We start from the raw sequence: 144,179 nt of genomic DNA, 5'->3' as shown, positions 1-144,179 counted from the left end.
TTAAACTTTTAGTGGATTAAATAAAAACCTGCAAGCTATGATTTTCCACCTGGGTTTTTTTCAGAAAATTTTTCTTTCCACTTCAAATATTAAATTTCCACAGGAAAATTTTCTTCAGGTGTAAAATGTTGTTTGAAAACAGAACCTACTCTCTGCTTTAATATTCCTACTTCAAGAAAGTAACTTACTGATCCCAGATGACAGAGAGGATACAAATAGAAAAATCTCTCTCATGTCATTTGTTTAATGAATTTTAATAACAATTTACTGCTTTTTTTCAGAGAATATATTTCTTTCTAAGTGCTGCTCTCAGCAGACAGAAATGTGAAAAAGAAAAATATTCTTATTTGAGTGTGGATTGCAGGATCAGGCCCATTGATCTTGGCTTACTTTCTGCTTAGCTTGCAATACATCAAAAAAATATTTAAGACTCCTAAGGCCTTTTTCAGGTACATATACTACCGTTTCCTGCAGCTATAAATCCTTTTGGTTTAAAGAATTTCATCCCAATTACCAAAAAAAAAGTATATCCAGGTCCAAGGCAAATTCTTTCTTACTTTTTTGTTTGTAATTTTAATATTAGCTTTGCTTCCTAAATAATTTATTTACTATCTTCAGGCTGTTTTACACTTTACTATTTCCTTTTTATGCATTTTCTGTCCTTAGATTTCTATTTAATACTTGTTTATGCATTTCTCAATAATTTTAAAATATAACCTCAAAATTAAAATCCTACCTTTTCTGCTATGAAAACCCTTTGCTTTAATACAAATACAGTGATTTAAGCACCCTTCTGGGGTTTTTTAGCTGTTAGTGTTCCTGGTCTCAAATTTTAGCATCATTATTTAAAATGAAGGAAAAAAATCAACTTGCAATTTAGACAGTTACCAAATTACCAAAACTAGTGCAGCAACTCTTAATGAGTGAAACCATTAACAATTTTCTGACTGCAGTCCCTATTCAAATACCTTGGACACCTTGTTAGCACAGAATGAGGTGTTCAATCAAGACACTGGGAATTGGAAGTACCAGGGCACAGTTTTGAGTGGTGATTACAAGGGCATGAGTGTGAGTGCCAAAGTAACAGTCTTCTACACTGCAGGAAGCTGAGAAACCTTCAAGTCTACATTTGTAAATCAGCCTGGATGATTACAGCAGTCACAAGCAAAGAACATATGAAACAATTATTTGCACCGTTCTTTCACTCTTTTAATTTGATCTTAAAATGAACACAGTGATATTAAGAGCCATTAGTGCTTTGGATTTGAAAATTCTGTGCAACTTCATATCTTTCCAAGCAGCATCTTAAATTGCTTAAAAGTAAAAATGTAAAAAAGAACTATTGTTTTCTGATTGTTAAATCCCTTTCACATCAATAATCTTAGCTTACATTAGCATTCAGATATATCTTTGAATTTTCTTAGAAAGTATTTGGTTCATGTGCAGAAGTGATATGATTTTAGGCTTTCTACTTTTCTACTTCTTAATTGCTGTGACAGTTTGCCTTTTTTAAATGAGTAAATTTTAAAAACATATTTTGTCACATTAATATTATGTTGTAGATGTAGATCTACTTCCATTCTACTAAAGCAAGAGAGTACCTCTCTTTGGTGTTAACTTTACTACTTTAATTTTATAAAATAAGTCCTTTATAATAGTTTCCATATAATCCACTCATTTTTTTGTTTAAAACCATAAACTGTAATCCATGTCGAAATAACCCTGAACACTTCTAAAACTCATATTTCAGACACACAACTTGCAATTAGGAGCTACTTTCATATTAAAGATAAGGAATTATTGACTAAGGAAGGGATGAGAAATAGCAAAGAATTAAATTATCCCCAGTGAAAAACTGGAAAAAGATAATCTATTTTTTAAAAATTCAAAGTTTCCTGCTACATTTCTATAGTTCATGGATATGTATATAATATATATATGTAAAATTCTGGTATTTCACTGCTTCCGTTTTGAAGAAATAAATTCTAGTGAAAAGTATCTAAAAACTGCTGCTTTAATTTAAGAAAAATATAATGTTTCTGCTGTGAGCTTTTTGGACAGCTCATATAATGCCTTATATAAAAATAAGCAAAGTATATTATGGGCTTAATTAGCACCTCAGCTGTACTAATTGCTTATATAAATAGCACATAGAAAATAATTTTTGTTCTTTTTGATCATTGAGAAATATTATGCAAGAACTTTTCACGCAGGACCATTTTCTTACATGTATTATTATAGGAACATAAAATACTTACTTCAAATTAATACATTCTTATAATAATTATTTTCTTGCAGAATTCTGTTTTGAGCCTTGCAAAAATTGCTAGTTCTCCAATTTTAAATGCATCATTATGTCTAACAAATCCTGAAATACTGTCATATCAGTGTCTGGCTTTACTACTGGTTTCTGAAAACTCCTCAGAATAAATCTTTAAGCACTATAAGAAACAGATAATTCTGATTCTGTATCTAATATTTGAAGAGTCAAAAATTATTAAAACAATACAGCCAACCTGTACTAAAACAAAACTCCAGACTGTGACGTACTTCACTGTTAACGACACACTGGGGAACTAAATTGTGCTGTAGGGAATGCAAAAGTGCAACACTGGGTATCTAAATTATGCTGTAGGGAATGCAGAACTGCAACATCTCTGCTGCTATTTTGTGCTTAGTTTTTTTCTATGTAACTTTAAACTATGTATTACTGTAAATTTTATACCTAAGGGTGCTGAAGCTTTCAGGTAATATTATAAAGTTACATAGCACTTAAAAATATAGCTGAATATTCTCACCCCTCCCCCGCTGCCCAGCTATACCTACCAGCAGCTGAAAAAAGCAGTAATTGAAATTAAAGGCTCCTCCAGCACGTAGGAACGTCTGGGTTTAATAACCGGAGGGGTTTCAGGTGCAGAGGGCGCTGTTGTTCGTGTATTCTGCAAGCATTTCCTGAGCAGGGAGAAAAACAGGGATCCAACAGTTTAATGTTTATATTTTTAAGATATCCATAAAATGTCAGTGGAATTGCTGACATATAGATGCTACCTTCCACGGTATGCGATGAGTTTCCTGAAATAAATCCTTTTCGTGGCAGTCTAGAAGGAAGATGCCAGCTATCATCACCAAAGTGAAATGTTTTTCACTGTTTCCACTTTACAGTCCATTTCCCAAGATTTTATAACCCAGCCACAAGGTTCCTTCCATCACACATTTTCATATAGGGATATTTCAGTTATTTTCATTTTTAAAGCACACCAGATGTGTTTAAGTGTAACTTGCAATGCAAAGTGTGAAAACAATTTGAAACACATCACTTCAGTGGCATTCTTAAACATTTCTTTCTTTCTGAAATATTCTTTGCAGTTCATAACTAATTGTTTCAGGTGTCTTTTCCATAACAAATTATTAACTAATTATACCCACAAAAAACAGTAGAATACACCATTTACATCTTGAAATAATTTTCTGCACAATAACTTCTCTTTTGAGTTTTACGTATGCATTTACTAGCATTATACCTCCACATGCATAACTAACAGCTTTAAAGACATCATTAGCTCTTTGAAGTAAATTGTTTTCTAAATCCCTATACAATGTACTACATCTTGTCATGTATTCATATTTTCTCTTCCCCCCCCCCCCACTGATGGAAAACAAACTACCCTGCCTAAAAAACAGAGTGTAAAAAACCATAAATAAAAACCTTAATGACAATTTAGACCCACAGAAAGTCAGGAAGCTTACAGTTATAGCTGAAATTTTGGTTTAAACTTGAATAATTGTACCTAAGGTGTTTAGCTGGACAGGAAAGGGTGGTCATCCTGTAGTCCTTTTCTGGAGTCACTGGAAGTTCGACTTCAGTGGGATTTATAGATTCAAGCATCAGACATCCTGGATCAGCTCCTGTACTGAGTTTCCTGTGCTACCTAAGCCCAACAGGGTGTATTAAAGCCAAAGCGACAGGCTTTGTCCAGTTCCAAGTTGTAACTTTAAATCAAACTAAACTGCTCCAGCAACTTAATAAAGTTCAACTTTTATTTACCTATAAAATCTGACCTTACCTAAAAAGTTATTACTTGAAAGAAAGGAATTGAAGAAAATTATGTGATATAGTTTATTTTTCTCCTCTAATAAATTTTATTGATTCCTGTATTGCACTACAGTCTAATGCATCTGCATTTTAAAGTGTCTGCCAAGCATCCACCTGGGAAATCTGATTTTTAAAAAGAAGCTACTAGGTTAAACAATAAATTTTGGGAGAAATAAATTTCTCATGTGTCACTCTTGCCATGGGGCTCTCCAACTTTTACAAAACATGTTAAAACAAATTCTGTATTTCAAAGAAACAAAAAACCATCAGAATATGTGGCCGACCAAAATTGCTCTTTGCATAAGGTTTTTATTCCCTGTTAACCAAAATTTTACCTGGTTAAAACAGTGCCTACACTCTAATAAAAACCAGCCATTGTTAGTTTTTCTCCTTGAATCAAAGCTTATTCAAAAGTTTCCCACCTGATAAAGGCTTTAATATAACTGAGACAAAGTTGCATTTTATGATTGGCAAGTTCTTTGCTCCCCAGCTACCCCCCAGCCTGACGGAGTGGGGCTCCGAGAAGCATTTTGGCCCTGTCTTTATGTCAAATCACTGCCATCAAAACAATGGCACATATTACATGAAAATCTTGTGCAAATGAGCCATAATGGAAGTGAATGACAATCTTGTAAGACCGTGCAGCAGGATTCTCCTTTGATCTGAAATATTGTTAATCTTTCTCAAACATAACACTAAGTATACTTGGCAAATCCTGGATGAGACAGTCCCCATAGTGCGGCTCTGTGGACAGCCAGCCAGAAGCCAAGCACACCCTGCCACAAAAAGATGCACAGCCACAAGAGAGGAACACCCCGACACTCAGACGTGAGCTCTGCAATTGCTACAAATTTGTTTATGATTCAAAGACCTCTTCACCCATTTCCTTTTCCCGAAAACAAGCTAAACTATATGTTTATTTATTCTTAATAATGGATATTTGCTGCTGGATCACAGCTTCATTTAATTAAGAAACTGCAGTATTTAAGATATTAAAATCCATGTTTCGAAAAAGGTTTGCTTTTACAAAACACAGGCCTTATTTATTCACGGCATAAGAAATAACCTCACTCTAAATTATAGTTTTAATATGATGCTGAGGGAGGAAAAAATTCTAGCAACGTAAGGCAGGATTTTTCATTGGTAACAAAAGCATGATATAGGAGTTTATACTTTCCAAATGATGCTTAAAGCAAAGATCTGGAACGGTATGTCTCCGATGAGGTCATGCATCAACTTCAAGAGAGTAAAAACCTCTCCTTAGACTATATCACAGCCAACTCACACCTTTTTGTTGTGCAGCCAAATATGCACGGCGTATGTAGACGAATGCAAACAGAGTAAATCATGTCGATTCAGGGCTAGTAGGAAATATGCCTCTTCAGTTGTGTGCTGCTTTTGAAGTACTGCCTAAAAATCAGGGTTGGGCTTCAAAGAGAGGGGATTATAGCCTTTATCCAGCAATTAATATGGCTGAAACTCAGAATGTCAGCACCTGACGACTATACAGGCTGGACAGTAGCCTAGTAGGGGTCCAGTCCCCCTCAAGAATTGGAATTAACAATAAAAATTAATGGATAAATAATATAAATTATCATATATAAACTGAAATATTTTGGAAAGGGTCACAAAATTTTAACTTCTAATGACCTGTCTATATTTTGACATGTGGGGAAGAGGGAGAGTTGTGGTGTCCCTTGACCTTTAACCTGCCTTATCCACCTAGATCATTTTAATCTCCCACCAACTGTTAAGCAGAAAAGAGTGCTATTAAAGAGAAAGCTATTCCTTTTGCCTTCTTACATAGATCAGATGACAACCTCTCCAAGTCCCTCCTCTCTGTCAGAGTTCAAGGGTTCAAAAATGGTCAGAATATCAAGCAACAGAAAGCCAGCAGGACTGCTGCAAAAAGAGTTTAAGGACTTCATATTATGCAACGGGGGTTTAAAAAAAGGGAGAATGCATTATTTTGAAGTTTTACTCCCTGGTTTACTGGTTTTTTTTAAATAGGTACTTTAATTTCAGAAGAAAATAGAGCTTCTAATTTGAGGAGGAGGAAAATTCTTACATTATTATGATATGCTCCCAAACTTGTAGCTATGTAATAATCTTTTCCATATTGATTCTTTATATGTAGTTCCTGAGGTTTAGGTCACATACACATGCATTTATCAATAGTGTTGTACTGTAAATAAAATGAACACTTAACACTCTAGTTCTAGCCAATATGTCATGGGTAATAAAGTAAAATAAGATATAATTAAATTAAATTAAATTAAATGGAACATGCAGTCTTTTAGTTCATGACTATCCTCAGATGACATTTCCACAATGCACCCTATTCCTCAGAGAACATCCAAGCTTTCTACTATTTCTCATTCTTAACCATAGACAGTTGTTATAACACGTTTCTTCCCAGAATTTCCACTTTCTTTGAAGAAAATATCCCCTGAGTACCCATGCTTAATGTACTTATGGAAAAGCAACTCTATATAATGACAAGCTAAACAATATGGTTCTATAATAAAGAATGTGCAATATTAAATGCAGAGTTCTTATTTCAAAATGGTAAAAAATCAGTTTGAGGGAAGGAATATAATTGCTCCACATAATATAAATGGAATGGGTGCAAGCTGAATGTAATTTTTAACAGAGTCCCACTTTCTAAATATACATATAATGTGTTTGTGTGCCTGTGTACAGAGACATGATAAACAATAGAATTTAGAAAACTGCATTAGATTTTGGTTTTTGCATTAGGCCCTTCATATCCTGTGTATCCTCAAACACTTAACAATGTTTCCATTGTACTTAACTAAATACAGTAATGGTGCAACAACACAATGGCCTGTGCTCTGCCTTGGACGGCCGAGCCTGGCGTGTGACAGCGAGTTTTGGCTGGGAAGGAGGCTTAGCCAGCCTCTTTTCACAAAAGTGCCATGGCGATATTGCCCAGAGAGACAGCAGGGACAGGAGAAAGGGATTTTGGATTAACATCTCTTCTCATGAAGGACGGCACCTCAAACACTTCGACACCTCCCCAGCGCTGCACTGCCATGTCAGCATTAAGAATCAGCCCAAGTCCTGGTGGGAGACTTAAACTTGTGACCTTCTAGCCAAGAGGTAAGAGCACTGCTGGCTGAGCCACACTGTCATTATTGATATGTGCTTGCATGGGCTGACATCAGTGTTGACTACAGTTTGACCTGAGAGTGGAAAATTGATGCCCCCACAGATTTTAAAAGTAACCCACATCTTGCAGAAAAGCTTAGGGTTTTTTTCCCTATTGGAATTTACCTCTTCTACTAGAGAGTTGCAGTTTCCAGCCTAATCTCTAAATACTGACTTCCTAAACACCTTAAACGAATTGGAATACCTTTCAGATATGTCTGGATTCACAGTATTTAAATGAAAATTTTTAGTTTAGCTTATAGTGTTTCCAGGTAGAATGCATTTTTATGGAGAAGTTCCTGGTGGAGGGGGGAAGATTGGTATAGTATTTCCAGTAATTAAGATTAAATATATATTTACATTTTCCAAGACAATAAAAGACCTTTAAGGCACCTTGCACCTATATAAGCCATGGTATTTCTCAAGGACACTTTAATATCAGTAGATAAGATACAAAAAGGGCTAAGAAAAGTGTTCAGCTGGTATCGTGTGCTATGCACAGCAAAGGAAATCCTCTTGGGGAATGTTTTCATTATATTACAACATACATAAATTTGATAGGGAAGAAATTATCTGTCTTGATCCTGCTTCTGCTGAAGTTGCCATTACCAAATTAGACAGTTGATGATTGCAGACTTGGACCCAGTCACTGAAGACTCATTCCAATTTGACAGTGAAGCTAACCCTATTTAGCAGATGTTAAAATTTAAGCATTTGAAGACCATCTAGATTTGCAAAGTGGTGATGTAAAAGGGTGTTTTCTGGGGCTGAGGTACACTGTGGGTGTAGATAAAATTTGGAATAAATCTTTAGCTGGTAGTCCAGACAGGATTAGATTTATAGGTTGTTTTTTTTATCAGAACTTATAATTGGTGCTTGTCCCAAGCTGCTAGCACCACACCAAATTTAATTTAGAAGCACAAATCATAGCAGAAAGTGAAACTTTGCCAGATACTAGCAATAACAGTGCCAGCTAATTCTTACACATAAAAGAATTTCTCTCTCTCAGCAGATATCTCAGGGCAATCACACGTTCCTAAAAATACACTGAAAAGATGAACCAGTGATTTGACAGTGGATAATATCCCACAACCTTTTTTAATCAGATTTTAGCTTTCAAATCCTGCAAAGTCAGCTGGTTTCACGAGTTTCTGATTGCTTCAGAATCAGAAGAGTGAAACAATGAATTAGGGCTGATCACCTACAGCTCTAATTCAGGACCAAACACTGGCAGAAAACACTCCAGAATGGGGACATGTATACAAGCCTCAGCCTCATTTCTCCAGCCTAGATAGGAGGTGTTGAACTGTAACATCTTTTTTTCTATCTGTTCTCTCTTTTTTGTACAATATCTTTGCTTGTTTATTAAAATGTTCACTGCTGTGATCCTGTTTTTTACCTGGGGAGTTGAGTAGATTTAAAGATGACACATAGCTGCATAAATCTTGTATTTACTCTGCCTACTGTAAAGATGTGCTTGGCTGACCAAAAATAACTTTTAGAAGCCAAGAAAAAGTAGTGGAAAGGCAGGGTGAGGGACACCGAGGGGATTATGTGTTCTGCACAATGTGGTGGATTTACTGGCTGTGGTGTGGGAGCTGAGCCTCTTTCTCAGGAAGCCAGCTCCGTCCTAGAGTACAGTCCTGCAACCAGGAAATCTCACTGCTGGATTCTGTGCTCTTACACAAGTATCATTTCAGTTGTTCAAATGAAGTTGTCCTTAATCAGACTGATTTAAACTATAATCACACTGAAGACCTTTCTTTTACTGAGATTTTTTTTCCAGTAAAAACTGAAAAAGTCTTTATGACAAATGATGAAAGTAATGACCTTACTGGGTTCTGAGAGGTTTGCTCCCAATCTTTGTAATGATTCCATAAATTCATTTTGGATAGATGTAAACTGTGTATATGAAGCTAAAGAGTCCTGACCTGCAGTCCTTAGTTCATTGATATGGTTTTCCTCTTGTAAGTGGATTCTTCTTCTCTAGAATTCATAAGTCAATTCAATCATCATCATTATTATTATATAAAAACTATTCACATCCATAATTCTATGGATTACTGTACAAGGGCATTTGTTCTTAGAAGTGATTCCCTTTAAGTTTGTCAGAAATAATAAGAGGAAACAACTTTTATATATTTCCCAAAACAAAAGCTCCTAAAAATGGACACCAAGCAAAATATTAAAGTAAATATCTCAGATGTTTTATTTGTACCAGTGCTCATAACTGAAAGCAATCGAACTCCCCCACCTCTTAGCAATGCTTTTTTTCTGGGCATTTTCTTTCCGCATCTCCAAAGTGCAGGCCTACAACTCCGGCGCTGCTTTGGGATATGGAATATCTACATTTTTCTGAGTGCTGCACCTTGACACCACACATCACACCACAATCCATCATCAAGAGCTAACAACTTGTGTGGAGTCCTTCCATTGGCTGACTGGGGTCCCTGAAATCCATCTATCCTTGCTGAAAGGCAAGAACCTGAGAGGCAGCAGCCTCCAGCAGCATAATCTTCCCCATATTCTCTGCCAGCCCTATTCTGATTTTGTCCTCTACACCAGACTAACGACAAAATCTCAGCTTTCTCTTCATCTGTCCCTGTTCTCCCCCAACACCTTGCCAGCCCAAACCTTTCCATCAAACTCACACATCTGCCTGAATCCATCTCGGGCACCTCGTCTTCACTTATTTTGTAGTTCACTTCTACCTGGTACTCTCTCTCTCTGTACACCTTTATCTTCCACACTGCTTCTGCCATTACCACTACCTCTGTGCTGGAGATCTTTCATGTCGGAGCCAATTGCTATGGTTACAGGCAATCTGCTGCATGTTTCATCTCCAGGAGCTGTAAATGAGGGAGTTTTAACAGCATTTGAGTAAGCACTGCCTCTTCCTTACATGGAGAACACAGCCCCATTCAAATTCATCTATCCACTAGTTGCTGTTGCCTCATATATATTACACTAATTCTACCTAGATGTACAGATTGACAATGAGCTCGCATCTTGTGAGAAACAACAGCTACAGGATTTTTATTTTATGTTCTTCTTCATTTTAACAGAGTAAGGCTACCATTTTAGTCACATGCCATTCTGGTTTGTGTACGCAAACTCAGATTCTGACTGTGGGATGAAGTACGAGGGAGAAAAAGATTTAATCTTTTTCGTATCTTTATAAAGTTCTGTAAAATGATAGTGAAATAGAATATACACACTCTGCATCCTGAAAATAAACCACACAATAAAAATTACAGTGTGTTCATTCTTTGTGCCTTAAGAAAATAAGATTGGTAGCCCTGAAGTTTTAGCATCATGGGGATGAAGTTCATAGCAATTGAGAGTCAACTAAAATATAATCTTAAACACCAGTCATTCCATTTTATTTGTGTGTGCGTGTTTGGAATAAGGATGGGAGAGTAGGAGGCATTTAAACTCTGAATTTGGATCTATTTTTATCAGTCTAAAAGATAGACAAAACTGATAATGCTAGTATTTTAATGTTTTAACAGGTGAAAACCACACTAGCTAGAAAAACTGTTTTCATAAATGCAAATGGAAAACATGCCAAGAACTGATAGTTTGATATTTCTACAATTTTGTATCAAAATCCGATAAAAACAGCTTGCCTGATTTTACTTCACAAGGAATCCAGCCACAAACTCTTCCCATGATTCTGTGTAAAAACAAATCTGCTGTTCTCTCATAAACCTCAGTGGAATCAGGATTATCCACACACTGATCTTCACACTTTCAGCTCAGTCCAGGTGACGACAGAATAAATTCCCATTGGTCCATCCCTCAGATTAAATACTTAGTTGCTCCTCTGAGGCTAGAGGGGCACGAAGGGCCCAAAAGATCATGAGCAGGAGGCCACTAAACAAAGTGGCTCTGATTAAGCAGTTGCCATGGCCAGGCCAGAGCATGTGGCTTCAGTGCACACCCACACCTCTGGGAGCTGGTGGAGACTGCACGTCAGCACTGACACCTCAGCTCTCATTAATTAATGAGGAAAGTTCCTGTTTCACACAGTGTTGCACTGGATATTCTCTCTGGCTACATAATCTACACCACCCCAGTCCCTGCATTGTCGGGAGCTGCAGCTCATGTCTCTGTGTATCAGAACACAGCCCAGTGCAAAGCCTGCTCCCTGCATCCCAGCACTGCCTGCAAATGAGGGGCCTGCTCATGGAAAGCTCATTCCACACTGGCTTTGGCTCCCTTCCATTCCTCCCACGAGGGCTGTATGAAGGCCCTCACCAGCACTGCCTACCAGGAGGGAGTTCCTCCATGGAGAGAGGCTACAAAAGTGCCCTCAGACACCTCTCACTCCCTCATCCTCTGCTGTCCCCCATCCTCTACTGCTCCTCACCCAGCTGATGCTGCAATCTAGTCCAGTGTGAAACTGGATCAATGGGAAAACAACTCTCATTTGTAATCACAGCACCCTATTTAGATTTCGTATAATGCAAAAATAAAACAAAGTTGGGCCTGAATTTGGCTTTCTGTCTGTAACATCTTATAAAGGGATGGTGACAGCTGAATGAAATCAATATATCCCTTAGGCAAATGACTTTCCCTTCCAAGAATAAATCTCTACAAAAATAAGATTATGCACAGTCATTTCAGGGCCCCAAAAAGAACATGATCCACAAATAAAATAATTATTTGATTATATATTTTAATAAACTCTCTTCCTTTTAAGTCCCTCCCTCCTTGGAGTTTAATTACTCGTCATACTCCCCTGACTTTGCTGTGAGAAGCACATTCAGAAAGCTGTTACGCACACATCACATTCTTGGAACTGGCAGTACAAAGCTGATCTTGGAAGGAGATAAACCAAGTACAGCAGAAATGCATCTGTAATGCACCACAGTGGACAATACAGGACATCCATGGGGAGCGCCTGCTGAGTGCTGCACCCCTCAGCTCAGCACCTCGTTCTGGCAATGTGGAGCTTTGTTTGTGATGGGCTATGGAGGTAGAACCACTGCAGTGCAAGTCTTGGTATATATGACAACAAATAAATGCCCTCTTCAGCTCCAAGCCTGCATTTGTTCGTCAGCTTAAATAAGGTGTGAGAAGGTTTTCAGCATGAATGAACCAATGTGGTTTGGAAATTTTCACCTAAAATCTTAGGCCCATTTTTTTTTAGCATCAATTGATTCCCGCTTTTAAATTTATGGAGCATTCACGCTGTTTCCTGCTGCGGTCGTCATCAGGTCTTGGCTGCTGGATCATGAGGAAGCAAGGCATGAATGGCAGAAAACCCTGTGGCTGTCCTTATCTACAGAATGGCAAATACAAGCTGAGCTCTGTACAAAGTCTGCTAGGCTGTCAAAGAAAAATTACAAAGGGTTCCCTTCTTTCAGTGAAGTAATATATTTCTGACTTTGCAAAAGTCTTTTACTTAGCCACAATTGCATCATATCTGAAATTATTTTATGACCTGAGGCATGCATTGCAGGCCCATCTGTTCTCTCATAGTGGCTCTGAAAGGATTGCCACCATTTCATTCAGTGTTTGAAAATGCCAAAAATGAAACAACTTCCATATTTGTTAATGAGATTTACCAGAAAAAGAACACCACGAACAAAAGAGAACACAAATACCCTCAGTCTGTATCCTTCCAAGTCAACATTTTAACTTTTCAAATATAGCCACACAAATCCATTACAATTGTCACTAGAAAAGCAACTGAAATTCAGCTAGCAATGAAAGGAAAAGTGGCTGAAGGTTAAGAGCTATTTGGTAAACTACAGCTAGCTTTTGCACTTGTGATTTTTAAGAACAAACCTTTAATTTTGAAATTCTCAGTCTCTCCACCATTACAAGCCCCTTCAGGGCAATGATCTATCAAGTTCTGACTGTTTCAAACTGTTTGTGCTAGATTCAGCATCTATCACTCCTCAGACTTGCTGCACATTTAGCCACAGAGCCAAGAAACAATAATTTTCAATTAAGAAACCTGGAGAAGACTTGGGGACTTGATTTATGGTGCATGACTAATTATCAAATAGCTAGCCTAATGAAAATTAAGCTGCTGGTTACTACAAAGATTTAACTTCATTTTCTTGAGAAGAAGCTGATATGAACCAGAATATAATTTATTGAAGTTTTATTATGTATTTTAAAACAGGCAAAACAGCAGAAATGATCTAATTAAATTTTTAAATATGATTTGAAATTTTCTCTTTTTTTACATTGTACACTGTAATGAAGATAGCTCATGTAAACTTATATCTGAATTAAAAGCTTTTTATTGCCTGAAGTTAAAGTGTTTCCTTTTGGATGGCAATGAAAGACATAGGAATATGAAGGGTGATATGACAGAAATTGCTTTTAAGGCTCAGTGCATTTACAAGCAAAAGATTCTATTCAGCACAGAGTGGATGCACAAAAACTAGGTTCAATACCTATAGTATTTTATATGTAAAATCCTGGTTAGATATTCTGTTTTAGAATTAATTTTGGCAATCTTTAGAAAATAAGTAGGATACTGCTCTATGATGCTTATTTATTTTTAACTCTTTGTGGGCTAGATTCACAGCTTAAAGAAATCAGTGGACTTTCTTGTCTCAAGTATTCTCTTCCTGCTTATAATGGTCTGTTTCAGGGCTGCAAGGGTCCAGCTCTCTGGTTGTGAGTATCATACACTCATCTGAGCAATCCTCCTAGAAACCTCCACGGGCGAACAGAAAGGTTTACAATCAGGCACTAAGAGTGAAGGTAGAGGCCTCTTAATTACTATTTCTGCAGTGAACTCTTGGATAGAAATTCACAACCCTATATATTTAGGGTCTCCAATCATGCAAATATTACATTATTAAGCAGGAGGAATTAGCAAACTAGTAAGCACCCAATGCAAACAACTCTGTATATATCATTAGTCTCTACTATTTTCACCCAACACATTCACATTTACTCTCTCTGGTGCCCATGGATCTATACAAAAAAAGGAAAATGAAACAATGAGTTCTTCAAATAACACTCTTTTGCAGAAGTTAAAAACTGAAGATATGTTTTTTGCAAGGAAAAAATAAATCTATTCTTATGGAAGAAGCCAGCCTTAGTTTGATGCGTGTCAACTGCAAACAATTCTCCCTCTGCTCTGAGCCCTGCACGCTGCACTCATAGGCTTTGTTTTGTGCACTTAGGCAAAACAATGGGGAAAGAAATATCAAGGTGAAATGACAAAACCCCCTAGATTAGAGCAGCTGGTAACAAGACTGCTCAGGATCATCACTAAAGATACCAGTCACTGAAAGGGAGAAAAAAGGGAAGGAGGAAAGGATAACTTGATTTATTCAGGAAATTGCTTGTTTCTTCAGAAGGCCTTTATGGGGGCCATCACTTTATATTAGAAGACAGCTGGTAACCAGAAAGGGAGTGGGAATTAAATTAATTTCCTATCTAGCTCTTTAAAGATCTGGGTTCTGTTCAAGTAGATGTACAGATATGTACAGAGTGCAACTGATGCTTTTCCTTCAGTTTCCCAGTTGCAAAAACAGCCTAAACCAAGACTGCATATTTTTCGTATTTTCCATACTGAGGCAGCACTAAATCCTGATTAGCTCCAGTTTGGCTAGGAAAACTCTACCTACACAGACTTCCTTGACGGTTTCAAGACCCTACGTCTTACATGTGTGTTCACAGACTTTTTAGCCCAAATAGGAGACTTTCTCGCAACAGGTTTGGTACAAGATGAAAGACACTAAAGTCAAGTAACAATGCCTTGCACTAGTCCATGAGGAAGAAATCCCTCCCTTTCTCTCCCAAGGTGTTCTCCACTGTCCTTCTGAATTACTTGGACTGGCACTGGGAGAGCATGTTGTCTTTGCTCTCCTAAACCCATTGTGTTGAACTGCTGTGTGCTGTTAAACAGCTGCCACAATTTATCCCTGGCCTGGCCATACCTCAATAGTGGGTGAAGTGATTCATGCATGTATGGACTGTAAAGTTTGTAAAGCACTTCAGGATCCTTTGACATAAAAGCTGCTACATCACTGTAATTTATTAGCCGAGTGTGTTAAGTCTTAATGACAATGCCCTCCGAGGTAATGCAGCTCAGACTATTAGGCTGAAATGGTCTTGAAAAGTTTACACACAAAACTAAATGTATACTGTAAAAGCTTCCTCTGTTTTCAGTCTGGGGCCACGGTCTGTCCACAAAAACACTTCCTTGTCATGGTTGTTTCCTTAGGTTGCATGGCATTTAGGAGCTGGAAATAAACATATATCCAGATCCTTCCTTACATGGTGTTGCAGTGCAATGGAAGTTGTTGCTGCACCCAATACAAGAATATTATCTGATTTAAAATGAGAAGAAGGTCTGTGCATTCATGTGTAGTTCAAACTATCAACAAAAATGCTGAGCACCTTTGTTCAAAACTTCCTTTGGTCTCCTGATTTACCGCTGTCATCAAATTTTCAAATAAGGCCATATGAAAAATACCTACTTCAAGTGAAACCACTTCCTGTAAGGAAATAAAAATACAGGAAAACAGGGAATAAGAAAAAGAGGTTGTAGTCTATTTCAGGTCTAGGATGCAGCATTCATATCTCCATGTTACCATTGTGGACCTTCACGTAATCTTAGCCATCTGATCAGTGGTACATAAAATAAAGCACTGTTGGAACTAAATCAACTAAATCAACTAAATCAACTAAAGGAAGTTGATCTGTACACTGGAAGATATAAGGTCCTCCATTATAGAGACCTCTCAACTAAAATTTGGAAAATGTCCTTTTTTCCTTTCCCACAGAAATTTCACAGTTCTGGCCCCTCTCTGTATTTGTTGCTGCTAACATGCAGTGTCCTCTGATTTCAATAACAGATTCATATTCCAAGTAGCAAGTTAACAGAACCTGAGACAAAGAGGAGAACTGCAGTCATTTAGTTTGACCTATATAGCTCAGGCCACATCTGTGGTACATGGCACTGAATGTCATGGGGACATGTTTATCTGGGCCTCAGGTCTCTCACTGTCACTGCCTTCCAGGGCACACTTTGCCATCCCAGAAATCTTTGGTCCTAGATATGAGAACTTGCATCCAGTCACTTTAAAATTCATGTCATTGAGGCGTCTTTTTCCCCGGACCGAGTCAAGGACTGATATGTACATACACTCCCTGAGTCATCACCCCTCTGCTCAGACTGGAGGTTTGAATCAAGAGCAGGTTCATCGTTTCCCAGGTTTACACAGCAGTGCGGTTTTCTCTGTAAAACCAGCTGGGTAATCAGTTAAATGCATAATGGAGTATTATATGTTAGAAACTACGAGTAGATTTTTAAACTCCACAAAAACACCATATGAAATTTGACTCCTTTTTTAATTATTTGTCCCACTGACCTTTTCTTTTTGGCGTTGGCTTCTGGTATAGGTATCTCATCCAAACTCTCTACCTTTTGGAGCTACTACACCCTAGCAAGGAGAGATGCTGGGGCAGTAGACTGTCTGATGTTATCTAGGAAACGACTGTGTGTTTCTTTAAAGCAGTGGGACTCAACCTCTGCTTCTCACTGGGCTCTGAAAGAGCAGCATCTTCCAGTTTTCTCAACTGCTAGTGCAATGCTTAGCAATAATCAGTGCAGGAATGAGAGGAGATGGAAACAATGGAAGAGAAACTACAAGCAAAGCAAGGCTTACTTGAGATTTGAATAAATTAGCTGCTGATGGAGAGAGATGGTGCAGATGGTCAGTCAGAGCAACCTAAGCCCAGGCAGTCCTATGAAAAGCAGCACAAAGCCAAGCAGGCAGCTCGCAGAGGAGGGCCAGCTCAGGCAACCAGGGCTGGAGAGATTGGCACCACCCAGTGCCGGGACAGGCAGGTATCCCAAAGCCCACCAAAAAGAAAACACGCAGCCTACAGTAAACCCTCAGGCAGACTGCTAAAAAAATAACTAGAAAACCAGCTAAGTATCCACAGCTGTTCAGGCAAAACAAACTCTTAACTAAGCACCCACCACAAGATTCACCTCAAAATAACAAGAATGTTATTAGTCCTTTAATCCCCTGTTGGACCAAGAGGCCAGACAAGTTAAGAAGCTGTGCTTTGGTATGGTTGTACAGGTTGGAACAGCCAAAAAGAAAACAAGTCCAGCAGTCTCAGATCATTTCCCAAAGGGCCTCTCATACCACTGCTGGCAAGAGGTGCCTTTCTCCTTGGCAGCCACAGCAAAGACAAGGACAGAGTAGGTCTGGAGGTTGCCCACATTTTGCTGGATAATGTTTTATTAGCTCAGAGGACACTGCAGGGATAATGAAGTGGGATTTGTATTTACTGTTGCCCAGCCTCGGTAAAGACAGGGCTACAACATCCAGGCAATTGCTTTAGCTGCCCCTTTTAAAAGCACAAACCCAAACCAGATTTTGCATTTTATTTTATTTTTAAACAGGACATGGCTGCATGAAGCACTAAATATATTTTGAAGTGAGTCTTTATGCTTTGCATAAAAAATTCAGTGAATGTCATCTTTACCCATTGCAAGCACAGAGTTCATATTCAAAGAAACTTCATGAGAAGTGTGAAGGCAGATGCTTTTTGTTTAATGTCACTTACTAAATTTTAGATCAAAATTCAGCAGATAATAAGTGTCTCCCACCAAATACAAAAGGTCATGGATTCAGGAAAACAATTTTAAGTATGTTTGTAAAAACATAGTGTTTTTAGAGAAACTGGTTTTGCTTTCTAAAATGCTTAGATTTTTAAAAGAAATGTGATTACTCTCAATTTTCCCTAGATACTAGATTATGGACCTGAAAGTATTGCTAATTCTGGGTATATTCAAACTTAACAGCTGCTGCTTCTTGATATGAACAGCATGTTTTCCCACTCCTCAGACTGCTGTACTATGCAAAAGTTTGTGCTTTAGACAGAAAGGCCATAACAAGCTGACCTAGGAAAAAGTCCAAATGCAACTCCTAACATGGATCACTGAAGAATTCTCAGCAGATTCTGATAGACAAGGTTTATCAGGGTGCTCCTATAGCAGAGTATCCAACAAAGGAAATCAATAATTTCAGGAGTTTTTCTCCCTGCTTGTTGCTGTTTCCTGTTAGGAGATATATCAGATCTCAGATAAAAGTGTTAGTAAGCCTAAATAACCTTTACAGGAAATGTAAAGTCATCTTGGCCTCCAGCTCTGGACCACATAAGGCAGAAGGGATTTATCTGCTTAACAGCCATATACCTACACCCTTGTATATGTGGCTTTTATTCCATATTTGATTTAAAGCACAAGTTAATTCTGGAGAGCCTGTATTTTCTCTGCAGTTAAAGCAAAACTTGCTGAAAACAAAACAACGCAAACAAAGTAGAAAAATATCATAACAGCGTAACTATGGAAAGCTGAATCATCAACAGTCTTCTCATATTTTATTGTGATTTTTTCAAAGTGCTACGTTTCTCTATTAGAAAGACATGGAGATCTAGTTTTACAGCATATTTGAAACACAGAGAAAAATGTTACATGCTGGGCAATGAAATTGAATTTTTTTTATTCTTGAAAGAGACCTATCCATTTCGTTCAGTTCTGCCATATTTTTAAGTAAAAAAACAATAGGAATCTACGAAAATATTTTGGTAAAATTCGTAAATATCTACAGGGGTTCTGGAACTAAAAGTGATATTTCTTCCAACCTTCATATGAATAACTCAGCTGCTAGCCCCATTTTATTTATCACAAATGAAATAATAAGGCAGAGACACAGAAAAGAGTTTCTCTGCTCATACAATACTTCTTGCTCGTTATAGGTCCATTAATACTAACCAGGCACTTTTTGTGTTAAAGATTGAAGTGATAGAGCAGCTATGTGTCCTTGTGGCTAAACATTTTCAAAAGAAAGTCTCTGCTGAGATGTTCCTGCGTCGTTAGAAGGAGCTGCGTCCTGAAGACTGTGTTTGGGCAAGGCAGGTGAGCCTCAGGGAGGCAAAGGCAGGGGTGGGCAGACCAGAGCAGAACAGAGGCTTTGACCCTGGGGTGGCTCCCAGGAATACAGCCAGGTGCCAGGATTATAGCTGGCAAGGTAATTCTCCCAAACCCACAAAGATCAACAAACAACGCTGCTCACAAACTGCAGCTGGGTATTTTTTTAATGAAAAAATGAAGGGCAGTGCTAATTTTTCACAAGCCAGATATTAAACAGTCTGTATAGAAGCTCCACTAATGATTTCAAGAGAATTGTGCAAGTAAAGCAGAGAAGACCTTAGGCCACTTTTTGCAAACTGTGTGTTTTGGGTCTTGAGAAGATAGAAATTCTGTCTTCTAGTGGGGTTTACTCTTGCATCTTAATTATCCAAAATAAAAGCTGGCTTTATCAATGTTTCAGTTTAAAACATGTATCATCCTGCCAAAATCCAAAGTTTTACCCAATACATTTCTTAAAGCAATCTTGAGTATGTTATATAATTTGTATTTTTAGTATTAGTTTTCCCTTTTCTCCAAATTTTTCTAAATTAGTTTTCTGCCTTATTCTGTCTCTTTTACATAAGTCAGCTGAAACATTTCTTGAAGAAACCACATGATTAGCATAACCTACAACGGATGAAATGAAGCTTTACAGCTATTAAGATAAGTTTGGGTAACAACACTAGGAAAATATCACTATACCTAAGGTAGACTGGGAAATAGAAAGCCAAAGGTTAAATGTCCTTCAGTATGGTTACAGTAATGATATTATGCATTCTTTGGGATGTTTTATACTGGTTTAGTGGATGAAAAAATTAAGAGTGGTTTGCCCTCACCACCTCATCTCCATCTACAATGTAGTGCAAATTAAACAAGGTAGTGTAAATTTTAATTTTTTTTTTTCTCTGCTTTCTCAAGCTTCCAGTTCCTAGAAAAACTAATATTAAGATATCATCATCCATAAAGACTGCATCATGCTGTGCTAGGTTTGTTTTTGTCACATCCCACTTTAAATTGTGAACCACCTTTGAGAGCAGCCTTGTTAATTCATTTTCAACAGGTCATTTTAGGGCCACACCGGGATTTGGCTTTTGCTTCTGAAAATTACATGTGAACATAATGCCATACAAATAATGAAAAATGTAAATATTCACCATTTGCTGGAATATCCTCAGGTCAACCAAACTCTTGCTGTTTTGTGATTAGTGGTCTATTAATGTGCACTGTGGCTGTATCTTCTTGCTTTCCCATGGTGACATTATAAGCCTATTAAATGACTAAGGATATATATAAATGTTGGGGGTGGAGGAGGAAGGCATTAAAACATAAAGAGGAATAAACTTCTTTGGGTTTTTTTGTATTTGTTTTTTTGCTGCTGTTCTTAGTAATGATGCCTTTTTAGTTCTCAGTGTAGCTCATGTCCCTCACTCTTCAGCAACTTCTCAGGGCAGCCAGAACAAGCATCCGTTGCAACCCCCTCATCAGTTGGTCTGGCTACACTCTTTGGCCAGAGGACCACACTCTGTCAGGAACTGGTCATAGAGGGAAAAAGAGGTCTACTTTATGACTCAGAGTGCCTGAGACCTCTTCCCTTTCCATGTAGCAGCACACAGATCTCCTGTGTTAGTGGAAAATGTTGGATTCTGATCTGCACTTCAGACCTTTACCACGCCTGGTTGGCCTGCAATGCACTACCACCATGATGACACCATCACTGACCTCCTTCTCACCCTGACCCTTCAACTCTCATCCAGTGTGTTGCCCATCCCACAGAGAATATCCACTCATCTGACACATTGCCCCTCATCAAGGCAACCCATGGCCTGCTGTTCTTCCTGGAGCGTTTGTATGAACCCATCACATCACTCCACCTGCGCAACTTCTCCGTCATGCTGCAGCTATTCCAGCAACGGTGAGGTTCTGTGACTGCACACAAGGCTCTGGTTCCTCCAGTCTGACCAATACACTCTGGGCACTACATTTCTTCTTAAAAGCACTCTTCAGTTTACCACTCATGATTTTTCCATAGGGTTTCACTATAACTCACTCATTAAGGCCTTGGGATTTGTTGCTGGACAGTGCAGCAGGGGGAGGTATCATTGAGACTGTTTCTCCCAGTGCCTCTCCAGGAAAGCCACAAGCATAGTCCAAAGCTCCCATTCCAAGAAAGAACTCTGGCAGGGTGGCAATTTCAAAGTAACTGTGCATGTCTTTGCCATTTTGGCCAGTATCTGAGCAGTAGTTTTCTCTGTGTCCCTGGGAAGCATAAAAACTAAGCATGCAAATGGAAACCAAAATATGATCACTGCTAATTTATGAAATCTGAGTTATTATAAACAATGCACATTTCCCATTAATCTCATAGAAAATATGTTTTGTGTTAGAAAAGCAGAGTAATTTGCAGTTTCCGGGGCAGCAAATTTATGGAACTGAAATATAATTTGAATTCCTGAAGGGTTTATCAGATATAATTTTCACAATTCATTTAGCTAAAGTCACATTTTCTTGTTTTAACTCTCTTATTGGATGACTAAATCATGATTTATATTAAGTTAACCTTTAATCACTAAAAGCTGTGTTCAGACACTTTGCTATTCTGCAAATGTTAGCCAGGAGCAAGAGCTTTGTTCTTGTTAGGTGTGACCTTCCTGTGGGAAGAAGCCTCTTCCATAACAGTATCATGCCATGTATTTTAGGCAAGCAAGGGTTTGCCCTTATATAGCCTTGGAAATATCTAAATACAGCACTGTGCTATGAATCTGCTTGAAAGGGAAACCTCAAACTCCCAAGTTGGAAATCCTGACTTCCATCTGTCATATCCTAGTAAAGGCAGGCATCTTTTCAGGCCCTCCCTTCCATAATGTGGAAGGTATTTATTAGATTTTTCCAAATTAATCCAGCCCAGAGCTGGTTTAATAGTGTCATATTCTGCTAATTACACAGTCTTAACATTCAATGTTCCTGGCTGTGAAATGTACCCAGCCTCAACATCTCCGTTTGATGGACTTACTTGATGTTTTGGCTGCTGCTGTTCAGACCCATCTGCTTGAATGGCATTATGCCCACTCATCAATTGGTTGGACCTTTTCATTACAATATAGATGTCTATCATTTATGAGTTTATGCTGGTTTTGCAGCTAGCATTAGACTCAACAGCCATGTAGTGAGTGCTTTACGGAAAGCAAAAGGCACACATAAGTGACACAAAACCCTGAAATCTGGTTTCATTAACGATGAAGATAATACTGTTGAGGTAAATGTATATTTACATCATTCATTGTGAACAATTTATCAGCTGTATTTATCCCTTATTCTCTCTGTTTTGAAAGAAAATCTATGCACAGGCAATTTTTCCCCCAGTCTATTCTTCTCTGAGTCAGCGGTAAGTCTGTAAACAAGTACAGAGCTTTCAAAGTCCAACCGCTGGGTATTTGTATCTGTTTCCTCATGTGTTTCTTTAAATTCACATTCTGCTGTTTATGTAGACAGACTGCAAGAAGGGAACTTGTAAAAAAAAATAAATAATTAATGTCTAATAATGAGCAATTTATTACAAGGAGTGATCTTCAGGCCAGTATGTGAATTTTGGGCCTTCAGATAAAGAATATTTGTTACTGAATGTTACCTTCAGGAAAATCCCTCCTGAATAAACATTCAGAGGCAGAAAGAGGGATGACTGTAGACAAACTACACAGCCACTTGGGACTTTAATTCAAGTTTATGAACTTCATTAAAGACAATTTACAACATCTGTGGATATTTTCAATGTTTTTGCAGAATTCATTTTAATTTATGTAAAAATAGACACTGTTTTTCTAAATGAAGGATCAGAATTTTCTATCAACATCATATGTTATGTTAAGTGCTAACCAAATATAAATCTGAAGACAAAATGGTGATATGGAATAAACTAATAAAAAAAAGCAACCAGACAGATATTTGTACTGAGATTATTTTAGATGCTCCTGCATTATTTTCAGTGGTGACATCAGTCAAGAGCCTTCAAATAGCTATTTTCTCCCCTTTCTGTTACCTGACAAAATAGCAGCACCAGGAAAGAAATTTCAGACAAGCAGTGTCTGTTTTGTATCACTAATTCAACAAAATAATTTCAAGCACTTTTTAAGATAGACGGTCCCATTCAAATTTTTTTTGAGGAAATGACACTATATAGATAAGGGAAGACTATATGAAAAATCAAAAAATGGGGCAGGAAAAGGGACTTCTTAATAGTGATTCAGTTTCTTGCAGGTTTGTCAACAGCAGTATGCTAGCATTTTGTTTCCTTGGTTTTTAGAGCCTGGTGTTATCCCTGATGTTCGTGGAGAAATCCAGCTTTAACAGCTTTCACATCACCAGATAGGTCTGCTCACTAACCGAGCCTCTAGTCTTATCCTTTTCCTTTTTTCTTTTTTTTTTCCACAGAAACACATGTAACATATTTTAACCATTCAGCACTTCCTTGGGAGTTTTTTTCTGAAAGGACCCATGCCTCATGCTCGGGCGATGGGGCAAAGCCCTGGTGCAGGCACGTGGTGCTTGGGCAGCTCCCTGCCACGTGTGACACCAGGTGCACCCAGCTCACAGACACAGGAGCCATGGTGCCCGTCCTCCCATGGCAAAGTCACCCAGGGCCTGATCGATGTGCTGGGGGGTACTTGTGATTGCAGCTTGTCAGATACTGTCAGCTGTTATCTCATGAGTGCGTGCGGCAGGAGCAGTGAACACGCTCGTTTGGCTCTTTCTGCCCCCAGCAGAGGCACGGACAGGACGTGGGCTATTGTTTGCTGTTGCTCCCCAGGAACTGTGTCCGTGTGCACTGAAACTATTTCATAGGCATTTATAGACCGATTTTCAGGCTGGGGAATTTTCACCACGGCTAGTTTTTGTGGGCTGCAGCCAGGGAATTATCCTTATCCCAGTCTGAAAGTCGGTCTTGAGCTGCTACAGAATTCCAGAAGTGCTGGTTTTGGGGAAGAGTCTGTCTGAAAGTGATGACACTGTCTCCTCTGGAAAGTCCTCTTTGCGCTGAGATACTACTGAAGAAGGAACACTGATTTCTTGCTTACACTTAATCAGACTTGTTGACATTTAGATGGAGAAAAAAAAGTGGCTCCCCTGAATACATTAATGGTGTAGAAAAGAAAGATATAGATTACACGGGCCCTCTATAGAAGCTAGTCTTGCATGAAATTCTTGTCATTTGATTAATATCTCAAATCAAAAGTCTTACCACATTGCAATCTGGGAATCAAGCCAGCTAAGAAACTAAAACACATATTTTCAGTATAACTGTGTTCATAATGACAGGACCACATGGTCACAGCTTCAAATTAAATAAAATCTGTCTATTATTGTCCTTTTTCTAGGACACCAGGCAGTACCTTCAAAAACAAGACAAACCACATCTGCTTGTAGAAAGAAAGATACTCTTTGAGAAAGCTGGTGATGGAGACCTGTACCATGCTGGAAGATGGAGTACAGTGAGGTCCCTTTGGGACTTCCACCTGGTGGGGCAGGGAAAGAATGACTTCCAATAAGTTTTCTCTTCTAAAAACTTTGAATCACCTTTTTTTAACCACTTATTTTAATGGATGTGTGCTAGACTGTCTTACTGGCAAAATCAAGTCTCATCAACTTATCACATACCTATGCAACACTGCACTAAACCTGTACAACAACTTCCTAACACCCCACCTCTAAGTATTTACCTTGCTGCTAGGCCTGTAGTAACTATAGATAGACTTCTTTTGCTGTTGCCCAAAACACGCCTATTTTAACAAGTATTTTTTCCTATATCAAGCCTCGGGCACTTTGGCACTATTAATGATGATGTTATTTAAGCACTGCCCTGGGAAAAGAGAAAGAGAGAAGCTGCAAACCTCTACTCCCTCTCCCTCTGCACACTCACTCCAGCAATGGCCTTTGCTCAGCAGCAGCAATTCTGGGCAGCCCAGGATCACATGTTGAGGTTTGTGCTGAGGCTGTTCAAACACAAAGGGATGCTCCTTTCTGCAAAGCTGTTATCCTGCTCATAATCACAGCAAACTTGGAATTTCTTTCACGTACCCCTAGTGGTGTTTTATTCTAGCAGGAATTAGTTCAGTAACTCAGAGAGCTGTACAAAGAACAACAAGGGGTACATTTGAAACACCAAAACCTTTGAATTTAATCTATTGTGCAAATACAGGCCTGCATAAGGAAAAAAACATTGCTTCAAGTAAACATTGAAAAAGGAGAAAAACCTGGACACTATAGGATTTTTTTGCTTATTTAACTTTATATAAAGTATGAAAATTAATGTGACATGTGGATAACTTGTTCTCTCCAGAAAGTGCTTTAGAAGTCATAGATTCTATATGATGTTGCTGTTGCTATAGTAACCCCTTTTTACGGCATAGCAAATACTCATACAAAACCTTTTGACTTTTAGTAAGAAAATTTTCATTCTCAAAATGTTTTCAAGTAAACTTTATGACCTAAAAATAATAGATTCATTGTCTTTCCCTTCTCCCATCTCTCTTGCCTATATATAACCAATTAAAATGATGCTTCCTTCGTCAAAGACTTACTCTGTGATCTAAAAAGTGATTTCATCTCACAGCTATATTTTATGCAATCCACTAACTTTGAGTAAGTTCCAGTGAGCCTTCATATGTTAACTACTGACTACTGTCGTAGATTTCCCTCTTTTTTCCCTTTCCCTCTTTTTTTTTTTTTTTTTTTGCTTTGTTTAAAGGTGATTAATTACTCAAATGCAGTGTGAACCATTCACTTAATACATGGTGTGTAAGCTCAGTCCTTTTTATCTTCCCTGTTTTGAACACCCAACCGGCCAGTTTTACCCCACTGAACTAATGTGAGACAAAAAAAAAAAGAAAACCTCAATGGCACACACTTTGGATAAATACCTCTACACTGTACATTTGCCAAGAGAGCTTCTAAGATCAGCTCTGTAAATGTCATGATCCTTAATGCTATTGTGGTATAACTGAAGAGCGTTCCTTGAGCCCATTTGGCTGGGCTGACTAGCGCACTTTGTTTTCCCAGGAGAAGAAAGCAGAGTAGTAAACCATTTTTGCAGAATGTCATTCTCCCACAACAGTTTATGAAAGAAACATCTGTGACAAGAATCTTTAATGCTTTTCTCAAAGCCAAGCTGACAGTAAAAGAGCATTGCTAAAAGTGGCAAATCAATCCCATTCCACTCCTTCTAGAGCAGGACACCTAATTTGCTATGTATCACATGTATTTTCTTCGCATGTGCTGAGAGGCTGTGACATTGATGTGGTGGCTGTCGTCCAAGCTTCTGTTGAATAAACACTTTGGCCATATAGCAGGCACACTGGAGTGTTTAGCAATGTCTGTTGTCCAGTGTGAGTTTATTTCACCTCAGGGAAAAGTTTGTTTAGTTTTTAGATTGCAATTTGGGGATATAAACAGTATCTTTGAAGGATGATTTGAAAACCTTGGGGGTTTTTTAACTTGGCTTGCTTAGTGAGGGGTTTTCTATTACCTGGAAACACAGACATATGAGACAGAAGAAAGTAACAACAAATGCAAGTCAGCAGCTAAAAATTATTTCATTACTGGGATTGTGTTGATTGTGGTATAAAAATAAGATGATTCAGCCAAAACCAGCCTCACAAAAGGTATCTAGATCTGAGAGAATAATTTTTATATTTAGTAAGTTAAAACATCTGAAAGCTTTTACTGACATTGGATAATGAATCAAAGTTCTGGTGAGTGGTGCACTGAGGAAACTGAGAGCTCATCTGTGAATCAGAAGGATCTTTCTTAAGTTATTGTTGTTTTTTTTAAAAGATGCAACACTACTGAAAGTTTTGATTGTCCCCAAATTAAAGTAAATCCTTAAATAAACTTCTGATATCTGTAAAACTTAAATTATTCTATTTTGAAGCTTTTTGCAAAAGAACATGAGGTAAAAGGGGACCATAACTTCTGGCATGAGCCTCTTGTCACCCTTTTGGCATGAGCACATGGGCCAAGCCATGCAGTTATTCAGCACTATCAGATCTCCCCCTGAATCCCATGGGAGCTCTGGCTGAGGCTGGAGTTCACATTGTAATGAGATGGACCTAGATAGTGAATTGACAGCTCCAGAAACCTTTCCTGGCAAAGAGATGGGTATCCCCACATCTGAAAGCTGAGTGAGATTAAAGGCTGGAGTGACAGGGCTGGAGTGAAAACAGCCACAGTTCATAACAATGGCAGATGGCTTGTACCTCTCTCATTGCCAGGGGAACAGTGGTTAAACTGCTGGAATACAAACTTAGAACCCAAATTTTGCATTTAAAATAAGGGAGCCCAACAGAGGGTAGCCATAAGAATTTCTTTTTTACAGGGAGCTTTCTGAATTCAAGCTCTGGCATTGGGGTTGTTGTATGTTATAAAGTTAGGAAAGTTCCAAGCTCGAAAGAAAGTCTATTTATTCCATCAGTTGCCATGGATAACACTTGTTTGTGTACATCTTTAAAGCCAAATGAGTGGAATTGCATAAATAGAGGGACTGGAACTCATAATACATTCCAAAGAGATTTAATTGGCATCTCCATAGTTGTTCAATTAGTGGCACTTGATCAGATAACCAAGCCCAAATTCTCCTTAACGTCCCTGTGAAAGTCAGCTCAGTGACTTGTGGGCAGAGTGAAAAGGTGTGGAAGAAACTCGAACACTAATGATATTTAGAATGATAATTCACAGCACCACAGAGAAACGGAAGACAGACTCACCCTGAGGCCATGTGAATGGAAAGCAAGGGTAGTTTCCAAAGCAAAAGGCAGACCTGAAAGATTTAATCCCAATGAGAACAAGCCACCTGTTCTGCCACATGCATTTCCTCCTCATTCTTCATACTGCCTGCCTTATGCAGGAGAGAAGGATTTCATGTCTTCAGGAGGCACAGTTCTGCTCTCTTTTTTCAGGAAAAAAGTGCCTCCACACAGTGAGAAATGTCCTTTGCAATTTTCAAGCTCATTTGAACTTGAAAATACTCTCATCTGACTTCAATGGGACAAATCTTCAGTAGAGCACGCTTGGCTGGACTGGATGCTTGTTGAGAAAAACCAGTCTGCAACCACCTGTCGGCTGCAGGGTCCTTTTGTGAACATTCAGCTCTTTGAGAATAGGACCCGATTTCTGCATCTATACAGCTTTGAGCACATTCTGTCCTTATGGAAGTGTGGAGCTTCAGACACTATCCAAAACACATGATTATTTTTAAACATTGCAATGGCTGCAGTAATATACAGGCGAGTAAACAAATCCCTGCCAGATTAACCCTGAGCCCTGAAAGTTCCCAGAGTACAATATAAGCAGGTAGTTCGAACACTGCTGGGATTTTTAATGCAAATGTACATGGTGCCGTAGATAACAAACTGCTTTTTTTTAACTTGCTCCTTGTTTCCTTTTGTGCGCCCTCCTCCCATATAGTCGATATCCAAAACACCAAACACAACTTCATTTTATTTTTCAGAGTTCATTTACTTACCCTCAAAGGCTTTTGTTACAAAGAACAAAGCACATGTGTCTAACAGTTTGACCCTTCCTCCATCCTTCCCTAGGGGCTGCAATTAAACTTTCATTTAAGTAGTTATTTGGTGTGTGGGATACTATGCTAAAATACTTTGAATCAGTGGTTTTTGCAAGGCCCCCAGCTGCTCTGTCTACAGCACCCAGTAACTCTTCTGATCACATTGGAAAGACTTTGCTAATGTTGGGTATGCTTGGGAGGAGTGATTATTTAGATAGAAGAAATGAAAATAGAGAAAGGATTCTTTTTAAGGAAAAGCATTGACTGCAAAGGACAACTGGAGTGTGTATAATGTGTCTGTCCATTTCTTGCCCATCATTTTGTTTCTGCCATGGGAATACATCAAAATATTGGCTTCCTGTGAATAAGGCACTTATTCATGACTTAGGACCTTGTAAATTCCTTATGTGATTGTGTTAAAATGTCCTTACATTTCCCATGCTCATGCTAAATTTTTATGTGTTTCAGCACATTCTCCCTGCCCCTCCTCTGGTGCCACTTTACATGCAAAAAAAATGGAAAATTTGTTTTCCTAAAAAACATTGTATTCTGAAAAAAAAAGGTTGGTTGATTTATAGCAAAAGAAGGAAGAAGTGTCTTGTTCCCACCTGTACCACCTCATGTCCCCTTGTCTTTGTCATTATTTTCCATGTTTTGTAAGAAAAAATAGTCATATTTATTTCTGAATGATTCTGGAGCTGTTCCCCTTCCCTCACTGCACACTGCCCCAGTTTGGTTGTTTTTCTTTCTCATCTCATTAATTTCCTTGAAAGCATTCACACCAGAGTAACTTCATCCACCAGTCTGTGGTTGCAAAGCAGATTCCTCTGGAGAAAACTAAGCCTAAAGCCATACTCCAGCACCAAAGTGGTACTTGGGTCACAACCAGGAGGGCTGCACCATCAGCCAGTCTTCCAGTGCACAGCTAATACATTCCTTACAGAAAATTTTATATCACATGTGCAGTGGAGGCATTCAAGCCAGAGGTCCAAACTCTATTTAATTAAAAATAAGTCCTGTGAACCACATGAAATGGAGTTCTAAGGAGCTTAAGCACGTATCAATCCCATTTACAAGATCTGTTTCTATTGCAGTGAATTGCAGGCTAATTTAATGTCTATAGTACATGTAATGTCTGCCAACTCTGCAGCCTCCCTTCAGTGGGATCACTAAGAATCTCTGTGCCTTTTAAGGCTATTTTCACAAAGTTTGAGACTTCATCTCTACGGGTTCACAGTTTCTGGAAGGATGAAATACCAATATTTTCATACAAGCTGCATTTCTTCAGAAATCTAGCTAGTACTTGTGCCCCTCATGTTGAGATATAAATCCTTGTCTGCACAGCAATATCAATAACAGTTCTTCCCAATTATGCCAAAATGTTTTTGCATTGACATTGTAGTTGTCAGCTCATATGTTTCCACCAAATGTGCACTCTAGGACTAAACTAAAACTGAATTTAGAATATCCTAAACTTTGGGGGGCGGGGCAGTCATTTGAATCTTGAATGTGCATTTCATGAAGGGCTTAATCAAAACTCAATCAATTCCCACCTCACCAAGTTTAGAAAGGGATTAGAATCCAGTACCAGATTTGGATCTGAATTTTGTGCCTGCGGGCTCATTTCTGTTATCAATTAGTTGTTGCTCTTGTGATGTATCAAAAGGCAGTAGCATATAGGCTGTTGTTTAGAGATGTACATAATGTAGCTTTAAATTTCATTGGGAAACTAAACAAAACCTCTGGCCTTAGGGCTGCATGTTCAAATGCTACAGTCCCATAGTGCATTACACCAGTCAACACTTCTTTTCAAATACCACCCGCATAACAATTAACCTCACTTCAACCTTGAGGTCTCTGATTAGTGATGGCCTATTGTTTAAGTTCCATTAACATAGCCCCTGTGTTGCCCTGTTCTCACTCAAATGGACTAATCAAATCAGTCACCAAGGACTTAAGCTCAGGGTCCAACATCTTTAGTAAGCAGCAATTTTCAATTTAAGTAGAATGGTGGATGTCATCAACACAGTCACAATTAGTATAGCTCTGACATGGAAAACATCCTTAATGATCCCAAATTTGTGAAATATCAAGGGCCCCAGCAACTTGCAATATGAGAATTTCAATGCATAATAGAAAAATTGCAATATTAATAGGGTATTCAATGCATTACTTTGTACCAGACAAGGCTCTAAAAGGACAAACCTCAATCCGATTCCATTTAATTTCAAGAAGCAAATGCTGTTTTAAACCAGTAGAAATAAAAATACATAACAGCATTCATAAAATGTTGGGTTTTGCTCCCCACACCACATTTATTATGCAAAAAAGGAAAGAATTGTTTATTTTTCCAAATCCAGTTACAAAGTTGTTATTCTTGACAGTCTTCCTCCTTGGATTACACAACTATGTTTTCATACACAGTAGCTGATACTTGCTCTTTCAATCATTTGGAATTAAAAATGGTCTTGTATTATTTCTTTGAATTATTTTTAACAGTGTCTTCTATTTCTGTCAAGGTATTGGATGATTGGAGCACTGTATCTAAGAAGATACAGTGGAAAAGTCATGGAAAATACTTCACCAGCAGAATTCAGGGCCAAATCTTCAAAGGGCCAATATGCATGCAATGAGAGTTACTACCTCCTTATCAGCACAGATACCCACAGTGCCCAGGCAAGGAATTCTTTTATTTTCATGCACATGCAGTTAGTGCATGAGCAGCACATATATTTTCCAACCATTCAGATCTTTCTTTCCTTTGAATAAGCAGCAAGAAGGCAAAGTGGGAAGCCTCTGGCCATTGATCAGGACACTGAGGACACCAAGGACTTTCAAAATGGAGCCTTTGGGGCAGAAAGAATTTTGCTGATTATAACTGGTAATTCCTACCTAATCAAAAGGAACCTTTTTTTTTTCTTTTCCTCTTGCCACCTTGTTTTCTTGCCATATTGTATCCACTTTCTAAATCTAATACTTTTTCAAACCATGGTGGAATCATACTCTCTCATCTCCTCAGAATATGATGAAGTTGCTAGATAATGTTCACACGTAGTTTTTCTTTTATGATCAGTTAAAACACTGTGCACAGAATAAACATTGCCAGACATATTAAGTGTTTTATTTTTCTGCTTCAGAGAATGAAATCTGGCAGAAATATTCCCTAATTTAAATCCAGCTTTTGTCTGCCTCATTGCTTTACACACCATGTAGTGAAAGAACTGGCTTCACACTGCTCCCACACCACCAGTCCATCTGACTGACAATAGATCCAATCTGCATTACATGGGAGGCCATGTGAGTGGTCTATTCTGCTCCTCCATCTCCACCGACAGCTGGAACTGGACTTGGAGCAAATACCAGGAGAATTTCCATGATAGTCCATTTGGAGCACATATGCTATAAATTCACCATTGCTGCGAAATGGCAAGCCATAGGCCCCGTCTACACAGAAGTTACATGAATTGAAATTAAAACCAATTTAGTCTAAACCAGAATGAACTTCCGCGTGAACGCTCATAATACTTTAAAATCACCTCGCTTCAGTTTATCCAGCACCGCTGGCTTTCCCCAACAGACAATTAACCAAGTGCAAGAGAAGCACAGACACTGCCAAGCAGTCTCCATCTTTAATTGAAGTCACTTTAAACCCCACCTTTAGCCCCGTTGCTGGCAGGGGCTCTGCTTTATTGGCTGGGGCTGTTCAATCATACATGTCATTCAGAACTGAGGGGGATTCTCTCGCAAGCCTTCAATTCTTTTTTCCATTACCCACAGTCAATCATTGCCTACAATTTGGAGGACTCCAGAAGTGGCACCACACATTGCCCAGCGCTGGATCAGGTTTGGTCCTTGCAGTCCCTCAGTGAAGGCACTGGGGCAGCAGTTTCTGGAGTGGCAAAAGCTTCACACATTCTCCAGCCATTGTTTTGGTCACATTACCCCTGGGCACTGACCCCCTGCCTGCACTGCCTCCTGTTGCTCTTTTGTTCAAGAGAAAACTTGTCATTTAGAGGCTGATTATTAGTTTTCTTTTCTCTTCCCCACCCGGAGTCCCCCTTTAACTGGATCATCACCAGTTTTAGAAGAGTTGCCCCTTTCTAAAGAAAACAAAACAGAATAAACAACCTCTTTCCCGTCCCTGCCAGAGCTCTCTTCTTTTCACCAACATCCATTTTCTCCCAAACAAAATGAAAGGACAGGGAGAAAAAAGACAGCTTCTTCCCTCCCACCACAATGAAACAACAAAGAGAACAAACAAAATTAAAATTAGGCATTTAAGCTGATTTTCGCCACTTAACTTTTGACATGTTTTTGCAAATTTCGTTCAAGTCCCCTCTGAAGACTCAGACAGTGAAACCCACTGTATCAAGTGGTGTTTCCAAGCCTTTTTTACATAACTTCCGTGAGAGAGCCCACGTGTTGTTTGGAGTGGCAAAGGCACCTTTCTGCTAAGATGAAAATTGGAGGCTATGACACAACAAAGTATTTGTCCCTTTGGGGAGAAATCAAGGTTTAAATGCATAATTTTTCAACTTTATGTACCTCTGAAAATATTTGGGGTCTGATACATCGAAACTCACTTGCAAAAGGATCTCCAGGTGGGTGATTTATTAGAAGTTAAAGCCATTGCCCAAAAGTTCTGTTCTATTTTATGCCCACGTACTGTCGGTTCAGCTTCATTGTCTTGCTTTGAGAAGTAATTGTTTTTCTCTTCAGAAATATATTTTCCTTCCAGTAAGTCTGCATCATATTCATCATCTGGAATGTATTGGGACCACTGCACTGGGCTCAGTTTGCAGCTGCTCCCAATCATATCTGATGTGCTCAGAGCCAACCTGCAAAAGCCTCAGCAGACAAGGGTGGGACCACCGGCCCTGCCACCACTCCTCCTTCTTGTCCTTGCATCTGCGCTCTGGGGACTTTGCCGCTCTCTTCTTCATTTCCAGGTGTAATTCAAAATGCTGGTTTTGATCCACAAAGCCATTCACGGTTTGAGAGCTTGTACTTCTTTGAGGCTGCTTCTCTGTTTCAACATCGTGTTTCACCTGGCAGCCAAGATTGGCTGCAGTTGCATGAGATGAATAGCAAAGTTGACTCTGTAAAATACATGAGAGATTGCAGAATAACAGGTCATTCTCAGTGGATGTACAGCACAGGAGCAATAGAAATATGGGGAGTGTCTTGTTTTACAGAGGAGAAAAGAAAGGATTTATTTCCATTGGAAAAAATTAATATTCTTCATATTTTTGTTAGAATGTCATTAAGTGGAACCACTCCCCTGAAAATATTCTGCAGTAGAATTACTAAGAACTGTATATGACTTGTGCTCATGTTTGTGTTGTGAGTTACACCAGCAGTAGTATCTTTTCCTTAGAAGCCATTAGGTTTTTTACTAGTCTCACTTAGATCTGAAAAATCCTGAAGAAAAAAAATCACATGTACATGAAACTCCTGAGATGTTACCACCATAGGAAGTCATATAAATAGAATTTTGACTACTGGAAACAGAAAATTAGAATTTAATTTACTAATGGAATTAATTTAATACAACAAAAGAAGGAATACAGAATGTGCTATTCAGGTGCTGCAAATTTCTTCACTAAAACCTGTTCCCTCAGTCCAGAAGAAACCTTCTGCACTGGTCTATGCAGATGCCATGAGATAAGGATATTCCTTCATGGCTTTGCAATCATCCAGCTTCTCTTGGGATTTATCTCTGGTTTCATAGCCTACCTGACTGAGGCAGGGCACAGATGTTGCTGTAGTACACTCAAGGGATTCCTTCTTCTGTATAACCCCAGTGCCTGCTACCTCCAGCCAATATCCCCTTTGCCTTTCCGAGGAACATCCAGGTCTCTCCACATGCCCTTGTTCCCCTCTCCCCCATTCCCACCTTCCCACATGCTCCCCTTGAGGTCCCTCACCTTTTTTTGTCAATGTAGCAGCCAGCAAGAATCCTACTTAACTAAGAGAAAACTATTTTTCTCTGGCTTAACCAAACTAAATGTGTTGAGATTAAATTAACTGGCTGAGTTATAAAACACATAATATCATTGATAGATGTGATTTTACAGCTGGTCAAGAAATATTCTGTTGTTACCCTATGGATGGAAGGTCTTCATTACTCTGTCTTCTTGACCTAGAAGAAAAACTCATGGCTGTAAGGAAAAGATTGAATAGAGGACTTCAGAGCATTTCAGAAACAGAGGACAAATGGAAAACGAATAGCTTTCTCTAATTCTTTCTTCTTTTTTTTTAACAAAACTCTTTTAAAATAAAATGTTATGCTTGTTATGGTGGTAACAAGCTGTCATATCACTTCTCTTGGGGTTGTGTTTGGAACTGACCAAAATGCTCATAGCCCTGTGCAGGACACAGTTCAAGCCCCTGTGTTGTATAATAAGCTGTGCCCATTGCAATAATTTCAGCTGCATTAAGTCAGCTCAGTAAAGATAATGGAACATAAGAAAACACAATTTTTCCTCACTTAAACAAGACTTGAGTGGAAAAGTATAGTGAACCCTTAGCACTACATACAGCAAGTGGATAGGAAACCATCTGCTCCACTGCTGCCAGCTTTCCTGAGCCTGGGGACCTGAGAGATGCCCCAGGCTCCTCAGTAGCAGTTGCTAAGGAAACATTTTAGGGAATCTTTTTCATAAATTCATAGTAATCTCCATTTCTCAAATGTCAAGGCTAATGACTCACCCTTTGATTGCAAATGGGATTTACTACCACAGAATTGCTGGCAGCCTTCAAGTCTAAATTGTATTTGTCAGCATTTGAAGACTTTTAGTACATTGGTTACCACTGCTCCTCTTGAGTGAGTAGAAAATGTAGATACATGAATATCTGGCAGAATTCCCTCAGATATATTTCAACCCTTTCCTAAGTTCTGTATAGGAAAAAAGACAGGTATTGATGTCTGAAGGGCTCCCACAGCAGGGACTCCCCACAGCAAAGCCTGTGCCTTTGGGAGTTTCTTGCCTGAGGTGCAACCTGCCTTCTCCTGGGAAGCACAGACCCCAACAGAGGGGAGCTGGGACCAGCCTAAAGCTGTCTCTGGGGATGACCAGTAGAGACATGCACCCTGCCATTCCCCCCAGGGGTTACTTCTACTTGAAGGCAGCTGGATACACCCATGGATTTTCTGCAAGTTGCACATAAATCAGTGTCCTTGGTTTCCACCAATTAATTGCTATGGGAATCTGCAGTTTTATCCCTCATGCATTTGGGATGTCATCTGAAACAAGACCAAGAACCTGACACTACAATATTTAGTGCCTTCACCATTCTTTTTCTGCCAAGTGCCAAGTTTGCAAATGCACCCTGAGACTTCTTTCTTCAAAGTATTTGCAAAGTTATCAACAAACCAACTTCAAGGATATCTATTGCTTTGAAGGCAATACATATTTAGAAAAAGATTCTCTCTCAAGTGATACAGACTTCACTCCAGATGGATCTACTTCTAAGTTAAAAGTTTATAGCCCAGAATACAATTTCAAAAGTGGATATTTTAACTCCTAGTACTTTTAAAAATACATAAAAGAACCTCAAACAAATACAGACCTAACCCCAAATTTTCTGTAAATTAATTTTTGTGAACACTTCATATTTATATAAATGCATATTAAAAATCCATTTGAACATTGGTTCATACTGCATTTAAGGCATTTCCACTTAATATAAAAGTTACAGAAATAATGTACTTTGAATGGATTCATATTATAAATCACGTGACTCATGGAAATCCCTTCTACCAGTGACTGGTATATGGAAGATACTGATGAGACCAGCTTGTTATCAGTAGCATCACATTGTTAGAGGACACATCCCTTGATATAAAATCAGTATCACCCATTTAGGAACATGCAGTTAAAACATACAGAATTTTCTGCAGAGGAACACTTGTATGTTATTTTGAAGTGTTTCCTGGTCACCTTGAACACCATTGTCCAAAACAGGCAGATGGAGCAAACACTCATCCAAATTTTGCTTTCTCTGTCTAGGGAAAAGGCATCCCTCAAGTGCATTTTGTACCACTCTGCCTAGAGACAGAAATATTGGCTTTCCTTTTGCATCTGGCTACAGGATTTTACAGTGTAGATTTGCTCATTTTTCAGCTTGAGTATTTAGCCAAATTTCCAGAGTACATGTCCTACCCCAGGCCAGGTGCTGGGAGAAGACTCCACTCTAGAACTCTTTTTGCCTAAAATACAGAAAGAGGAATTGCTGCCTCTGATGCTGACACTGGTGTTTCCAAGGCCATTTTTTTCCTCTGTTGATTGCCTTCTAATTCTATACCCTCTCATAGAATTTTGCTTTTACTGATAAAATTAAGTACTGTGAGTGTAGAGGTGGTCTTGGGCAGTTCCCCCTTCATTTCCAGATGGATCTATCTAAAATAATAATTTAAAGAATACTGTTAACTCAGAAAATAAGTTTCCAAAACTTGACTGAAAACATGTGGCCCCGAAACATAGATGAAAAATGAACAAACATCTGCATTATCATACTGTTTACCAAATGCTGAAATCAAAGTCCAGTCTATGCACTCTTTCCTCTTTCTGTAGCTAAAATGTCTGCTTAGTTATTACACGATATAGCAAAAAAACTGATAGCATGTTATTTTAATAACACTGAGTGTTCTCATTCAGCTAATGATTATTTACATCATTTCTGACCAGAAAAAAAAATCGTAAGCTGACTAGGAGGATCTGTCTTTAAGTTTTTGTCTCATCAATACCTATAACTTCTGCACCTGTGTGTCTTCTTCTGTGTGAAGTAAACTGCCATGATGCTGCACCATGTACCACAGTGGCTCTGAAACACCCTGGCTGATCCTTTACCTGTAAACACCAAGATAGTACCTGCACACTTAGAAGCAATCACATAGTTGCATGGAGCCACAGTACATGTGATTGTGGTTTAACCTTTTAAAAGAATTGTTTTCTTGGTTCTATTAAAAAACAGAGATAGAGACTCTGGGAGGTTATGACCAGTTTTATTCTCATACAGTAAATGCGAAATCCTGAGGACTTTGAAGCATTCTGTAATTCAAACAAAGTTTTATTATTTCCTGAAATGCAACAACCATCAAAACATCATCTAGGTAGATTAACACTTTGTTGTCTTGCTTCTTAGAGTGCTAACAATCTAATCTACCACTACAATATACATTCCTAATGCTCCCTGTTCAATTGAAGCAGGGAATTTCCTCTAATTTTGGCAAATGATATGCTGAGAGAAACGTTACTTAACTCACCACACAGCCATAAATCTGCTTTGTAAATCTTGCACTTTTTGGAAGGCTTATTGCTAAAACTTTTGCTTCAGAAGCACATTTAAGGGGTTTAGATTTAATAAGGTTAAAAACCATCTGAGCATTTTGAGACTACAAAGAAATAATATATCTGTAGTGTCCCTTGCGATAGATTAGAGACAGGACTTGGTTGCGGTAATGAATATAAATGGGATTCTTTATTAAAGCCACTGGACAGAAGCAGGACTGTAGCTCTGCTCTCCAGCTCCCAGGCTAACTGCATTCAACCTATGCTTTCTAACAGCACCACACAAGTCTATCCCAAATCCTGGCCTAGATTCAGCAGTTTTGGAAGGGATTGCCAAACTCAGTGAAATCTAGATGCTTAAATTGTTCAGCAGTGGATACAACTTCCAGAGCATGCCCTGCCAAGGCTTGCACAATCCCTACATTTGCATGCACGTGAATTAAACAATGAAAAAGCTGGAGATTCTGCAAATGGGAATAGAAGTATCCTCCATGCAAAAATCTTTTTTTTTCCCTGCAAGTTTAAGGATAAAAATAGGTCTGGAACTTGAAAGCCTAGATGTTTAATTTCTTTAATGCCATTTTAATTACAAAACTAACTTGAACAATAAATGTAAATATAGAGTGGAGAGAGGCAGACACCTCTCCATATGCCATAGCCAACATTATAGGCTTACTCCAGGTATTGGGGTTTTTTCATGGAGGCTGGACATGGAAGTTAATGAATGTTTATGGTCTTTGTACTGAATCCAGAGCATGCTCAAGGCATAGAAAAAGTAGGTAATGGTTATCATCTGCTCTGCTTTGGGCTGAGGAGAAAGGAACTGGATCATGGACCCTGAAAAGCCCATTCCTGTGGATGCAGCCCTGTGCTCTTCCTCTTCCTGCCAGGCCAAGGGACGTTGAAGACTTGCAGCCCACTGACTGGCAGAGAGACAGCAAAAGTGTCCCCTCCATCCCACAGTCCTGTTGTCCTCATCCTCCCAGCCCAAGGTGCGTAGAGCATGTGCAGGGGCTGCAGTGAAGAGCTGGGACAGCCCCACAATGGAGGGGAGGGAGTGAGGGAGGATGTTGGTTAGGCTGTTAGGTCTCTCCCTCCCCTTCAAAGTTCACTGGCTCCTCTGACCTCCCTGTTCCCACTCAGCAGTCCCAAATCTGCCTTCGCTCTGCCTGTTTTCTCTGCTGCCCACCTGCCCCAGCCCAGTGCCACCCTCATGCTCTTGCTTCAGGTGGCAGACACAGCCCACATCCCCCTTCCTTTCAGGGGCTGGGCTGCTGCTGATGTATTACACCTACAAGTGTGAATCTCCTTTGAAGCAGGCCCATCATGCTATTTCCAGACCACACTCACCATTAGGGATGTTTTTATTCAAGGATCAGCAAATACAGTGCCTTTTTCCTAATTTTTTCAGGATTGAGGGAGACTGTTTTCTCTGTATTCAGACAAGCTGTCTGGGTTCCAGTCTGAGGAGTATCTGCCAGAAACTCCAAGGTCCCTGCATGGAAAATAGACTGTTAGTCAAACACATTGAGTTCAGCTTCAGAAACTTCTCCAAAAAGAGCTATGGCAGACATTCAGGCTGTGGCACAATTTCTGTCAAAGGGGTTGTGGCCTCCCTTGTGCCCATACAGCCACACACCTTCCTCCAGAGCCTTCCCCAGCAAGGGACGTTTGAGGGGTTTAATATCACAAAATAGGGACATGACTTTCTTACTTAACTGACAGGGAGATTAAGACAATGGGGTTTGGAGTAAGGCATGTGGTGGAAGACATTCAAAGGCCTTTGATTTGTACAGTGCTGACTGTTGGTAGTAGGGTTATCCTACAAAAAAAAAAAAAAAACCAAACAATCAAATCCTGAGGCTCCCAAATTAGAGAATACAAATAAAAATGTTACTCAGGGGTTTCTGATTTGTATATTCCCATCAGCCCCCTCCCTCCCTCTCTCTTCAATACCAGTGCTCTAGTGCTACACTGAGCAGGGGATCAGAATAAGCGGGAGGGTGCAGTGTAGCTGTGGGATCTCAGGATATCAAGAGGTGAAAGGGTGACACTGCCTTCTGATTTGAAGAGCTAACTTGAGGAAAGCCTATGATCACATCAGTGGGCCACATGTACCAAGTGAGTGTTGCACATGTCAATATATTAAACATATGTGGCTCTTATTTCCTATGTTAAAGGAATACAGTTTGCAAGCACCAAGGGTGTGTTGTTATTTCATATGAAGGGTAAAGGTGGATTAAGGGTGTTTCAAGATTTCCATGGTCTGATGACAATGAATACCTGCAAAATCCAACTTTGATTTTAAAGTTTTCCCAACATTTAAAATGTCTGCCTCACAACATTGGTGTGGGACCTGGTTTCATTTTAAAGGCTCATGGAAACAACCAGAGCAGCAGGAACAATAACAGCATCCTTTTAGAAAAACACAGGAAATCTTTTCAGCCAGATGCACTGCAGCACTGGGGCCACCATGAAAGTCTTGCAGTTAAAGAAACCTCACAACATCTTCTAGGCAAAAAGGGGATCATCACGTCTCCTAACACTTCATCTTGCATTAGAAATAATTCTTGCTCAAGGAAGAAAAAAAGAGCCAATAAAATGTTCAAACTTCATTCCTTTATTGACTTTTTGTTGCCTTATGTTATTAATAAGAATTTACAACCTAATTTACAGTGTAAGGTTTTAGTGAGGACTGTTTTTTTGCTTGTATGCAGTATGAATTTTAAAAAATTTTGGGGCGTCATGAACCTGACAAAATCTTTTAAGAATTAATAGAGTTTTGTCTGGGGCCAGATTTTGTAAAAAGGTCTCTAAACTGGACCTTTATCTTTTTGTGTGAGAGGAAGTAGGATCTCCTGGGCACCTTATGATTGGGGGTTTGGGATATGAAAATGAGGGATTTGCATGTTGCAAACACTGCTCATGGCAGGGTATAGGTAAAGAGCAAAGGGCCAGCCACTTTGAAACAGAATTCCTGATTTGCAGGCCCCATGAGCACACTTTTAAGTGCCAATTTGATAGGTGGGAAGGCTATAGGGAGGCTTGGGGGGATGAATATCACAGAACAGTAACACTATCACTTTCTTACTTAGCTGACAGGAAGATGAAGACAATGATCTTTGAAGCAGTGAATGTGGTGGAAGGCATTCAGAAGCCTTTTTACCTGTACACTCTTGATTATTGGTAGGGTTGCCCTGAAAAAGAAAAAAAAAAAAAACCAACAAAAAAATCCAATCAAACAACAACCAAAAAAACCCAACCCCGCAGCCAAAACCTGAGGCTCCTAAATTAGAGAATACACATTAAAATGTTGGCCAGAGGCTTCTGATTTGTATATTCCCATTCTCTCTCCCTCACTCTTTCCTCTCCAATACCAGTGCTGTATTGAGTTGGAAACATATAAATGTTACATGTAAGATGCAGCCTTACTGTTGCATCTTTATTCAACATCAACTTCCAGATGGGAACTATTTTTCATGGTTCATAAAGCCAAATCCAGCTGCTACATTTGGACCTACATAAGGAATCCACATTTTATTGCCTTAGCAGTGCATATAAAACAATTGCTGTTGTTTCTTTAGTACTGGTGCACCTCACATTTCTCAATACATTTTAGATATTTAAATTTTTAAAACTGTATTTTATAGTTCCTCATTTAGCTGTGCACCGTAACAAGATCCTGCTTTTACAACATTTTCTAGATATCTAACATAACTGAAAGAAAAACAACCACGGACAAATGGTATTCAATATAGCAGCCATATATTCAGTTACTTACTAAGAGTGTTCAGACAATTTCCTATGTAAACCGCAATGATATTAAATACTTCTGGAATCTCAGCTTTATTAAGAGACAGGAAGTGCAAACTCAGGAGTCTTTCCCCTCCCCCTCGGCTAATCTGACTCTTTGATAGTCATGTGTTAGGAATAACCATCGAGTTGCTCCTAACGAAAAATATTCCCACAGCTAAGAGAGAATTAACCCTTGTGAAACCTCAAAAGAGAGAGTGGAGTCCATGTGTTCACACAGAGAGAGAGAAAAAAATCCCCATTAGGAGGAAGTTTATGCCAGCAGCAGGTCTACACAACACTCACTGCCAGCTCTTCGATGCAGGCATAATTCATTTGCATTTTAGATGGTATTGTCAGAGCAACTACGGCGCATGCATTGCAGAGGAGAATTATCCAGCCTGGCAAAATTAGCCATCTTTGTGCCTCCCTGCCTCCCTCGCCAGCGAGGAGACGCGCTCTGCAGCCGCTCAGTCATGTGTGCTGGGGGTTTTTCTCTGCTCTCTCCCGAGCAGATGTCAGGCTGTTTGCTAGAAAGCAAACAAATCCCACAAAAAGCGCCGAGGTGGGACAGAGAGAGTTAATGCGCTAGTATGACAGAGAAGCAAGTTTGCCGTGAATTGGGAAGCACAAACTATAGTAATCCCCACCCTGCTGAGTGGCTTCCCCAGAGGTCTGATACAGTGCCAAAGCCTCTTACGCATACTGAGACAAAGCTTATTTCAAGCCGAATTCAGCTCCTGAAGCCACCATACTGCTTCCTGACAGCCTCCAATTGCACTGCCTCTGTATTTGTGTTTCCTGCTGTTTATATTTACTTGTTCCCAGAGCCACAACAGCTACAAAAACAAATAGTTACTATTTGCGGGGCTCTGTATCAACACAGGTAAAGTGCTTCACTTCCCTTTTAGTTTTACAAAGATTGTGCAAATAGGCTTTTAATACCTCAGAGAGATTAATTTGGTAATTATAAACCAGTTTAGGAACACATGCCAAACAATTGGTCATATAATCAGCATCCTTGTTTCAGAGTATTAGCGCGGCTGAGGCAAAAGGTTTTTAAACCATAAGGGCTACACAAACACTCCCTTGATTATGTTGCTATTATTTCCCCATTCCACCGAGACACAAGCTTGAAATATCACTTTTTTGTTTGTCAAGTCCCCGTAGATGCTCTCCGGATCTGTGCTCCTGTCTCTTTGGCCCCTGTACAGCTATTGTGACAGAGTCTGATTTGGGTAATGGAGATCTCGTTTGATATATTTATTTAAAGAATCAGCTTAAGAAAGCCTAAGAGCCATCAATTCTCTTAATTAACTGCAGAGAAATGATTAATGCTATAAATATGGAATTGATCAGGAAAAAATTATCGTACACAGGATTTAATACGAGTTGTTCCACCAATATTTAAGACATTAAATATGATAAATCTGGTTCTGGGTAAAGTGTTCATAACTACACAAGTTATTTATGCACCTCAGAAAATTGCCACCACAAGACACCAGGGCTGTTAGGCTTCTAACTGGAGGGGGGAAGTGCTTTTCATGTAGAAAAAGTTACTTTTACAATATAAGAAACTCCTCAAGGAATAGGTCCATTTCAGCTATACTGCACTTTCTAAACCAGAGCAGAAATTTTTCAAAGCATTTTATTCTGGCCTTATCTAAAAAGAACATTTTCATTTCAAAACAGTTCCGTTTAAAATTAATTTTGTCTCATGCACATTGATGTTGTCTTAAACAATGCAGAAGTTTCATTTATCAGGAAATTTTTAAAAATACAAATTATTTTGTTGGAGGCCAGAAGATGGGCCTCCAAGCCTTTCCTTTCAGAAGCACCCACACCGAATGTTTCCCCCTGCTGAAAAAGAAGCAGAGAAAAGCAAAGAAAAATACCAGGCAGGGTGGCAATTCGGTCTGTTGCTATCCCACCAGTGCTCCTCTTGAAAACTGAACAGCAGTCCAGAAAGCCTGATCCTTAGGCCTGCTGCCACTACTGCCTTTGCACCTCCTAAAATATGTTTACTTTTTATTTCTTGTCTGTCAATCAAAACCCAACACAGGGGTAAGCAGAGAGAATCTAACCTGCACATCCAGCTTTTTTTGATTCCCACTTGTCACCTAGAACTGCATCTGAAGGCCTCTCTGGTGTGGCAGCCCTCCCTGACATACTAGCATTGTGTAAAAATAATTTGCATTCCCTGTGATGGCTGGTGTGGTCCACTGGGGCTGAGAGGGATGAGGGGGGGGGCAGGTGGAGGAACAGGGTGAGCCAGTGTGCCAGGCTTAAGGACTGCTGATAAAAGTTCTTGGAGTTGTCCCCCCACCCTTCAGTGTCTTTCTCACCACAAAAAGAATTAAAAGCTGAGCCAACAAATCCAGTGACATGGCAATGTCAGTGACTTTTACAGACATCTAGAAGACAGTACTTTTAGAGCTCGAGCATGCAGCATTAGAGACAACAGCTTTTGGTGGTTTTTTTTCTTTTTATAATAGCTAGTCTCACAATTCTTCCTGTCCCCACTGCCCCCAGTCCCTGGAGGATGAGAGTTATGGAAATAACAACTCCTGAGACCATTTCCCAAGAACTCTGTGCCTTGGTCCACAAGAAATGCATTGCCAGATCCACCCACATGCAACAAGTAAGACATCCTGGAGCAGTTTTAGGAGGAGATGTTAGAGAGACACAAATGTCACTGTATTCATGTACAGAGCATGGATCCACACATGGAAGGCTAAGCTCCCTTCCCCGGGAAGATGTGTGAACTTTGCCCAAACTTTTCCCCACATTTGCTTTCCCCTCAGGATTACTCACCACCCAACACAGGGTGGGAAGGTCTGTCAGAGGTCATTCTCCCTCTGGACAGCCATATGGAGTTCTGTGGCTCTCAGAGACTGTTCAGGACATGCTCACCCACCACTGCAGCCTCAGCAGGGACAGAGGGGCCACCAGGAAAGATTCAGCTGCCTCTGGAATGAATACACAAAGGGCTGAGTCTCTGCCTCTGCCCAGTGGTGCTACCCACCTACAGCATAGGTAGAAGGGACTCCAGTGATGACCAGCAGTTTCAGGGACACTGACTGCCCCTTTAAGAGGCATAAAGAAATAAGAAAATCTGAGAAATTTTTCAATCTCAGATGGATCTCATGAAAGATCCCCTGAGAGCTTGGGGGAGGCAAATGTGCTGGCTGGTGGCATGGGACACAGATGGTTTTGCAGGAGAAGACTCAAAAGAGGGAAGTGACTGAGCACACAATGGAAACCAGCAGCTCACCTGAGCTCCTAGCTGGGGCACTGGATGACAGTAAATGGATGGTGTGGTACAGTGCCACAGATATTGCAGATATTGCAGAGGGAACAGTTGTACAATTAAACACTCAAAATCCATCTAAACTTCACACTTAAATAGCCTGAATACAAGCGCTTAAGAGAGCAAGACTGTCTTCAGAAAACTACAGAACTAAGGCTCCCAGGGCTCCCTGACATCTCAGCAGCTACCACACTCCAAGCAGAAAGCCATCTGTTTGGGACTGCTCTCCATCCGTGCTTCCCTGTGTCTGTGACCCCACCCTGTGGGAGAGGGGACATTCAGAGAGGACAAGCAAGGGCAGTGGGGTGCCACAGAAACAGTGATACAATGCATTTCAGTGGCCCCTGAAATCGAGGTGCTCAAGATTTCATTCTTGCTTGGATCCTCGGGCTTTTTATAATTTCAGGGATGAGACCAATTTATTTTTTATAGAGATGTGTAATCCGCCATTTCAACACACTAATTGAAATAGGCTGACATGCAGCTATGTGTCCTGTGAGCCTTCCAAAGCACATATCTTGGCACTTTCCACCAGAGGCTGAATGACATGGCTGGATACCCTACCACATCCTCTGTGTTTACAGGCCTCTGTTTCTACATTATTATTTTGATTGCTGGCTTTGCCAACAAACATCCAAGAGGCAGAATCCACTTGGAGAAAATAATAGAAAGCAGAGCTGAAACAGATTTTAAGAGGTCAAAAATCAACTGTACCTATGTGTTGGGGTCCCTCCCCTGCCGTGTAGCCCTGGGAGAGGGCCCCTGAGGGCACAGACACGGGGCTTCCCTGCCCCTGCTCAGCCTCGTTCCCATTGGTTGGTTTGTGTTCCCTGCGCGGGCAGAAGGACCCTTGGTCCCGTGACTGGAACAGTTCCTGGGCAGAGCCCCGGCCATGCGGCTAGAGAAATAAACATCTCTGAAACAGCTATCAAGAATCTGTCTGTCCATATATATTTCCTTTCCACGGGACTCCTGGTTTGATATATGCGTGTTGCAGTATCCCCACTGCAACAAATGGTGGAGATTTGTGAGCAGAACGATCCCCGATCCCTAAGCGACTGATTTGTGTGAGTAAACCCTGGAAACTTTGGATTCCTCTTCTTGGTTTTGCTTTGCTATTCCGTATCTAAACTATGGAGGAACCGTGGGAAGACTCTTGGCTCTCAGAGCCGCATATGGACATTTATCTTAAACTTAAAATGATTCTTGAACAACGATTTGTGAATTTTAGCTTGATTCAAGCTCAAAAAGAACTGAAACACTTCCTGGCATGGTTGTTTAAGAACTTTTTCTATGTTTCTTGGGATTTAATTCTTACCAAGGGCTTTTGGAAAACCGTTTGGACACAGTTAATACTGGAGTCAAAATATATGCCGATGGAAGAATATTTTCGTGAATATTATTTAGTTACCGAGACTGTTGAGCAATGTCAGCTGTGTCCTGGCGAAGGGAAGCCTGGCGCAGGGACCGTGCGGCCCAGGCCACGTGCACCGAGCGCTCTGCGAGCAGCAGCGAGGCAGTTCCCGCGCGCGGGCGGAGCCACGCGAGCCGCAGTGTCGGTGGCGGAGCGAGGCGCGGCGGGACCCGGCGGTGCCCGAATGGCCCCGTGCAGCGCGTGGTGGAGCGAGCCCCGGGAACGCCCGGCCGAGAGGGGCGGCGCGCGGGCGGTGGCGGGCGGCGGTGGCGATGGAACGGAGCCGCGCCCAGCCGAGACGCGCGCTGGAGCCGGGCGCAGGGGAGTCATCGCTCGGGGGCCCGGCCGAGACGTGGGTGCAGCGCCCGACAGCGGCAGCGAAGCTGCGACCAGAGGAGGCGACGCACGGAGAACTGAGCGGCGCGGCCCGGCCCGGCCCGCACAGCCCCGAACGCGACCCCGGGAAGAGCGCGCAGGCACGAGCAGCCCCGAGAATTCCAACACGGGAGCGACCGAAGGAGAGAGCAAAGACGCAGCGAGACAGAAAACAGCAGCCACTCGGAAAAACGAAAAGATCATAGTAACTAAGATCTTAGGGATAGTAAAATGGTATAATGTTAAGCAAAATTATGGTTTTATAACAAGGTGTGACAACCAGCAAGACATATTCGTGCATAGAACTGCTATTAAAAAGAATAACCCTGAAAAATGCATCCCAAGCTTGGGAGATGGAGAGGTGGTGGAATTTAATATTGTACTAGGGAGAAAAGGGTTACAAGCATCGCAGGTCACTGGGCCTGATGGTGTTCCTGTAAAAGGCAGTATATATGCCAAAAATCGTAGTCATGTTAGACAGTATCTCCATTGTAAGTCCCCCCTACAGTTTCCCTTTCCTAATCCCACCTTTCCCTTTTACCCTATGTCCTATTACCCCCAGTGTATTCCCAATCCGTTTTTTCATCCATGGTTTCCTTCACAAAACCATGCTTTTGCCAATTGTTTCCCCAAAAATCCCTTTCCAATGCCGAGTGGGGGATGAAAAGGGGGAGGGAAGAAGTTAAACCCTCTCCTGCCTCAGTTTCCCCACAAAGCATGCTCAGAGTTCTGTCTCCCTTCTGTCAGCCCTAAGATGTTCCAGAGAATCTGTTTGGACATTTAAAGACTCAGGAGGGTGGCTTGTTTTGTCTTGAAACGGTTCTTGTTATGTTTATCCAGTTGTTTTCATTCTCCTTTTATTAAAATAAAACGGGTGAGGTGTTGGGGTCCCTCCCCTGCCGTGTAGCCCTGGGAGAGGGGCCCTGAGGGCACAGACACGGGGCTTCCCTGCCCCTGCTCAGCCTCGTTCCCATTGGTTGGTTTGTGTTCCCTGCGCGGGCAGAAGGACCCTTGGTCCTGTGACTGGAACAGTTCCTGGGCAGAGCTCCGGCCATGCGGCTGGGGAAATAAACATCTCTGAAACAGCTATCAAGAATCTGTCTGTCCATATATATTTCCTTTCCACGGGACTCCTGGTTTGATATATGCGTGTTGCAGTATCCCCACTGCAACACCTATGCTATTTTTGACAGCTGTTTATTTAACTACTTTGTAAGGTCCTTCAGAAGTGGAAGTGCACACATTTTCCCGATGCCATCTGACCTGCTCTTTAATTATGACTTTTATAATGCCTAACCTAAATTTTTCTTCAAGTAAACGAAGTCTATATTTTCTTATCAATTCAGGGGAAAAATATTAGCTAACTTCTTTCCTTTCTTCAGCAACTTTTTAGGTATTTGGAGATTTTTAAGCTCCCCTCTATACACTGTAAACAGCTCCCATCTTTCCAATTTCTCTGGTTCTGACCACTTGGCTCAGGATTCTCTCTTTTGCTTCATGTCCTTTTTGGAATGTAATGCCCAAAGCTTGCCCATGCTGAGGAAGGTAGAAGGACATATGCACCTGTCTTCCAGGTTACATCAATTAAAAAAAATTCTCAGTAGTACATTTTTCTTTTTTACAACATTGTGTCATTGAAGACTTAAATGGTTTAATTCATCATAACTTCTTTATTATTTATTATTTTCTTTAGAGTCAAATGTTTTACCCTCCATTCTGCAGCCAGCTTTTGCTCTGTATATAGAGTAAGTACCTTTTATTTTCTCTCCATGATGAGCAACATTTCCTCCAATCATTTCTCCAGTATGATTTCCAGTTCCACCCTCCAACAGCTCTCCCAGGCTCACGTTCTTTGTGGCTGTAATGATTACATTTGGTTTTTGCACCTAGGACACTGCTGACACTAATCAGTGAGAGCAGACCACAGCACAGGATCCTGCTTGGTGCAGATTTCCATGTGAACAGTGATGATATTTCCATCAATAACTGATCTCCAAATATATTCTTCCAACCAGGAAAATACCCATCTTTTGGAAGGTTTCATCAAAATTATGTTTCCTTTACTTTTTTAATGAGTTTATCAAGAGTTATCAAGAGAGGGAGAGGTTAAATGGGGTTTGAGGTATTCACAATTTTTCCTATAAGATATTTAATAAATCTTGATGAGGCCTGTGTGCATAGTGAAACAGTCTCAGAAGCCTTACTTAAAGCCAAGTTCCCCGATCATGTTACTGGACCAGTACAGCTGCTAAGAATACCCTCATGACTCCAACTGACATGAAAGTACTGTCTGTGCATATCCTACAGAGTGTATTGCAGACATGAAGACAAATGCTGTGAGGTAGGGCAGAGATGTCACCTCCTGAAAGATGGAGGGACAGAAAACTGACTCATACTCAGAACTTGCATGGTTCCATCCCAGTTATTCTCTTACTATTACTCTTCAAACTCAAAGTTTAGAGATGTGAACTTGTTAACAACTTTAAATATATTTTTACAGACACTTGATTAGACCTTCACAACACAACTACTAAAAGCATGGATACAGCCATAATCTTTCTTTAACAAGGAGGTAGATCTTTTTTAAAAGGAAACTACCTGCCTGTCTATGTGGTTAACCATAAGAAAATAATTCCATTAGGAAAATTAGAAATTATACTTCTCAGAAAGCCAACTCCTGACAACCAACTGAGCCTATGTTTAAAGAATAGAGTCACAGAGATATAAACTAAAATGTATACACTGGCAAATAAATTAGAGTTCAGTAATTAATGTGAATTGTAAAATCTTGTGTTACTCAATGACAACAATTACCATTAAAAATTTTTATTATTCACATTTGAAATACCAGCAATCTAACAGGCCTCTAAAACATCTATTTTTGGTTGCTAGTTTAATTATCTTTCAGCTATATAGTCATTCATTTCAGAAATTAAAAAAGAAGAGTTTACATACGGGGGGAAATGCAGTAGCATGGTAGGAGAATTTCTTGGGGGAAACTTCAGGCAACCAATTTTACATCATTGCTCAAGCTGCCAGCTTCACAAAATTCAGAAATGGGAGCTCAGTTTCACCTATGGTGAAACTGAGGAGCCAGCCATGTACTTCTGATCCATATCTTGGTTTAATTGCTGTAGGATCACTCAGGACTGCCACTGAGGCTGAAAGCCATGCTAGGAGAATTGCTTAAAGTCACAGACGGAAAATGAAGACAAGAATTCACCCCAGCGGTTTGCTGAGGACATCAGCTACATACCTCCTGGTGCTTTTTCTTGGCATTTCAAGAGAAGAAAAGATTCTAGCTCTTCAGAATCAATGACACACTTTTTTCAGTTTTCTAGTCTTTTGTCTTTCCCTTCTGTTTTGATCCAACCTGCCACAATGATGTCATTTACCTTTCTGGTCAGAGGCACCACCACACCTTGTCTCAAATTCTGCCATATTTTCAGAATGACACACTTTTTTCCCAAAACTTATCTGATAGTAAGTGGTATATTATTGGTTATACCTTGTCAGTTTGATATGTGCTAGTGTGTGAAAAGGGGGCTCTGTGAATTCACTGAAAATGAGAGCAAATAAAACTATCTACATAAAAGCTCCATGAAGGGAAATAAATAACTTGTTTTACCATAATGGTCCTTTAACCCTGCTTTCATCCATTATTTTGATTTTACTTGAGATCTTCAATATATCTTGCATTCCTACACATCTCTTAGGTGGTCAAAAAAGCCTTCTTTGCAAAGAGAGGTGCATGCCTAAAATGCTCTTTCCTCCACTGGGGATCCAACAAAACATATTAGTTACCTTAAATTAAAAGGAAACACTCAATAATAAGGTATACAGGGATGTGTTTGCAGCAATCCAAAGTGGCAGATGGATTTGAACCCTAATATGCAATTTCTCTATACATGCAAGGTGCTATGGGCCAGTAGAGCACCCAGGCTGCTGAAAGCATGAGGCACAGTGTGTGTGAGCTATACTTGTGTCTGTAGGAGCCACTTGCATGGAGGGGTGCACATTACTGGAACCAGGATTCACCAAGCTCCCTCCTTTGCCTCCCATTGGAGAGGGCAGGACAGTGCAGGAAGAGGGAAAAGAGACAAGAGATATTCAAATCATCAGAAATGAGAGGAATTAATAAATACCAGTCTACTCGCCATAAACAGTGTGTGATTTACTGAAATAAACATTACCTGCACTCCTGAAAAAACTCAGAGCCCAATGAATGTGAAATACCTGTAGAATAAAAGCTTCTAGGCACTTGAAAGGGTCACAATAGAGACCCATGATAGGAGCATGAAAGACATAATAGGGTCAAAGGCAGAGTGAGTGATGCCAAAAATAGTTTTTTATTTGCAGCATTTTCAGATCTCATTTCTCCCCTTGGAGTGTTTTGGTTGAGAGGGCTCTGGGCAAGCCATGCAGCAAGGATGGAAGCACCTGCCTGCACGGGAGGGCCTGCGCCATTACAGCCGACATCCAGAGGGAAAACAGATTTCCCTGCTCCAAGCCTGATTGTCCTACAGTCTGTTGCGTTAACAGCATAAACAAATGTCTACAATAGCCCTTGCTCTTCTGCTCTGAAAGAAATAAGAAAAGACCTTTCTGAAGCTTCTAGGGAGAGAGACAAGGAGGGCAGAGCAGCTTCCCTCTCACTTCTCTGACTAATGTCACTGTTCCTGTGGCCAAAACATGTTTGTTGCTAAGCAACTATGTATATATTACACTCTTCTGCTTCCATTTGGGATTTAACATATGCATTTTCACTTTCATCTCTGATGCATACTTACATTTGTTTGCAGTGGGTGCCAGAGTGAATGGAAGCTGTCCAGTATGGGATATGCATAAGAACTGAAAGGCACACAGTGATTTACCAATGTGCATCATTGTTTCGCAGCATAGTTCAATGGGAAACCCACTGAGTGCCATTCACCAGCAGTTGGAACAATTTTTTCATTCAGGATTGATGCTGGTTGCTGTATAACAGCTATTGGTTCAAGAAGTGCAGCAGTTCTCAGATGTCATGAGGAAACATAGCATGGGGATAGTCTGACTGTTAATTATTGAAGATGGATTCTTTCTACAGCGATAAAAGAGGTCCGTTCTTTCACCTGAAGTTTTCTGTTTTATGCATAAATCCACTTTATTCTACACCTCACCCACTTACTTGACAGGCAATTGAAAAAAAAAAAATTACCTTTTTCTTTTGAATTGCATGCAGATGACCCAAATCAGTAGCACCCATCGCTCACATTTTTCTATGAATCAAATCTAAAAAGAAATTAAAAGAGGGTAAAGAGAAAAAGAAGGCAGGACTTGAGAGTTCATTTATATTACAGTCTGTAACAGAAGGAAAAAAATCAGTTTTAAAAAAACCACATTGTAATGAAATTATAAGAGAATGCTATTAGTCGTGTCTGTACATTTATCCACACTGTGAGTTCAATAATTATATCAGATGTGACATGGAATTTACTAAACAAAAGTCCATGCTATAACAAAAAGGGTTTGGTATTGTCTCTATTAATAAGCATTGAAGAATAAAACATTGGGGGAATTCTTGCAGTCTAGGTCATTTGGGTTTTGTTATGCCTTTCAGTTTAGCTTAATTTCCCACTGGAAGTTTCTCTCTAAGTGTAGTCCTAGGATTATAATCACATAAGGAAAAAAACCAAAATACTAAACTCAGTTCGTTCTTGGTTTTTCCTACTTTCTCCTCCCTGGAAGCCAGGACGGGAGAGGGAGCACAGAAAGGAGTTGAGGCAACCTTTACACCAGCCATAGCTGTTACACTCTCTTCTCTGAGGGAAGACTGAAGGTTTTTTCTTTCCCCTGAAGCTCATGAAAAATGAACTTATGAAAAGGAATATGATATGAAAGCAACTTGCTTGCCCACTCATATGCATTGATTCAGGGCTGTCTCAGTTGGAAGAAAAACTTGGCTCTGGGTGTGCATCAGTACAGTGGGTTAGGGTATGAGAGTTCTCTCCCTGACCTGCTCTTCCATAGAAGAGGTGTAATAATTCAGTGTTATTTTACGTGCTGGCCCTCTTTGCTCTGTGAATTTTCTGCATCCCAGGTCTATGCAGAGCCTTCAGCTGGAGCACTGATGGCAAATCCATGCCATGGAAGAGTGCCTGTTACACTGCTGGATTGGGCAAAACAGGCTGCTCTGCAAGCAAGAATCAGACTCAGCAGTTAAAAAAAAAAAGATGCAATTAAAAAAAAATAAAACTGTGCTACACCTTTAAAGTGTCCTGAGTCAGGAATCAGCTGCTGTTTGAAAGTTGCCTTCATGCAGGACAATCTGCATTTAGCACTTCTCCACTGGCCTCAGGGCCACACAGCAGCTCTGCAGATAACAGAACTGGTAACACACACAGACTACCTTAAGCTGAAGTTTACGTGAGTTAAACTGTTCTCAAGAGCCACAGAAATGTCCCTGCTTGCCCCTGCCACTGTAAACATACACTCTCCAAAATTTGAAATTCATTGCACAGCTGAAGGACTGGAAACAGCTTCTACATTTAACTTTTGATCTCTGGACATTTTGCCATCCTTTAGAAAAGCACTGCTTTCTTGATTCACATTCCTGGTGCATTTGAGTCCCCCCAATATTAAAAGAGAATGTAGCTTAGAGGATGATTTATAATACTATGTACATCTATATTTCTGCCACAGTATCCAAGAGGATGACCAAGACTCCTTTTATATTCTTAAATATGCTTTAAAATTTGAAAAATAAGAAGTAGCTTCAGTCCATGCCAACTGAGCAGCCTTAGCAATTTAAGTTGGTATCCACAGCGACATGACCAGGTCAAAAAAACAGCATCTTTGGTCACAGCTGAAGCTAGGGTTATTCTAGAGGCACATTCAAAAGCACCCTCCATGCTTAGTGAGCATACCCCTCTCTTCTCCAAATTAGCACATCACCTACTAAAAAAATAACAACAAGATCTAGAGTACCAGTAAAAGTATTATTTCTTCATTTCAGAAGTCATCCTGAAATGTTCAGCTGCAGAGGTGATTTTTCATTGTTTCCCCCAGAGTCTACATTTGGGGAATATTATGGAAAGCTGAAGCTAACACAGATGCACACATTCCAGGGATTCGTGCGAAGTCCTGCCACTGCAAGCCCAACAGAGGCGATGAACCTTTGTGGACCTTCCAGGAAGCTTGTGAATTTTGTTGCCAAGTTCAAACAGCTCTAAAATACATAAGGAAATGAGATCCCATGGTATTTACACAAATTCCCATGTCAGATATATACAGCTACCTTTGTCTACTGTTCAACAAAAAAGCAAACTTGCATGAATCTTTCCCAAACGTAGAAGTGGTTATACCATTACAGTGCTAAATCTGGCAAAAGGTACATGAAGTGTGTGTGCAGAGACTGCTTTTGAGGTTTTGCAAGGGTAAAGGTGTCACTGTGATACTACATTTTTAAATGTGTTTTATCTGCCGTTGCCTTCCTTTTAATGTATATTTATATATTATTTATACTTATATCTATCTAAGAGACAGTCACAAAATCAATAATCGTATAGCACTCTAATACTAGTTGTAACTCAGCAGATACACAGAATAGAATGCTTTTTTTGCTTCTCATGTTTAACTTTTTTTTTTAAATATCTAACAATTCATCCTGCCTTTAGGAAAATATTCATGAAGCAAAACTGGCAATAGAAAAATAATTATTTGAAAAACATTATATGAGGTGAGTTGTTGCTTCCCTACTGGATGCCAGTTTAAATTGAGCTAATTTGTTTTACCAGTAGCTTAAGAAAACCCCAGCACAGCAGCATGACAATTATATCCAGGTGCAAGGACTTAATTCAACAAATTCTAGGTGGATCCTTCCAGTCAGCTCAGTGGGCCCCATCCTCAGCTGTGGCTAAGAACAGATGCCCTTGAAAAAAAAAAAAAAAAACAACTCTGTAATCACGATCCATTGAATGTTTGAACAGTGAAGCTGAAATGTGTCCAAAAAAAAAAATATAAATTATATTGCTATGGCCAGAGTATCAATTGAAGCATGATTGAGAAACAAGAACATTTGAAGACATAAATCTGAGAAAACAGATGCTTTTTGCACTATTGTTACATTACTAATGTAAAAACAATAGCTCATCTACAAAATACAAGAGTATGGTTCACCAGTTCTCTAGGATTTAGAAGTGACACCTGAAAAATTAAAGTCAAATCTAGCATTCTGATTTGGGGAACACTTTAATAAAACAATCAAACTTCAGGACTTGCTGTTTTAGTTGGTCTATGTCTTGACACAACAAAAGTTAAAACATTTTCAAAGGCAAGATTTCAGGGAGAAATTCAGCATAAACCAGCACCACATACATACAGATCATAATACAAAAAAATTAGATTTGTGGGGGGTCTTGATCCTTTAGGACCCAACAACTGCACAAGTATAATAATTTTCAAGCTTTATTTTTGACAACCTGCAGTAACACGCTAATGGTCTGTTCCTGACTCAGGCAAAATATAGATTGAATTCAAACAGAAAGATACTTTTATAACACTTTGTTTACATATCATTTATTGCAATGGGTTAAGACCAGGAAACAATTAACATCTAAACCCGCAGTGTCACATGCTTATTTAATTGGTGAAATACTCCCAGATGTGTACATGTTTTACTGAACTGTGCACAATGTACAGTTACAGACAATCATTAAATTAGCAAGAACTAAAGTTCATAAATGCATTTGTATCAAAAATACTGTATATGTGTATGCATGCCTAAATGGACAATGATGGCATTGTTTGGGAACTTAGCCTTATGTTGTTACCATTTGGTAATTGTTATCATAATTCATGTATTCCAATTTTTGAATAATATTGCAAAATCTATTTTCTCTCCTACAATTTTTACAATCAGGAGTTTACAAAATACATCCCAAAAATGCAGCATTTTGTGCTATTAAGAATTTCAACTTTAACTAACACTAATTAGAGGTATACCAGATGACTCTGATTAAACTAGTGGGTAGTGCTTATTCAGATTTAATGTGAGCAATCTGGACATTTTGAAAAACAGCCAAGCTGGGCTCAAATAAAAACCTGCCAAAAATCCAAACTCTGAATTCAGTCAGGCATGTAAGACTGGTTCCCATGAACATTAAAAATAAAATTCAAATCAGTTGGAAGTCTTGGTTTCCTTCAAATGAGAGAACAACCTCCCAATACCCTCAAGAAATATTTCTGCCCTGCACAGGCTGCCCTTTCAAAGCCACCTCTCAGCGCCCAGAACAAACCAGGGAAGAAGCAGCAAAGACAGGCTACTGGTTTTGTCGAGTGTATCAGCTCTGACATTGCTGGATACTGGTTTCTAGGTGAGGGTGGAGGCAAATAAGATGAGGGCAACAGCGAGTTGAAACACATTTTCCAAGACTGTCATCCAGAAATCGAGAGACATGCTTTTCACTAGCTTTTAATTTAAAACACACTGTACAGAGACATATCTTATTCATCTGAACCTTTGAACATCTGATGTAAGGTGAGATTTAGGGATCCAATGTAGAGGGGCTGAGTTTTCTGCTGGTGTAAGATGACATAACCACTTCAGATAATGGACTTGTGGCTGCTTATATGCACATTTGGATTTTATAGAGTCCCCCTCTTCCATATTGTTCACTTGTAGTGTATGTTTTCTATTTATGCTGGCATTAACTTGGAAAGAAAAATCAGAATCTAACCCACTGTGAGATAGTGTATCTTAACTAGTGCTCAATTACAGCTAAATCCATCAATTTGGGTAAATTTAAGAACATAAAGGTCTTGGGTCAAAATTCAATGGGTATTCATCTCTTCTTTTACATATACCTCCAAAATTCATAGTTTCAAACATGAGAACACTGAAGATTTAAGAAAAGGGCCACTTTTGCACTGCCTATTGCTGTACTGTGCAAGTACAGCGCTCCTCCAGGTGAGCTTATTTTCTAAAGCTGTATTTCTTTAACCCAAGATGCCTAAAGACAGGTAAGGACTCTACAGATTTTAATCCAAACCACCCTGGGCATATTAAGGTTTTCTAAAGTGAAAATGTGCTTTGTAAGGCCAAAGGGTCAAATATTTAAGATGTTTAAGACGTCTCCTACTGGTGAACAACCAAATTATTGGATTTCAACAAGGCTTCTGAACTATGCTGTTTGAAAAAGAATCATGCTCTCAATCAGTGTAGGTTTTAAAGAATTATCACTTGATTTTTTTAACTCTATTTTGAAAATAAATTGCTGCCTTAAACAAAAGGCAAGATCTTGCTTTACTAAACATTAATTTTTAAGAAGTTTTGGCTGTATTTTTTGTGCTTTCTTTGAATGGTAAGAACATATTAGTCTTAGATATTAGACTCCCCACCTCTAAACCTTTTAATTCTGTATGCAAACATCAGTTCAAAATTGAACAGGCACAGGCAGGAGATGTTTTTTATCTGCAGTATTTTTTAACAAGTGAAATTGCCAAAAAAGAAGTAAGGGGTTGAGATTTTCAAATTCATGCTTATATGAAATGAAATTTAAGTTCGAATTCTGGTTTGAAAATTCACCTGTCAAATAAGAACATTTAACAATAAACTCATATCTCTAAAGTAAATTTCACCAAAAATACATAGCTTGTGTAGGATTAGCTTTTTACTTATTACTGTATCAGTCTGTTGAGGAAACATTTTAGAAATAAAACCTGAAAAATAAGTAAAATTAGCATATGATTAGAAAATAAGTTACTCTATATTTTTCTGATCAATTTCTAAAATATTTTTAGCAGTGCTTAACAGTGCAGTTTATTTTTGCTTCCAACACTGTTCCAAGTCTCTGTTTTAGCCTATATTCCACAATGGATGATTACATCTATAATCATTATTGGTCATCGGTCATTAATTTATTTCAGAGTACATACCTCTGTGGGCAGTAATTACTGCACAGCCTTCAAAGAGATATCATTAACAAAATGAGAAGATAGAAAATATGTTAATTTTGGTAAATGTTCTACCGGTTTCTCCCTAGAAAATACATGCCTGGAGATTAAGATCATGTGTAATTCTTTCCTAGACAATATAATGTAATTTATAAGAATGAAAACTAAAGCACATTACTAGAAAGAGGACGACTTTCAGCAATTTCAAGTTTCAGTTTGAAATCTTGCAAGTCCTTTCATGAATCAAAATGAATACAAATATTTCATTGAGTCTAATTCCCAATACTTTCAAGTTAAAACCCTTTTATGTCAAAGTGTGGTAGAAGCAAGAATTTTTCATACACTGTGTTTACACGCAGTCCACCATCATTGAATCCACCCATGTGTAACTTTAACTAGTGATAGTGAGTTGGATGGTTAAGAAACCTTATGGGCCTTTGTAAAAGGTTTGCGTAGGTAGAGGTCCTTTTAGGCTCCATAAACAGATGACTTTCACTGGTGAAAATACTGTTTGCCCAAACTCAGTAAAAATATTTTCCAGACCAAATTTTCAGCGAGTACTAATATTTGATGAAAACATCATTTGAATCTGCTGTGTGAAGTTTTGCTGTCCCATAGCTTGGAGTTCAGAGCTGGCTGTTTTCAAAAGGTTCAGAGAAGGTTGGGTGAAGGAAACAAACCAACAAAAAAAAAAAAAAAAAAAAAAAACCAACCCAAACCTAGGCACATCACATTTCTTGACTCATTTATTCTTAAATGCAAGACCTTTTAGACAATTCTTACAAGAAGATAGGAAGCATATTTTTCTTGTTTTCCTCTAAGATACCATGATGGTTTTGCTTCAGTTTCTCCTGGAACACTGTATAAAATAGCATGTCAGGGAAACTGATTTAAATCTGAACTTTTTCCACATAAAACACATTCACAAACAATCATCTAGACAAGCTTTTCCTGCACAAGCAATGCCACCAATATCCTACACATGATCTTATTGCATAGCCTAGTGAGTGCACAGACTTGCATATTCATAATCTATGAGGCAAAAAAAAAAAATCTGCCTGTTGAAAATGTGTGATTTGCATGGTGAGAAAGTGCTGGGAGAAAACAACTTTGCCAGAGGTTCACCTCAGTCTGGTCATTGCCTTGACCATAAACTCCTCAGGCTTCCCCAGGAAGATTTTTATTTTTAATTTGTATGGAGAATCAAAAGGGAGGTGATCTTTTACACATGACCAAGAGCACATCAGCAGAGACAGGAAGGCAGAGGGTGACTTTGGATCTACAAGAATGCTACAGCAAAAACTAGAGTCATTCTGAATTTATATTTCTTGGACTACATGGAAACTGAATGTGTGAATGCCTGTGGAAAAGAAAGCAAACAGAAAGCCTCTTGATTGCTGACATGGGTGTGTAGGATTCATCTGAACCAACATTTGCCAATGTGGTTTTTGAAGTGTTTACCCAGCACTGTATGAGACACCAGAGTGAATAAACTAAACTGAAACAATTATTTCCCATAGAGCAAAAGTAAACACTCCATGGATATCTGACTAGAAAATGTGCTATGGCACATCAGAGTGTTTTGTAGGCCATTGTGACTCCATTAATGCCCTTAACAAATCCATAAGTTGGCTATTTAACAGTAACTGAGATAGATCAAAAATTTAACTTTATATACAGAGTCCGACTTCCCTTCAAAACTGAACAGATTAAGCACCATCCGCTGGTGTCCTCTCTGACAGCTCCACACTTGAGTGGATCATATTGACTAAACCTCACAGGCTAGACAAATTCTTAGCTTTTGAAATAACTTGAGCTCAGTTTTTAAGCTCTCTGACATAGCAGTCAAAACTCCACTAACATGATTTACAGTTAAATTAAACATAAAAACATCATCATTAAAATAACTGTGATAAGGTTGAGACCTAATGCCTCATACGCTTTTTAAAGGCAGCCAAATATATAAACACTTTGGTCTGTGGTGCCAGTCAGTAGAGAAACATAACTACATGCACTGTTATGCAGCATGCATGATTTGCAGGCTTTCAATATTTTATAAAATATTCCCAATCCTTAGCTTGATTCCGTTTTCGCCAAATTCACAATTATTCATGCACTTTATCCATTGATGTTTTATTTTAAATGTAAAGCTCTAGTAAGTTCTCTGTTCCATTTCTAGAAGATTACAAGAGATCAGAATAGTGTTTTGATTTTTTGAGTACTGAATAGCCAATAAAATCAATCTATTTCAGTGAGAGATCTAACACAACACTGTTTGCAAAAAAGAAAATCTTTTGTAGTTTTCAAAAAAAATTAAAACAGTTCCCTAAGAAAAGTGTTTTCTTCCAAAGTTTAATCAAAATGTGAATAGAAAACATTATATTCCTATAGATTCCTGCCTCACCAACTGGTATAGCATCTAGGCCTGGGGTAGTATGAACTTGATAATTCAAATACAGTCTTAATAATTTGAAATCCTTTTAAAAATACTTAGAGGACCTTAAAGGGATTTTATTCTCCTCTCAGGGAGAAAAAAACCCTCAAACGAAAAGCCAGCACCATAAATACACACTTAGTATCTCAAATAATCTCTTGACAAATATCTCAACAATACCTTGGTGTATGTTCTATGCATCTGGTGAAAACATGTCTTTTCTCCAGTTATACTTTGTCAAAAGGTCTGGTCCTTTGTACATCATTATTAAGGAGAAATGACCAGATTTAGTAATAAATTGCTTCTTCCTTCCTTATACCCCAGATCTCTACCCATTTTCAATAGGTGAGGTGAAACATACTGAAATGCTCATGGATATTATCAGCTGGAAAAAGTTGTCAAAATAATAAAATACTCACTTCTTGCAAGCATTTTTCATCAAAGCGTTTTACAGGTGGTTCCATCATTCCCACTTCCTCTAATAGAGGAACCAAGATGCGGATATGATAAAGATGACAAGCTTACAGGTCTACATCAATGTACACTAGCTGAGAATCTCAAATACTCTTTAAATTTCCTAACTAAAAGCATAAGTAGGATTCATCAAATGAGAATGAGTGCTAAGACAATGTCCACGTATACAGGATTTGAGCCAAGTATCACAAAGAATATGATTGAAGTCAGGGAAGTCTGTCCTGGGGAATGCAAAGACAGGAAGAGAGAGCGTCTTCCATGGGGCTCCTTTTATGAGTGATGAAGATGAGCCCTGGTTCTGATCTACCCTCAGCATGAGGAATACAGATGACAGCTTGCTACAACTCCCTCAAAAACAGTCAGATGTTTTCTGCCCTCTCCAATAGTGTCCAGCTTATTGGGAGGACATTCTAAAATCTCTGTGTTTTCTAGCAGATGACATTTTGCAGATCTCTTTAGATTTCCCCAGCCGAAGCCAAGCATCACACTTTTCAGCAGTAATATCATCAGCTCTTAAGGGCCCCACACAATGAGGCGCTACTCCAGCGTGCTGCATTTTTATACTCTTATCTGTGCTTTGGAACACTAGGAAAATACCTGAAAAATTATCCTGAATCTGCTTCCTTCCTGGTGAAATCAGGAGGTATTACATCATCTTTCCCCATTTCTTAGCATACAAATTCCCTTTCAAGTTCCTTCAATGGCTTCCCCTTCACCTTTTGTATCATATTCTAGTATTTCATCTTTACTTCAAGGCACCACACTCTACCAGTCCTTCCTGTGTGTCAGCTCTCCTTTCCTCATAGTAAACCTCCTGCTGGCTGTACTCCTCTCACACCACTCCTCCTAATGCTTCTTCATAACCTTCTCTCATGATTTTTTTTAAATGCTGCCACTTTTACACAGAAAATCCGTTCCAGCTCTTGAGCACCAGCTACTCTTTTCCACTGAATTATTTCCATAAACTATTTCTTTTCAAACCTTATAAGAAATGTTTAAATGTATACTGCAGAAAGTTATTTGGGGTGTTTTCTGTTTGTGGTAACTGGGTTTGATATACAGCTCAAGACAATCATGGAAACTATAGAACTCACAAAATATGCTGAAAATGAAAGTCAAAGAATGAATTCAAGATAATACTTCAGAAAAAAGTAACCAAGAGTTGAGGGTGCTACATTACTAATACACAGATTAAGGTAAAATAATATTTGTTGAGGAAAACAGTGCTTGCTCCATGTCTAAAATATCATTGGTTTTGAGGTAGCCAACATCGCTCAGACAGGAAACCTTGGGGTTATGATAGCGCCATGAAAATATCACTCAAGTACTTGTAACAGTCAGGTCATTCACACATGGAACAGAAAACAAAAATAAAGTCGTCTGTTCCTTCATTGTACAAATCCATGCTTCTCCTACATTTTGCAAGCTGTGGTTAATTATAAGACCTCCACCTGGAAAAATGTCTTAGAACTGGAGGATACGCAGAGAAGAGCAATAAAGGTGAATGGTTCCTATGCAAGGCATGACTCAGTTAGCTAAGACTTTTCATCCTGGAAAAGAGATGGCTTAGGGGAAAAATTATGAAGGTCCATAAAACCACAAGCAACCATGAGATAGAGATGAATTGCTCTTTCCTTTTTTCAGTACAGGACATGGTGGTCAAAGGAAGCCAGTTGATCCCAATTCAAAACAAACAAGCAGCTCTTCATTCATATGTAGCAAAATTATGTAAATCCTTGCCAAATGACGTGGCAGAAACACTTTACTGGGTTCAAGGATAGGCTTAATAAGTACTTGAAAAGAGATCTGGAGAGGGTTAGTAAACAGACAAGCCACAGTGGTCTTAAAGTCCCTAAGCCAGAATACTTAGAAGCCAGAAAAATACTCAGTGGACAGATTTTACACATTTGCCTTAAGCATGCTGTATAATCTTCCCTTGACAACCAATTTTGGCCACTGTTACAAAAAGAGTAATGTTAGACAAGCTCTCGCCTGAACTACTGCAGTTGCTCTTATGAAATTATTTCTGAACATTATTAAAAAAATACTCAGAACACACTTCATGTTTCTGAGCAATGCTATGTCTTGAAAAAGCATTAGCACCAAGGGAGAGAGGAAAGAATGTGGTGTTTCATTGGGCTCTGCTATGATCCAATGCTGACTGAGATTTTAATAACAGGAGGCAAACTGAATATAAGTCAGTTTAGAGATAATCTCACATGTACAAGACTGCTTATCTAAACCATTCCTGTATGTTAGACCCAATTTGTGTTTTACACAGTTTAAGGCTGACTGGAGCTCTCACAATTTTATAATAGATAATGCCTGGGATCATTCAGAAACACACTGAATGTAGGTGAACAATCCCTTGGCTTTGAGGGAAGGCTGAAGAGCTGTGAGGGAGGTTCTGAGTCTCTGCTTACCCTGTGTCTTCAAACATTCCTGGGAGACTGCAGTGGAATAAGGTGCTGCCAGCAACCTTTTGAAAATCTTGGCCAATAAAAAAACGTAGGCTGCCATCAACAGCCACATCACTTCTCAATGTTCTCTTTGCCACTTAAGTGAACCAGTACCATCTCCTTTCTTGTTGCATACATCAGCAGAGCACCCTATCAGGGATTAATAAAGAATAATCCAGCAATAAATTATAGCCAGAGAACCTGGAACAGATTTCATGGGCTGACGAGACTCTGGCTAACATACAGCACTCGCAACACTTGGAACATCTCCTGCGTCAATGATTAACACTTCACTGAGCATTCTGAATACATAAGGTATTTCATAGGCAGTAGCTGACCTTAATGAGGGCAAAAGATAAGTGAGCTTTTCAAATCTTGGGGGGAAAAGTGGTCTGAGAACATTTCAACCGTGACAATATCCTGAGTCAACACGTTGTGGCTATAGAGGCAGGACTCTACAAAAATCCCTTGTGAAAGGTTTCAAAATACCAATAAAAGCCAACTTTTATACACCACTTAGAAAAGTCTTGGAGTGCATATGTTTCACAGGGAAGATGCATACACATCCAAGCCTTCACTCCAATAAGATTTAGGAGTATGCCTGCCACGTTAAAGGACGTGCTAACTGGAAGCCATCCCAGTATGGGACATTGCTGCAACCTCTGAATACCTTGCAGAACACACACGTGAGGCTCGTGGCTCTTTTCTAGGCTTGTGCAAAGCATCCTGGAGACCCTTCTTATCTATATAATTGTGTAATTATAAGTGTATAATGGCTAGAATGAGGTGCTAGACACAAATGTGAACTGTTCTTCAGACACAACATGCTATTTAGATGGATGTTGCTGAATGAAGCCTGTGGTGTTCTCTCTCTGGATTCACATTTAAACCATAGCACAGTTACTGCCAGGGGAGGAGCATGTGGATGTTAATAGTGGCTGAAATACACAAAGTATTTCTAAAGTAGATTAGAAATAGAATAAGTAACAACTAAACATATTGTAATATTCAAAATAGGGTGCTGCTAAGTATTATGCCTTACACTTACGTAGAATTTCTTACCCTGAACAAAGCCTGTTTCCTCAGGTAAATTACCACACTTGAACCTGGAAAACCTCAAGGCAGATGGAGCTGAGGAAGGAAACTTCCTTCCTCACTAGAGGTGAGGAAGAAAAAAAATGAGCTGAGGATCAAATCAAAAATAGAGTCAAAGTTAGTTCTTAGAGAAGGTGTTACAGCACCACTGCTGTCCCTGTAGAACAATTTGCAGATTTCTGACAATGCTCTGATTCAGAGATAAAGAAGGGAAACCCACCCAGAGGATAAGCCAGGCCTTGATAAACCCTGCTGTTAAAAGCAGTCAAGTGTCCAGGGAAAGTAAATCATCCTTCTACTGCACTCAGCTGAAAAGGAAACAGGTACACTTCAGATCTGAAAGCCAAGACTGCTTCAGATCTCACCCTCCTGTATATATAGACAAGGAGATTTCCTCCAGCATCCCACACACTCTGGGATTATTCCTCACTCCTGCCCACACCCATCAGCTCATCTTCATCTGCTGCAGTTGGCTGAGGCACATCTTCTATCCATTATGTCCCTTCAGTTCAAGCTTTCTTGATGCCCTGACTTTAGATCCAAGCAAGAGTATTACAGAGCTCCATTAAAAGTCAGAAAAGTAAAGGATTAGAAAAATAAAAAGAGCACTCTTTTTTTTCAAAGACATGTAAAAAAAAAAATCCTCATTTCTTCCCTTGACATACAGAAGAAAAGAATATTAAATATTTACCCATCTAGTCATCCCTGCTTAGCTCTTCTCACGGCTACAATACCCACCCTAAATTACCTCCTCCTCCCTGAATCACAGCAGGACTTAGAGTCACCCTGTGGTACCCCCCTTTATAGACTGATGGGTGAATCAATTAAATCCCCACAGCTGGCTACCCTGAAAATCCCTGCACTCAGTTCAGGCAGCTGTGGACCTCCTCTAGCAAAAGGGAAATCATTAACTCCTTCCCAGCCACCTCCTGGACCTTACTTTTATAAATTACTTCATACACCATAATCACCAATCAAGCACTCAAAACCCTTTAAGCTTGAATAAAATGAAAGCTGAAAAACTCCCAAAACACTATGTTACCTCTGATTTTTTTTTTTACTGCGGAGACCTAGTCTATTAATTTCCATTAAGAAACTAAATTTGATAAATAGATAACATTATAAAAAGAAAATGTAATTAGCATGTAGCCTTGGTAGATGTAAACTTACTGGTACCCAGGAGCAATAGCAGTTTATGGGAAAACTAGAATGTTACCATAATTATGAAAATGAATGTATAATTTATGCACATAATATGGAAAATATGCAAGGTGTGTAGAGGATATGATTATATTGCATTTTCTTGTTTCTATTGATAGATGATAAATCTTTAGAATATGTTGAAGCTATGCATTATTCTGCATGATTTTTGGATGCCCATGATTTCTGATAAAGTTTTTTTTTCTTTTGTTTTTAATTAAACTCCATTTTACAACAGCAGCCCTTCGCCTGCTTTATTATGCCAAAGAAGCATATGGAAATATAAACTCTGAGATGTTACTGATTTATTTTGATGTTGGAGCATTTTGCTCTTGTGTAAACATTTCTTGTGACATGAATATGGATAGTTTCAAATCTTGGAAGAGTTCATTACTAAAGGTAGCATATGTTTTTGACTCCTGAACCATGAGGGAAATGAGAACACCCAGCTTGCCAAACAGTAAATTGTAAACAGTTGGTACACCCCTAAGCAAAAGACTGAAATAATTACTGTATCTGTGGTTTAGAGTAGCCAGCTCATTTTTATGTCTCATTTTTGTTTGAGTTTTTTTTCATTTTGCTGATTTAATGTTTTTCTGCAAGGTTTGTAGATGCAGTCTAAATATATACTTAGAGCCTGCAGCATCATGATTCTGAGTGTGCAGATGTCAGCGTGGATTCATGGATTCCCAGATACCCTACGACCATGTATAAAAGCCTGGCTGAAAGAGGCAGTCAGCTGTTTTGCTTCCAGATCTACTCATAAAATACGTTGGTTTTTTTAACCTGGACTCCATCTTGCACAGTACCAGGCTTCTGCAGGTCATTGAGGAGTTCTGAATACTTTCACCACTTTGATCATGAGAAACAGAGGCCCCTCACAATTCTGTCACATTACACAGAACATGGCCAGAGCTGAATGACATGAATGCTTATTTTGTGCACTATCCATAAGTTCTTACTGTGATATTCCAAGAAGCCTGGCATCCTAGCACCCCTGCCTCTCCTGAAGCTTCCCATACAAATGTTAGAAGTGTTGTCTGCTGTTGTGGCAGCAAGGTCCAAGGCTGTGCTCTGCTGTGTGCAGGGTCACCTCCACACATTCGAATAATGCCCTGGAGAGTGTTCCTTGCCTTTATGAGACAAGAAAAAAAACCTAGAAGGACACACAGGTGGCTCTTCAGAGACACATAGGACATCACAACTTTTAACTGTATGCTGCCTTTCTCCTCCTTACTGACACTTTTTATTGTTCCTGCTGGAACACCAGTCTGGAATGCTGAGGTTAAAAGATGGTGTTTGGGTATGTTCACTCTGTCCTGGTGCCTCCTTGGACTCTAAGCAATAAATACTCGTTCATGACCCAGTTACCACGCTTGATTTTCCTTCCACCCAAAATTCCCGAAAAAATAAAAAGGTATTTCACAGCATTTCTGGTAGTTTACTGGTTTAGACACTTTTTGAGACTTGTGGCCAAATCATCCTTAGCATCCCTAGCTTGGATTAGAGGCTTGAACTTGCATTTTCACCATCCCAGGCTGGTTTTCTGACTACCAATTGAGCCAGGTAATTCACACTTCTGTGCCTTCATGTTCCCTAAATCTCTGTCTTACACATACTCTGAATACAGGCACACCCTCAGACCCCAGGTTCTCATGGCAGTGGGGCACCTAATTTAAAAATCCAACTTCAGGACTTCCAGGCCACCAACCATAGATGAGGTTTTTCCATGGTTTTCCATATACACAGTAAAATGTTGGTGCTCCTCACAAAATGCATTATCTCAGCATCTGTATGGAGCTGAAATAGTGAATGTAGATGAAGAACAGATACAGCTTTAAAAGTAGGAGAGGAAGCTTCCCAGTCACCCAGTTGCAACCCCATTGTAGGAGTGCTTATAAGTTGCATCCAGCACTCTAGATAAATCTGTCCTGGACGTCATTATTTAAAGATCTTAGGTGCTTATCTGTCTTTGGGAATCTGGGTCAAGTGATTTGCCTAGGTCCATGCAGCAGGTTGGCAGCACAGCCAACAGGATTAGGAGTCCTGGGTCCTGAGTCATAGGTTGTTCTCTCCAGGGCATGGCATTACCTCCTCAGAACACAAAACAAATATACCACATTCACTGCAAAGCTTGCTTACAGACACGACAGGACTTTAGGGAGACACTACACTGTACATAACATCATAGATGTGTGTGGGTGCATACAGTTGAGAAAAACTAAAACTTGTCCAAAAGTAAAACATTTCTTTTTGTGTGCTCTACCCCTGGGGAAGAGGAGAGAAAGAGAAGCATGCTACAGATGTGATTGACATTGTTTAACACATCAGTGGATTGTCTCGGCAGACACTATGGTAAAGAGCATAATATCAGAACAGACACAGAGGCCACACAGCCCTGCCTGGTCTCCATCTCCCCACCTGTACCACCACTTCACCCAGCCCTTGAGAACATGGAGTTAGGCAGCTTCATGAGTCCTCCTCTTGCTGTGCAGCTGGGTGGATTTGCCCAACTTTGTGTTGCATTGCAAATATTGAAAGAAGTACTTGCCAGGAGTAATCAAGCATTATACAACCTCAGCACAAGCATAATCAAATCACTTTTTCTTAAAATTGGACTTGATGGTTCAACGCTTGGGCCTGGTTTCAGATTAAGTACTTTTGAAGAAAGGCAAATGGGCTCTAACATTCAGATTTGTAGAAATATACTAAATCAGGCATGTATAATAAACCTTTCACACAGCTCTAGAAAGAAGTCCTTTTGTCCCTACAAGAGTTATATATTTGTTAAATTCATCTCTTGTGTAACGTTATTGTTTTCCAGTGTAGTTACATGAAGGATGAATTAATCCCATTACCAAATGATTTTTTACAAACAAATAATTGAGGCTTGCTGAATGAGAAATAAATAGACTCTGCTATTTAAAAGCCAAAGTGAGACAAAAACTGCTTCCCATATTAACTCCTTTAAATCTCTGGGGGAAAAAAGTGTCAAAGGTCAGGAAATATAACACAATCCTGCACTGCAAAGTTGCATGCTCTCTCACCAAAAAGAGGAACTCAAGTACTAGTGAAGGACAAGGAATTGATCAAGCAGCAACAAGTTCTTTCTTCCAACATATAAAGAGTAGAGCATAGCTTCTTTGTTCCACATTTGTTCCATGCAGTTATTAACCAGAATTTACTTAGGCTTTCATTCAAGTGTCATTGTGCAGACTTATTCAGAGTGTGGATGGAGCAGTGGCACAGAGACAACTGCCCCATTTCTCCTTCTCTCATCTCCACATTTAATGGATTCCACTGTTAAGTGTGATCCCTTTCAAGTCTTTACGTATAATAAGATGTAAAGTAGAAGATAAAAGAAACATTTTAAGAGAAGTAAGGTGTGTGTAAAAGTTCACAAAGTATAGAGTAGTGAGTTTGGAAAGTCCTCAGAAAAGATCCACCATTCTTGTGAATTATGTACCTGTGTACAGCAGGTTTTATGGTACTTTGTAGCTTTTGTGCAACAAACTTATTCTAAATGAGTACAGTAAAAATATAGCTTAAAGAGTGGCTTTAAGAGAGACTTTACTTCTGTGAATGCTTGGTGATGTTTATTTCTTGAGTCAAACAGCCCTACTTTAGCTCTTCTGCTCTAGCTGCTCTTCTTGGAAGTTTCAGTATCTCCTCAGCACATTCTAAGTTCTTTCCTTTGGTTCATCTTACTAAATACATGGCACAGATTACATCACTATTTCATACACCACAAACATAAATCACATGTCAATATAGCCAAGGTAGGCACTGGCAGGTGGGGCAGGACAGCCTTCTCTGAGCACTCCAGGGAAGAGGAGGAGAAAGTAACATCAAGGGAAAAATGAAAAAAGAGCAAATCATTGCTCCACATTTGATCCTCATCATTTGCTCCTCATGACAGGAGGAACAAAACTTCTGCCGGTCTAAGATGTGTCCCTTCACATCTTCACCCTTCTGGGTTCAGTCAACACTGGACAACCTGTGGGGCACCTCGCTCTCAAAGCTTCTCTGTGGGAGGATTTTATTTCTTTTTGGAATACATATTGTGGAGAAAGATGGTAAAAGCTGGAATAACACAAGGCTACATTTGGCTCAGTGTTTCTGGTATGCTTTTCCCCCACTTACAACAAGACTTCTCTTGAAGCTCCCTTGAAGGAAGTTTTCATCTTCATTAAAATTCATTGTTCCCTATTCTCCCCCCAGGCCTTCTTATTGTTAATTCTATCTTTTTTATCACTATATCTACCCTAAATATCACAGCTCTGCTTGTTCTTCCCTCTGTTCTATGTTGGCTTAGTCACAGCTCCTTCCTACTACTTGTCATTTGCTACAAAATAATTTACCTATCAACTATGAAGAACACTTGAATATTTGTGTCTCACCAAGGAAGATCAACAGGCCATACTTTCATTCAGCTGCTCCATAGCCCCTTCAAGGCTTTTCTCTCAGAGGTCTCTTGCGTTGAGACCCTCATAGCTCATCATCTAAACCTGTTTTCCATTTTACAGGTAGGAAAGTCCGGAGAGACAAAAAGCACCCAGACAGCAGTACCCAGGCTTTCCAAATCCTTGCTTGGTTGACTATAAACTAAGCCACTCTTCTTTCTTTTGTGATTTCCTACACCGCATGGATGTTCTTCCCCTTTTTTGGGCTGCTGCCTTATCTCCCTCTCTTGGAAATGTCTTTGTTCTTAAATCTCGTCTGAAAACTTTCCAATTTCCTTTCCTTTTTTTGCTGTTACACAACTCATTTCCTTTCCATTCTTTTCCCTTCCCTTTTTCCTTCTTCTCTGGCTCCTAAACTCGACCTATGTTTCAAAAATAACTCTGCTGCTATTTCTTCTTTATTTCTGATTTTCTTATGTTCATGGTAGTCTATCCTCAGAGATTGTTTTTCATCTCCTTGAGAGTCACTGTGACAATCTGCATAAAACATTCTTTCTTTTCTTTATCTCTCTCTGCAAAGCATTTTGCACTACTTTTTATGGAGGATGCTTTTATATAATTAAATTAGATTCCGATTGTATGGGAAATGAAAAGACTATAGCAAGCAAGCTCTGAGGATACTGAAAGCATTATAAGTAACAACATTTGTTCTTTAACCATCATTATTTAAAAAATAAATAACACAGACATAGCACATTTGAAAGTTTTGGTACACAAAATATCATTTGTGTGTCCTCATAATAGTGTAAATTAAATTTTGGGCTCATAGCCCATTTTAGAAAATCATTCAGAGCAAGTCCTTAAACAAAGGAAGTCCCAAAGAGAAAGGAAAGGCTTATCCGTATTTAAAGTTCATGTCTGCACTTTCAGAGAATGGAGTAGTTTTCCTCTTCCTAATACTCATTTTTACTTCCACATCATGCCTCATTACAGCCTGTCTTTAATATATAACCTTTCAGTTATAGGTACTTTTTTTGCTTCAGTGTCACTAAGAGGAAAAGAAAATACTACTTAAATCTGTAACAGCTGCATATGCTCCCCCTAAACCGAATGCACTGTAGATGTGTGAGCCTTCACTATTAAATATTTTCAGCTGCTTATGTGATGTACACATGTGGCAAGTTAGCAAAGTGTTAGTTTGCAATGCTTCCAGCCAGTCATATATCTTTTTTCTCCATGTGTTGTTGTCTTCTGTCTTATGTACATCAATATCATCTTTACTACCTGTCCCCACTTTTTATAATGCACCTAATATAAATCTACTTGAATATTTGCATAATAGGCAAAAAGACGTGTCTTAATATGGAGAGTTAGACAATTAAATGGAGAGTTCCATTTTACAAAATTTCATCAGTCTCCAATGTGAAAAAGTATATGGGCTTGACTTGGTTTTGCAAGAAATGAAGGTTTTTGGTTTCTCATAATGAATTCTGAAATTTCAGGAATAAGGCAGTCCCATCAGCTCTATCACACAAAAATTACTCACATTAGTGTCTTCTGTACCCAAAAAATATTCACCCTGGCTGAAACACCTCAGAGGAGGGAGGGTGATGGGCTGTTGGGAGCACAGGGCTTCTCCAGCGTTTGGACAAACCTTAGCTTGTGCCTCTCCGTGATGCACAAGTCAGGTCTGCTGCTCAGCAGTGTCACTTGGAGCCACCATCCTGCCTGCTTTGCACCCTTTTAAATCCCTGTGCATCACTGTAAACCTCAGAGAAAACAGCTTGTTCTGGGCAGAGACTGGTATCCCTGACTCCAGAAATGCAAATGTCCACAGGAGCTGTCTGTGCCCCTCTCCCTGACATCCCCATGGCTGCGACCCACCCTTTCTGCTCCACAGTGCCTACAGCAGCACTCTGGGTTTGCATGCTGGCAAAAGAATATTAACAAGGAAGAATAGGGGCAAAAATTACCTTTTTGTCATCCCAACACAGCGGTTGACTAAGGCAGTCCAGCCCCGGGCACACAAGGCTTCTACAGTTGCTACAGAAGGACTGAACCATCCACACTTTTCTTGACTGTCTTGTCCAGTCTAATAGAGCAATAATATATCTTTCTGTAAATCTGGTCTCAATAATTTATTTTTTCAACATATAAAAAGCTTCACTTTCCACCATTCCTCCCACACAAAGATCCCTCAGCAATGATGACAGTGGTTTGGTGGCTGTGCAGGCAGTGAGTGGCCAGGGACTTTCATGAGGGACCAGCCTGCTCCCACAGAGCTGATGACACTGATGCACTGACCTGCCCCACTGCCCCGTGCCTATTAGCGCTCACAGAGCTGATTGAGTTTCCTGTCACAACTCAGCTATTATCAAGTTCTGCTCCTCATATGTGGACCACAGTGAATTTGAATCAACTCCAAAAAAACATTAAGAGAGAAGCTTTGGATTCCCATATGCAGCAAGATACTGTTTGACCTGTGTGGCCCATGGCTCCTGAGCCTTAACCGTGAAAATCCCTTGCGAAGTCAATGTGCAAAGCTGTAGGTAGACTCATTAAGATTTTGCCCCTGTTATTATTTCAATAGACAAACCTGTGTTTGACTAATTGAAGTACAAGGTGTACTGTAGATCACAACTTGTATTATTTCACATATAACTAGAGTCAGAAAAAAAAATACAGCTCCCTGTAAGCAGACCCCAGCTTGGTCAGAGCTTTTAGATCACCTTTTTTACACCTATTGCTTCTACTGATTTCTCCAAATAAGACAAGTATTTAAAAGTGAAATCTACATTATCAAAACATAAATTAGAATACTTAACATTTCAAACAGAGAAACATGCAAATATAACAAACACCATGATAGGTATCTACAACTTTAAACCATTACACCCAAATTTAGGCTTCTCAATAAAATTGCTTGATTATTCTCAGGCAGTACACAACTGGAAGCTCTGACTTCAGCAGAGAATTATGAGTACAGGGTCTATAGCCATGCATAATTAGGAAACTTAATATCAATTTAGGACTAAATTTTAATCCTAGTTATTTGAATATTTTAGTCAATGTGTGTGAATACACTAGCTGTATGTGTAAGATTTTGCTTCAATGTGTCCAGATACACATCTTCAACAACTCTACAAAAATGTAAATTCAGTCATGTTTCCCCAGTGGCTTACCATGTTTCTCTTGTTAATAGTGAACAGTTTTAAGAGTTACCCATATGTTTTTTGTCAGTCTCCAGCTTTCTAGGATTACCTGTGTACTGTGTCTTGAATGACACAAATCATGATCTCATAATTTTTACATTGTTTAGTCATTATGTATTGTGCCCATGTGAATGAAGCACCTTAAAAACTGATATTTATGTATCAGTTAAATCAAAGCAGATCTAGCTTGTGCCTTTCTCCAGCTGTAGGGATCTGAAGGGTGATGGCAGTATTAGTACAGCTGTGTGTCAAAACAGCAAGGCTGCTAGGTAGAGAAAGTCACAATTGTACCTTCTAGACACAGCTACTGCCAGGTCACTCTGCTTGCATCTAAGAACATCGGGTCTGTAATCATTCGGAATGGACTTTCCATGGCTGTTTTCTTAGGAACTGCTGGTTCTTAAAATTAAATTTATGGATTCAGTAAAACCATAAAAGGGGCAGAGATAGTTTTGTGATAAGAATTATTTTTTCCTTTTAATTCAGTTGACCTTTCTGGTTGACTTCCAAAGGAAAGAGATGTAGTCATAAATGTGAAATTAATATGATTTTCAGGACTTGTGTGAGCACAGTGCTCCATATTTAAAAGTCATAGGGATGCTCTCTCTTTTACCCATTATGACCCTTAACTAAATATCTCCATTATTTTCCAAAAGGACTTCAGTTCTCTGATGTACTTTGATGGGGAATGTTCAGCATCAAAGAGTAATGTCATTGTCCAGGGGTAAAAAGATGCTGTAAATATCATTATTGCCTGCACAACATTTCTACAGAGGTATCTAAGTTCATACAATGAGCTGTATGTATGTCCCATTCTGTCAACAATCTGTGGTAAGCTTAGGTCAAAATTTTCAAAAATTACTAATGATTCTCAGTGGTTTTGTACCAACAGGGAGGGCTCAATAGATGCCTGTTCCCAAATTCTTTAAATTGATATTAACTTGGTCACCTCAGAACTTCAGGATACTGAAACTAACCCCTCTTTGCAGTTTTGGGAAAAGTGGCATGATTGCAAGCCATCTCTGGCTTTTTGAAGCATTCACTCGTGGCACCATAAGCACCAGTGATAGGATGTGTAGCATGTAGTATGTGGAGCCCACACAGAGGGTTTACAGTGGTCATCTGCACTGTCAACTTTCAGTAAGAAGAGATCTAGTTCAAACAGCAGCATCTCTACCCCATGATTGACTGACTAAAATCTTTTTGAAGAGGAGGAGATCAGTTGATCTATGCAAAGTGAGTAATTATATTAAAATTTTCATATGTATTTTCAAACACCACCAAAACCATTTTTGAAACATTTGGATTTGACCTAAGTCTTACAGACATTTGCTGAACCTGTAAATATCGAGACAGAATTATTAAAATAACTCCCAAATTTTATTGGACCAGTCCAGAATTTTTGATGATCAAATTCTGCTTTTTTTTTAAATCTTTACACCTGATATCATTAAAAATAATTGTTACTCTTCTAAATTGTAATTGGGATCAAGGTTTCATTGTGCTAAGTGCTGAATATTCAGAAGAGACAGTCCCTGCTCCAAGGAGGCCGCTGGTTTAAGAGACAAAAAAACAGAATCCAGATGGGGAAATGTGATATAGCATACAAGCACAGTGGTTAAGGTGATGATAGCTTCACATCTTAGCCAAGAGCCTGCAAACTGCACAGAACTGGTTGATATCCACACCCATACAGTAACCCATTGATTCCATTGGGGCTCCAACAGGCAGCCAGAGCTTCCTTGAAAGTGCTAATGCCGAAACAGGGGTGTATTAATTCCTTCTCTAGGGCTTTTTACCCTTCTATTTTATTAATTCTATTTGGTTTGGGTATTTTTATACTTTTTGCTACTTTCAGTTTTACCCTGTACATAGACTTTTAAATCAGCCTAGACTATTTCTGTTCTCATACGTAATTAAAACTGTCTAATGTAACATTTGCTTTTTTAATTAAAAAATTTAAATCACTGTTTTCAATTTTAATTTTCAAGCATTTCTTTTCTTTTTAGATTAATTACATCAGTGCTAGTTATACCTTTTGTCGTCTTCTTCTTTTACTATTTAGTGCCACCCTCCTCGAATCTTGGAGATACTTTAAACTTCTAGTTCTTGTTCCCTCCCCCTTGTCAAATTCTCGGAGAATCAAATTACTTCTCCTACAGTCAGCACAACGTCCTGATTATCATTACATTGTCTAATTTAATCTTTACTAACCCATTCAGCGATATGAATTCCAAAATAATGTACTATATGAAAAATAGTGTGAAAATAAACTATCCAGTAATGATTAGAACTCCTGCTGATTGCCTGGCTTTATGCGAAATGATGGCAATCACATGTTCAAAGCATGCCAACTGAAGTGTGGCTACCATACTTAGCAGTTTAGTTTCTCATGTGACAGAAGTATGAAATACAGCACAGAGCCTTTCTGTGGCTGCACAGTCATCTATGGCGCTTAATGAGAAAGCTGTGTCAGAACTTACAGTGAGGATGAATCTTTCATGTAGTGACAGGTAAGCAAAGAAACATGAGAGGACAAGGTTTTCTGGAGGAATGAGAGCAAGTTGCTTGCTTCTATGAGAAAGTTTGTTATTGAACAAGGACCAGTTAAACTAAGCTGCTCCAGGGTTGCTGTGTATCAGCCCCAGCCTGGAAGGGTCAGACACCTTTTCATGGATGTATTAACAAAATATAAGTTGAAGAAATTAAATGACTTTGTGTTTAAGATGTGCACATATCTGCATTAGTTTCACCACAGATGTCTCAAAGAGAAAAGCTATTTTTCTGGGTGTCTGTGGCATTATCTTTGGTCCTCTGTAAAAATCTTGCTGCAACCCATCTTGCACCATTCATGGAGCTTTGCGTGGTGTAGACTGGAAGATGATTCATGGCAGCTCCACATCACTCCTCCTTCACAAGAAAAGAGCTGTCTGAAGTGCAGGATTTGGGGTTTCAGGGTTTTGCTTTTCTTTGGTTCTAAAATGGCAAATATGCAGTGTTAAGTGTATACGCCAACAAAGACTACGCAAGAGACGCACTTTGTTCTTGGGAGGGAAGATAAGCTTTGATATGTTTCTTACTTCCAGTAGAAGCTCCAAATTGACTTTTTAGTTGCTTTATCTCTATCAGACAGGAGTTGTAATTTTGGTGAGATCAGAAGGTCAAACATTCCTTCTGTCAATAAATGTCCTTTCATCAGAATAGTTTTTCCACTTGGAAACCAGAAGATGTGCTGGCAAAACACATTTCTGCCAATATACAATGAGTCTAGTAGAAGAAGGTCTGCTAACAAAGCACTGTACAGGTAGATGAATCCTTGAGCTAACTCTCAAGAAATTTCTGTCTTCGCAAAGAGGAGTTTCTTCTGCTAGTAGATATTCTGTTGCTCTTCGCCAGTTGCTCTAGGTACAACTTCCCTCCCAGAGATTAAAGTGAGTATAACTGAACTCCAGCTGGACTGATGACTAAAGATCTACTGAGTCAATGTATTTCAACTTTTCTATAGAACAGTCAGGAATCAAGAAGCAGAAAAGAAGCTTCATATACACAGATGACTGCAAGGTGTTTCCATATTGATACTATGGTACCGTATACCAGGGTTGGGTGTTGTCCCTGTACAAGCCACAGTCTATTCCACATGTCTGCTAAGCCTCATAAGCTGCCTTTTTTCTACATAGAAAGGCCCACTGAAATTCTCCAGAAACCGCTTTTCCAACAATTAACCATGCAATGAACTTCAGGATCACAGCCCACAAATACCAGGAGAAATCTGCATTTATACAATGTGCTTTATAGCTACTACTAGGTAATTCAGTTTACCTGTTTGTGAAACAAGTATAAATATCATGGTACAGGCAGGAAAATAAGAGGCAAGTGCTATATGATACATTTGATATACATCATGTTGCAAGATTATTCAAACCTCCTACAATTTGTGTTTACCTTGTTGGTATAGTTATACATTCTTGACCACTGGCTCTACATCATACTTTAAAATCAATTTTATAGCTTCCATATTAGAGTACTATGTCTTGCTTAGGGGTTGGGAAAGACACAATATTTATCTAATCAACTCAATTTACAACATTCTGGGCCAATTCTCTTGTTGCTAGAATAATTCTTGGTTCCGCACAAAGATCTTCAAGAGCAGACTAGGCTTCAGCCATGCAACTCTCATTAGAAGCAGCAGGGAGAGTAAATCCTCATGAGACTGAAATTCAGGGATAGGAGTTTGCTAATAACGTGCCTCTCAGTTTTTGACTAATCAGTCTCCTCCGGGACAGCGGGATACAGGTAGCTATGGGGGATACTCTTTCATTAAGGTGTAAACCAATCACCTTTTTGGAAAGTGAGACTGTCACATTGGCATAAAATAGTGCAACTCCAAGAAGCCACACTTTTGCACAGTGCATGTGGAAGTTACTCCCTCTCCTCATAGATAACCCTAACCATCCCAAGGCTCCTCCTACTCTCAGAGAATGAACAACAAGAAAAAGAAATTTAACAATTATTGGAAAACACTGTTCAAGCCAAAATTCCCTAACATTTTCACAAGTACATATTTCTTTGCATAACTAAGTGAAGGTTTAGCCTGCAATGTGCAAATGATCAATTTTTAAATGTATTTGGATGGTTTGATTTAATAAGTGAGTTAGGAGTCTAAGTATGCTTTTAAATCCTCCCTAAATTCTAGTACATCACCACGTGTGGGTTCATTCATTAATTTGAAATGTGCTCACAGCCTGCATTTCTACAGGGCAGGATTTGGGATTTACTGCAACAGTAAATTACATGTTTGAATGTTCTGAAAGAGGCATTCCGGTTTTCATGTCATACATTTTGTTAAGATTACTGTACCTTTATATTTTCTCAAAAGTAATATTCCTACCATTGGACAGTCATATCATTTTCTGTGTCTTCTGCTGGCCCTTTTTCCAGGGTGTACTTTTATAACCCAAGGTTATAAACAATTAGCACAATCTAATTCTCAATACTAAGGAAAAGGATATGCGTGGTTTGTCTCTAAAGTAGGTTACAAAAAAATGAATGTGTGAGCTTTGACTGAACAGAAGGTTGACATAACCTGTGATATTTTCCAAATGTCAAAAAAAAAATCGTTGGCTAGTTAGTGTTGTATAGTGTAGCTATTAATTTCAATGGGATTATGCCACAACAGAATCCTCCCAGTTATTTTGAATACATTTTCACAAAATGATCCCAGCAGCTAAAAGAATGAATCCTATTTTGTCCCTACAAAACCTGGTCCAAAATTAGTTTCCATGCATAATTTATTGTACTTATCAAAATTCTGATTTTAACTTACCTATACATATTCAAACATACACTTCCTTTTGTCATTTCCAGTGAATTATTGAAAAATGACATAAAGTCAAATATCCAAAACTATGACTGATATAATTGGGGGAGTTCTGTCAAGATCAATAGTTATGCTGATTAACCCCAGCTGAGGATCTGGCCCAATAAATAGCTAACTACATAATGAGCAAAATAATTCACTCTGCTATTAATTAGAAAAAGAACTAACGAATGCTTAATCCAAATGTTGGGTTTTGGGTGTTCCAAAGCACGTACACAGTTGTGGGCAATTTGGGAGCAGATCAATGTGTCAAGTTGTGGAGTTCCCACATTTCTCTGTTCTCGGCTGTAAACCCTTTGCATATTTTGGGAGTAAAGGAGGAGTCTACATTTTTTGCAGATGCTGGAAGCATGCCAGATCCTCCACTTACAAATATTTCTACATACTGCCAAATGCTCCCATTGGGAATACTCCTTGTATCCCCATAACTACTGGTTTTGCTCAGTTCATTACTCAATAAAACTAGCCACTGCTCCAGCTGGAAGAGTCTGGTCTGAGAAAAAGGTTACCAGAAATTCAAAAACATCTATCTGGAGAAACTGGGCTGTTAATAGATCCAACAAGCTGAGATTTATTACACAATTTTTGCACTAAAAGGAAATATAAAGCACTGCCTTACAGGTGCAAATATATTTTTCTAAGGATCATGTCATTATATAACTCGAAATTATAACAGTATTTAAAAGTATGATGTGAGTGAAATGGTCTAGTGATAATAGTTATAAATTTCTTTTAGATCTGTATTTTCATCTATCACTGACTTCAGTGGGGCCAAGAGTTCAGCTCTGATGTCCTAATGATTTGGGAAAAATTGGAAGCATCTCAGCTTTAAAAAATTTTATTTTCTACCTTTAAGCAGTACTTGAGATCAAGTATGTTTTCCCTGGTGAATCTGAAAAAAAGGGAATTCATGTATTTGCTGCCTTCTACATGCAATTTTTCTATTTTCTTATCATTCTGTAACAATGAAAGATGCCACATTAGTGCATAGAGCCTTAATCTTAACCTGTCAGATGCATTCATTCCTTTCACTATAAAAATTGCATTTCACATTTTCTTTTCTTAGACCCCAAATTTGCAAACACTTAAGCATGTGCTTAATGTTAAGTCTCATTTGGTACAGAAAGGGAAAGACATGAACTGCACTTAAGAGACATCAGTGCTCTACAAAAGTATTTTACAGCTGTTTTTCTAGACAATATTTAATTACTTTAATACAAAATTGAACTGTTTCATCTCATCTCCGATATACCAGAGAAATCTTGAAGCTGCTCTTTAGGCTTCTTTTGATCTGATGAATATCTGCTGGTTTTGAGAATTTCTTCGAATGACCCAATGATTTAATTGCAGTTCTTTTTCCTCCAGCCTAGCAACTAAGCTAGTGCCATCCCACATTAAAGGCAATGAAAATAGACTAGGCTGATTTACAATAAAAATATTTATATTTAATATTAGTGTTTCTATAGTAGGTCACTAAAGGAATAATAAAAATGGTAGGCTGTTGTTACTGCCTTAAAAAATGGGATTTTTATTTAAGCAAATCATGTCAGTGTCTGAAGCCTACTGGATTATCTTCTAACATATGGTAAGTATTGGTTATGTGGTGTGCTGGCTTGCATTTCATTGTTGGAAAAGCATAGAAAACTGATTTTAGTATGCCTTTGCTCTTAGCAGCAGGGTATAATCATTTTTAAAAGAAATTATGGAATCAAGCATTAGCATACTGTGTAAATTTAGGATTTATGGAAGGATGTCATATATCACACACATATATTGCTTTGGGATGCTTAGGAAATCTTCGCTACCACATGTCACTGTTTTGTAGTTGTTTAAAATGGTAACTAAGCACATGCAAAAAGATAGCAATGCTAGGATAGTCTTCAAAAAAATTACATTGTTAAGTATTTAATAAATATACCGAAACATTAATATATTATCCATTTTACAATCACTAAACTTTAAATAATTTCTTCCTGTAAATGCATGAGTTATCATTATCCCTGAGAGTATTAGCTAAGCCCCACATATTCAGCCCCTTGCAACCTTGCCATACTTACAGGATTTTCTTCAGGTGTCTGGAGGCGGGAGGATGTGTGTGGGTGGAAGTCAGGGCTCTTTGTACCCACAGGAGAGGAAAACCAGCACTTCTCATCCCCTTCTTTCCCTCCACTATGGGCAAACTCTTCTCCATGTGAGGGAAATGAGAGCTGCACCAGCAGGTGATGCCATTCCCACACACCTCTGATGGTGCAGGATGTACACACGGGCTTTTACCTGGCAAAGCACTGAGAGACCTGCCCTGCTCTGGCACCAACACGTGTCTGCTGGACCTTCTGAAACAACAGCCTGCACATCATGACTCTAAACAGGAAGCCCAAATTGTAATTGAAAGTTGAGAGAAAAGTACCCATTATATACTTGCCAGCTCATGCTTACTGCTGGGGGTAGGCTTGACTTTACCCTTCACTTTAGATTTCAGCGGCTTAATTAATCTATTAACATCAAAAGGAAAATAATCTGTTCCGAGCAGTCCTTCTAAAGACTTGGTGCTTTGAAACTTCATTTCAAAATCGATCTTGCCTCTATCAAAATGAATGTAAAACTCAGAGACGAGAAGAACCCTTTCCTGTGACCCTCCATCACTGTCACTTTTGTTCTACCAGACCTCTGCAAGGTGCCCATTTGATCACTGCTATTTATTCTGTACTTTTGTCTAAATAAAGCTCTATGTTATTCACTCGTACAGAGAGAGACAAGCAACAAAGCACCAAAACTGAGGGGGTTTGTTACAGTCCTGTTCTGTCAGACTGTGGCTGTATGGGGGTTGGTCATGAAGCCACTGTGGTGGCAGGACCTGGCAGCAAAAAATGAAGAGAGGGCAGGAAGTCAGCATAGCCCCTTTTTACATTTCCCTATGGCCCATGCTGTGCCAACGACACCAGGCCGCCTGTGTAAGATACTGGGCAGTGACTGGCCAAAGTCCTCTGAGCTCACAGACCTCTTGGTGGTCAAATGCCAGGCAGAAGAAGGCCCTGTGGAATAATGAACACTATGAGTGCCTGGAGACAGACCACAGGCACAGATGAGATGGGAGGAGAGAGCAGAGGATTTGGACTGCCCAAGGCTTCTCTATTTAGAGACCAGTGGAGTTGCTATTGATGCAAATAATGGTGAGCAGCCATTTAGGAGGGACCATGTGTTCATGTGACAACTGTCCAAAGGTGAGTGCCTGAGAATAAGACATCTTGACATTTCACTAAAGGCTAGCCCTGGTCTCCTGCCCTCAGCTAGGTACTTGCTTGGTGGGAGGCAGAAAAGTAAAGCAAGAAAAAAGGTGCTGGTACACTGGAACTCTTAAAATTTAAACTGCTAACTGCTCATGAAAGAAAAAGGCAGAGCCAGAAACAGTATCAATTATTTTAAATTATATCATACAATGCTAGAGTTAGCAATCACATCAGCCACTTGTCCAAGCTGCTTCAAAGTACATCTTGAAGCACAAGACTCCCATCCCACATGACTAGCTCAGTTCATTGACAAGGCCTATAACTCACATTTGCAAATATTCAGCAAATCTAACATAGCCTATGACCTATCACTTAGAAATGTTCCTGGAAAAACCTTGTTAATCTGTAATAACCTAGAGAAATCACGACTTCTGCTATTGCTCCATGGCCCAGATTCTCCAAGGTCTGCCATGCCTGAGAAGACATTTTTTCTTCTTATTCCCCTGATCTGGCCCCTGGTTCCTCACTGGTGTTTTGCAAAGCCTGGGGACCTTGAAGGGGGAGCTGACTGCTTCGGCCCAGGTGTCCACTAGGGCAGTGGAATGGCTCTCTGACCCATTAAATCATTTTGAAAATGCAGTTATATCTAATTAGTGTTTAGCATTGGCTGTCTTCAGTGTTTGCATTGGTTTGTTTCCATGAAGTGAAATTTCTGGGTCATTTATTACTTTTTTTTAAATTTATATATATTTATATATATATATATATATATATATATATATATATAATATATAATATGTATGTTACATATTTATATATATTATATATTTTTATATATTATTTATATGTATATATATTTGTTTATATATTTTATTTATATATTAATTTTTTATTTTATTTATTACTATTTATTATTTTATATGTTCCACCATGCTTTGACAGTCACCTTATGTTCTGCCAGTTTGGGGGTTTTTGTCAATTACCCCGATTTTATGTTTGACTCTGATCTGTATCTACAAATTCTTTTTACTACATCCTCTCAAGACAGGAGCTTGTCCTTATTGCCAGATGGATTGTAAGGGCTGGACTGTAGAATAACTGCACAAGAAATAAGGGATTTGTTTACAAACAGCTTGACAGAGTTAGCTTGCCCAAATACACAAGCTATCCAAATTTCATGTAAAAGGGACCTCTTGTACTGAAGGAGAGTAAAGAAAAGCTGTGGCTCATGGTCAGGTTTATATTTGCATTTTCCATCAAGGGGTTATTTGATCCCCTCTGCAGGGAGCATTTACTTGAAAGATGGGTCTCAGCCACAAAGTGTAAATTCCATTTCACTCTCCCCAAAAGTCTGGTGTTATTCAGAATGTCCAAGTTTTGCTCCTCCTCTGTGCCAAACTTAGTGGAACAAGAGCTACCTTCCGTCATATTTCAGCTCTCTCTTTAATATACAATCTTCTCTTTCACTGTTAATCATGTCTCAGCCTCTTGCTCACATGTGACAATGTCAGCTCAAGCATGCACAACGAACTCATAATTCAAAATTACTTGGCTCTGCAATACAAGATAATCTTAAGAAAACTGCAAATTAAATACTGTAATACAATATTCACATTTATGTTATCTGATAATGTACACTGTGATTTAAATTCTACTACTGTCAAATTCTTTGAATCATTAAACATATGATACCCAGTGGACATTTTATTCATTCTAGACATGTTTTGACGTTTTCGATCAAAACATTTTTTAGTATGATTAGCTAACTTGCTTAGCAATTGTTTTCTGGTGTCTAGCATAAACTAAGAACACTTTATCAACTATGGTGAATTATCATTTCTAACTCAGGATTACAGAAATATAAAACTTGCATATTCAACAATGGAAATTCTCTAGAAAATAACAAGATTTATGACTCATTAAGAACTAAAAGGTGTTGTGTCTTGACATTATGAAGGGCCAGGATATTATGAAAACAGATTTCCACAAAAAAAAAAAATTTACATTAGAATTAAGCTGAAAAAAATTTAAATTTGACTGAAGCCATTGAGGTTGTTGGCAAGCCAGTGCTATGAGTGAGTTGTGCAGCTCGATTACATCAATTAGTCTCAAAACCAAGCATTAGTTAAGCTTTTACTAATATTAGTCCATACAATTGCTTTCTGTTATAAAAGCAATAGTTTAAGAATGAACAGCAACACTTTTTCAATTTCCTTGTAGACATTGAATATAGAGTAAGAATCCAGAGTGCAACGCATTTAGTCGTGTAATCAGTTCATCGTTCCTATTTTCCTGAAACTCTACTAACAGTTTATTTTTACTGTTTTGTATATTTATCTAATAATGCTTGTTCAACTGCTGTTACATCATCTACAAAGAATGCTTCAAAGAGATGAGGGGAGAAGAAAAGGGGTGCGTAAAAAAAAGCAGTTATATCGCAGTCATGTAGGTAACAACTATCAAATACTTTATTTTATCCTTTTTTATTGCAGCTTGCTACTGGTTCAAGCATGCGCTCAACCATACATGAAGTGTTTATAACAACCTCCCAACAAAGCTATTTTTGTATAAACATAAACTTTTGGGGTCAGCTGCAACCTGAGTCCCAAACTCCACTCCTGTTCACTTTCTAATGGGGCCAAGTTCAACAAGTTGTGCATTGCTTTCTCTGGAGACAAATGAGAGCTACCACAGATGTATGCAGGAGCAGGACTGGCTTCTCTGGGAACCCCCAGGACAGACCTGGGTCTCCTGCATGGGAGGAGCTGATGTCTGCCACTGACAAGGAGGGACAGGGACATGGTGCTTCAGAGAGACAGACCCTGATTTCCACCTTATCCTCCCAAGCTCCAAAAAGTTTTCTGCCTCAGCCAACCTCCTTCTCTACAGGGACATATTTTTCTACATTACAACACTAAAGATTTTAATAATAAATGTTCTTCTGCAGAAAATAGAAGTCAGCACTGATGATGTTTTCCAGGAACTCATTTTCCCATATATATTAGCATCATGCCTCACATTTCAGTGACTTTTATTCAAACTTACTACAGCTGAGTTGCAAAATGCTGTCTTTGTCCTTACACCCATGACAGAGAACTTTATCTGCATTCAGATGCCTACTGGTTTGTGGTATTTCAATAATAAAACAGCAGGATTGAAGGCTCATGATGAGAAATCTGACTAATTACCTGTTAGATGATAGATGGTTGTAACTCTGCAGTGCCAGTCACTGAAAACAAAACACTTCTAGATATCAATCAGCTTCCTGACAAATTCAATTTCCATCACATTCAGTGGACAATAAATGTGAATTTTACCTCAGCAGCTATATGGCTTTGACTTTTAATTTTCCAATATGCATAATGATATTTTAATAAAGTAGAGATTTCTGCTAAGCAAATTAGTATTTGAATCCTGACATATTCATATTTCAGGCTCAAACCCTGAAATAATTAATGTTGCAAATCTGTTTTGTGTTCTATTGCAGACAGCAAAGGTGTATTTAATAGCAGTATTTTTGTTTTCTCCATATATTCTTGTTTAAGACCAATTATTTACAGTGCTTTTAATGGAGGTATTTACTCTCTTTTTCCAGCACCTTATCCATCTATGTATCAGTGAGCTGGGTGCAGATTCTCCCTATGACTCAAAAAACAAAATGTCCAATTACCACCATTACATACCAGCATGTGGGCCAAGTTAAAACAAAAAGGGATTGGAGTGTGGAAATTGAATACCGGCTTGAAGAAACACTTCTCTTTCTCTCCACATAGGGACTAATTGCACTGTCAACATCTGGAAGTTGTGGATAAACTTGTCCACTTCAGAATGAATCTGAGTCCACTTACTCTCTTATAAATCAGAAGAGGTCAATTATAGTGTGTTTAATATCCATGCCAACAGTGTGATATGAGAACTAGGCTCTAGAGGTCATCAATCCCTTTGTTGCCTTGGGCACAGTAAAGTGAAAGCAAAGAGGAAATGTTAACATTGCTTCAAAGTTATGCAGGATGTGCATCCTGGTATCACTGCAACTAACCACCCTGATGAGCCACACCCTGCCCCGTGCATCATACGTGCACACAGCAGACAAGAGCAGAAGTCTCAAACTTCTGAAATCATGTTTTATGGGATACAAATTCAGACCAAATGATTTATCTCTGCCTTTTGGCAAGCGGCATCCACACAACAAAAAGAAGGGCAGCAAATTACATTTATACTTGGTTTAGAGCACTGTGCCTCTCCTATTTTATTTCACCTAATAAAACATTGAAAAAAAAAAAAAGATCAAGCCTTAATACAATTGTCCTTCTTGGAGGAGCCATTTCAATGTGCTCTGTCAGCTGTCAGGGCAAAGCAAAGCTCTGAGGTCCCACCACAGGTGTCTGCCCAGCCCTCGGTGCAGGAGCTGCAGGGAGCTTTGTCCTTGGGAAATGGGAAAATTATTAAGCAGGTAACATCTGGGACCTGCTTCTCTGAGGTAACATCAGGGAGAGATAACTCTGTTAGTGTAAGTGATGGTTGAGGGTTTCCAGGGCTGGCCACTAGTCTGTACTCAATTTGATTGATTGGCAGGTGCTGGGACAAGGTTAAACTGCTCATTTCTCCCAACCAGAAGCAGCCTCTGCCTTTATCCAGAGCTCCCCATACCAGCTCCTTCCCAGCAGTGGGTCTCTGGTCTTCCACTGGAGCACAGGTGAGCAGGAGACACTCAAGTGACCCTGGGGATCCGCCTGCCCCAGGGCTGAGGCAAGGGCGCAGTGAAGGGCACGGTGTGAGCCAGCTGCTGGGCTGTGGTGAGCTCTGTGCCAGAGCTCTGTGCCAGAAATGAGAGCTATGAAAAAACACAAGAGTGAAAAGGCTGAGAATTTTTCACTGGAATCAGTTTACTCAGGAAACACATTACAGCAGCCATTTCTTCTGAGCTTGAGTTTCTTTCCCAGGTCCTGCCTCAGCACCTCAGCACAAGCACCCCAGAAGAGCTCCCTGAACACTGGTCGTGGTGTGCAGATTTCCCAGGGCAATGCAGGTCACACACATGTGGCTCAGATCTGGCTTTCTGGCTTTACATTGGGTTTAGATGGTTTTATATTGGAAGCTGCAGCATATTTGCCCTCCAAACCACATCCTTCTCTGCAACCTGGCAGTTTGCAAGTAACTGTTATTTTCCAATTTGCAGAAATACCCATTGGTTTTTTCTGAATTTGCAGGACCTATTTCTACTTTGTTTTAAGAAAGGTCCCTGATAGTACTGCTGTCTCTGATTTTGTACAGTCAGGCTATCACTCTAAAAGGTGCCAATATATCTATGAATAAGAGGTTTAGTGCATCAGTGAAAAATTACATTCTTAAACACAGGTTATTAAAGATTATGTCACCAATCTGCATGCATGCGCATACATATCCATATACTAAAAAAAAAATGCCAGTAATCAATTTAGAATAGCTTATTTTATTATTTCTTGTAGAAACAATGATGGTTGTTTAAACAAATTCTTCTGTGTCTGATTCTGATAATGAATTACCAGGCTCACATTTATATACTACTTTTCATTAGAGATGCACTAAAGACTCTGTAATGATTTTTTTCTTAATCAAACCACTGTACAGAAGAGGTCTACTCAGGCTTTTCTTAAAGCAGCCTGACATCAAAAGATTTCAAAAGTACAAAGGCTGCTTTTAAAAGCTAACATACTATTTATGATTTCAAATGGCAGAGGTATGATTTAGCCTGCTTTATTACAGATGTTATAAGTGATGTTTCACATAAGAATATTATTCTCTTATTGCTTTCCAGGTAGAGTTTCCACTGGGTTCATTAAAGGTCTGAATGTAAAACAGCTGCAGAACCATGAATTGGGTCCTGGCAAGTGAAATTGCCCCTGTTTTGTTTTTTTTTTTTTAATCATTTGACGTGGCAACATGGCAGATATTTAATTACACTCATGCAAGAACAATAATTAGAAGACTTATGACCTTTTTTTTCAATAAAATAAAATCTACTTATTCTTTTTAACTAAAATGTCATTTCCCATTTATTTTCCCCCAATGTGGTTGCCAGTGTGCAATTTTTAGGCTCAGTGCACAACAGTGATAAGGTCAAAACCTGAGACAGGGTGATGTGATTAGCCCTGTCCTAGGCTACCTTGTAAAAATGTCTGCCACACAGCACATGCTCTGTCATGCAAGAAAAATTGTTTACGAAAGGGTTCAACCAAACAGAGTTGTGTGAACCTGCAGAGGACTTTTTATAGTCTCCTCTCAACTGATTTTTACAAGTGAGATCAGGGAGAGGGGGAGGGGAATTTTAAAATGGGTAAACAGAAGATAAAACTGGACACTGGAAAATCAAAAATTGAGGTGGGTGGTCTGGCAGCTCGAATAACTGTTGCAGATGACCTTATGAAGCCAAGGTGTGATTCATCAATCCCAGAAGTCTTGCAATATGCTATATTTTCCCTGCTTTGGAATAGGCAGTAACCCAAACAAAACCTGACCTGATGAGGTTTGGTTCACAGAGGTCTCATCTCTCCATGAGAATAGGTGGAATTACAAGCATAAGTACCAAGCATTAATATGGCACCATAGACAGAGACTTTATTTATCATGCAGAGAGTGAAAACAAAGCTTTCTTCTAGATTTATTAGTAAAAGGGAACAGAAGAATCTGGTATGGACAAACTGCATGTTCCCCACATCTCAGCTGCCAGGACTTCCTGCCCTCAAGCTTAGATATATTTATCTGGCTATAATTCAGTAAAGTTGTGTGATTTCAAGCCATTCCAAACAAACAAAATATCTAGGATATCATTCAAGGAGTCCTGACAATGCAATATTTCCCCTTTCCGATTAAAATAAAAAATAGAGATGTTAATTAAATGCTCTCACAAAGATGAGTTCTTCTCAGAAATTGGTTTTATTAATTTTATTTTTTAAACAGCTTAAGGACTGTAAAAATTAAAATTATGACAGTTTTATCTGGATGAAATTATTATAACATGTATATCACTAGGAGAGAGAGAAAAGCATATGGAATATATATATATATTCAGAGCTTGATTGTGCTGTTTCTTTGTATTCAAAGGCCTCTTTGACTTCAGTGGAAATTTTACATATGTGACAGTTGCAGAAATGAGTCCTCAAATTGTAGAGAAATCAAATTTCCATGTTAAAGAGACCCTGTTTCTAATTTCACTTGGAAAAATCACAGTTTTTCATATGAACCCCACCTCGTTATTTTTCCAGCCTTTCTAAACATTGATGCTTTTTATAAGTGAGGGGCATTGAGGAATAAAAAAAGAGATAGAAAGAAAAAGAAGACTTTATGTGTACCAGGGGATAAATATGTTACTGGAAAAAGTTTTTGTGGTGAGTGTACTGTCAGGAGTAAAGAGAAACATGGGTAATACCATTAGCGCCCCAGCGCTCAAAATAAAATATTAATGGCAGCATTTCCTGAGAAATTAAATTACTAGAGAAAAAAAGTCTTAAAAATATGCATTCCACTGCCTTGTTGAAAGCCCTCACACAAATTATGGTCAAATTAATATCCTTTTTCCTTTAGCGCATATACTTTATGACCTTGAGAGATGTTTTCATGTAAATGTCTGAGGTTTTCTTATTCAGAAATGGTCATATTTTGCACATACTCACTGGCCAAGGGAAAGAGCATAACCATTAGCTATGTTTGAATGGATGAAATTCAATTGTTTATTTGCAGGAGTCATAAGACCATCTCGAGTCTGTTTAGCCTCCACTTAAACCTCCAAAATGATTCAACTTTAGTCACTCTTGACTTAAGTGCATTGATGCTGAAGGGTTAAGTCTGACCAGCCCAGTTTGTGCCAGCTATACTGATGGACAGTCAGACTCAGCAAATGAAAAGAGTGCTCTTTTTGTTGCAACACTTCACAACTTCTTTAAGGTTCTTATTCAACCATTAGCAGTGACTCACTGGTTGTTAGATAACTGCAGTTCTCACTAAACTGAAAAAAAAATCGAGATCCATTCTCACAGAGGTCCTCCATATGTGATAAATACTGGCTGCTATGCTTCTAAGACTATAATTATCTAAAATATAATTCATTATGTCAAGTCTCCAATGCACACTATATTATCAACATGAGTAAAAAAAATTATTTCTAGATCATGACTATTTCAAAAAGACTATTTCTTGAAGTAAAGAAGGGAAACATTATGACCCATGCCTATCAATTTTCTATTGCCTATATTCATTTTTATTAAAAAAAAAAAAAGAAGAAGAAAGAATTCAATGTCCTGCCAATAAGTTGAAATTTTTAGCATGTTTTATACACATTAAAATCATGTTTCAAGTAGGTTAATAATACCCCACCAGCCTCAGAAGCAGTGAAGAACATAACCTTCCTTTGCCCTGATTGTGATACAGGAAAAGGCTTGCTCCTGCTGAGACTATGAGGGGGCTGAAACTTTCCTTTCTCTAATAAGGTCACCAAGAAACATAGATATTTGGGGCATAAACCTGCATTTAGTTGAATACTGTCAAATGAGAAAAATCTGTGTACCTCACACGGTGCTTAGCGTCGTGTCCAACACTGGTGTACTGACTTCAGGTCAGGCCAAGTGTGTGTCTCCTACCCCGGTCTTTGCAAGAAGACTATCCCTAACACTGTTCTTATTAACCTTTTATAATTATTTTCCACAGTCATAAATAATTTTTGCAGCAAGATTTTTCACACTTCTTCCCCATTTTCTGATATAATTCATTCTGCTAAGTTTTTAAGAAGAGTTTTGAAAAATTGAGGCAAACGTGGTTAAACCTAAGATCCCACAGCAGTATAATAAATATTCATCAGTCCTACATTTGCCTTTATGTACTTCCCAAGCTTCAAAATATCTAAATGACACAAATTTGTTACAGTGGTAAAAGCAACACAATTATGGTTAGTGGCCTGTCGCTGCTACCATCCAAACTTCAGCTTACAATAATATAAAACTCTTGACAGGCCATTCATGGATCAAACTTAAAATATAAGGAAAAAAGAAATGGTTTTAACAACTGAGAGTTTATGGAACTGCCAGATGACAAGCTCGTATATGGAAGAGAAAATTAGATGTACGGAGGAAAAAACAAAACAAAGACTATGCACATTGCAGATAGGTTTTATACATGCACAAAATATTTACCTTGACACTTTTTTAAATCAGTACTTTTCTTAAATGAATTGCAAGAAATTAAGACCCTGAGGGGATGTTCTTCTCCACATCAGAGGCCCAGACTAGCTCAGGAGAAACAGAAGTTCATCCTGCAGACAGGAAAGGAGTTATTTCTGCCCAGGTGGGCAGCAGGCAGCAACTGGTGCTGGAGGTGGACATCTCAGAGAGGAACCCAGGAATAAATCCTCCTTGAAGGCTACAGACACCTAGTAGAGAAGCTTGCACTCCCTGATCCGTCACTAGATATTACACCAGAAACAAGGGGTAAAACATACAATTTGGTGCTCTTCATGATCTGGGCTTGATGTAAAGAGCAGGAAAGAAAGAGGAAAGAGTGGAATGAAGGAGCAGAAGAGAGAGATTTGCTCCAATGAGTGGCCAAAGGCACTCAAGTCAGGCTCCTGTTCTACCCTGCCCCGTATGAGTTTCTTTATCAGCTCTTTGAAAGCCAAAAGAGGCATGCAACAAGCCTAGCTGCAGTGATCTTCCCAAGGTGACAGCCAGTCCTCCCCAGAATCTTCACCAGGATGGATCAGGCTGGCCCTGAGAACACAGGGCCTTCTTAGGGACTATCTCTAAAAAAAGGCTCCCCACTCAAGGAAGAGGTGCTCACCCATCTTCTCACAAAGGATTTTATATCAGAGTGCTATAACTGGGGCTTTGGATACTAAAACATTATTTTTAGAAGAATCACATTCTATAGCTCCATGTTCTAACATCCAGTGAATTGCTAACACAAATAATTAAAACTAATATATGGTTGTAAAAATAAATGAATAAAGTATATTTCATTATGCAGTATCCTTGATTTTTATGGTGTTTGATTACTCACTAATTTGTAAAATATGGTAATCTGCAGTATGCATCCCAGTCATTAGTGAAATCATACTGTACTTTAGTCAACAGGCTGATGATCTGACATGTCCCAACAGCAGCCCTGTACAGAAGGGTAAAATGAATTAAAGGCCCTGATTCTTGTTTTTATAAAAGCCAGTTCAGAACACTCAGGCAATGAAGAGTAACCATCAAGTTTCTACAGACAGGCTTATGGTGATATAAATGAACACTAAAGTAAGTAATAATGTGGCCAAAGGCACTTATGCCTTTTGGGGTTTCTTTTCACATATTTTGTCTTTTACTATCTATGACTAAATTTGGTGAGAATATGTAGGTGACACCTAGAAGACAAATATAACTTGGTATGGATCAACAGCATTAATTCCAACACCCAATTTTGAGAAACATATGTTCTCTCGAACAGATATATGGGTGTTATCATTGGCACAACTATAAATAAATATTAAATCCTCATCAGTCAAAATAAGGAGTACTCTGAGGTTTCACTTTCATCAGATAACAATAACACCTCTGGAAAAACATTAAGTCTAAATGATAACATATTTATTATTTGACAAAAACTATCCTACAAAATATTTTGGTTTAAATCCCAGATGATTTACATAATAGATTATAGCAGCTGCTATAACAATTCCAAACTTGTTTTTTTTCTCAGTAGTCTTTGAATCCTCTAACACTACAAGTGTTTTTCCAGATCTTATTTTTTAAATTAGCATGCCTTGAGAAAATACCTACATGTATTTTCCTAGAACCACGCTAGCTATTGATCTCAGCTTGACAAAAGTGGAAGAATTCATAGGTCATTTCAAAGTCACCTGTTGAACCAACAGAGAAGAAATATTTCTCCTTCACCAGCCTAGAATCTTTAAAGAGCAGTGGACAGTGCAAAGGCTTCGCAGGGCATGTCCAGTTGCGGTGCACAGCCGGAGAAGAGTGTCCTGGCAGATTATCAGAGTATTTCAGCATTTTCATTTGAGTCCTGAAACAACTGGCTCTGTCCTGAGTTTTTTTCTCAGGCAAAACTCCTGAAGCAGTGGTGGGCCTTTTGCTTAATTCTAGCCACGTGCAAATTTATTTTGGGATGAGCAAATAATTAATCTATTAAAAGGTTCCATGAGACATTCCAAAAGTCGCCATGAAAAATTATTGTCAGTGCACAGTTGAGATTCTGCTTTATAGAATTAGCTCATAAAGTAGTATCGTGTGTAATTGCATTTGTGTTGTCACTGTCTCTTTGTAAATCTCCAGAGATTTACAGCACCACACACTGGAGCAAGACCATCTAATATTTATAATGCTTCATTATTTTCATCTCCTTGGAACAAAACCTGTAGACTTATAGAAAATCCAACAAGATGTGTCAGAAATAGCAGTGTCCACTTGCAGTATCAATAGCAGTACACAGAACACAGGCAGACACAACACCACAGGAATTGCAAGTGACCAAACAGCTGCATGACATTTACTCAAAATACTTTCTGCATTTAACATACTTATTGAGTGGAACTTGAAAATAGGGTCATTGTTTATTTGGGCACGGCAGAGGGGAAACTTTGGTTTTTTACTAGACCTACACAGTATAAACAGATCTGGATTGTAAAGCCCTTTCATTGTACTTCTACAGGTAAAAATAATATTTTAACTAATGACAGCTTTGGCTGGGAAAAAGTTAAAAGGCTGCAGACCTTTTCCTGTAGTTTAGCTCAAAGTCCTACTTGGAAGAGGATGGACAGGTTGTTCATGTACAGATTCATATCAGAAGTAGTTGTTTACAGCTTTTTGAAACATTTAGGGTTTCAACTGAACACTTCCTAGTTTATGACAAGAAAAACTAGGAGCATGCAGCTTTCTGATTGCTGTCATCAGCCAGCAGGAAAATGCTTAAGCAAGAGTAAAACAATTTCTTTATTACTGGTGGGATCTTAAAATACATGTCCAAGCTTCATAAAAGCCATAGCACCAGTGGGAAAATTTGCCAGAATAAGAAAACAGGAATTTGGCCCTTTCTCTGCAACTACTGACAACACTCCACAATTTTATGCTGTTAGGATTTTTTAATTAAATGAGCTATTCTTCAGTACACAATAGAACTAAAAAGGAGAGAGTATCTAAGTATGAAGTTAAGTTTGTAAAGTAGTCTCTAAGTCCTTTCCAAATGTGCCCAGAAATTTAAAAATTCCATTGATACTGAGATTTTCTAGATAAGCAAGACCACATATTTTTAAGGGGTTTTTTTAAATAGCTGTGCTTTTTGCTACAGTCAGTAAGTATCACGAGAAACATGATATTAAGCAGGATCTGATCCTAAACTTATGGCTCCAGTGGGAACTGACTAAACACCATTTATAGCATATCCCAACAGAAATACTCCATTTGCTCTAGCAGTGTTTACTGCAACTGAATTCTCCTAGCAGAAAACAGCTTTTTCACAGTCAAGTTCCAATATTAGCAGTGAATTAATTATTATGTTATATTTGTAGGACCATGTTAAGGCTGAGAGAGCAGCGGGAGAGAGGGGGGTCCCACGTTGCTTTTACTCCCTGGCAAAGAAGAATAGAGATATGGTAATCTGGGCAATTTTCAACTTTTAGTCATGTGGCTGGAAAAAATGATTTACTGGAAAGGACTTGACCAAATCTCTTGGATAGTTACTTCATTCCTACAAAAACACACCTTTGTCTAAAAGACCAATATTTTAAGAAATATCCTGAAAGCAATCATTGCTTGAATAAGGTGACTCGCATGTCATTTCCATCAGTTCTGCAATACCAGTCCAGGTTTCCTATCAGCACTTCCATCCAAACACAGACATTTTTATGCCAGACATGAATCAAAAAAATTTAATCCAGAATGTTACCTGTAAATAATTTTAATCTAGAATGTTAATTGTAAACAACATACTATAAACCAAACCAAAACTGGAAATAGACGAAAAGTGCCGTACCTGTACAGTGATTTACACTGTGCCTGAAGCCTGTTCCCACTCAGTAAGAGTCTCTCATTGATTTCAGTGTGGTTTGGTTCAGTCCCTTATTTCAGCCCTCATGTGTTTCGCCAGTTTAATGCAGCCACCCTTCCTGGTAGCCTTTGTCCACTACTCCTTATAGGAACATTCAACAATTTGCTGTATGATTAAAAATGTTGGTGGAAGTATGAACCATGTTGTATACTGACCAAGCACACATAGAGGCTACACAACTCCTACAAATATCACAACAGAAAACTAATCGAGCATTAAAAGTATATTTTCATTTTAGTTTCAAAAAAATATCCTGAGTATTTCAAACAAACTATCCAGACAATTATAAATGCTCATATTAGGTATATTTGTCTCAGTGAAAGTCCTGCAGCAAGAAGTAGTGGCAAATAAAAATAAAACAAAATCTAAATGGATCAAAAAACATGACTGACACAAAAATTGCTGTAAGCATATATAACCTGCTTCACTCACCTATGTGAAAGATAATGATTTTGATTCAAACATAGATACTTACATTAGGTATGTAACTGCCTGTATTATAACCCCACTTCCTAAACCTAACATGCCAATGAAGCATAAAGATACAACAAGGAAAATCCAAACTTGAATAATTAAACATTTATTTTTTATAAATAGGAAAGAATATCTTGAGTGCTGTGATGCTGGCACTGTGTTTACAAATTCTTGATTTTTCAATCATACATATTAACGATGTTTATTTGTATTGCAGAGCTAGTGGAAATACATTTCTATTCAGCACTCATATTATCTAGCAGATGAGCACTTTCAGGGTGTTTCCTAGATGGTAATTCTTTTAGATATCAGGCAGAAACTACACTTGCTATGTTAGGATTTTTTTTATGCACAATATCCTAAAACCTAAAATTCCACCGCAAACCACCCTTTGTTACAGTGCTTCATGCTGACCTGGGTGTAAACTTTCACCATTCAGAAAAGTCAAAGAGGGGTGACATTTTAAAATTATATTATGCAAAGATATATCTATTTGCATTGGGGGGAAGAAAGGAGGGGAAGAAGGGGGAAGGGGGATGTTTTTTCAGAAATATTACACCTAGCCCAACTTTATGTCTAATGTGAGCTGTTTGAGTGTGCTTGGCCTGTAACCTGCAGAAGTATCCTGTCGGGTTGGCTGTCCATTTTCTTTTCATATGAATTGTTAGTAAAATCTACTTAAAACAAAATGGAGCAAAATATATACCATAACATCTACAGGAGTTTTTTATCAACTTCTGAGGTGACCATTTTACATTCAGACTGTAAAATGCGCACAGAAAATAGGCCTGAGAAAGAATTCTGAACCTCACAGCATTTGGTTTATATTTTTTTGACTAGAAGTGAAGTGTCTGGCACATCATTCATTTCTCCCTGGAAGGTGCAGATTTGAGGACATGTTCAACCCTGCTCTAAGTTTAGACAGTTTCAGAATAAAAGGGAACTCTTCCCAAAGTCCCTGCCCTCTAGGTCTGCCTTTTAGATAATGAAGTTTCTGAAGGCATTGCTCAACACAAACCGACTAAAAAGGAAAGGAAAAAAAAAAAAGGGGGGGGGGGGGGGCAGGGGATATGACAGAAAAGCACATGTTTTTGCATTTCTCTGAGTTTATTCAGAATTATATCCATCTGGGTGAAATAGCTAGCTCCCCAGCAAATTAATGGTCTGATGATTCAGGGAAATGTAGAGGTAGGTTCTTAGTAGTAAAATGCATGTAGATGAAGAAAGGGGTGCACAGAGTGAATCTAGTTTGGTAGGATAGACTTTTTTGTAGATTAAGGATTAATTTGGAAACAATAGGCTCCTAATAAAATGCCAACGTTACAGCAGTTTTATTAAAACACGTCTTGGAATAAAGGATCAAATTCTCTCGGACTCAGCTGCAGCCCGCTGAGGAACCTGAGTAGAGGCAACATTTGGTAGCAGAGGCGACTCATTAGAGAGGGGGAAATTGCTGTCGGCTGGGAACTCGGTCCCGCTTGAGCTGGAAGTTTTGCCTGAGGAGTTCAGGATCGGTCCCTTGCCGTGTCCGGGTCCCTACCGGCCGCTGCAGTGCGGGAGCGGCGCTCACCTCTTCCCGCGGGGAAAGGACATCAGTCTGCGCCACGAGAACGCTCCGCTGTCTCTAAAACAGTGATCCCCTGGCCAGCCAGTCTGAGCAGAGCAGCAATACCCGCAGATACTCAACAAATGATCGCCTAAAATACCAAACGCTGATTCCTTCTCTTTTTACAGGGTTGGGGTTTTTTTGTTGGGTTTTTGTTTGCTTTTTTTTTTTTTTTTTTTTTTTTTTTGTGACAGCAACTTCTGGAGATTAATCCCTCTCTACAGTTTGCCCGTGCCTTGTCATGTCAGCAACGTCCTGCACAACTTAACGAGATAAACCCTGACAAGCTAATCAGGCCGGGCGGGGGCTGGCACCGCGTCCTGGGGCCGGCGGCCGCTCCGCACCCCCGCCGCCGCCTGCGAGCCCGGCCCGCCGCGGATCGCTGCCCGCGCCGGCGGAGCGGCCGCTGCGCGCCCCCGGCCCCTCACCCGCCGCCACCGGGCCGGCCCCGAGGGCAGCGGCGCGGCCGGGCGGAGCCCGCGGGCGCGGAGCGGGACGGCGGCAGCGCTGAGCCGCAGGGCCCGGGCGCGACCGCGCCACTCGTGCGCACACGCGGCCTCTGCGCGGCTGCGGAGCGGGGACCCGAGGGAGGGAGCCATTAGTAGGCGGCTACGGGGCTCGTTTCTCAGCGGCGCGCAGGGGACGAGCCCTGAACTTGGCGGTGCCCGCGGCTCCCCGGGCCTCTCCGCCGGGACCGCGCTCCGCCGCCGCCCTGGGGCTCCCGGGCCGCGGGGCAGCCCCTGCCCGGGCTCCTTGAGCTGGAAGCCGGGCGCTGAGTATCGTTTTAGCTGGAGAATTAGAGCGTCTAATTTATCCAGTCCTCATTTGCGACCGGTCTCCTGCTAAATTATGTCAGCCAAAGGTCAGCCGGACTCAGCGGTTCTCTTCATTTTCTTAATTTTTAAAACAAACAAACAAAACAAAAAAAAAAAAAAAAGAGGAGGGGGAGTGTGATGGGGGAGGGCGGGGGAGAGAAACCAGCAAGTTATTCAAATTCAACCTCATCTGAATAATCGTGAATTTGATCCAGTCAGAGCTGCAGACTGTACATTAAAAATAAACGTCCAGGAGGCATTTACTGAAGTTGATTTATTAAAAAAAAAAAAAAAACAAAAAAAAAAAACAGAGGTTTTAAAAATGCAACGTCTGTCCAGCCCTTTTCCCAAAGATGGAGTGAGTTTTCAGGTACTGTACGAATCTTGCAGAGTGGTATCAGTGTGTCTACAACACTTAAGTTGAATGCTTGAACCCCCCAATCATAATTGTATGTTCACAAAGCACATATGGCAGCTGCATTCTTTGTATAGTTTGTTATGATCTGGTGTGTAATGTAAATATATAAGTTCCGACCGAAAACACAGGCTCGCTTTCCCAATAACAACCAAAAAAAAAAAAGAAGTTGCTTTGCAAACTTAAAAAGAATGACATTAGTGCCGTGCTACTGTCGGAGCCAGCAGTGATTATTTGGTCTGTTTGCTCCCATTCAGAGTTAATACACGACAATAGTTTTACTCTGTGCTGCTTGACGTGAAACCACTGGGGTTGGGCAATTCTGTTCCAAACAAATACAACTTCTACACCCATCCCTGGGACAGCTAGCCGAGAGCTGAGCGAGTTTTGCAATGGAGAAAAGCATCACTTACCACGACGGGGATCTAGATCTCGGCAAATGCTGCCAGTAGGTCTGAGAAGTGAAAAAACTGGAAGAGAAGCGCAAAAAGCAGAAAGTTGGAAAGGGGGATTTGTGTGTGTGTGTGTGTGTGTGTGTGTGTGTGTAAAAGCCAGAGGGAAATGCGAGCACAGCGCTCCCTGCTCTCCCTGGTCGCCACCAAAACAAAGATCCAGGAGTTAAGGGAGCAAAGCTGTGCCAGATCTACACACACAGCTCCTCACAGCTCCTCAGGGCCAAACCTCAGCTTCTCACTCACTCCAGCTAGCGACAAGGGTTAATGCTCCGGAGGGACAGGCTAGCCGGCCCCTGACACTATTGGCTAGGGAAAAAAAAGCAGGTTTAAGGTAAATTTACAGGCGCTTTGCAAGTTGCAAAAGGATAATTTAAAAATTAATATAATAGTAACAACTAAAACAACAACAACAATAACAATAATATTACTAACAGCAACAGCAACAACAACAATAATAATAGAGCCCATTCTTGTCCGAAAAAGAGAGGGCACGTCCCCCTCCTCTGCCCCCGCAGCGAGCGCTGCGCGGTCCCGTCCCGGTGCATACGCCCGCGCCCTGCTCCTGCCCCAGCCCACCGGGGGGACCTGGTTATCTCTGGAAGCACAACAGAGGGACGAACCCGGAGGGGAGAGGGCTGGGGGGAGGGAGGAAGCGAAGCGGCCATTAGCACCAAATGCAAAGGTTCAGGCTCACACTTAGAGATCAACAGTTTTCTTGGGAACTAAATGATGGGAGCGGATTCCCACGCGAAGGCGTGGGCATGTGACTCAGGTGTGTGGTCGGGTTCCACTGTCCGCTTGAACGACGTTCTCGCGCCCCTGCAATTACCTGGGAGCTTTCCCCTTCTGCTAAAGGGGAAAATGGAAGAAAGAAAAAAGGCTGGATGGAAAGCAGGGAAAAAATATGTATGAATACACATCTGTTTAAATGTTGGAGCAAATGGTGACAACAGTTCGTGCCCAAGACAAGCTTCCACTTGGGGAACCGAGGTCAGGATCTGCCCTTTCTGAACTGAACAGGCGACATGATGGACATCGGCTTTATTGCCGCCCCTTGTAGTCGGCTGGGGCGTGCAGGGAGCCTCAGCCGTCCGGGGAGGGGGACACAGGCCCTCCAGGTGTTGGCCCGGAGAGGCTTCCACTACCCAGCCCAGGCGCACACACACCTATGGGCGCGCGTTCGTCTGCAGCGCCGAGCAAGGAGGGGAGAGCGGGCGGTGGAGAGAGGTGGGCTATGGCGGAGGGGGAGAGGGAGAGAGAGGCTACGGAGAGGGAATTGTCGCTGGGCGATTTCCAGCCAGTCTCGCTCCGCCCGGAAGGGCCTTTCTGGGAACTTGGGGGGTGCTGGGCCGGGCCGTGTGGACGCGGCTCTGCCCGGGCCAGGGCAAGTGCCCAGGTGTGCCCGGGAGCCCGCACGCGTTCCGAGGGCTCCAGCCTCCATCCTGCTCCCTTCCCTCCGGGCTCAGGGTAAAGAAAAACCCACCTCATTACCAAGATATAGAAGCACATTTCTGATACCATGGGATGTTATTTTGTCACCGTACAAAAGGCTTTAAAATTACTTTGTGCCGCTGAACAATGAGTACTGGGAATTACTAGTATTTGTAAAAAAAAAAAAAAAAAAAACAACAAAAAACAACCTACAACCTACAAAGAAACAAATGCCAAGAGCCTGCGTTTCTTCCTCGGATCTATCATGCGATGTCGATATACCAGCAATAAAATATGATGGGCCATACAATATGATGAGGTTTTCTTAAGAGGAACGAGACAGAAAGGAATCCATTACAAGAACCTTTCTCCCTTCCCCAGAGACGGTACTCTTCTGGTGACTGTACCCGTCGCGTTTTGACACATAAGCCCACGAAAAGCCTCTCGGCCGGCGACCCCCGGCGCTGAGAACAGCTGTGAGGAGGGGGCCGGGGGTTCCCTAAAGAGCCCGTTAAAGGAGGGAGGTCGCGTTTGCCCAGCGTGCAGGGGGAGGCTGAAAGCCCCTGCCCGGGCGCATCGCTGCGCGGCACGGGGACGGCGCGGCGGGGGCAGCCCCGGACGGGCCGGGCCGGGCGGCTGCGGGGCGCGGCGGGAGCGGGGCGGGAGCGGGGCGGGCGGGCAGCACGTGCGGCGGCGGCGCTGCCGTGCGCGGGCGCGGGGCGGGCGCGGGCACCTTCCGCGGGCGGCGGGGCCGCGGCATAAATATTCAACAGCACGTGGAGCCGCGCCGCGGGCGCGCATGCGCCGCCGGGGCTGCCGCCGGGGCGCACGGCGGGCGCTCACACAGAGACAGACAGACATACAGTCACATACAGACACAGACAGCACACACACACAGAGCACTCACACACACGTCACACACACAGAACTCATACAGAGCACGTTCACGCATCACTCACACACACATCACACACATGCAGATGCACACACGCATCCACATCACTCACACACAAAACACTCGCGCACACACAGAGCTCACACACAGCATGCACACACAGAGTACTCACACAAATACACACACGGCTGACACTCACTGAATACTCACACACACACACAGAGCACTTACACAGCCCTTACACACAGAGTGCTCACACACAGAGCACTCACACAAATACACACACCCCACTGACACAGACGCACCGCCCCTACGCACAGCCGCGGTTTCTAGGAACCGTCCCCAGGTGGTCAGTCCCGAACCTCCCCGCTGCCCCCGGCTCCAGAATGGGGCAACATCAAGCACAAAACGCATGGCCCGGCGCGGGGAAGCTTGCTAATGTAGGGGTATTTTCCCGGGCTTATTCTTCCTTCGCTCTTTGGCCATATTTCTTCACGGGATTTTTGGAAGTGAAAGTGTCCTAAAGGATCTTACAGTTCTGCCCCGTGCCAAAACACAACTTTCAATTTTTTGCTGAGCAAAGTCGTGCCCACGTCTCGACAACGTGGCATACGGGGACTCGGACTTGAGTATGCCCCACTGATCCTACACCCTGCCTCGTTGCAGTTACCCCAGACATTAAATTCTGTGTTTGGTTCCCCAGATGTAAACACATGCACAATCACAGATGCACACATCGAGTATTTTTTTAATAGCAGTTTCATAGAGAGGTAGTATGATCGTATATATCTAAAAGGTAATTAATTTGATTTATTATACTTGAAAAATCCTGTCTGCAGTACGGGCGTCATCTGGAAACTTCATGCTATTTTATACTATCGTTCTAAAGCTGAAATAAATGTTGCGAATTGATGACAGCTTCCAGCTGCATGATAAAAATAGCCCCTTCGCTTCACAAGATCGTGTTTCATGTTATCGAAGATGAACCAAATCTGACCCGTAGACGTTCACAGCAGGGAAAAAAAAATTGATACAGAATTAAAATCTTGGCCATTTTTAATAAACAATGCACCCTAAAACACAGCATCTTTGTGGTGAAATGGAACCCACCTTCACACGTTCAGCAGGTTCAGGAAATCAGACCTGTCCCTCACTCAAAATAGAATCTCAATTATTAATCTTTCTGGATGAATTTGGAAATTACACCCATTCTGTTACAAATGTCACCCATTGTGCAGAAGCATTGCATTGAATAATAGAGGTTCTGTGAGCCTTCGAAAATATACTTCCATGTAAACACATGAATGTGTGTCTTTCTAGAAACACCGCTCTTTCTTTACCTACAAATGTAGATAGAGAGGTATATGTACAGATACGGACTTATTTGTAATACAACAGCAACGCGAACGGTGATTTCGGTGAGCTTGTGTGCATCTATGGCAGTGTCCGTGTGTCCCGTGGGTTGTAGCCACAGCACAGGCCATGTCCGTGCCCACCATGGGACCCCCCGCGCCCGCGGAGCCGCGCGGGACGGGGGCGGCGGAGCCGCTCCGCAGGCCGGGCTGCGCGGCCGCGCCGGGCCCCGACCGGGCCCCTCAGCGTTCCCCAGCCTCTCCCCAGCAGCAAAGCCCCGCTCAGCAGGGAATCGCCACCTTTTGAGGAAAATGTGCTGATTTCCCGCGGGAACACCGCGCTGAGCCGCGGGGATCGAGCCCTCATCTCGAGGTGGCCGGCGCGCACGTGTGCGTGGGGCGGCAGGCGCGTCCCAGCCACGGGCAGGCACAGCCGTGTGTGGCTTCGCAGACGTGCTGCGGGTACGAACGGGGTGCGTGTGTGTGCAAATGCAGATGTAAACTTTGCGATGGTGATGCACGGTGCGCCTGGTACCTGTACAGCCTCCTTCGTGGGCGTATCGCTCACGAATTCCTCTCCCTCTGAGCTCCAGCGACAAAACGCACACGGGTTCTTTTAGCGTCAGGTCACTTGAAATACTCTGCCCTTTTCAGAGGGGATCTCCTTCCCCGTCCTGCCTGCTGGAAGTGGGCTTTGCAGCGGGGCTCTGGCTCCGCGCCGGCCGCGCCGGGGCTCCTGCGGCCCCGAGTGTGCAGCGGGGCTCCTGCGCGCCCGCCGCCCGGGCCCGACCCGCGGCCCGGCTCTCTGCTCGCTCCCTTTAAAAGTTGCTGCGAGAGGAGCAAGGGCTCTGGACACAGGAAAACTTACAAAGTCAGAGTCGTTTTCCAGCGTGGCCAGAAAAACAGTAAATAAAAGTGTCGATGCTCCGTACATCCGTCCAGGGACTGCTGCTTCCTCACGGCTAAAAGAAGGGCGATAACCAGACGAGGCCAGCGCCGAGCGGGTGTCCCCATTTCAAACAGTGTCTGCACTAAAGAAGCTAACTTTGGCTTATGAATGCCGGACTTGCCTTTTAATAAATTCAAGCGATCACTCACAAGCCATTAAAGCGACCTGAAAGGCGAGTCTTTCGCGGGGGAAGGGGAAGCGCCCGATTATTGTTTTGCATTTAACTTTCTGCGTGCAAACGGCTCAAGCACGGCCGGGGGTTGCCACCCGAGAGGGGCCAGCGCACACAGCTCTCCACACACCCACCCCAACAGCCTCCTGCACTCTTCCCTGCCGGCACTGCCTTCCTGCCGTGGGTATCTTCAAACACTCTCCCGCGGCGGCGGGAGCCTCCGCGGACGCGGGAGACTGCGGACGGCAGATATCGGACCTAAGCGTTTTGTCTACCCCGGACCAGGCAGCGCGAAGAGGCGCGGGGCTGTCTGCACGGCCTGCCGTGGGCTACAAAATCTACTTTTCACACACAGAAAAAGTACCGCGACAGCATCTCCAGAGCCAGACATCAGAAAGAAAATTATGGCCCCCGTTGAGGCTGAAGAGCTGGGGTCGGTGTTTATCCTCGCGAGCCTTCGTGAGGATAAATCCGCAAAGGGAGCCTTGCTAGAGGAAAGTTGACTTTAGAGACTAAACCAGCGCAGAAACCGCCGAGAGAAACCTCATAATCTCTCTGCCTGAAAAAGCACCCCTCTGTCTGCCGGGGATTTCAAAGCACTGCTCCCCTCTCCAGAGCCAAGCGAACAGCACAAGCACCAGCATGGCGTGGACTTGAATTCAGCATTAACAATTCCAGCCCCAGTGATCGTTGCTAATTCAGAACATACACGGGATGGAGATCAACCAGTACCGCGCCGTTCCCCTTCACCCCAGATAAAAAACCAACAGCAGCAGCAGCAACAACACTAGAATCATCTTTTCTGCTGTAGGACGCTCAAACAAACCTCAGACTGAAAGTTTAAAAGAATACACATTAACCAAGTGTTCCAATACACACAAGTAACAGATCTGTGTTAAGCGACCGCTAGGGACTTTACACCAAGTTCAAAGAAACTTGCAATACGCATCTTTAAAATATCTCACCCTCGCCACGTTTCTCCGGGTTTACTTTACAGATGGGTGGCTCAGACTAGCTCAACGATTCTTTTTTTCTCAGATACGCTCAGGTTACATTTTTTAAAACCGGTGCCCGGTAAAGTCGCCGAGACAGTTACCCCGAAAGATTTGCAACAAGCAACATTTTCGGCGCATGAAACACTTTTTCCCCCGGCTCTTTTGCCCGGTGGCTTACATTTCCTCAAGTCCCAACACTTTCTGCCCAGGTCCCACCGGGCACCAACTTTTCCTATCTCTCCAAACCCTGCAAGGTGGCGCTCTTTTCATTGAAAACTGATATTGGCCTTATAATAATAACATTTTGTAGAAAGTAAAGTTAAAGCGGAGCCTTCCCACGGGTGCTGCAGGGAGCAGGCGGCGATGCCGAACTGGCAGGAGTGGGGCTTCGGATGAGCAAGACAAACTCTCTTTCTTTTTTCTTTTCCTTTTTTTTTTTTTTTTTTTTTTTGAGGGGGTGGGGTGTGAGGAGTGTGCTTTGAGGCAGTGAAAAGTCTCGCAGGGACATCCCCAAATGTTACGGACAAAGAAAAATACTTGCGAAGGGCTGATGAGAGCCAGCGGGCTGTGCTCTGGGCGGGTTACCGCCGGGTCTGCGGAGTGCCCGCACGAATGTGAGGGGAGAGCGGCTTCCCCCGCACCCCCGCCCCCCGAGCGGTTAATATGGCTATTGACTCGCTGTACACATAATATTTCTTTAAAGAAGCTGTTAAAGTGTCATCTTGGTCTACTGGAAGGTCAGTTTGTGCAATTCACTCTATGACATATCACAAGCCCTCGCAGCTTTAGCCAACCTCATGATTTGTGTTGTCTGTTGATATGTTGTCTGCTTAATGGGGCGATCATGCAAGCTACAACCAGGAACAAAGCCCAACAGTTCCAACAACCGTAGCTAAGTTAGTGGAAGCAGTACAGCTTGCAAATCTATCAAACTAAACTGCAAGGAAGACAATCTGATTTAGAGAAAAGGCGTTCTGCTACAGTCATTAAGCACAAGTAATTTAGATTTTTTATATTGTCTTCTCATTTACAAATTTACTGTATCAACGCCAGCCAATGGAACGAATTTCTTAAGTAAATGAGAAATAAATAAAAGAGATAGAAAGATAATCAAATTACATAAAATAATTCTTATGCCCTAGATTTATTTTTTTTAGAAAGCTATTAACACTAGCAAAATTATAGTAATAATAATAACATAACATAAGAAGTAATTGATTTAAATTAACATCACGTTTTAAGGAATATCAGCAAAGAAAAAAAAAGAAAAGAAGAAAAAAAAGCAAATAAAAAATACACACAACAACAACAACGGCCTTCGTGAAACAGTGCTGTACTTCTTGGAGTAAAAGGCCCAAGAAAAGTCATGAATCCACTGCCTAAGAATTAGTTATGGTCATAAATGCCTTAAATTAAAATAGCAACCGAAATCTCCACTGTTTTAAATCTCCTAATATATGTTATCCGAATTAATTTAATTTAGGGACCCCGTCTATGCAGATTCATGGACAGTGTTGGAGTGGAATGCAGCACTTCTCGTGTAACAATTCCCCACATTAATATTTATGTAGCATATGCAATCTATTTCTGTTATTTTTATGGTTGTTATTCTATGTCTGCAAAGGTCATTTAAATTATACTGCGGCCGAAAATTTGTTTCATAAATTTTGATATAAATACTAATTACACACTATAGTAATGCCAGCAGGGATCCTTTCATTTATCACATTTATATCACCTTCGCTGCTTTAGTGATGACATAATGGAAAGCAGTGAAAAACTGGGACAGTTTTATTCTAATATCCTAAACCTAGTAGGAGTTGCAGCAGGTTGACTTAGTGAATAAGAATTCCTACCACAATTCTTGGGATTTAAGAATCTTTAATAAGGTACGAAATGTTACCAAACAGTTCTGTAAACTAAATTTTACATACCAATTCTTCTAGCCATAAATATTGAATATCTTGTAACAGGTATAACCGGACCTTTACATGCGGATAAATATGGAAATTAGGTTTTATATACATTATGTTCTTGTATTTGCCAAAAGCAACGGACAGATATAGTTTATATCTTTTTTTTTTTTTTAATATCACTTTACATAAACAAATGTAACAGTTTGACACGCAGATCCAGGCTTTCACTATACGAATTTCTTGACAGGACGTGTAACAACATTTTACTGCACTACTTAGACTGGACTTTGGGACGAAATGTTGCACTTTATACAAAAAAGCACATTAATACCAATAATATTCTGTTAGATCGACGTTTAGACTGTAATAATACAAAGTAATTCACATTTTGGTACACATTTACTAGAACATTCTTGCCATTCAGTACAAATAGTTGAATTTCTACCTCTTCCCTCTGCCCCCCCACCACCTCCGCCCCCCCGCCGCCGCTCCCGCCCGCCCGCCCCTCCCCCCACATATATGCAAAGACCACAAATCCACATATCCCCTTATTCAACTTGCGATATAACTATTTACAAAATCAATCAGTACATTTTTTTTGTTGTTTTGTTTTTGAAGCTAATAATTCTGTATTTACAAGAGGGGATGGGGGGAAGGCCGCTGCCCGAGCAGACATGCAGTTGGCGATCTCTAATCAGTGGTTTCCAGTAAAGCCCTACACAGTTGGCATTTGCCCTGGTAACCTTGTCTTCTTATGCATTCTACTAACCCTTTTGCCTACCAAGCCTTGGAACAGAGTAGAACAGTCAAGAAAAGGAAAAAAAAAAAAAAAAAAAAAAGGAGAAAAAGAGAGAAATAATAGAGGACAAAAAAAAAAGGAAAGAAGATTTTAAAAAATTAAGTCTTCATTTTACTCAGTCCTGGGTCTACTGGCAGCATTTTACTTTTGTTTGCTCATTTAAATTTTGATTTCAGAGTGTTCATTATTTTGGAGTCTTTAAATAGGGTATTTGTTTGCTCGCTTGGGGCTTTTTTGTTTTGTTTCGGTTTGTGTTTTGTTGTTGTTGTTGTTTTGTTTTAGCGTTTTAGACGTACCATTCGTTAAAATTTGATGTAAGCGTGCTGTGGCTGGACGTGTGATGGACTGCAGAGGAGGAAGGGGATAAGGAGCTGGCAGTCTGGTTTTCTGTGGATGGAGACACGATGGTTGGAGGGGTGGAGGACTCGTAGCCTGAGCTGGCGGCGGGAGAAGGCTGGGACCCCTGCGAGGATGATTCATGGACCTGCAAGAGAAAACCCGGGCAGAGATAGAGAGCGGCGGCGGACGGAGGCCTTCGCCTGGGGATGCGCCAGACAACGGGACCCAGCACCGGGCCCCAGGCTCGGGCTCTCCTGCGGGGCTCCCCGGCAGCCCCAGCTCCAGCCCCGGCCCGTGCCCGCCGGGCAAGGCCGGACTGCGCCCCCCGGCTGCGTCCTGGCGCTGCCCCCCTGCCCCTCCCCGGCTGAACCGCACCGACCGAAGGCCCCGCGGTGAGGCCGGGCCCGGGGCTGAGCGCTGCGGGGCGGGGGCGGCGCGGCCCGGCGGGCCCGGAGCCGGAGCCCCGCAGCCGGCCGGCCCCGGGCCGCGCTCCGCCCGCAGGCACGGCCGCTCCGGCCCCGCCGCCCTCCGCCCGGGCAGGCCCGCACGCCAGGCGCCCTCCATTTACCTTCATGTGCTTTCGGAGGGAGCTGGGGTGCGTGTAGGACTTGTCGCACATTTTGCAGAGATAGGGCTTGTCGGAAGTGTGCACATGCATGTGCTTTTTGCGGTCGCTGCTGTTTGCAAAGCGCCTGTCACAGCCCTCGAACTCACACTTAAATGGTTTTTCACCTATTGCAGAGGGAAGGGGGGTGGGAGGGAAAGGGATCTGATTAAGCAGGGCCGGCTGGATCGCTCATTGTCACCGCACCGCCGGACGGAGCCCAGGGCTCCATTTCAAACACTTGCAACTTTCTAACTTCAGCAAGGCTCAAATCCCAAAACCTTTCTTCTACTCTCTTATCCTTTCCGGACCTCCGACTGCTGCCCAGCGCCCGTTTAGGAGAGCGGGGGAGCTAAAAACTTTTTTTTTCCCCTTCCCTTTGGAGAGGCGAGTTTCCTTTGCAACCCCAGTCCCGGGCACCTCTCCCTCCTCACAACGCTCCGAGCGAGAGAGCAGGCGTGGTGGGATATTACACACGATCCTCAGTGTCTGGTTCCCGATTTTATAGCTCATTCTCGTAATATTTTACTCTTCTACCCACCTCAGCCACCTCCCCCATATTTTCTTGCAATATTGAAAATTATCCGGCCCGGGAAATCAACGAGAGGACAGCTCCACAAACCCTCGGCTAAAGCACTAGGGAAAGCGGCTCTGGCTTTCAGCGCTCGGGGGTGGGAGAGAGGAGAGATTGCTCTCCCGGCCAGAGGCTGCTGCATTCCCACCTCCCACGAAGGAAAAAGTTCTCAGGAATACCGGCGCCTCCCCTCCGCACAACAATAACACAGTAACGCGCCGAGCTGGGTTTATTTAAAATCGCTCAACGGAATTAAATATTTACCGAGCCCTGAATTGCAGAGAGGAGACGAATGAGCTGCCTGCAACATTTAGCACAATTTCTCATCGTGCCACAGCCAAAACTGCCGAACAATAATTAATTAAAATCTATAAATTTAAACAGGACAGGTTGCTGCGATCCCCCACCCCACCCCCTCCGCCCTAACAATCCCAGCAGCAAACCCTGCCGTCCTACCCCTCTGCCTCGGCAGGGATCATTTTCTTTTTGTTGCTGCTGCTGGCGTGGCTGTGACCGAGCTCGTTTTGCAGCGGAGCTCCGAGCCGGCCTCTCCCGGAAAAAAGCAGTGGTCCCTGGACCAAACCCCCTCCTCCCCGTGCGAGCCTCAGCCAAGCCGGCCCCCCGACCTCTCCGGCACGGCCCCGCGTCCCGCTGTGGCCCCGGCGCTCGGCGCTTCCACTCGCAGAGAGAAAAGCGACAGAGAATGTTACCGTACCTGTATGAGTTCTTTTGTGTATTTTGAGATTCTCTGATCTGGCAAACACTTTGCCACAGCCTGGGAAAGGGCAGGGGAAAGGTTTTTCACCTGTGTGGACTCTGATGTGATTTACAAGTTTATATTTGGCCTTGAAAGGTTTCCCTTCTCTTGGACACTCTTCCCAGAAACATATGTGATTGGACTGCTCGGGTCCTCCAACGTGCTCCACCGTGACATGAGTCACCAGCTCGTGCATCGTGCTGAAAGTTTTGTTGCAGGACTTTTTGGGGTTTGACAATTGCTCGGGCTCAATCCACTTACAGATGAGTTCCTGTTTGATGGGCTGCCTCATGTAACGAAAGAAGGCCCCTGCCCCGTGGTGGGCTGCCATGTTCATGTTCATGTGGCCGTAGCCGTGCAGCTGGGTCGAGGCGTAGTGCTCGGAGCGGGGGCTGGTGACCTGGCCGTACTGGTCGGGTCTGCCGTACATGTCTCCGGAGAAGCCCAGGCGCATCTGCCCGTTCACCACGTTAGGCGAAGCGTGGCTGGTGGCTTGCTCGTGCAGCCCCGGGAAAAGTATATGTCCCGCGGCATCTGTGTGTCCGTGGGGTCCGGCGAAGCTGCCGGCAGCGGAGGCGAAGAGGCTGTGCTGGGCGCTGGCGGCCGCCGCCTCCCCGAAGCCGCGGTTGCGGAACAGAAAGTCCCGGGTGGAGTTGAAGGCGGCGCTGGAATAGGAGCTGACATGGGTCGGGTGGTGGTGGTGCCCCAGGGCCGCCGCCGCGTAGCCGGGCGCCTGCGAGGTGAAGGCGGTCTGGCCGGCCGAGGCCAGCTCGTGGGTGCTGGGGTTGATTTTGAAGGCGCCCATGCCGTCGGCGAAGGGGTTGATCCCCAGCCCCACTTCTCTGTCCGTGACATCGGCCGTGGAGTGATGGCGAGAGGATCCGAAGGTAGTGACTCCTATGGCGGGATACTGCGGTCCAGCATCCAGAAGCATCTTCCCAGCGTCGATGCAGCAACCAAAAAAAAGCACGCGCGCACACACACAACGCGGAGAGAAGCAGCAGCAGCAGCAGCGGCAGCGAAAACACCCTCTTTGGAAAGTCAGCGACGATCACCACCAAAGCAACCACATCAAAAACACCCCCTTCGGCATCAGCGCAGGGGGAAGGAAAAAAAAAAGGGGGGGAAAAAAAAAAGGCTGGTGCGGAAGGGGGGAAGAGGTCTTCGCAGTTGCAAATAATAATAATAAAATTGTGCCCCAAAAATATTCACTGTCTCTCTGCTTTGACTTTTCAGGGAGGTATAAGTGGGGAGGGGGGGGTTGGGTGAGCTCAAAAATAAACTGCCTGCAAATAACAATAACGGCGAGAGTTCAACACGGGTAGCAAAAAAAAAAAAAAATTAAAAAAAAAAAACAAAAACAAAAAAGAAACTTCCTTCAGTGATTTTTTTGGCTATAGGAATGTTGCAAAGTGGCCGAGAGATTGTTTCTCTCTCCTCTTCGAGCTTCCCCACACTCACCCGATTTTTTTTTTTTCGGGGGGCCTTTTTTTTTTTTTTCGCTCCGCAAAAAAAAGGCGCAAATCATGCACAATATTGTCTTTTGCGGTTTATCTTCCTGGGGAGAAACTTTCACCTCCTCAGCCGGGCGGTGAACGCGAGACTGATAGCGGCAATCATTCCTGCAGATAAATGAATTGAAAAGACGACACCGTCCCCCCCCTTGATGAATGGGAGCCGGGGGCGGAGCGCCGTGCGGGCGGACGTGGGCGCGCATTGGCCGGCGCCGGCTCCCCCTTCCCCGCGTCGCTGCCCCCGGCCCCGCCGGCTGCGGGCGCTGATTGGCCGCGCCGGCTCATCCATCGCAGGTATTGTGGCGCCCTGACACCGCTCTGACAAACGGGGCTGCGGCAGCCCCAACTTTTTTTTTTTTTTTTTTTTTTAATATATATAAGGCTCTTTTTTTTTTTTCTTTGCTTTTGCTTTTGCCTTTTTTTTTTTTTTTTTGTTTTACCCCACGAAAATATTTTCAGCGCGTCTTTTTGTGTGTGTATGTATGCTAAGGGAAAAAAAAAATCTATTATTATTACTAGGGTTATTTTGTCCCCCGCTCTCCTTCTCTCTGTCCCTCTGTCTCCAGCACTCTGATAATGATGGTTATGATGATTTCGTGGTGATCCTGAATTTTTAAGATCACTGAGCAACTTTTTAGGCTTTGGAAAGAGAAGCCCTATAGGGATTCGCGTCTTTTGAAGGTGTTTTCTTCTTGTTTAAAACTGAAGGTCTCCGAGAGTAGGTGCTGGGTGCACTTGATTTTATTTTTAACACCAGGCGTGATTTCTCTTTATCCCTCCATCAGGTTTCTGAAATAAATCTTGTTTTCTGCACCCATCAAAACGCAGGTGGGTGAGAACTCTTAACTTTCTAATTTTGTTGTTGTTGTTTTGCCTCCTTTTTTTTTTTTTTTTTTTTGTTATTTTCTTTCTCTTTTATCTCTCGCTCTCATTTTCTCTCGCTGTCTCTCACTCTCTCTTTTACGGAGCCTCTCTCATTCAGGTAAAACTGTAAATTTTCTAAACCTACATTATTTCTCCTCCTGCTGCATGTAACTCAAGGTTACTTTTCTCTCTCTATTTTTTTTTTTTTTTTGGTAAAAATTCATTTTAAATCCTCGATAGGAGCAATGTAAATTTTCTGACATTCAAACCTTTTCTAGTTCACAAATCAGTCACCCTTGTCACAGTTATTGAAATTCCTCAACTTGCCACACCAGGACGGTGGAAAAAGCAGGCGGTGTCTTTGTTGTTGACCAGGCTTTTGATCGCCAGAGAAAATTTACTTACCTTCAGATGAGTGAGCAGAAAAAGAAATAACACTCCCTTTGATTTAGTTAGAAAAATGCAGACATTTGGATTCAGTGCAAACATACAACACTTGGTTGTTTTCTAGATGCAACCCTCGATTAACCTGTCTTTCCCCAGCTCAAAGTCTATTGAAAAACTGTGGATAGTTCTTTTTTGTTCCCGCTACAAAGAGCCATTGACTATATATTAAAATGATTGTTGAAAGGTATAAGTATGGTATTTAAAAGCAGAAAACCTTTGTGGCTTAATCAATTAAGCTAAGCAACATTTGTACAATATTTTAAACGATGCTTCGGCTCCCAAAAAAAAAAAAAAAATCGAGAAACTTTAAAGTATAGACATCTTTGTGCGTGTATGTGTAGATACATTTACTTATGTACCAATGTGTGTACATATATAAAACTGGCAAATTATTAATTTACTCTGTCGCCTGCATATTCATTAGCTCTAATTATTTTCTAGTAACGAAAACGCCAAAAGCTCGCTAAGAGTCAGACTCCTCACATTTCGCCTTTGTTCAGCCCTTCACTTGCCTCCTTCGCAGCTCAATCCGAGCCCCTCCAATTCCTAGTACCAAACAAAGAAACTTTAAACTCATCCTCTCTAATTAAAGCCGCTGGTAAGCAATCCACAGCGCAGGTACTGGGGAGTCGGACCAGCAGCGCTGCTGCGCGAACCCTTCTCGGGTGAGAACTGCCTCGTTTTAAGAGGTGTAAAATGGCCATTGCGCCTAGAAAACAAACAAACAAACAAACATCAACGACAATAAATAAACTTTGATACGCCTTGATTGAATGTTTCGCTGCAGTTTATCTGCAGACGCAGTGTGCTTGTCCTCGGTGCATGGAGATAGCTTTCAAAGCAGATCTATTACGTAATTTTCCTTGGATCTTGGGAGGCTTTATAGGGTTTGGTGGGGTTTGGTGTTTTATTTAGAATAATGGTGAGCTGAATCTACACGTTTGCATTTATTCTACGAAATCTGTTTGATGGAATTGCAGTAGCTTATAGCAACAGGTATACCCGCTCTAGGGAGAGCCTGGATGTGGACACAGTCTTAGGGCGGGTATTGCACTACTTTCTGTATTTGGTGCTAAAATTAAGCGAAGGACAGTGTTGTCAGCGTTATTGTGAAGTGTGCTGGGTGATGGCATTTGGAGAGCTAGAAAGTTAGGTACCTCAGTGCTAGCCTGCCTCCCAGTGCAAGGGGAAACCAGTGATCATTCCAGGTCGGTGCGAGGTATACGAGAAGGCAGACGAGAAGGTATTTTTAGGAAGCGTATCTAAATATACAGTCTAAGAGTGAATGTAAAAAAAAAAAAATGTTGTGGGTTGTAGAAGTTATCAAGTGGGATTTGCGGTGCGCTCTCTGCAGGAAACGAAAGCTGCTCCAGTTCAAAGCCACATGCACCAACGTGACATATAAGCCATTAAAATATCATCCCGACGGCTCATTTCTGCTTCATCATACATTCCCTAACTGCTTCCAGAAAGCAAGAAAAGAAGAAATGAAGGATGACCGCCTCGATGGAAGCGCCAAAGAGGTGGTGGGTTCTTAGGGGGGGGGGTTATTGTTTTCTTCTTTCATTCTTTCTTCCTTTTCCATTTCCCTCCACCCCCACTTTTATTTTTGCCAGTTCAGAAATGAGGGGAAACCTTCAACAGGTCGCAGGGGTAAGTGTCTGGGAGTAGGGGGTGCCTGTGCAGTCCGGGCAGCTGGTTAGCCCCCACCGCCTGCCCCCAGGGCTTGAACGAGAGCTCCCTGTCGTCGGGGGGGTCGGCGGGAGGAGGCTTGGCCACCCCGGGAAGAAGGGCTGGAACCCTGCGGTGCAGGGGGGGTGGGGGGGGCGCGGCAGCGTACCCGCGGGACCTCGGCGGGCGGGGGCGGGCGGAGGGCCAAGAGCCCGGGAGCCGCCGAGGGGGGGTCCGGCACCCTCTGTCGGACGCCGGGAGCCGCGCCCGCCCCGCTAAATGAAAGGGAGGGCTTGCCTGGCGGTCCGCGCAATGTAGGGCGGCGGAGGTCCGCGGAACAGGGCAGCGGGGTGCGCAGAGCGGGGCGGAGGCGCTCCCGACCCCGACAGCGGCCGGGCTCGCTACGGACGGGCAAGCACCGGGACCGGATGGGTCCTGCGGCCGCCCATGCAGGGTGAGGGGCCCGGGGCGGCTTGCAGAGGGGGACGAGCTTTGACAATGGCGAGCCCCGTGGGGAGGCGTCCCGGGGGACGCGCTCCCCGCCCAGAACCTCGCCCACCGCCGCGCCCGGTGCCACGGGGGCGCTCCGGGGGACCCGGCGCTCCGGCACCGCACGCCCTTCTTTATAGTGCGGGAGGGACGGAGCCCGGGAGCTCGGCCGGCCCCCTCCGGCCTCTCTCCGCCCCCCCGCAGGCAGAGCCGGGGGGGCTGCTCAGGGAATTGGGTGCTCCCGCCCCCCCCCGCAGGCAGAGCCCGGGGAGGGGCTGCGACCCCGGTCCCGGCCCCGAGGGGCCGTCCCGTGTCTGGAGCCGGCTGGGGAAGGGGTAAAGCTCCCAAATCCCTGCCCTGGGCGATAGATCCGTAGGTGACCTCTGACCCGAGCCCAACTCAGTGGTGTGCCAGCCCCGGGCACCGGCACAGCGCCGACCTATGGGGACTGGCGTGGGCTTCTCGCCGACCTCTTTCCTGTCACTCCTTTGTCACGCACGATCCCTCAGCCCCGGGGAGCCCAGCCCGTTGGTCGGGCTTGTCTCGGGGCTCGCTCCACCCGGAGAAGAGGAACTTTATTTCTACACCGAGCCCTTCCCGGGGAACGCTCCCTCCGCCCCGCGCGGCCGCGGAAAGTACAGGTTGTGTGACAAGCCAGTGGCGGCGGGGCACACGCCGTCGCCGCTGCCGCCCACTCGGTCTGGCTCGCAATCCCGCCCGGGCCGCCGGGATCCCGCGGGGCGGCGGCTGCTCCGGCCCCGCTCGGCCGGCGCACCTTCGGCCCCGTGCGGGAGCGAGAGTTTAGGGAAGGGGGGCGGGGCGGGTCCCATCGCAGCCCCAGCGCGACACCGGGGGGGAACTGGTACCCCGCACTAGCGCCCGACAGCCCAACAGTTTGGGCAAGGGGACATCCCACCCTCCTGCTCCGCCGACGGCACAGTGCCGACGAGAAAAGCGTACGAGGTCGAGCCAGAGTTTTAGCCAATATTTACTCTGAAATGCAGAACTGTTTTGCCTTCCTTTTTGTCATCTGGCAACCATTTGAAATATTAAATGCAGCGGGGTTTTTTTGGTTGGTTTTTTTTTGTCCAGTTTCAACAAGTTTTGGCGAATGCTTGGGAACTGAGCTCTCCTCCAGCCTCCCATCCTAACCAATAAAGCGCAGCTCCTGCAAACCTCTCACTAGCGGGGCAAGGTTGGCTGATCTGACTTGAGAAAAGTGTGAGGATGAATGGAAGCTGACTAGGAATTTTAATTCCTAAAGGATTCCTAAAGTTTTGACAGTAATTTTCATCACAGCAGTGAAAATACTGAGGACATCAAATTATTTTGGAAAGATTATGACTGTGATACGATGATGAAGTCTCATAATTAATATCATCAAGTGTTTGTCTTAGTACAGATTTTTGTTTACTAGCTCTGGACTTCCTATAATAATAGTAGCAAGAGTAATAATAATAGTAATAGTAATAATATAGTCATTTTAAGTAACTGATTCCAGACTCTAGTGTGCTTTTCTTTATTAAAAAACAAACAAACAAAACCCTGAGAGTTTCAAAGATATCTGCAAAAATTCAGACTCAAACACTGCATCCAGCCCCAGATCTGCTCTCAGAGCTGTTGCTGCCGCTCAAAGCAAGCTGTGCAAAGTTCTGCCTGTAGCAGTGGCAGTGCTCTGCCTTACAGAGAGCAAAGAAGAGCAAGCTGAAAATTATAGGCAAGGAGAAGTGCCAAGGTGGTACTATACTAATCCTTGCTGAGACAACAACTTGTGTTGGAGGCTCGCAGAGAGTCCGGAATTTAATTTCGGGACGGAAGGATCTGTAAACAATATAGTCGAGTGGGTAAAAACCTGCCTTACAATAGCCTGCCAGAAGGTGAATGTCAGATCAAAGGAGAACTGAAAAGATGTCCTTTCATTTTTTTTTTCCCCTAAATCAGCCATGGAAACTTCATGACTCCATAAAACATGTGCTTCTTTGCTGGGGAGGCAGCCTCCAGTTTCCCCTCGGAGAAAGCTTCTCTTCCCCTCTCATTGCCTAACTTGTGTTTTGGTTTGGTTTTATGTTTTGTGGTTCTTTTATTTTCTTTTCTTTTTGAATCGATGATGCCCAATACATAGAGCGCCTTACTCATTTCATATCACACACAAATGGTTTTGCTCTTAACTTTCCACCTCTCTCCCCAAACAGGAACAAAGTCAGGAAATGAGGCACAAGACTCCCCTTGTAATGAGGAAAAGAAAACGACTTTACAGAAACATCCTGGAAAAGTCAAGTAAGTTAAAATATGTCCTTTTTACAGTTCAAAGGAGACAGTATTTTTTTTCAGCTTAGTGTTTAACGTACTTGCATAAACACAAATCAGCGACAGAACTCCCCACCAGCAGCTGCCTAATCCTGCTCAATGCCTATTCATTTGGAGGTTCTAGAATTAATATTTGACGACTCTCTCATTGAAACAACAACCCCTGACCCCATGTGATTGCACTGTCACATTATTCTATGACATATTCATCTTGAATTCATTTACGGACGATTTGATTGGAATGAGGTTTGACATGTATTGGATCCTATTAAAGAAGAAGACTTTGATCTTGTTGATGGGGTTTACATGATATGTATCATCTTTACCAGGGATACCAGGCTTCCACAATGTGGTGTCTAAGTAGTTAGTGACTGACAGCTTATCTGACAGGAATACCTTAATCTTGAGGTCCTGAATGAAATACTCTATTTAAAATAAGCATATGATTTGCTTGTCCTAGGGTAGCTCTAGGTCACAAAATGTGAGAGGCAAACCTAGGCACAAACCGTTGCTTGTCTGGTAGCTGACTTCCTATTGTTCGAGAACCTTGAAATAAAGAAGTCCCCACAAGTGGAAATGGGGAGAGGGAATAAAAACAAAGGCAGAGTGTGCTCTCGAGCTACTCGGTACCCTCTCCTCCCTGAGGTGAAGCTAGAATTGCTGAAAGGCTTTCTTGAACCACCTCTTCCTAACCAGCAGTGCCTTCTGCCGGGGCAGGCAGGGACTCGGGCTCAGGTCCTGCATATACTTCCCTCATCTCTCCCCGCCAAAGCGATTTAAGGGATAAGGAACTGCACAGGGTGACTTTCTCGGTCCTCTCTCTTTCTACTCCTCGCGTTTTTTCCCTTTCTCACAGTAAAGAATAAGGCGTTTTCAGACTGATCCGTTCCCCTCCTCTCATCCGGGATCTGAAGCCCAAAAAAGTAACCCCCCGAAGCCTGTCTGAAGTGTTCAGAGTGGCCCGGCCCGGCCCAACCCTCCGCACCGGCTGGATATTTTGTAGCTGGCTCATCGGGAAGTTTCCGCAGAGGTGGAAGTAGGAGAACACGGGGTGGATGAAGGTCAAATTTTGCTCACTCCAGTGCTTCCTGAGGGCAGGAGCTGTGCCTTGAGCTAAGCACGGTTATAAGGGGGGGCTCTGTCTTCGAAGCAATGTTAGAAATAGTGACAAACTTCTTGATGTTTAGGTAGATTACTACCGAAAAAGCAAGGCTAAGGTAAAGCTGATGAGCAGCTGGGGCTGTTCCCACCCCGCAAGGGGATGTGCAGACGGCTTCATGCCGCAGGCCTCGGCAGCCCGGCGGGGCTGCGGTGCTTAGGGGCAGAGGTCGGAGGGTTGGGGCCTCCCCCGCCGGCCCCGCACCCCGAGCTGTGGCAGGCGGAGCTCTGGGCCCTGCATGGCGGAGAAGAAAGCAGGAGGGAATGCTCAGCCCCTTACCCAGGGCACAGCCCCAACGTTCTTCCATGAGAGCCGGGTCGGGGGCCAGAGAAGTGCTTATGACTCGTCTTTACAACATGTCACCTCTTTAGAACAACCCTCCATCTAGGGCTAACTTTGGGGCCGGGGCTGAGGACGCGGCCGTGGACGCACAGCAGCCACAGGAAAATTCGTACTCGGGCTCAAGCTGTCAGTCTGTTGGCCCTGCAGAAGCTGATGTTGACACATTTGAGAGTTTGCCGAGAGCCCGGCGTGTCTGGTCAATCAGGGTTCAGGCCGCTGCCAAGAAGCAGGAGACCTCGGTCACCTCTCGAGTGGCAGCAGCACGGGCTCGAGCTGACAAAGGGCTGCACAAACAGGCGTTCAAGTTTTCAAAATATTGTGGGAGATGCGCGGAGCCCGTCCGGGTCTGGGCCCGCTTCCCTCCTCTTCCCCGTTTCTCCGCCTCCCCGCAGTCATGTGGCAGCCCCCGCCCGCCCCCGCCCCGCTCCCCCCACGCACGCAACCGGGGCTCACAACAACCTCACCTAACAGTGAGGGACACCGAGGGCCAGGTTCTCCTGCGCTGCCTGGAAAAGGGTGTGAGAGCCAGCCCTGAGTGAGGGGCAAGCTGAGAGCCATGAGTGTCTGGCAAGAAACCATCACAACATTTGAAATGAACTTAGGGCAAACTGGTTATGACATTTTTTTAAATTGACAAACTGTTCCAGATGTTTTCTCCCTTGACTGAGAAGTGTCAGAATTGACGGATAACAAGTATGTAGAGATGCAGTGTTTTAAGGAGGTATGAGGAAAGCAGCTTTATTTGGGATTCACAGTCTCAGTACATTTGTAAGTAACAGATTCATACTTCCTAACGTTTGTCTCTTCTGTGCACTCCTATTGAGATGGTCATGAATAGGACTGTCAAATCCATTTCGTAGAGCAAGTAGACTTGAAAGTTGAGATATTGTGAGGATGATGTGTGGTTTAAAATGCCTGTGTAAACATGTTATGTAAGGTTGGGGAGCTAATTGCATCATTTGTCACTTTTCATCATCTCCACTCAGAAAGATGTGCGCAAGGATGTATCTATAGCTTGCTACCTGAGTGTCAGCCTAGTGTTACAGTGGAAGTATGGTAAATGCAAGCAGACACAAAATATGTAATCAAATCCAACCCAGAATATGCAGAGCTGGGACAAAGATGTCCCCTATGCGGGTATGTATGTCCTAAACTTTAATCTTATGGTTTTCAATCATTGGCTCATAGCTTCTGTTATGAAAGTAGCTGGATTGCCATTGCCAAATAGTTTCTTGATTTACTACTTCACATAAAGCCTAATCATTGCCAACACTGCTAAATTCTTATGGAAACACAAAATTCTACGCTGAGAGCTTTACCTGACACGCATCTGGTAAAGAATCCACTGGCAAGTTAACAGCGAGTCAATGTATTAAAATGATGAGAGTTTGACAGGATGCGTAGAGAATGAATCATTGCTGGATTTCATAGGACTGTGAGGTTATTGGTGCAGCCGTTTTTGTACCAGGATCCAAGTACTGTAGTAATACGATGGGGATATTTAAAGACGTGTTTTTCTTTCTTGAAGCAGAAGAATCTTTTCCCATGTTTCATTTACTTCTTTTAAGTTCACAATCCCCTTCTTAAAAACTTAAGCAGATACTTCCTCCTGGGCTGAAGCTCTAAGCTTTCCTAAACCTGTAAGGCCTCAGTGTATCCAGCCGAAACCCAAAACCACACTTCCACTACCAGCACGCAAAACCCTGCAGACCATGTTATTTCCTTCAGGTGAGAATCATCAGAACCGAGTCCGTTATGAATGTTTGGCAATGCTTTTCCTTCAAGCCAAGGACGGGGATTTTACGTGGAACTGCCCTGTAAGTGTGCGTGAGAGAAAGTGAGAGAGGGAAAGGGAGAGACTCCCTCTTCTGGGTTAAACATTCAGATTCAGCCTGAACATCACGATTTCTCGCATTGCTTCGGCGGCCAGTAATCAGATAACTGCTAAAACTTGTCAGAGGAGGGGGAAGGGGACGGGGAGTCTCCCAGGGATCCTTTGTCCGGGTTCAGGCACCGGGGAGGAAGCCCGAGCCCCGGGACGAACACGCCTGGCCAGAGAGTGGCCGGTGCGGCTCCGGCCGCGGCTCCTGTCGGGCAAGGACCCTCTCCCCGCGCTGGCAACAAGTGCCGAGGACCCGCCGGCAGGACCGGGACCGGGACCGGGACCGGGACCGGGACCGGGACCGGAACCGGGACCGCTCCGACTCCTGCTGCTCTGGCCGGGCGGCGGGCACCGGCGGGGCTGTCAGTGCTCTCCCGGCGGCGAGCCCCGCAGCTGCCCCGTGTCTCAGGGCAGGGCAGAGGGAACGGAAAGAGGCGAGGGCGGGAGGCCGCGGCGATGCCCTAGACTCCCGCCGAGGCTTTGTTCCCCGGCCGCAGACGGAAGCCCGGCCGTGCCCAGCCCCGGGCGGACCCCGGGCAGAGGCCCCCGGGCCGGGCCGGGCCGCGGAGGGGGCGCCGGGGGAAGGGTCTGCGCGGCGGAGGCGGCGCATGCGCAGCGCGTCCCCGCGCGCCCCCGCCGCACCGGCGATCTCCCTTGCAGGCGGCGGCGGGATCTGTCACTGTGACGTCATCGCGGCGGCAGCCAATGGGCGCGCGCGGCGATTGTGTGGCCGGCGGGGCAGCGCCGCGGCCGGAGCGCGGCCCGTCCGGTCCCGCCGCGCCGCGAGGGCCCCCTCGGCCCCGGGCAGGACGGGCCGCGCCGCGGGACCGCCCCGGCCGCCGACAAAACCTCCCGCCGGCCCCCCGAGCCCACCCGCTGGCACAGCCGCCCGTGCGTCCCGCCGCCAGGGCTGCGGGACCGGGAAACTTTTTTATTTTCGGAGAAAGAAGAAGAAAAAAAAAAAAAAAAGTTGTTTCCCCCGCTCCCCACCCCACCCCCCCCACTCCCCCCGCCGCCCTGTGTCTTTCTCCTCCCGCTGTCAGGTGACTTTTTAGCGTTAGAAGCTAATGAGCGTGGATGCTCTGGGGATCCCAGTGATGGACCCTGCTGCTCTCTCCAGGCGGAACACGGCGCTGAGATTAGTAGACTTGGCGGGGGCTCCTCGCCACCATCACCACCCCCCTCAGAGCATGACAGGCTTCCCGGGCTTCGCCGGGCACCCCCACACCACGGCGCCCACGCAGCCGGGGGAACACGCCGCCGAGTCCCGCCTCGGGCCGCAGCAGCTCCGGCCAGAACACATGGGGCACCGCCACCATCCTCCTCCTCATCCTCCTCCTCAGCATCACCCCGCGGCCCTTAAGATCAGCCCTGCCCCTCATCCCCACCACCAGCTCCACCATCACCACCATCATCATCATCATCATCATCATCATATGGCAGGCCAAGCCGAGGTGGTCTCTAGTCAAACGGCAGCGTTTGGCCCGGCGCAGTCACCAGCAGCCCCTTACCCCGTCTCTCACCCAGCCCAGGCTCTGGCAGCAGGTAGGGAGTTCTTCATATGCAGAGACCTGCCGGCCCCACTCATGCCAGGGCTGACCGAGCAGCACCCCGCTGCAAGTTCTCACCACGGACTGTTTGTCTCAACAACAGGTAGCTACCCCGGACACCATGGTCACCAGCACCACCACTCAGACGCTGGGAATCCCTCTCTGTTCACTGGACTCCATGAGCAGCCTCCCCATGCAGCTCCAGGTGGCCATCTAAACGGACAGCTCAGACTGGGGTTACCTGGAGAAATGTACGCCAGGTCTGAACATTTCACTCAAGTACCAGCCTCCAGGACAGATCATTTTGCTGCTTCTTCGCTTCATAACTACGGTGGTATGAATCTGAACGTGAACCTGGCTCCACACCACGGCCCGGGTGCCTTCTTTCGTTACATGAGGCAGCCCATCAAACAGGAACTCATCTGTAAGTGGATTGCGTTGGACCAGACTCCCAAAAAATTATGCTCGAAAACTTTCAGCACGATGCACGAGCTGGTGACTCATGTCACGGTGGAGCACGTTGGAGGACCCGAGCAGTCCAATCACATATGTTTCTGGGAAGAGTGTCCAAGAGAAGGGAAACCTTTCAAGGCCAAATATAAACTTGTAAATCACATCAGAGTCCACACAGGTGAAAAACCTTTCCCCTGCCCTTTCCCAGGCTGTGGCAAAGTGTTTGCCAGATCAGAGAATCTCAAAATACACAAAAGAACTCATACAGGTCAGTATGTAAAGCTCTCTTTACTCTCTTTCTCTCTGTTTTTCAGCGTACTGTTTTGCTTTTTTTTTTTTTTTAATGTATCCTTTGGGTTGTTATTGAATGCACGCCAAGTACTTCTGGAAAATAAATTCTCAGATTTGTTTGTTTCTTTACCGTTTGGAGAAGGGGGAGGAAAGGGTGGGGGGAAGGGGAGAGCGAGAGCAAATCTCAGAATTCTCGTCCATATTTTTTTCTGGTTGTGCTGAGAGCCTGCTGGAGTGTTTATGTGGGTAGGTGTGTGTAAATATCGAGTGATACAGCGACTATTTCTGCTAATTCACACAGGCAAGGATTTTTTTTTTCGATTTAAAGTAGTCGGGGGAAAAAAATGAAATCATTGTGCAAGCTCACAAATTAAAAGTGAACAATGGAAGTTACAACTTGTCTAGTCAGTTTTGACTGATGTCGCTGAGATGCTGCTGCTCGAACATTGTGAGAATAACACAGCTGCGACCTTTTCGTTCAACAGTTCTGTTTTGGGCAGAGGGAGTTTCAAATGTTTGATCTGAATAACACTGACATTTTTAATGAGCATTGCCTTCCAACCACTTTCTGCATTCGCAAATATGGGGAACTGCAAGTTCTGATTCTCGTGAGGGAAAAAAAAAAGAATAAGAAAAGAAAGAAAAGAAACCCTTGTATTGTTTCGGCCTGTACATTCTGAAATGTCATTTGCAGATCTGGTAGGCGAAATTGGGACATGTGTCAGAAACATCTGTTAGTTCTAGTTAACAGAAAATAAAGTAACACGATGGACGATCTTGCAAAACTACGTTTGAACTCTTCCGGCCAGGAAAGCATTTATAATTAATGAAATTGCACGTAGAAAGTTTTCACACTTCCAGGAGCAGCTTGTGAAGTTGTATTAATTAGTTTAGCAGCCGGTGTTTGTAGTCTATAGCGCTGGCTTTTGGGGTTTTTTGGTGGTTTTTTTTGTTTGGGTTTGTTTTGTTGTTTTTTTTTTTTTGGGGGGGGGGGGGGCGTCTTCTCTAAAGAAGAAGATAAGAAATAAGCCCTTTTTGGAAAATTTAATCTGTTCCAGTGTAGGGTTTTCCACCTCCCACCCCCTTCTGTACAGCCTTATGCACTGCGAGGGAAACTACATAATCCTATTGTAAGATCTGCTTACAGCCAAACGATTTTTTTCGCCTTCCAGTTCATAAAACTCCCCTTCCCCCATGCTCGGTGCAGAGCTTGACCTTCCAAGAGTTGCATTTTTTATGGTAGAGCGCGACGTGATATAATATGCAGAACATACACTAATTTCGTATCGCTATCGTCTAAACATAGCACTGAGATTTTACAGCGACCGTCACTCGTCACCTCATTATTTTTCCATCGCTCTATGAGGAGCAAGTCTGTGTGCGGGGCGGGGGGGGTGGGGGGGAGGAGGTGGAAGACAGCATAGTTGTGTTTCTCGGCTGCCTTCTTGGCCCTCTTTTTCCTCGAAAAAGGGGTATCCCCGGGCCACGTAACTTGTATCCCAGCCAGTTCCTTGTTGGATCAGCACAGGTACAGCCATTAACCGGGAGAGCTCATCTCTTAATGACAGTGTTTTTCTTAAGTAAACAAACTTTTACTGCTCTTTAACGGCCTCACTGTTTGAAGTCTCTGAAGCAGAAAATGGTTAAATTCTTGGGAAAACTGACCTACATCGGAGATGCAGGTTCAGGGCAAACCCGAGAGCGGAGATTTGCGTTTATTAAACACCATTCGGCGCGTCTGTACTTTTGGCTTTAACTTTCTCGGTGATTAATTGCTATATTGTGCAAACTCCTGCAGGGCCTTTATGGTTCCACCGTTTCTATTAAACACCCAGAAGTTGTCAAAAACGCAATGTTTCTGAAACCCTAATAGAACTCACTACGAATTATTCATGAAGACAGTTCTAGATTCAACAGGAAAATTATTGCCTCCTTAAATGTTAATGACTTCTGATTTCTCCGAGGCTGGGGAGCAGGCAGAGGGATATCTGGCGATGTACGAGTTTTCCAGGTTGGAGGATAAGGCCGTTAAGGCGGCGGCAACGGGACGAGCATGACGGGCTGGGATCACTTCACCGCCTTTCCTGAGGGCCAGGAACAATAGTGCGAGGCGTGGGACGGAGCCCCGCTCCCTCCCTCCGGCCCCCGCCACCCCCGCGCCTCGCCCGCAGCCCGGGAGCCGTCAGCTCCGGCTTCCCCCCACCACCACTCACCCGGAGAAGTTGGCAAATACCTTAATCCACTCCCGGAGACGGGGGATTATGCCACAAATTCCAAGCTGAATTTCACTGAACACTTTTTCCCAGCTACAAGTGTGGGGGTAAAATGGCGGTTGAGTCTCCATCGCCCGCGGAACTTTGTGCGTGGCTGCGGCTCCGTGCCCAGGCTGCGGCAGCCGGGACCCGCGCAGTGTCCTCTCCCTGCCGGGCAGGGATTTCCGCGTAAGAAAACCTGCTCTCGCGAAAGGAATACTTGCAAATGGCTCGGATGGCTCCTCTTTATTGAGGCGTTCATGGAATGCAACCCGGGCAGCTGAGAAAATGCTGCCCTCTTCCCACTTGAAACCCGGCTGCACGGACGGACCTTTCAGTGGCTCTTTCAGGGGGGTTAAGCGAAGTTGAACATTTTTCAACTCGGCAAAGCGCAGTGCGGCGCAGCCTGCTTTTACCTGAATGGAACTCACTTTGCACAAGCAGTGCTTATGAGGATGGCTTTCCCTGGGGTCTCCTAACTTACTGCTTGCTTGTACTACACTAATATCCTTGATTTGTTGTCTCAACTTAGATGCTGAAGGTCAAATTATTTCCTTACGTGGAACTCTAATTAGATTATAGGCGGGCGTGTGTCTATGCATATGCACCTCTGTATGTCGACAGTATTTGGTTACAGAATCCGCATCGTTTTGTGAGAGACCTTATTTTTAACCTCTTCCATCCCTTCCCTCCAAAGCCAGGTATTTACCCATTCTCTGTGCAAATGTTAGCGGTGCAGGATGTCAGTGCTCCGCACTGAGTATTACAGTGAGGAAAGGGCATACATTAAACGCGGAGCCATGAGCTTTTTGCACCCACCTTGCATAAAGTGCATTCATGTGAAATATTTGGAATGCCTTCCTTTATTTGCCTCTGCTCGCAGCCGAGCCCAGCGTAGGCTGAGTCTCTCCTAAATTTAATCATGACGAATTGAGAGGGAAAAAAATAAAAACGTCAACCACAAATGCACAACCCAAGAAATTAAAAAACCAAACCAAAACAAGCACACAAAACCAAATATTGGAAGTCCTTTCGGGCCACATACGCCATGATGGTGAACGCAGTTGCTTTGTTTGCACTTCACGTTAAGGTTAGGCCATGTATTTTTGTGGAGTCCTCTCAGCCCTGATACTTTTTGACTTTTGATGGATGAGGAGGTTATTTCCATAGTCGGTTGGTGCAGGACTTGGGTACCCCTTGGCAAGCAGGCTTTTGCAGTTTGCTATTGTCAGCAACAATAATGCCGTCCGCATTTCATCCTGAAGCTGGCTGTGGCATGTTTCCTTGAAAACCTCCTGTGTATCGTCTACTATGCCAGGTCCACACGATTCGAGGTTAAACTTTCACACGACTCCAGCAACACGATTGTATTTCTATTATGCGTAACATCACTTATTATATGATCAGACAATTTAATCCCGATTGCAATTCCTTCAATGACTGTGTAAGTTGAAATGAAAAGGGAATCCTACCCTCCCGACAGTGCCGTGCACTGGCCTAGTCATCCTTCTGCTGAATCTTTATCGTTTTGCCCCCACAATCAATGTATTTCTGAAGTATTTCATTCTTTAGCACATGGTATCAGCAAGCTGGGAAGCGGGGAAAGGAAGGGGATGTGGATCTTCCATGGCATTGTAATCAGTGCAAGTATGAAGTGGATAAAATATGATCTGGCCAGGTTATGAGAAACATTTCTACGTGCACCTGGGGGACTGTGAGAAATGTATTTAACGTAAAAGCCTTCGAAGGGATAAATCACTGACCGCTCTTTCTGCAGGACTTCGGAGTCTGCGGGGACAGCACAGGTTTGCTCGGAACGAGCAGTTCTCCTCTAAGTTTTCCTTGTTTCGGAGCTTTGTCTTTTGCACAAACCCCCACGATGACACATACACAGGGCAGGGGAAAGAGAAGGAGAAACTGGCCTGGCCGGGTGCTCCGCGTGCGGAGCCGGCCGCGCATCCGGGTGGGAACGGAGCGACGGCTCCGGGGGATGCTCGGCGGGACCCGCGGGGAAGGGCAGGGCTAGTGAGAGATGCAGCGGGGAGAGGAGTCGTGTCAGGGCCGGAGAGAGGGGTTCGGGGAGGCTGTGGGCTGGAGGGGGTGCGGGATGCGCTGCTCCCGGCCCCGCCGCCGCCGCTAATGGCTGTGCTCGCCCATTGCCTCCTGCAGGGGAGAAGCCGTTCAAATGTGAATTCGAGGGCTGCGACAGGCGCTTCGCCAACAGCAGCGACAGGAAGAAGCACTCGCATGTCCACACCAGCGACAAGCCCTACAACTGCAAAGTGAGAGGCTGCGACAAGTCCTACACCCACCCCAGCTCCCTGAGAAAACATATGAAAGTGCACTGCAAATCCCCTCCTCCCAGCTCCGGCTACGAGTCCTCCACGCCCTCCTTGGTGTCTCCCTCCTCGGACTCCGGCCGGGAGCCCCCCGCCTCCTGCTCCCACGCTGAGCCCTCCGCGCCCGCGCAGCCCGCCGCCAACCTGAGCGAATGGTACGTGTGTCAAGGCGCAGGGCCCCGCGGCCCCCCCGGCGCCTCCCCGCCGCCGCGCCTCCCCGCCGAGCCGCGGCCCCGCTGCTAGGGCGCGCCGGGGGCGGTGGCGGCCGGCCCGGCCCGGCCCGGCCGGCACAGGGAGCGCCGCGCCGGGCACGGGGAAGCCGAGCGAGAGCGGCAGCGAGAGGCGCTTGGCGGAGGGAGAGATGCTGCGGAGCGCGCGGGTGGGCCCTGCCTGCGCCCCCAGCACCGCGCACACGGGAGGGCTGCGCTCGCCTCGGCCGGGGCGCTGCCGCCTCCTCCCGCCGTGCCACACACCCCCACTCTGACCGCCTTGCTCCGGTCTGTTTACACGCCAACTGATTTGCATTCCCTTTCCTTATCCCTGTCCTTTTCCCTTTCCTTCCCTTCCTTTCCCTTCCCCTTCCTCTTCCCCTTTTCCTTTCCCCTTCCCTTCAGTGATTTCATACAGATTTTCTCTGTACAGATTTTCTCTTGTCAACAGTACTGTGTGCTGCACTGTTCTGTTTGCCCACGATTTTCTGTGAGAGTGTGGTTTTTTTAAGAAATATATATATATAAACTATTATTTGTTACCAATTTGTACAAAATGGATCCATTAAATTTTTTTATTAATAACCCGTTCGATGGACGTTTCTGTAAAGAATCTCCTTACTTTTCCCTCTTTCTGTGTATAAATACATATATATATATTTCATCCCCCCACCCAGTAGTCGCTAATAAAGAAAGGCCCAGGGGGGTGCGATGATTGACTGTCCATTTTAGCTCCCACTGGTAATGACTCCTAATACCTAAACATGCCCGTTCCCACCCAGAGTGCGGCTCCTGTTGAACTGTGGGCGCCGAAGCTCCCGGGGGGGCGGTTCTGACCGGGTGGGGGGAGACCATTCTCTGACGTCACTGCCAGGGCGGGGGCCGGGCAGCCCCGGGCAGTGCCGAGACCTGGGGCCGATGCTCCACGGCTCTGCCCTTCGAACAGCCCCGAGGAGAAATGAACTGCTCCCACAACGCGGCTTTAGCATCCCCATCCTGTCCCAGAGTCTCAAACCTACAGGGTTCACTGCACTGGTTCAGAGAAAGAAGGGAGGGGGGTAAAAAATAAACAAACCCCCAAATAAATAAACAAACCTCTCCACTGGGGTAGCTTGAAACTACCGAATGGTGTCTTTTTAATTACTTTAATGATGTTTAAGAATACCAGATAGTATAGGCAAATAAATAGCATGGGCTGCTGGAAGGGGTTTCAATGGCTTGCGGAGAGCAGACAGAAGGCTGCTGTAACTGCATCCTCTCGTGTCTGACAGATCACCTCCGTACCCAGGTGACTGGGGTACTGTGTGTGTACAACTGAACACACACGCACATACACACGTGCATGTTGATACTTACAAATAAAAAGCTACATGAAAATAAATAGCTGGTCAGTGACTAAAAACACCCCAATGCCCAATGCTTTCCTTACTTATACATCTGTATTTTTCTCCCAAGGCACCAAGTCGGCGTTTCTTTATTCATTAGCCCAAGCGCAACAACTTCTGTATTTAAACACCACGGATAGTGACAACAGCATGTCGCTACCGGGAATACACTTAGGGAATCAGCTAGGTGAGAGCAATGTGGGAAAGAGCAGCCTAAACAGGGGAGAGTTGTGCCCCTCTCTAGCCCCCGAAACTTGTGTCATGGAAATCGAGAAGTGCAGAAGCCAGATGCGGATAGGGAAGATGTTTCCATCATGTCCTGAGATCTGTTTATTTCTTTATTTCTCTATTTGCAGAAGTATTTGGATGTGCAGGCTAATCACCTTTAATTTTTCATTTGCTTGTTACAGATGTCTACCCTGTTGCTCTCAAGGTAATCTAGACAGACACAGCTGAAAGCCTGAATCTTATGCCTTAGACATCAAAGCAAGCTCGCACAAAGAAGTATTTCTTCACAACGGTGAATCTTCATGGTAAGTTAGGATTTCTATGGCAATAGGCAAGTCATACTTAAATAGTGAAAGGCGAAGTCTGGAGCCCGTCCAGTCTTTTCATTAAGGACATAATATTTACGTCTAACAGGCCCTTTTTCTTGTGTATACAAGTATATATTTTTGTTTGACGCGAACTAAATCATTTTCATTTAATTTCCGGTAAACAAAACCCACGCGAACAGGGCACTTGTTCCAGACCATAATAAAAATGGATAAGACTGTCAGGAAGAAAAGGCCTGCTTGAACTGTCGCCTCAGCTCACTTTTGTTTCTGCTTTCTGCCAGGATCAGAGAATGCATTTGGGATTTGAGGGCGAGTTTCTAAAGGCAAGGAAATGGTTTTTAAGGGGGGAGAGAAAAGGAGAAAGGTCTAATCAAGCTCGGGTTGTTCAAAGGGCCTGATTTTGGGGTTGAAAGTGTGAGTTTTATGGTGCATCAGCATGCCACGTTAGGATCGCTATGGTAATGAGGAGAGCAATAGCAAGCGGCCTTCAAAGGAGGCACACTCCATTTGAGACAGTCTATTAAGATACATTTGCACTGACCTTTGGTTTCATGCTAGCTTAATACACTCAATCTGCTCCCCGCTAGAGATAGACTTCCTCCACCTAATGCACTTCGGCAGAGCTGGGTTTTGCTGGGCTTCGCCCTCCCCCCGAGGCGGGCTCAGTTCTGACGCTGTAGCCCCGCTCTCCTTCTCCCCAAAGTAAGGGTCTGCCAGCCCCCGAGCTCGGCGGGAGCTCCCGCCCGCTGTCCCCAGCCTTTCTGACCAGCTTCTAGCAGCAAAACTGTCCACAAAGCCTGAGAATTGCTTCGCTTTCCTCCCCACCAAGTTGGGAGGGGAGGATAGGATGGGGACTGGAAGATCCCCTTCCTTGGGCTGCCTCTGTCTCAGGGTGCAGGTGTCCCGATGGAAGTCCTCCAGGACCTGGAAAGCAGGGTGAGGTCCGGGGGGAGATGCCCGTACCCCTCTTCCCACTCCGCCCGGTCCTGCTGTCGCTGCGCGGCAGCGAGCGGAGGCTCCGCGGTGCGGGGGAACTTGACACCCGCATGGCCGGGGCCATGGGCGCTGGGCCGTGGGCCCGGGAAAGTTAGAAGTCCATGTTCCAGTAATTGTCTTGTTGTTTATTTTATCCAAGTACCCTAGTGAATAGGAGAAAAATAAACACGGGGGGAAAAAATTCAAACAGTTGAGTCGTCTTTAGTGCCAGCCCTTGTGGTTGAATAAAAAGGATGGTCCAATTTCTATTGAGCTGAGAAATCTTTGAAGTGGGAGTTATTATCTGAGAAATTCCTGGTCGTCGTCCTAACAACGCTGATGAAACGTAAAAGGTTCTTTGTCAGCGATTTGTTCTCCTCTCTGTCAAACTCACCCTGCCCGTTAGCTTTAAACCGTTTCTAAAGAGATAAAATCAAACTTTTAAAGATAACTTTAGGGGCCCAGAGGGTGCAGAAAATACCAAACTATCGAATCTTGTGTATAGACATACATCTGGATATATGTGACTGTGTCTGCGTGAAACCCTGACTGTGTACAGATGTCCATAGATGTCTGTATGACCTTACCAGTTCGAAAGTTGAAATTATGTCCATTGTTTTTGCATTTCATCCTCCAAACTTTTCCGTCTAATAAATTATTCCTAAACACACTCTGCGCAGAATGCGATTCTTGGGTGAAGGCAGATATGTTGGGTTTAATTAACACCACTATGTGACCAAAAAATGTTTTCTTTCCAGTAGAGTGAAAGCAAGAGCGTAGACATAGAGTAAAATCTTTGATCATTTAACAGTCCGAATACCTATCAAGCATGTATATACTGCAATGTATCGAAGTTGTTAACGCATTCAAAGTGATGGCTTCCATATGCTCTCATGTTTTATTGTCCGTACGTGTAAGGATAGTCGAACTGCATCCCTTTTGTATCTTCATTTTATAAACATAACGGTGTTGTACTGAAACGATTCCCTGATCAAATTTTATTTAGTAGTTTCTCATTGGAGATCATGCAATGCCCTGTTCGGAATATGAATTCCTTGAAGGTGTAACTCACCAGTGTACTTCTGTTTTAGTTGTTATAGAATTATCTAAGCCCAATCCGGCCATTCTAAGACAAACCATTAATTTAATGGGACTTTTTCTGAGTAAAGACAGAGTCAAATTAGAGTGGAGTGGGTATTACTATTATTACTGTTATTATTTTTTGGTCTTGTCATATATATGGGAAAATCTAACACATTCTTTGTGAACTGTACAGAGAGGAAGCCTCTGAAAAATGTAGCTCGCAGAAAAACATTTAAAATATTGGTATGCTGTATCTCTTTCCAGACTTCTTATAATCCTTATTTTTCTTTATCACATGTTTGGCGATGAAGGAATGTTCTGTTGTGTGCTTGAACATACTATTTATTTTTAATATTTGGATCTTTTTTACAATAAATATTTATAAACATTTCATTTCTATGGTTATTTTTACAAATGTGCACTTTTAAAATATGTGTTTGTACTGATGACACCGAGCCATTCCTAAAACACTGTGTAATCAACCTTCTCTTTCTGTTGGTTTTTATATTAGTTGAAAAAAAATCCCCAAACCTGTGTACTATTAATGTGGTGTACAATCAAGTGTTAATGAGTGTTTTTTCTGTTGGTCCTTAACCTCTTTTAATGTTAATCGTTTTAGGTTGGCATTTCCATTAAAAGAACAAAACAAAACCCTTCTTTGGCTTCATTTCTGAGACAACATTTTTCAGATCGCAGACTTCAAACCAATTGTACTTTAAGCATTGACCAAGGCGCAGGGTGCGGAAACAGAGCCCAGTGTCACTCAGGTGGAGCCTTGTCCCTCAGGGGGTGGGTGTGTGTCCCGGGTACCTCTGCAGTGGCATCCTGGCTCCTCATGGGCACTCTGTGACTCTGAGGACACTAACACTGGGATGCTGGGCACCAACACTCGAGGTATTAGCTTGAGTTTTCACCGGGGCCACCCTGAGAGGCTGCTGCTCCCCTCCGCCCGAAGGGTTGTTGTTTCGAAGGATGTAAGTGTTCTTTTGAAGAATTTCCTTCCCTCCAGAATGGGACCCTGTCACAGCGAAGTATAACCTTTTTATAGGTTCCTAGGAGGATTTAGGGAATTTTATTTCTTTTTTAACAGACGGAATTCTTTCGTCAGCTAAAGTAATCTGAAAGTAAGCCTTCTTTGCCTTGCGTATTCTCCTGACCGCTGTTAATATGTTCCAGGGTTTCTCAGCTCCTGAACCTGCTCAGAGCTCCCTTCGCATGACAAACGCGAGCTTTGCTGTTTGGAGGGATGCAGCAGCCTCGGGCACACCGCGGCCCGAACCCGGCGGGTGCCTTGCGCATGCGCTGCCTTGATTCCTTTTAAAAAAAGGAAACTTGAAAGAAGTTGCCTAACACAGAGAGATGACAAAAAGTTGGCTTTAGCCGCCAGAATATTGTCAATACGGAATACATTTGACTACATGAAGGGGGAGAGAGAGAAAGGAAGAAAATAATTTAAGAAATAATAGAATTCAAGAAAAAGAAATGAAGGGAAACATTTTTGCTGGTCTGTAAAAGACAAAATCTGGCCCATAAAGGAAAGGAAGGCTAACAGTACATGCTAATTAAAGAATACAATTCTATGGTCTATAATGATTGAGCGAAGACATGTACTTATTACACTTGACTGTCAACAAGGGAAGGAATGTCCCCTCAGACAACATGGTGAGAGACGTGTGGGCATTATTAGTGGCCCTTTTATAGACATTGCCTTTTCTTTCTCAATGCTGACAAACCATTTTGGAGGGAACCATCCCCTGTTGCTTCCTATCATCGATCCCCATGCAAGGCCCTGCATTGTGCAAGTGCATTAATTAAAGACCATTCATTTAACAAAAGCACATTGTATGTTCAGGAAAGGAAGATTAGAAATATGAATCAGTAACCGAGACCCGTTTCCGCCACCTTACCGGGAGAAGCGGAGGGGAAGGAGGTGCAGCGTGAGGTTAAACACCCTACACCTCCCGGAGGGAGCGGGGCTCAACCCCGGCTGGGCTTTTTGGGAGAGAAATCCTGAAACTGATTACAATTGAAAACAACAACAACAAAAAAATGTTGTCAAGTGTCTCTGTGGGCGCCAGATTGCCTGACCCTGCTCGGCGCATCGCCAGCCTCCCGCTCCAAGGGGCCGCCCAGCCCGGAACGGCCCGGCTCGGTCCGGCGTCCCTTCCCGGGGCCGGGCCCCCCACCCGAGAGCGACCGTGTCCGGGGCTGTTGTGTGTGTACACACATCCTCACACACATTTGTTATGTCAACGGGAGTTTTCCAACTGCACGTAGAGGCGCAAGCACACGGACCTGCGTCCATCTCTCCCCATCCCTGCCCTGCCCAGATTTTTGCAGTCCGAAGGAAAAACCATCTGGTGTCCCAAAGCCGGTCGCGACACAAACGTGACTTATTGTGAGAAGGTAGAAGGAAAACACAGGGAGAAGGAGGTTATGAGGGAGCGGGGGAAGGACAGAAGACGGATTCCAAGTATCACCCACATGGCTTGCTAAGCGGCTCCAGCTCCTCTAAAACCTCTGGGCCATATGTTAGTTTATTTACACCCTTTGTCTTTTCGTGTGTAGCCTAATGAAATAATATTCATGGGATATAAATGAAAGTAAGCTAGAGTAAACAAACAAGGGCAGCGCCCGCTAAAGCGGTATGTAACATTTCTGAATTTCCAACAGAGTATGTCGTTCCCATGGTTATAATGGGGCCAGGATAGCAATTAAAGCTTTTAGTTAAAGCCCCGAGATTTTTAATGCTGAATGACACATTGACTCCGTTTTCTCATAGATGATTTAGAGTTTTTTGCAGGATTACACTATGGGAGGAAAAGGAGAGGGAAGGACAAAAGTCAGCACAAAAGCAACCTCGTAACAGTTAAAAAAAAAGGCACAACAGACTATGGTGTTCCTAATGATGGCAACACCTCAGAGAAACCTCTGCAATTTCCCGTGAGGCTGACTTTATTCTCAACTTCTTCTACATTTGGATCCACCCCGCTCCGAGGCCAGGCTGGCTCCTCTGGATCAGGTGCCGAGACCCAGCAGAGCTGCAGAGGGTGCACGCACCAGCTCCCGCGTTTCAAAATTGCGCATCAGCTTCGTCTTCTTCTTCGTCATGAGGCAGCCAACCCCATGGCCGGGCTGGAGCTCCCGGGTCTACAAGGAAACCTTTTTCCTAAAATAAGTAGGACGCTCTAATAGACCGGCAGATGTTTTTTTCCTTTCCCCCCCCTAGTCAGTGTTACCTAGAGGATCGGCTCTATACTGCCTCAAAACCCGTGTCCGGGTCATTGCGGGTTGCCTGGACCGGGGAAGCCACCCCGGGGGGGCCGGGCTGAGCCCCCGGCAGCGGGAGCCGGGCTGAGCCCTGCGGGGCTGCGCCGCCCGCCCGCGCTGGGGGAGGCCCCCGGGACGGCGATGCCCGCTGCCAGCAGCTCCCTCTTGCCCCCCTTGCCTCCCTCGCCTCGCTGCTACCCCTGAGGATACCTGCTACAGCACTCCCTGAACACAGACAAAAGCGAGGACTCCACCACTCACCCATCATCACCCCAACTGTTTCGGGAAGACAGACAAAAAAATTAGTCTTCAACTTTTGACTAGTGTCTCCTGGCTTAAATTATCCTCTGCCCTGGGTGGGGGCAACAGTGAAGCACTGTGAGCTCCTTGCTCCACCGCCTGCTCCCGCGAGCGGCCGGGAAACAGGGTGCATCTGAACTTGGGCACAACTCGGCTGCCCGCCCGCAGCCCTCCCCCTTCCCTCGTCACGGGGAGTCCCGGAGTGGGGAGTCAAAGGGAGGTTTCAAGGGGGGAGGTTTTGTTATCCCTACCTGAGGACAGATTAATCCTCGCATATACTTGATAAAGATGAAGATCTTGCTGGCAGGAAGAGGGAAAAAACGGGTAGGAAAAGAAAGGAATTACTGGATTGTTATTGTCTAGAAAACAGGCCACCTTAAAAAACCTGTTGTAGAAATACAGAGAGTCCTTTAAGTGTGAAATATCATTTCATTGTAAATAGTCAAAAAAGAGTCGGTAATCCAACTTCCGGAAACTGTTCTGAATTATTTCAGCAGACTCTTTTAAAAGAGGATTAGCAGGGCTTTAAGGGCAAAATCCTTCTGTTTTATTCAATCTCTGATTTTATGTTATAATTACTAGATGTAAAGACTCGTGAATTAGTATGCAGGCGTCGTTCAGACATTATGCAGGTGCTATTCTAATCATTCAGCTTTTTAATTAAGGAACGAGGTAAGAAAACAGAATCATAAAAACACTTTTGTGAGAGCTGAGAAAATCGTGAGCGACTGCATGAATAAAGCCTTTATACCTTATCCTGACAGGTCAGACACCAATTGCCTGACTTACGACCTTTTCTTGCTGAAACAATGGTTAACAGCTTTCTCACCTTGTTCCCATTATAGCCTTTATTCTTGCAGAGAATTTATGGAAATGGCCCTAAAATGCTTACACTAAAGAGGGAGATGCAAAAAAGTATTGCAATTTTAATTGGTGCGTGTCCCGTACAAAGATACTTTAATTCGGGTCGTTTGGGAATTGAGGGACTAGGCTCGGCACGAGGATTTGGGTAGATCGAAACGGTTTGAAGCATAAAATTCTCCTTTAGGAGAGGAGGGGACACAAACAAACAAAAAAGCCACCCAAAGTTGCAGGAATGGCCGGACAGCCGCCGCGGCTGGGACGGCGCCGGGTCTCCCTTTGTTCAGCGCATCAGAAGGCATCGTGTTCCTTGGTCCCGCGATGCAAACTTGAAGCCTTTGTGGGGCTTTGTTATTATTATTTAATTTCTTTCCCTTGCTTTTCTCCTCTCCCCTCCTCTCCACCCTCCCCACGCCTGGCGCGACTGCATCACGTGTATTAACATATGAATGAAACAACCAGAGCCAATGCACTTAAGGTAATACCTATGCTCCGTTCTCGCCTGATTATCTTTTTATAGAAAGTTACATTAACTAATGACATTTACATAAATATGAATAATTAGTAAGGTAAGTAATTCTGCTCCGACGGGGGAAGGCGGAGTAGGGAAGAGCCTGAGACCTGAGCCCAATTTTCGTCTCCGTAGACCTGGACGCTGCTTCACCCTGGCACTGGACAGGAGGCATGGAGTCCTCTGCGGGGAGGAGGAGAACTGTCACGTTTATATTGTTCTCTCTCTCTCTCTTTTTTTTTTTTTTTTCCCCTAATGCGAAACTTTTCTCTTGTGCCCCTCTTTTATCTCCCCTCCAGACCTTCAGTTCTGAGCAGAGTTCAGTGGCTGTAAATGATAGGTTCCCAAAAGCATCAATCCGCGCTCCTCTAGTACTTGGCCGAGAACAATGCAAGTATTAGGATATCAGCAGCACTCGAAATGATCACGCGTTAAATTATTTTGCTTTCACGGATGAGGGGGCTTTTTTCCAATGTAAATCAAGCGCTTTAGTTATTAAGTCTGAACACTAATCTCCAACAACCTTTACATAATGTGGCAGAATGTGCCACACCACTTCGCACCTGCACTCTGAATAGAGCCGCCTTTTCAATGTAAGACACGCTTGTTGCCCCTGGGCTCTAAAGGAGTTGTGTGAATAAGTCAAGCTTTTTGAATACCCCTACTCGCTTTCTCTTCCTCCTTTGATCACAGAAAATGTCTTCTAATTTGTCCTTTTTCATTGTAACAACGTTTTCAAGTCTCTTTTTATTTTCCAAACCCCATATTTATAAAGAACATAAATCGCCCCAGAAAACAAAAGTTCTCTCCTCGCCAACTGGCCGAGTAGCCTATGACCACTTTGTTATTCACAAGGAGAAGGGGAAAACAAAGTTCTCGCAAAGACTGTTGCTTCTCGAGTTTGTCCTAAACAAATGTTTAACTTTGGGACGGGACGCGGGGGGAGAAACATGTTTGTTTCCTTCAAAGATAAGGGCAGGTCCATTTGCCTTGGGAATCTGCTCGCTGCTCTCTCCAGGCTGGTGGCCAGCCGCATTTCAACCTTCTAGCGGCGATAAATGGCAGGAGGAGGGCAGAAGGGACCGGTATCTCTCTTTGACCACTGGAGTGACTGAAGCATCCGCCAACTTCCTGAGCCCACCAGACAGCTCAGGGAGAAGCCAGCTGTAGCGAGCGGGTTTGCACGCATTAATTCTTAGCTGAGCTGCCTACTTTAACGACCTTCGAGGATAATGAAATCTAATTTATAAATCCGAGAAAGATGTCAAAGTTAATAGGGAGTGGAACCACTGAAAACAACCTCTGGGCCCCCTTGTCCCCCACCCCGCATCTCCCCGGCACTATTTTTCCGCCGAGGAGTGGGGCAGCGGCTGCCCCAGCGCCGAGTGCGCGGTGCCCGGCCGGGCGTCTCCAGGCTGCCCTGCCCACTCCGCAGCCCCGCATCAGCTGCGGGGGCAGAGGCGAGAGCCCAGCAGGGATTCCACCCCCTGCTTCCACCTCAGCCCTTTCTCAGACATCTCCGAGGTGCTTTACCAGAGTGTCTGCTAAGGAGCAGTAGGTTAATGGCATTTTAGTGAAGTTGCTCTCTCTGCAGGCTAAGCCCAACCTAGGAGTTTCTCACTCCTCCTTCTCACAGACGGGTTTCCGGACGGCTCTTTAACATCCCTATTCATTAGCACGGTAATCAAGGCTGTAATCCCAGCGAAGAGGTGCATTCCTGCTGCAGCTGAAGCCGCCTCTCGAGCGTGCACCTATGTGCAGCACTGCGCAGCGCCCGCTCCCCCCTCCGACGGGTGCTTCCACCGAGAGGCTGTTTCCCTACATTACCGTAGGCTCTGGGTAAGAAAACTAACAAACCCTTCTAATACAGTTTAAAACACTTTGATGTCTTGCCAAGAAACACACTTCCTTCAAGAGACAAGTCAACATTTGTTTTTCACATTAAATGGCATTTAGTTGCCACTGAAAAAATGATGCGGAAGGACCACTTTTTAATTCGATATATAACAACCGCGGGGGTCTAAGAGAAAATAACGGCGAAAGCTATAGACACAAATAACTAAATTACCAAAACGTTAGTATATCTCCTAGGTTCATTAATATGTAACAGACTCCCCAGTTAATCTCCAAAAGCCAGTGTTCCCCCTCTAAAATAGCACTCTGGGACGAATTGTACAGGAGATCAATCACTGCTAATGCAGTAAGGTTTACTGCAAGGGGGAAAAAAGCTATTTACACCTTCAAATAGAAGCTTTTGAGATTTAAGAGTAAGGGTCATACATCACCAAGAATAAATGATTATGAATTGGTAAACGCGCCCTCCAGCCATTAGCTATGCGACGCGATTTATCATTTCTGGGTGTTTTTCTTTTTAAAATCATCTGGCTGTTTGAAAAGAAAAGCATGACGGAGAAAAAAAAAAACACCGCGGGAAAGTTTGTTTTTGCATATACTATAAGTCATCAAAACATGGCTATTCAGAAATAAACGGGGTCACTTATGAACTGCTTAACGAGAGACAATAAAGCCCTTTCATTGTACGCTTTTATGACTCAGGGATCGGTGGGCTTCTCCCAGCCCAGCCTCCAGCCGTCTCTGCCTTTTTTCCTCCTTTCGTTGTAAGTTACAAACCCGCGAGTGTTGTAAGAAATCATTTACGCCCTGAAAAAAAAAAGGGTTGCCAGTGTCTTTCCGTCGCCTGGCATATATTGAACTAAACTACAGGAGACATTTTGCCAGTTTTGAACAATCGCCAATCTTTTATCCAAGGTGGTCAGAAGCAGCCGTGTGAGGATTGGACGGGGAGGACCTGCCCTGGAAGTAGATGTGGGATGGTGGGATAGGAGATCTCTTGTTCCTTGTCTCTGTTAGAAGAAAAAACAGAGATGAGGGCTACTTTGGGTGGAAAACCTCTCAGCCCAGGTCCGTAGAAGCCAGTTCAGCCCTTCTGGGTTTATCTAAATATTCTTGTGTGAGCGTAGTTGACTTTTTTTTTTTTTTTTTTTTTTTTTTTTTTTTTTTTTTGGAACTATTATCATTGAAACTGTTTTGCAAAGCCAAGTAAACCTTTTTCCACTTAGACTGCTCAGGGCGGTGGGAATGTTGCTCATCAAATGAAATAATTTGTAATAAAACACATATTCCAGAGATGGGAAAGAATGACAGCGTGCTGCCGAAGGGCGGGGAGAGGAGAGCTGGCGGCCCCCCGTCTCGGCTGCTGGGGGGCCGGGGTGGCGCTTCCCAAAGCCGGGCAGCGCGGCCGCCGGCCGTGCCCTACAGCCCCGGGCTTGGGGCAAGCATCGGGATCTGCCGTCGGGGAAGACAGCCGAGACACCCAACGGGGAGGGGGAGCGTAACAAACGAGGTTCTGGGCGGGGAGGAAATCACCTGCCATCTCATTACAACCTCATTCAGTCCATAAACAACTAAGCACCAGGCCAGGGGAGAGGTGCTGGCTGTGCACAGGGGAGGCCGTCGAGGGTCACCTCTCTGGAACACACTCTGGATGTGGCCCTCTGAAACGCTGGGCAGACCCTGCAGGCCTCTCGGAGAGGTGTGTTCGGACCTCCGCTCGGGAGGGCCTCCGGGGAAAATACGGCGTTCCCTAAACTCTTACATCCCGCTGCCCCAGTACGTCGGGTTTCAATTGTGACAAGTGCCTGTTTTCTTAGGGTAAGAGATTTAATATGTATGGTGAAAGGGTCTGTGTCAGTGAGGCTCACAGCAGGTAACCAGCTCTGCTAGGAGGCTTTTTAGTCCCACTTCTAACACTCCTAACATATTTGCAAGATTTGGGAATAAAGCGACTTGGAATAAAGCGACTTGGTTCTAGTCTCGAGGACGAGCTGAGATTTCTGGTTTGTTTTACAAGCTCGTTACAGGCACATTTGGCCAACGGGAACTGTTTTATGTAAAGACAAAGACACTGAGCCCTTTCTGGGAAATGCGGGGCTTTTAGAAAACTCTGCTCTGTGGCTTATTGTCTGCTGGGTGGCTTTGGGAATAAAAACGCTCAAGCACAAAACCCAAACCCAAGGCAGTTGCACGCGATGGGTTGCTGACCCTCCGAGTGCAAATACCTTGTTGGAGGCACATAGAGATATTTATCGGGGGATGCTGTCCCCTCATCTTCTGGGCATCTCCCTGCTCTCCACGGTAAGCACCGAAGCGCACCTGCGCCAGCCGCGGAGAGCCGGGGGGGCGGGCGAAGGTGGCCCAGGACCGCATCCGGGCAGCCACCCTGTGCCCCTCGTCCACCAAAACAGTGGCCACGTCGCCGTGGACTTCACTGGGGCATGAGAAAGTGGGCGCAGTGCAGAGAAGCGGGGGTACTGTGGAAACCTTCCCCGGGTTCAGCCGGTGGGATGAGGAGAGGGCAGGCAGCGGCGGCACTGCTCAGGCCTGCCCACGCCCCCGGCCCCGTGCAGCCTCCTCTGCCCACGCCAAACAACGCCTGCTGCCCCCCTGTCTCTCTGAGAAGTGATAATAAACTCACAATTCGCCTTTGTCACGGGAGAGCAAAGGGAGGCCGTTCTCTGCCTCCCCAGGGTTCCGTTCCCTGCCTACCCGGGGTCCCCCACTGGAACGTCCACTTCTTGGTCCACCAAAGAGGATTGGGGCGCAAGACGCTTTGCTCAGAAATTCTCTTTTCTTTTGAAGCCTATCTCACAGCACAGACGTAGGAAAAAAATAATATTCTGAGATGATCTAGTTCTTTGGAATAGATGAAATTGTTTCCTTGAATATCTAATGTTGCAATTCCACTTCGAAGTACACCCATTTCCTCTTTATTACATCACTCTGCATTTTATTTCTATGATTTTATGTTTTACTGCTGTTCCTGCAAAAGTCTATATTTTCAGTGTTATAGAAAGTCTCTAAAGATCCATAAGATTATTATTTATCTGACTTTCTGTGTCTCCGAGTGCTGTATACATTATATAATTGCCTTACAATGTTTTCATAAATTACATTCAGAAATGTGTCATAGTAAATTACCTTTGTAATAAAATGTAAAAAATGCAAATGGCTGTTGTCTTTATTACGTTTTAAACCATTGGTTTATCTGCACTATTTCACTTGTCAGTTGCACAATATGTTGTATAAAGGGAAAGCACAGTTTGATAACAGATAGATGGAACCTCGTGTGTAATCTAGCAGGCACGTACAGTTTGGGTCATTTCCTTATCTCCCGCAGAAAAGACATTATCCCCCTCATATTTACATACTTTTCAATATTTGTCAAACAATCATAAATTATAAATTAATGAAATGTTCGACAGTCTTCAGAGATCAGGCTAATGAACACATTTACCTTTTTGGTGATTTGGATTCTCATCTTTGTAAGTTTAATGACATTTAGACTCTCACGGTTTATTAGGCTTTATTAGATTTGTCCTTCACTCCTGCTGTCATTCAGATGTCTCTGCATAAACATCACCTGCTTCAGGTACAAGAACAAATCGTCTTCTTCCAGAAAGGCTCTGGAGCAGCAGCGACACCACGCCTGGGCGCGGAGTGGGGCGCGGAGCAGGGGGCCGGGGGCCGGCACAGGCCGCGCGCTGCTGTCCTCGCCCGGCGCCACGGGCTGCTCGCCACTCCTGCAGGGCTGGCAGCCCACTCTCTGGCCAGCCCCGGCGGCTGGGAGTTGCTAAACGCCCTCCCAAGCCAAGGAGCGCATCTGCCTCTGGTTACGCCGGAGCCCGAGTCCAGCCCGCAGACAGGCGCACCCAGCCCGGCCCCTCGAGGCCACCCCTGTCGGGCTCCCGAGCGACGCCTGAGCGTGCCAGTGTCATGCGTCTGCTCTTAGCACGTTGTTTGCTCTCTTCTCGTGTTCGTGACGGGCTGCGCCTGGTGCCGCAGAGCGCTGGGCCGGCGGCGGTGCCCGGCCGGGCGGGCAGCCCGGCCCCGCTCGGCGCCGCGCTGGGAACTCGCTCTGATGGATGGTACCTGCCTCCCCAACGCGATTAGGCTGCAGAATTAGGTTGTCCCCAGAAAGGTCGGCACTCGTCCTCCTCCACCTTTGCCTGGAGAGGCACACGCTAAATCCCACCGGCCAGACCCTGGCGCCATCTTCCCGGGAACAAAGGCCCCGGGCTCCCCAGCCCCGCCGCCGCCCTGTAATCGAGTTTCCTAATTGCATTACTCCGCTGGCAAATGTCAGGAGCGTGTGCTGGGGCACGCTGCCCCCCGCCTCTCCGCACGGCCCCGTCCCCGGGGACCTGCCGAGTGCCTCGACGGCCGGCCCGGCCCCGCGCTCCTTCCGGCCACGGGAGCGGGCAGTGAGGTTGGGCGCTGCATCACAATCTCTGCACTCCATCAAACAGAGATCGGGTCTAAACCTCGCGCCACGAACCTCGAACATTATTTGCAGAGGCTTCCAAATATTTCCAAACAACGCTTTTTAAAAACACAACGGAGAGTTATTAAAGCGCTTGTTGGTAAAGTGAGCATGTGTTCCGCAATCATCAAAAATTGATATGTACCACCAGTAAAGTAATTATGCACCATCCTGAGGATACGAGAACAGTACATTGTTAATCCACTTGCACACCCGTTGACTTGCAGCATCAGGCTGCAAATAGCTTAATTAAGTCATACACGTGGAATATAACCATATTGTTACATTGCATTATGCACACTATATCTCAATTTATTGGGACAATTAATGCCAGTGATAGACCTCGGGCGAAAAATATTAACCACAAAGAACTAAAGTTGCATTCTGGTGACATTTGCAGTACGGGACATAAACACTGAAACAAGGCACCGCCTTCGAGAACAGCGAGGATTGCCGTGGATGCCTCTGCCCCCAAGCCCGTCCTTAGCAGGCACTTTGGGCAGCCGGAGGGAATGACTTCCACATTTCTCCGTTCGTTGGCTGAGTCCTGACTTGTGAAAACACTCGGAGGATCAAAACCGAAAAAAAATTTAATTTTCTTCAGGGAAGTTTGGGTTGGTTAGGAGCTCCAGGATCGGTCCTCAGAAGGTGTGAAGTCCAGAGCAAAGGGCCTCAGAGCCAGGGCGAGTTTCCCCGCAGAGCAGAGGAGCTGTAACATGGCGGGGCGGGGACTGAACATCAGCGTTTCACGGGCAGCCTAGAGCTGGGAGGACACGCCAGCCCGTCTACTAACTTGCACACCGTAAATATGACCACATGTCCATATTTCCTACAGTGAAGCGGCGAGGCTGCATCCCGGGACGTGACTCTGGGCTGCCTCCGGGCCCACCGTGCCCAGAGCGGGCCCGGATCCCAATGGAGTCGGGTCACGATGTGTGGGCGTCCAGTCAGTTAGTGGCCGTAATGGGGAAGCCCAGCTGGTGACCAAGGTGGGGACGCCCAGTCCAGCCGACAGTGCTCGGGCCCCCGCCCCGGGACAAGCTGACCCCTCACCCTCTCCAAACTGCGGAGCTCCCCCGCGTCGTGACCCGGGGGTGAAGGTAACGCCAGCAGCGCTCACAGCATCACGTATCCCCGGGGGATCTGCAAGCGCTCTGCACCCGCTTCACAGCCGGGGCTGAGTGGCTCTGGGAGAGGCGGTGGGACCCGTCCCACGCAGAGGGAAGCGCTGGGGAGGAAGAGCCAAGGGGGCAGCTCCGAGGGGCAGCAGGGCTCTGTGGTGCCAGACTTAGTCCAGATCATTTGTGCAAGCAGGGGCAGGTACGCTTCCGGCAGCATGGGACTGGGTATTGTATCCCTTTATCGTATCCCTTTATCCTCTGATTTACCCTCTTTTCTGTAAAACCGCTCAGAATCGATATTATTTTATGGGCAAAAAATACTCCTAAACCAAAACCAAAACTTCTTTGCTTGACTGATTTAGCTGCTTCCTCCAAATTTTCTAAACACCCCTCGATGGTGTGCTGTCATTCCCAGAGTGATGAAGCCTCTTCAAATTTCCCCAGCCTGCGTTCTTTGGGGATGCAAGGGGTGACTTCCGACCTCTCGAGGTCTTTGATTTAACGGATTTCTCAAGCGTTTTGGGAAAAAGGCGTCTAGAAGGTCACCAGGATTCCCCCAGACGTCTCCCTTGCCCACGTCGAGGTGACCCGTTAAGCGCAGCCACGGCTGGAGGCAGGAACACAAGTTAGACCCACGCGCTGGGCAGCAGCAGGGGCTGCCGA

General features: G+C 42.8%; 2 protein-coding genes and 2 long non-coding RNA genes across 13 annotated transcripts in view; 1 reads left to right on the top strand and 3 right to left on the bottom strand.

The window, feature by feature from the left end:
- LOC125331130 overlaps positions 1 to 3,928 on the bottom strand; it is a 12,642-nt gene extending 8,714 nt beyond the window's left edge. The window contains exons 1-2 of the long non-coding RNA XR_007205867.1: positions 3,789 to 3,928; positions 2,827 to 2,952 (exon numbers count right to left, since the gene is read on the bottom strand). This is a non-coding gene — a long non-coding RNA (uncharacterized LOC125331130). The remainder of the gene's footprint in view (positions 1 to 2,826; positions 2,953 to 3,788) is intronic.
- A 27,094-nt stretch (positions 3,929 to 31,022) lies between these two features.
- On the bottom strand, positions 31,023 to 98,781 carry LOC125331095. Of its 3 annotated transcripts, none has more exons than XR_007205859.1 (6): positions 98,520 to 98,781; positions 52,110 to 52,183; positions 41,113 to 41,218; positions 39,736 to 39,843; positions 39,372 to 39,516; positions 31,023 to 33,827 (listed from the first exon to the last, which is right to left on the bottom strand). It is a non-coding gene; the product is annotated as an uncharacterized LOC125331095 (long non-coding RNA). The 3 variants fall into 3 exon arrangements; XR_007205860.1 differs by lacking the exon at positions 98,520 to 98,781 and adding an exon at positions 94,722 to 94,771; XR_007205861.1 differs by lacking the exons at positions 52,110 to 52,183; positions 98,520 to 98,781 and adding an exon at positions 41,803 to 45,287.
- Positions 98,782 to 107,179: 8,398 nt separating this feature from the next.
- Positions 107,180 to 110,989, bottom strand: ZIC1 (Zic family member 1). Its single transcript, XM_048314918.1, has 3 exons — positions 109,303 to 110,989; positions 107,978 to 108,141; positions 107,180 to 107,554 (listed from the first exon to the last, which is right to left on the bottom strand). The coding sequence occupies exons 1-3, from the start codon at positions 110,276 to 110,278 to the stop codon at positions 107,357 to 107,359; spliced, it is 1,338 nt and encodes a 445-aa protein (XP_048170875.1). The 5' UTR covers positions 110,279 to 110,989; the 3' UTR covers positions 107,180 to 107,356.
- A 305-nt stretch (positions 110,990 to 111,294) lies between these two features.
- ZIC4 (Zic family member 4) lies at positions 111,295 to 131,503 on the top strand. 8 transcript variants are annotated; one of them, XM_048314903.1, is made up of 6 exons: positions 111,295 to 111,686; positions 113,639 to 113,695; positions 116,522 to 116,606; positions 121,673 to 122,290; positions 126,735 to 127,059; positions 128,909 to 131,503. In XM_048314903.1, coding segments are annotated over exons 2-6 (1,068 nt in total). In that variant the 5' UTR covers positions 111,295 to 111,686; positions 113,639 to 113,656; the 3' UTR covers positions 128,910 to 131,503. The 8 variants fall into 8 exon arrangements, with proteins under 8 accessions (XP_048170860.1, XP_048170859.1, XP_048170862.1 ...); XM_048314902.1 differs by having other exon boundaries at positions 113,524 to 113,695; XM_048314905.1 differs by lacking the exon at positions 113,639 to 113,695.
- The last annotated feature ends 12,676 nt before the right edge of the window (positions 131,504 to 144,179 follow it).

This window comes from Corvus hawaiiensis, chromosome 10 (assembly GCF_020740725.1).
Source record: "Corvus hawaiiensis isolate bCorHaw1 chromosome 10, bCorHaw1.pri.cur, whole genome shotgun sequence".
Classification (NCBI taxonomy): Eukaryota; Metazoa; Chordata; class Aves; order Passeriformes; family Corvidae; genus Corvus; species Corvus hawaiiensis.
The sequence above is the reverse complement of the archived record's forward strand: the minus strand, read 5'-3'. Positions and strand labels throughout refer to the sequence as shown.

Excerpts from the sequence above, each read along its gene's own strand:
- ZIC1 (XM_048314918.1), bottom strand. The coding sequence starts at position 110,278 with ATGCTTCTGGATGCTGGACCGCAGTATCCCGCCATAGGAGTCACTACC. Across the intron at positions 108,142-109,302 it reads ACACAAAAGAACTCATACAG|GTGAAAAACCATTTAAGTGT; the intron begins GTACGGTAACAT and ends CCTCTGCAATAG. Across the intron at positions 107,555-107,977 it reads CCCTCCGAAAGCACATGAAG|GTCCATGAATCATCCTCGCA; the intron begins GTAAATGGAGGG and ends TTTCTCTTGCAG.
- ZIC4 (XM_048314899.1), top strand. The coding sequence starts at position 121,087 with ATGAGCGTGGATGCTCTGGGGATCCCAGTGATGGACCCTGCTGCTCTC. Across the intron at positions 122,291-126,734 it reads ACACAAAAGAACTCATACAG|GGGAGAAGCCGTTCAAATGT; the intron begins GTCAGTATGTAA and ends TGCCTCCTGCAG.